Source organism: Phasianus colchicus, chromosome 1 (assembly GCF_987193195.1).
Source record: "Phasianus colchicus chromosome 1, bPhaCol1.hap1.1, whole genome shotgun sequence".
Lineage (NCBI taxonomy): Eukaryota > Metazoa > Chordata > Aves > Galliformes > Phasianidae > Phasianus > Phasianus colchicus.
In genome coordinates, this window is record NC_143436.1 from 37,071,559 (window position 1) to 37,215,737 (window position 144,179).

General features: G+C 39.6%; 4 protein-coding genes and 2 long non-coding RNA genes across 11 annotated transcripts in view; 2 read left to right on the forward strand and 4 right to left on the reverse strand.

Moving 5' to 3' along the window:
• Positions 1-16,253: 16,253 nt before the first annotated feature.
• Positions 16,254-53,756, reverse strand: ZFC3H1 (zinc finger C3H1-type containing). Of its 2 annotated transcripts, none has more exons than XM_031589709.2 (35): positions 53,025-53,756; positions 48,354-48,773; positions 45,870-45,934; positions 45,408-45,606; positions 44,983-45,209; positions 43,335-43,458; positions 41,674-41,774; positions 40,653-40,856; positions 39,904-40,068; positions 37,109-37,246; positions 36,604-36,722; positions 36,134-36,280; positions 34,970-35,144; positions 34,672-34,803; positions 33,422-33,970; positions 33,235-33,344; positions 32,691-32,822; positions 31,508-31,629; positions 31,019-31,120; positions 30,508-30,624; positions 29,390-29,573; positions 28,623-28,809; positions 27,756-27,947; positions 25,913-26,150; positions 24,664-24,769; positions 24,388-24,586; positions 23,823-23,917; positions 22,804-22,914; positions 22,311-22,415; positions 22,063-22,228; positions 21,267-21,367; positions 20,008-20,109; positions 19,381-19,420; positions 17,224-17,286; positions 16,254-17,098 (listed from the first exon to the last, which is right to left on the reverse strand). In XM_031589709.2, exons 1-35 carry the CDS (start codon positions 53,608-53,610, stop codon positions 16,961-16,963), a joined length of 5,961 nt encoding a protein of 1,986 aa, XP_031445569.2. In that variant the 5' UTR covers positions 53,611-53,756; the 3' UTR covers positions 16,254-16,960. The 2 variants fall into 2 exon arrangements, with proteins under 2 accessions (XP_031445569.2, XP_031445570.2); XM_031589710.2 differs by having other exon boundaries at positions 17,014-17,098; positions 17,193-17,286.
• Positions 53,757-58,717: 4,961 nt separating this feature from the next.
• Positions 58,718-66,736, reverse strand: LOC149919507 (uncharacterized). Its single transcript, XR_016463620.1, has 3 exons — positions 66,592-66,736; positions 63,611-63,764; positions 58,718-60,969 (listed from the first exon to the last, which is right to left on the reverse strand). It is a non-coding gene; the product is annotated as an uncharacterized LOC149919507 (long non-coding RNA).
• Positions 66,737-70,489: 3,753 nt separating this feature from the next.
• LOC149919508 (zinc finger C3H1 domain-containing protein-like) lies at positions 70,490-80,599 on the reverse strand. Its single transcript, XM_090136696.1, has 6 exons — positions 80,549-80,599; positions 79,681-80,434; positions 75,010-75,429; positions 72,526-72,590; positions 72,064-72,262; positions 70,490-71,865 (listed from the first exon to the last, which is right to left on the reverse strand). Exons 1-6 carry the CDS (start codon positions 80,597-80,599, stop codon positions 71,624-71,626), a joined length of 1,731 nt encoding a protein of 576 aa, XP_089992822.1. The 3' UTR covers positions 70,490-71,623.
• Positions 80,600-85,373: 4,774 nt separating this feature from the next.
• On the reverse strand, positions 85,374-93,392 carry LOC149919509 (uncharacterized). The gene is made up of 3 exons (XR_016465859.1): positions 93,248-93,392; positions 90,267-90,420; positions 85,374-87,625 (listed from the first exon to the last, which is right to left on the reverse strand). It is a non-coding gene; the product is annotated as an uncharacterized LOC149919509 (long non-coding RNA).
• Positions 93,393-98,323: 4,931 nt separating this feature from the next.
• FAABTP (fatty acid amide binding transmembrane protein) lies at positions 98,324-115,328 on the forward strand. Of its 5 annotated transcripts, XR_016465851.1 has the most exons (10): positions 98,324-98,600; positions 98,926-99,076; positions 104,234-104,347; positions 105,643-105,780; positions 106,048-106,302; positions 107,362-107,571; positions 109,387-110,963; positions 112,602-112,799; positions 113,672-113,819; positions 114,992-115,328. XR_016465851.1 is itself a non-coding variant. In XM_031589707.2 (7 exons), the coding sequence occupies exons 1-7, from the start codon at positions 98,415-98,417 to the stop codon at positions 109,548-109,550; spliced, it is 1,218 nt and encodes a 405-aa protein (XP_031445567.2). In that variant the 5' UTR covers positions 98,324-98,414; the 3' UTR covers positions 109,551-112,547. The 5 variants fall into 5 exon arrangements, 3 of the variants coding, with proteins under 3 accessions (XP_031445567.2, XP_089994898.1, XP_031445568.2); XR_004166403.2 differs by lacking the exons at positions 112,602-112,799; positions 113,672-113,819; positions 114,992-115,328 and having other exon boundaries at positions 109,387-109,958; positions 110,790-112,542; XM_031589707.2 differs by lacking the exons at positions 112,602-112,799; positions 113,672-113,819; positions 114,992-115,328 and having other exon boundaries at positions 109,387-112,547.
• A 21,528-nt stretch (positions 115,329-136,856) lies between these two features.
• RAB21 (RAB21, member RAS oncogene family) overlaps positions 136,857-144,179 on the forward strand; it is a 12,070-nt gene continuing 4,747 nt past the window's right edge. The window contains exons 1-3 of the mRNA XM_031589705.2: positions 136,857-137,200; positions 143,734-143,793; positions 143,991-144,098. Coding sequence (XP_031445565.1) covers positions 137,054-137,200; positions 143,734-143,793; positions 143,991-144,098 — 315 coding nt within the window. The 5' untranslated portion in view covers positions 136,857-137,053. The remainder of the gene's footprint in view (positions 137,201-143,733; positions 143,794-143,990; positions 144,099-144,179) is intronic.

A 144,179-nucleotide genomic window follows, 5' to 3' on the forward strand; every position in this document is an offset into this window, starting at 1 on the left:
TGCACAACTCAGGGAGGAAAGGAGGTTTTAAGATACTGGAGTCAAACAGGAGCAGAATTTGATGGGATGCTAACAATAGTAGAGTTTTGTGATGGATGAAGAGCTCAGAATTAATATAAAAGATGAGAACAGTGTGATGGCTGAGGAGACAGTGAAGAGTTTTTCACATGCACTTATGTGCTCCAGGCAGTTTCAGAGCTGGGGACCGTGTGGGAGAAGAAGAAAGGTGTGCTATTTGAGGAAGGAAACACTGCATCATGATCACACTCTCTCCTCTGAGAGACAGAAACCATGGAGGAAGAATGGGATGGTTTGATGAAACCTCTGGAGGAGAGTGGAAAAAGAGATCATAGTTGTATGTTCTGGAACACAGAAGATGGAGTCAAACAGCGAGCAGTAGGGCCTGTGGTCAGCTTCAGTTTTCTGATAATCTGTAAGCACACGTGAGCACAGGTGACTTCTGCCTTCAAACACTTGTGCCTCAGAAGTGATACCACCAACAACAGTTGAAGGAGAGCTTACCGCAGTCTCAGATGATGAGTTATTTAGGTAGCAGGTAAAGCATGCCACCTGTTCCCTATGGCACACTGGATCCAGTGCCAAGTGTTACTTAGGAAATCAGAAAGTCCTCAGGAAAGATACAAATTTGGCCAAAGAAGAACTAGTCAAACACACAAGTAAAAGCCATGAAGAAGATGGGATCATCTGCTGTGACAAAGTGATCCCTCCTCCCCTTCTTTCTCCCAACTCCCTTCTTTGGCCTTGTCTTCCACATGAGGCCTTGCAGAGAAAGGCAATGAGCAATAGTACTGGTAACGCTCTCATTAAGACAGATTGATGACCACAAATCTGTCTTAAAACTGAAAGAGCTGATACCTGGTTCAACAGCCAAAGGCCCATTGAGAACACTCCTAAAAACAACCTATGATTAAGCCAATTGTTTTACATCATGAACAGAGAGCAGCCCAAGAGCCCCTTGAGCTCTAATGCATGGCAGTGAGCTGCGTGACAGGATTTACCCTCGAGCAGAACACCTCTCATGGTCATGCCTGCACAGAGATCCCTTACATCTTGACATCAAGGCATCATGCCAGTAAAGATCCTCAGTAAGTGACTGATTGTTTAAGCTTTGTTAGCTCTGCTAAGATTGCTGTGCACATAGATAGACTGTGCACATATGGTCCCTTAGACACAAACCATTGACCAACTTTGGGATTAGGAGCAGATCCAACCACAGCTGGGCTCCTTATCTCTGCAGCTCAAGGAGTTTAGAAAGCAAGGAGGTCCACTCAGAACTTTGTGACTCAAGAGGAGGGGCTCCTCTATGTGTGTGTTTAACACTCCCCTCTGTGCAGTAAATAGACAAGTGTATGCAGCCATCTCAAATCTTGCTAAGTTGCTGTTAAATCACTACATTGTATTATATTAATAAATATATTCCTGCTTCTCTCTTAGGAGTGAAGTGCATAGTGTAGATGTTTCCATTTGCAGCACCTACAAAAAAAGCAGAAATTAATTAAGGCCATGCTTAACTTTTAGTGGAGGAGAAGCCCAGAGAACAGCTTTTGGTAACCTTGTAGTTGTTCTTAGTCTCAAATTAAGACCCACTCTTTGTGCAGTCCTTGCTGCTTCTGCTCCAGGCTCGCATTCTGGCCCACTGACCTGCATATAGAAGCCAGCAAGTCAAACTGTCTCCTATCTGTATCCTCTGTAATAGGAATTCCAGCATTGGGCACCAGTTATTTCCTCTGGCTGTTGAATGAAACACTGCCATAACAATAATCTCATTATCAGGCATTTCTCTCTCATCAGTTTAGGTCACTGTATGAAAGTTAAAGACTTGCTGAAAACCTCATTAGTCAACCATTTAAGGAAAATCTTAAATTGTTTTGTAGCAAAATCAACGTCCAGTGCATCCTCCAGGAAAGCACTGGAAGCCACAAAAGCAGAGATAAAGGAGTAAGAACATGAATACAGGAAGGCTAACAATGACAGATCTGAAGTAGGATCACAACAGCAACAATGTTGTTTGGAAATCTTTTGCAGACCTGTGGATCATAATTGCACAGGAGAACACAGCCCTCAGCCTCCAGAAGAGCTGCACCCTTCTACCAGCAAAGTATTGGAACAGCATCTCCACCAACCCCAATAATCAACCCGTGTTCTCTTTCAGTAGTGTGCCAACAATAATTCTGCAAGGGATGAATTTATCACTCTCCAACAATGTTATTGTTAAAAGTAATGGGATGTTATTGTGTATTAGCGAAACTAAGCTCAGGAAATTGATTCAACACGTATCTGTCTTTGTTAGAACAGAATCCTAGCTCTAAGAGACTTGAATTTTTAGAGAAGAATGCAGATTTGCCCATGCTAATAAATAAGTAAAGAAGAAGGAGTTCCATCTCTCTATACCTAACACAAACATGTTGGAAAGGAAAGCCAGTATCAACATTAAGAACATCTTGTTAACATAACGAGAATCACAGACTTCTGCTCCAGTGAGTCTAGAGACATAGGAAACATGAGTATATTCCTTCCATAAAACAATTTGTTGTGGCATTGATAAAATTATCTAAGGATCCAATCTCAGCCATAGTTAAAAACAAACATCAGGAATATTCCTCTTGAGAGCTGGCCCATAGCCAGGAATTCTAAAAAACTCAGTCACAGACAAAGAGTCCACTCAGAATCCCCATTTAATCTTTTCACAGGTGGCAACATTTTCCACTTGTCAAGCAAAAAAGAAATGCCTTCATTAGCAAGGGGAAAAAAACTGTCCATCTGTGGGACTAACGACTTCCACTAAGTATTATGCATGCACATATCAGGGGTCTTCAACTGGCTTTGAAAGTCTCAGGACTGCAAAACTAATACTTGAAGGAAGTTTCAAACATCTCCTTTTTCATCTGGAGTCATTCTTGATATGTAATCATTGTTTTGACAGGTGTCCACAGTTATTAATTTTGTTCCATGCATAATGAGGACTCAGTCTCTCTATCTATAGATTTCACTGCAGTTATCATCAGTGTTTCTAATTAACAAATTTTTTCCTTGAGGAAGAAGCTTTCCCAGTCTTCTGTAGGAAGAAACACGGTCTATTGTGACATCCTGCCAGGCCTCTTTTTCTTGTTAGCTACGAATATAAACTCCAGAAGGTTTCATGTAGTCAAGGAATGAATTCTGGGATCTGAAGTTGATCTGAAGTCTGCAATGGTAACAAATGCCTCAGCTCTTCCTTCCCTGAACACAGTCATCGGTCAGCAAACAAGAGGAGCCAAAATCATTGCTCCAGGGAGTACACCAGAGAGATTGATAAGGGGATATCTAAACCATGGCATAGCAACCAAGTGGAAGAGCCAGCCATCAGCATCTTAATTCCTCAAGTGAGAAGATAATTAATTGATGTGATTAAATGAATCATAGAGTCACAGAATCATTAAGCTTGGAAAAGACCTCTAAGATCATCTAGTCCAACCATCAGCCCAGCACCACCATTCCCATTAACCATGTCCCTCAGTGCCTTCTCTTCACTGGTGGAGGACCTACACAGAAGGCACAAACTCCCTGCCCTCAACCAGGCTCCTTCCCCTCGTCTCACAGCTCTCCCAGGTCCTCGTGGGCTGTGAGCAGAGAGCCCAGCACCTTCTCTGGCCCTGCAGCTGTGACCACAGCTGGCTCCATTCCAAGGACATGTCCTGCTAACAGCACCAGCCCTGAGACACTGAGAGGGAGCTCTTTGTGTCTGAGGGACAGCGATTTTCTCGCTGGGGTGATATAAGGCAATAACATGCATGAGGTGGAAGCACACCTAGGAACACCTGCGGCAAAGCTCCGTATCAAAAAGACAAAGAGGCAGTATGCTCTGCTAGAGAAAAACATCATTTCACTGTAATAATTGGCCAGGAGGTGAAGTCAGAACAGACTGGAAATACTGTAAAGTCACCAAGGGTCAAAAAGTTCATGGGATTACCTTAGGAAAGTGGAGACTGCAAGTCAGGGAAGTGTTATTTCGGAGCACACTTCAGAGAACATGCTCTGGCTTTGCAGCCCCACGCTGCAGTTCACCGAATCACAGAATCACAGGGTTTGGAAGGGACCTCCAGACATCATCAAGTCGAACCCCCCTGCCAAAGCAGGTTCCCCACACCAGGTCGCACAAGTAGGTGTCCAGGCTGGTCTTGAATATCTGCAGAGGAGACTCCACAACCTCCCTGGGCAGCCTGTTCCAGTGCTCCGTCACCTCACCGTAAAGAAGTTCTTGCGCACATTGGTGCGGAACTTCCTGTGCTGCAGTTTCTGGCCGTTTCCCCTTGTCCTGTCAAGGGGCTGTTGTCTGAGCACTGCATGGTGCTGAAACTTCTGATCCTGACAGTGCCACCCCTGCGCTGGGTGCACCTTTCTGCTCCTGAATGAGAAGCTGTGCCACTGCAAGTCACCAGCCCTCCTTGTTCTGGGCTGAAAGTACCACAGGCACCCTGGGGGGGACCTCACTGAGGCCTTCCAATTCTTGAAAGGAACTCATGAACAGGAGGGAGGCCAACTTTTTACGTGGTCTGGGAGTGATAGGACAATGGGGAATGGTCTTAAACTAGAAGAGGGGAGATTTAGGTTAGTTGTTAGGAGGAAATTCTTTACTCAGAGTGCTATGAGGCACTGGCACAGGCCGCCCAGAGAAGCTGTGGGTGCCCCATCCCCAGAGTCGCTTCAGGCCAGGTTGGATGGGCCCCTGGGCAGCCTGAGCTGGTCAGTGGCAACCAGCCCATGGGAGAGGAGAGGGAATTGGGCCCCTTCCAGCCTAAACCATTCTGTGATTCTGTAAGTAGTACTGGCCCAACTCTAAGAAGGCAAAGACAGAGGTGCTATATATAGGTTGGAAAGTGGCATTTGACTCTTGGAAGAAAAAGAAGATAACTCTTGCAGAAGACGAAGCAAAAGCAGTTAAAAATCTCATAGTCATAAAGGGCTTCATTCCCAAAAGCAGCAAAGAGAAAGTGAAATGGCAGGGGCAGTTGCATGTGTGCACTCACAGCAGGCACAAAGAAGGACTGACAATATTCCACTGGTTTTCCTGGGGAGAGAAAGATCTCTGGCCTTAAACACAGAGAGGCATGTTCATCCACAGGTATTGGCAGGGCATCAGAAAGAATATAAATAGTCAATACAGAAATACTTGAAATGAGAAATTCCTTAAAAATACTTCAGCTTTACACAAGCATCAGTAGAAGACAAACAAAACAGTAAATCACTGTGGTTTGTTGGGTTCATCGGGTGTTACAAGCTGTTCAAAACTCAAATATTTTCCTTCTGTTCACTTGAATAGGACTCAGTGTATGTGCTTGTATGGAACTGACACATTTCACAGTGTGTTTCTTTTTGTTCAAGAAATATTTAGATGTTGTACTGAGGGACATGGTTCAGTGGGGAAATACTGGTGATAGGTGAACGATTGGACTGAATGATCTTTAAGGTCTTTTCCAATCTTGGTGATTCTGTGACTCTATACAGGGTTCAACAAATTACCAGCATTCATAATTTAGTTCTATCTCTGAGTATTCCTTTTCCACCAACAAGAGCAGACAGGTGCTTTTTTTTGTAAAACATTCTCTCTCCATTCCCCATACTCCTGACATTAAGCTCTACACAACGCTGCTGGTGTAGGTAGGGCTTTCCAAGCTTTTAAACCCTTGTTCCCTTCTTGGAGGGATTTACAGCTCTAAGAAATCCATTTTGTAAGCCGTAAGTGAACTGTTCACAGTATCGATCGTTCTCTACGTACATTATTAGCTGTGCCAGGAGACCACTCAGGAGCTTTGGACATGGAACACATCCCTCTGCTCTAAGCACTGTATAAAGACAGAGGGAAAAATATTGCTGGAGCTCAGTGCTAAGCTCTCAGCATAAGTCAGCATAAACAGATGGGGAAAATGGGCGAGAAAGCCCACAGGCTCTTCCAGTGTGGAATGCAGAGGCTTTGTGAGAACCTTCTGCACTTCAGTGCTTTTCAGCAAGCTTCTATTTCTGCACCAAATACTCCTTTCTGCACAGTGGAACTTCTCACGTTTGTAGGCAGTGAACATCACAGCCTTAAAGGTTGTTGCTTTATGGCAGAGCGAAGAATTTCACATCAAGCCTGGGACCTCATAAATGGATACCCTAGGTCTGATCTTTTTTTTAAAGGTAAATAAGTGATAAACAATAGTGCCATTGTCCAGAAAGTACAATTCTTACACCAAGGGCCTTTCATAATGAGAGCAGCATCATAAAAGTGCTTTGATCTACGAAGGATCAAATATCTTTGTTCTCTATTAACATAACTTTCTTTCCCAATGGAACATGGAGAATTCCTGATAATGGCACTCCATTAGGATAATTAGAAAAAGATTGTTCAGCTCTATTTCCCCTCTTAGAGCTCCCTGGCAAATTTCTCTTTCGTGTCGTTCAGATTTTCTACCCCAAATATTTCTGTCATAAGGAAAAAATTTAGAACTTTCACATTTATGACTCAGAAGTTTTGGCTGCCAACGTGATATTAACCAGCCATTAAAGGATTCTGAGGAGGGAGCCATGCTGAAAATTAAGCCATCAGCTTTTAAAAACCTAATAATTTCTTTTAATGTGAACAAGCTTGTAGATAACTATGTCATGGATTTTTTAACAAGGTAGCAGGAATGTGCCTGGCCTTATTCACAAGGGAGTCACGAGAGAGCGTTCCAGGAAAGGTGGGCCTCAAGGGACTGGAGGGTGTAGCATGACCAGAAGCAGGACTGTATGGCAGATGACAGACAGAGGAAGACACTTGTTAAGAGAGTGTTCCCAGACATCCCAACAGAAACCCCGACATCTTGCTCTGTCTTGCAGTGCAGTGGCATTGCCTCTCCCATCGGGGATACAGACCTGAGGCCACAGACAGGGCCAGCTGAAGAAGCCTTGTTTGGCCCCACAACCAGTGCCACTATGCCTACGCACACTGTTGTGAAACATCTACCATTCACCTTCCCAGGTTCTGGTTCAGTGAGTCACCCCTCATCCAGAAACTGCATCAGGGAAGTTTGAGGAGACTGCCTATGTAGATTTGGGGAATACTGGCAGAGGGGACACTCCCAGACTCTCCTGCTTTGGTGGTGAAGGAGACAGGCACAGGCTGGCAATGGGATCCTCATAGGCTTTGGTGGTTTTCCACAGCATCCTTGATCAGCAGGATGGATGCCAGTCATGGTAAAACACTCCAACCTGAAGAAAGGAAGTAATCAATGAAGAGATCGACTGATAACGCTGATCAAAGGGCACTAACATCATAGGAGAAAAGCATCTCATCAGTCACTCTGGGAAAAATGATGGCAGGAAAGCCAAGGGCACAGAAAACAGAGCCCCATCACACAAGTCTGAGAAAAGGGGTGAATGTGGGAAATGGGAAATCATGCATAGGAGACTCTGAGGTCTGTGCAGAAAAGTGGTCAGGAAATTGAGAAAATGAAGTCCTCTGGGAATATTTTTTTCCAAATCTTTTCATTCACTATTCTGTTAAAAAATACATTAAAAATCATGTGCCTGTTTGCTTCAGCTATATGAAAGAGTAAGCTGTAAACCCTGAAGTGCTTGGAAGGCTGGAGATCTGGGCAGCAGTGTTCTGAACCTGCTGGAGTGTTACAGCTCTCCATTTCAAAATCTTAGAGTGGGTGGGACATTCAGAAGGAAAACCAAGAAAACAGCCAGTACTGCAGCCCACCTCAGTGCATGCTCCTGCCTGCCTCTGAGCCCACTTGCACAGTCCAAATTCTGAAACCTTGCAGGTGGGGCATTACAGCAGGGACACAAGAAGAGACTTACACTCTTCAAAAATGTCTCTCAGCTGGTTTGCATTTGACTGTTCGTACAAGCTGGGGTCTTAATAACCATCACCATCACTGTTTCCATAAAGCCATATAGAAATATAATCGCTTTGCTGAGTGAGCATCCCTCTTTCACCCTGCATAATTACTTACTTTTTCTTTTTCACTGCAGCCCTGAGGCCAACATTTTGTGCTGGCTTGGGGAACCCGAGGGAAAAGTAATGAGTGGAGCGCTGTGAAGTCCCATGTGGGAGATGGGGCCAGAAGCCCAGCTTGCTGTCCCCAGGCAGAGGAGTTGGGGCCCCGTCTGCAGCACTTGATACACTCAGGGCCACCAGCACCCCAGTTCCATGCAGCAAGAAGCCAGCAGGCTCTGACTCCAGCTGGCCTGGTGCGTGTCTCTAGGCACAGAGGCCTGTGCTGTGAATTCAGTGCAACAGGGCTGTCCTCTGCCCTCAGTCCATAATCAAGGCCCATGTGCTCATACTCCCTCCAGTCTTTCTTTTCTTCTAAATAGAGTGGTCTTGACCATAAAATATATGAAGAACATTGTCTGGTCCACATCAATTCACCAAATAGCAGGACAAATACTGCTTGGGCTAAAACCATGCTGGGGAGTCTGTTAACAGCGTGTTGGTTTGTCTGTGCTTGAGCCCAAATCCTGCCCAATCTCATTGATCCAACCGGTGTTATGGAGTTTCTGGGACAAATCTGATGCTCTAGACTGATCGAGTCTAGGTTCAGGGTTAGCTCATCAGTGTCCATGGCAGGTCTGGAAGCACTATATTCCAGACAGCTAGGTGGATTTCTGCCTTTTCTTGGAAGTTTTCCAGGCACTCCAGCATCTAATTTCCCTGAGATCTGGCCAACGCAAAATTAAATTTGGGATGAGATCCAGTTGCCCATCAGCAGGCACTTTGCAATTGGGATGGAGCTTCGTGATTCAAAGAAGTTTCTCCAGGCAATTCTCCATGCAGCCACTCACTCCATTTGTGGCCTAGGACTCCCACCACAGCAGAACCCAAGGCTGAGCCATGCAGGAGCCTCCCTGCTTTCCACCCAGCAGCATGTTGGGCAAGAGGAGGCCACAACGAAGCAGATGTTTTCATTGCTCTGTTTCAACAAAAGCTTTTCATGGCTTAAAGCCTCTGGACTGCTTAGTAGAATTGGACAGAAAAAAAAAAAAAAAGCTGAAAGATAAACAAATATAATAATCAAGCCTAACCTTTGATCTATGTTGATCTGATAAAGCTCTGGCAGAGGGCCTACAGAAACGACTCAACATAGCACTTGAGGAGGATTGTGCTGAATTAAGCGGTACAAACACAGGCTTTGTGTTCATTGGCACTTTATAGACATTGACCCACTCACATGCTGATCTCAGGCAAAAACATTGACTTTTTACCTTCCAGAGGAATTACACTGGTCACATTATTATCTCCTCTCATGCAATTATATATCCGCTTATGTTATTTATGGTGCAATATCTTTGTGTCTCCCCACTATTCTGCAATCCCTCAGATTATAATGGGGCTTTACAACCAGGAAGCACAAAAAGCAGGACTTTCTACTCTCCAAGACAAAACTGCTCTGCTGTTGGTGTACAAGTGCCACATGCCAGCCCTCCTGGACGTTCCCCCAGGGAACATGTCACCACTCTTTCCTGTTCTTCTAACAAGAGATTAGACAAAGTTTGGCTTTTCTTGACTTTCCTGAGATTTGAACTGTGCAGGTCCTGGTGGTGACCTTCCAAACAGTGGAATTCCTACCAAAATCTAACCATGAAAGAAAATGGTGTGCTAGCATCTCATTCAGAAGAGAAAAAAAATTCACAGAATCACAGAACCATAGGGTTTGGAAGGGACCTCTGGAAATCATCCAGTCCAACCCACTGCTAAAGCAGCTCCTCACAGTAGGTCATACAGATGCATTCTGTGTATCTCCAGAGAAGGAGACTCCGCAACCTTTCTGAGCAACCTGTTCCAGTGCTCTATCACCCTCACTGTAAAGTTCTGCCTCATATCTGTGTGAAACTTCCCATGTTCCAGTTTGTGTCTATCACCCTTTGTTCTGTCACTGGAAGAGTGGAGGGAGAAGGAAGCCAGCCTCAAGAGGGAAAGATGAAAGTTGGTGGGAAAGGCAGATGTGATGGCAGTGAGTGGGGACTGTGCAGGAGCATGTGAGCTGTTTCCACACCACATCAACATCATCATGACAAAAACTTCTTCATGCAAACTTGTAAGAGCAGTTATTTTGCCATTCCACTCATGCTGCATGAGCTCTTCTCAATATGAGAGTTGTTCTCATCATTGTTCTCAAGACCAGTACATAGAAGCTCCCCAGCCACCCTTCCTCAGCCACACAGCATTCTTGAACAGGTTAGAAAACGGACTAAAAGGGACACAAATGGGAGTCAAATCAGCAGTTGTCATAGAAATAAAAAGTAAAGGTAGAATTCAACCATCATCTCAAAGAGCAAAGCTTCCTCATGAATCACTTCACAGGAGATCACCTACAACCATCATGTCCTGTGTGTGATAAGAGTGAGAAATACATTGAAAATCATTTCCTTTTCAAAAAATGCAGTTTTCCCCAGCTCAGACAGATTTTTGAACCAAATCATTTTACAATAGCACCATTGCAACTTCTGTGATGTTTTCTGCCAGATCAGATCCTGCTGCCTGCACTGAAAGCCTTACTTCTGTTTAGTCTTCTGTAAACATTTCACTGAGTGATGTTTACTACCACTCAGTCACTTCTGCCAGTACCCCAGGTGCAGCACTGCGAAGTTTATGATGGGTTTTTATGTTCCTATTGGCTAACTAACAGTCACACAGATATATCATTGCCAACAATTTAACAAGGTTAATTTTCGATCACAGGCCATGCTCTGTCTTATTATCTGTTACTCAGGTAGGGCAACAAATTGTAGTAGGCAATAAAAAAAGAAAGAAAAACAGCAGTTAACAGCTACATCCTCTCTTAGGTCAAATTTAGATCTTGTTTTACTTGGAAACATTAAGTCACCTTGCCGATACAGATATAATAACACTCCTGTTCTGTTCTTCAGATCAACAGAAACCCTTGACATGAAATACTGACATACTCTGGAAACAAGCCCTCTTCGGCTCTCCTCTCATCCCTAAACCCACAGGGAGGATGGTCCCCTACTCTCAGGTGAAAAAGCAGGGTGTGTATGGGCATCTGCTGATTTCAGTTAAGATGTACAGTCCCATCTACTTCTATGCAATCTGACTGCCTCCGCAACCTGCTATAAATTTGTAATGGATCTGAATGTTGCTGAAAAACTATGAAGTTGCTGCTGCTGCATCTTCATTTGTACTCTATCGAAGCTACCTTGGAGCACCTCCACATCTACAATCCACTCCCACTGTAGGATAGAGATATAACTAGAACATCTTGAATGATACATGAAGTAGGTACAGATATTTAGCCACCTTTTTTTTCACTAGATATAGAACCTACAGAATTACTACCTTCCAGCCAAATACTGCCAAGACTTAGATGCTTACGTTCAACTCGTTTAGAAACCACCTTTTCAATCTATCAGGTGCAAGTATGTGACACAGCATCTAGCAAAGTTCTTTCTTTCCTTTTGAGACTGCCAACACCAAGGGTATAAGCAATTCCTATGAGGTGCTGAAAGGTAAGCTGCATTTTAAGGAACAGTTGACAAGGCAACTCCATGAACTCCATGGATTTGATTTTCAGTTTTGGTTAAAAGGTCTGTATTCCTAAATTTAATTAAATGTCACGCATTCTTCCTATCCCACCAAAATCCATCAGTAAAACTGTCCTTGATTTTCTGTAAATACACAAATGATCTCAGAACAATTCTCACAAAGTTATCTAGCAGAGATGTGACCAGACTTAGTCAACATAAAACCTGAGAATGAAAATGAGTTTGGAATTTGTTTGAATAGCCACTCATCATTGGAGAAACTTACGTTTGAAATCCAAAGAAACATTATTTGTGGGAAGAGATGACCACATGCATGTTTGTCACAACTTTTTTGATCCAAGTGTGCTTCCATGGTCCCATGGAAAGAAACTCAATTCTACAAAGCTCATAGAATCATAGAATGGCCTGGGTTGAAAAGGACCACAGTGATCATTGAATTTCAACCCCCCTGCTATGTGCAGGGTCACCAACCACCAGACCAGGCTGCCCAGAGCCACATCTGCCTGAACTTGAATGTCTTCAGGATGGGGCATCCACAACCTCCTTGGGCAACCTGTTCCAGTGTGTCACCACCCTCCGTCCTCGAACCTTCCCACCCACCACCCTCCCTGCTCAAGAAACATGTAGATGTTATACTGAGGGACATGGTTTAGTGGGAAATATTAGTGGTACGCAGACAGTTGGACTGGATGATCTTGGAGTGATCTATAATTCTATTCCATGATTACTTTGGGTTTTGGACTTACTTGTTCCAATAATACAGAAATACTATTGCTTTGTAATTCTAAGTGACAGACCACAGGACAGAAGCTCGATCGATGGGTCACAGAGGAGGGGCTTTTAGTCTGACTGCTTCTCAGGGGCAGACGCAGGTACCCACACTGGAGCCCTCATCTCAACGATCCATGATGGGCAAGCCAGCCAAGTACTAGGGTGGGATTTTCCTTCTTCGATCAGAAAATTCATTCAGTTGTGCCCTAGTTGTGCTTAATTAATATAATCAGTCTAGATAATTTCCAGAACTTTGAGATGGTCTTTACAGACCAAGGGAAAAACAAAAACAGTCAATATGCAAAATTGCTAGAAAAGAGCAGAGAGGACCAGATCGGGCGCTCCTCATGAACACAGAGAAGCCCGATTCTGCATGGAAAAGGCTTTTACTTTGTGATGCTTTTCTTCCTTTACTGTCTCGAGGAGAAGATTGATGTGATTACAGCCCACTTACTGCTCCTGTCTCTCCACTAGAAGCCAAAGTCTTGAGTGAAAAACTGCAATTTGTGCATCTCAGAAGAAAGAAATTATGTAGAGAGTTGCAACTTTCTCAGAATTTGAACACTATAAACACAGGAACAACTGCAGCAATAATAAAGAGTTCACATGTCTTAAGGCCACACCAGTCGTCAGTTGCTTCCTCAAATTGGAAAATGATGAAGAAACAACAGCCAGGATGACCTGGCTGCTATTCCTTGTTGGTTTTGTTTCTCAGTATGTACAAGGACTGCTCTGAAAGTAATGCCTCCTATTTTATTATGTTGGCCCATTACATCAGAGGCAGATGTTGGTGGTATAGCAGCAGAGGTTGAACATTCCCACCAATCACCCATTCCATGTTATTGCCGTGTGACAGATGGCAGCAGAGGGGCACCCTGACAGAATGGCATCTGACATGGAAGTGCACATGAAGCAAAGGGGTGGCACTGAATTCCTCCGTGAGGAAAATTGGCACCCACTGACAGTCATTGACACTTCATGTTTATGGAGTCCAGACAGTGGGCGTGAGCACAGTAAGGCACTGGGTAGTGCATTTCAGCAGCAATGACAGCAGGTCACCTCCACTGGTGCAGATTTTTATGGGCACAGGATGCAGGCTCTTGTTCATCATTGGTGAAAATGCACGGCTTATAGTGGTAGCTGAGAATGTGCTCTATTAAGTAATGCTATTATGCGTTTTGGACCTGTTGTAGTTTCCATGGACATAAACAGGAGGCATTACTTTCAGAGCAACATGTGTAGTTATTCTTAGATCCTTAGGACTGGAAATCTACCATCAATCCCTCAGACCATCTTAATCCCAGGCCACAGGTGATAATTACAGCTAAGTTTTCAAAGCTGGGCAAGATTTTTCATGATGTTTGCAGTCAAAAGCCTGTGGATAAAGAGGGAACTAACACTTTCCAATTAAGATAGAAATACACCCACAGTTATTCACAATCATCTCAGTCTTGAGTGTTGTGGAATTGAATCCAGGCATACAGCTGGACACGGTATACACACAGATCTGTATCACAGAATGATGACTGTATAAGCAGCATTATGCTTTCAAGAAAGTTGAAGGAGATGGACGCTTCCACCCTCTTTTCACATCAGTGCCTCTGAAGACAATGTGAATTTTCTGTTTGCCAGAATACCATCAGTTTGAGAAGTTAGCCTGCTTTGATAAACACTTAATGAGCACTGAGGGCAGAACAGAACAGGTGCACAAGGAATATGCCTGAAGGATTTTGAAAGCAAGCCAGTGTAAAACTCACACATATCTGAGGCATGGTCTCCACCACCACCAAAGATAAACAATCATCCTTAGCCTTCTGGATCTAAAGAATCATGGTGTTAGGTTTTTCTTAGTTTTCTTTCTGTCAATCATGTAAACAAAAGAATTAAAATATGTTTTTCATTGAAGGCAGGCTATCTTCAGAAAGAACAAAGCCAGGCAAAAGGCTCCATCGCAATCTCTGTACTATGTAAAATAAAGGATGTGCAGCAGAACACCTCAACAAAAGCACTGAAGAAACCTGTAAAGCCCCTAGGTAGTTTGTGAACTGCTGCATGCACTAAGGTAAGAAATATTTACAGTCTTAGCCAAAGGCAGGTCACTTGTTTACATCTATGTCCCAGCAAGGGATGGTAGGAAAGAGTGCTGGCCTGGCTCCACAATTTTTTGCCATTTGAATGAGGGGGCAGGAGGAGTGATGAGACTAAGGGGGTGAAAGTACACAATCACCAGAAATGTCACAATTGCAGAATGGTTGAGTTTGGAAGCAAACTGTGGAGGTCGCGTTGTCTAACCCTCTGCTCAGGGGCTCTGCCCAGAGCCCCAGAAAGCTTCCGAAGATCTCCAGGGAGGAGATCATCACCTTCCATTCTTCATCCCAGCCTCTAGATGAACAATTCTCACTGCAGTTAGCCACTTCCAAATACAGTCAAATCAAGCATAAATCGTAGCAAAAGGCAATAGGTAATATTGGTAAAGGTAACCAGGAATATTTTAATTAAAACAATATGGATTAAGACCAGGAGCAGATAGAACAAGGTTTATCTTTCCCTTCATCTCCATGCGAGAACTCCTTTAGGTAGAGCACTGCAGAATCACAGAAGCCCACGGTTGGCAAGGACCTCGAGAGACCATCGAGTCCAACCCTCCTGCTAAAGCAGGCATCCTACAATAGGTCACACAGGTTCATGTCCAGATGGGTCTTGAATATCTCCAGAGAAGAGACTCCAGAACCTCTCCAGGCAACCTGCTCTATTACCTATGATTATTCCTTGATGAAAATTTTAAGCAAAACCAGGCCTTTTGTTATAAAGCCACTGTAAAGCAAGACACGAAAGGTAAAAGAAGGTAACAGTCCTACATAAAAGTAAAGCTGAGGTGACAGAATGTGCAAGATAGCATTAAAATGCTATAGCCCTTGACAGCATTATTCAGCAGAACAGGTAAAATGGCATCATGCTACAAACATGCATGCATTTAGGTGTTGCTGAAGGAAAGTGTAAACACTTTATCATTATTGAGTTTGAAAACAAAACAGGCATCATGTGTAAGCCAATGTTTACCAGACAAGAAGGCTTTTTATTAAATACTGCACGTTTATAGTCTACTTGTTCATTCTGAGCTGTACCATTGAAGTGTAGTCTGAAGAAATCAGTATTACTGCACCACAGTGAATGGGTCAGAATCTGCTTTCTTCATACTGCATACTTTTGCAGCCTGCAGGAAAACCTGGCCATTTAACCTTGGTATTTAAAGTTTTACTTATTTAGTAATTCATTCTTAAATCTTTCTATACATCTTTGTTATTATGGTGTGTAATCATCCTCCATTCCCTTACATGAAAAATAGCATTTCCCACTTTTCTCTCCTTTAAGAGAGCTGCTTCATGTATAACTTCAGATACAGGTTTTGAAAACTACTAAAATTTTTCATGTCAGAAGCCTCTTTTCCCTTATTTGCAAAGATTTTAGACCACTTACTGTTTTCACAGCATCTGCTTAAGTCACCTATGCAAAAGGTGCAATCTTTTTTTTTTTTTTAAATGTAATTTTGCACAGATGAAAGAACAGGCAGAAAGCCAACCCAATGTGATCAGCCCCATGACAAATTCAGTAGGTTGGTACTGTCTCTCTGCAATGTGTGCAGGGACTGTGGAAAGAGGGCCTCATTTCATTAAAGCTGAAAATGAAAAATAAGGCGTACTTTCCATTACTCATGTGACATTATTGAAAGGAAAATGGGACAAATACATTTGTGTACCTGAGGCAAATGTAAAAAATATATATATATATGTAGTTATCCTACAGCCACAATATGTAACTCAACCTCATGTGTTTATATTTTTGGTAAAATATAAGCAACAAAATATTTTTTCTAACTGAAACTGAAAATGTCTGCAAAACTAACTAATGGAACATGGGTGTACCAATACAAAATAGATCAACACCAACTTTCTTTAAACTGTTAAACTTTATTATAAATTAAAATTTCTTTACAAAAATTGCACATAATTGACCACTCTTAGGTTCTGATGCACTGGCATTTGCAATAGTTTCTTTAATCTTCAAGTTTAATAGTCTCTGCCATGAGTCCAATGCAGAAAAGGGCAGTAAGCAACCCTCTTAGAGCCTTCAAGTGCAACAAGCATACTTGTGGCCACGGCAGTTACACTTTCCTTAAGAGCGGCTGCTTTTGTTTTAAATCCTGTAATGAAAAAGTCTCAAAAAAGGTTTAAAAAAGGAAAAACCCAAAGTGGACTACTTGCTTTTTACTGTAAACACAGCCCAGTAAATTAATCCCAAACACAGATCTCTCAGGCATCAGTGAGAGTGTCAAGTGAATCAGGAACAGCAAAACAAAGAAAACAGAAAACAAAAGAAAAACATGAAAAAATAATGTCTGTCATTTGGATTAACTATACTTACGTACATGATGCTATGACAATCTGGCAGGGCCCAGAAGCGAGGCCAGACAGGAGTTCATTTTTCCAGAGAGGAGGGTCATGTTAATTGTTTTCAGCTTCATGGAAAGCAGACTGGAGGCTTGATATGCTCAGCAATACTCATCTGCCTTATGCAGATCTTAGGTATAGATCAGCCTGAAGAATCATTCAACTGATTTTGGCATTTAACAGAACTTATGGCTGACTGTACCCAGCGTTCAGAGATTCTTGCATTCTGTTCTGCAAGTGTTTAAACTTAAAAGCTCATCTAGGCTGACTCCAACCTCTTGGCACTTGGATACTAGTTTTCTCAGGTTATCAGTTTTACCTCCTCCTGACGCTTCAAACAAGAGTTGCTGCAAGAGATGGGGAAGCAGATATAAGATTTAGCCAAAGCTTGAGCATCACCACATCTAAGGATATGGGATATGCAGAAAATTTATAGGAAACCTCAAACTGAATCATAAGGAGAAAACATTACATCTTTCCATAGTGTTGCACATAGAGGTAACTTATGAAGAGCTCTCTGATATAAATGATGGACCTGTAAAATAAAAACAAATATTAAGTCAGCAGAATGCTGTGCACTCAAAGTCATTGATTTTAAGCTCAAAAATCAAATGTAATACTTTTTTTTTTTTTAAATCAGTTTTTCAAGCATTATGTTGTTACCAAATGAAAAGGCAAGTTCACTTCTGACCTTAATTCTGACCCTTGAATGTACATGATTAATTACATAAAGACAACTATTTTTCTTCACAAGACTCTTGCCTTGTTCATTGCACAGGATGGAACACATTCAGAGAATAAAGCAGCTTACTTTGTCTCTTTCACCTTTTAATTCTATAGGTTTTCTCTTATGACATCTATCACCTATCCATGCTTTAACACGGCTTCAGCTTATATGCCTGCAACACTTGCAAAACAAAATGGCTTTGTTGTTTTTTTGTTTTTTTAAATCATTTTACATCTGGAAAGAACCAAAAAGATTTAATGCAAACATCTACAGAAGCCTCCTTCAACTACTGCTATTTCAAGTACCAACACTAATCAGAGTGTAATTGGTGAAGGGGTTTGTTAGCATTTAAAACTTCCATAACCATATATAATATCCATATCGGATAGTATATAACCCTATAAATGAGCTGAAGGGAATGACAGGTTTTCCAGGGACAGGAAATCCAGAATCTGAATCATAACCCACTCTTCAAACAATATTTGTTTATCACAATAAATTACAGTTATCTGCAACTGTCACTGGTTTGTACAGTTGTGAAACTTCTTACTACATCCCTAACTGGGCATTTCTCTCCTCTCTCCCACCCTCCCATCCCTAAAATTAAAAACAAATAACTGCACTTTGTGTGCCTGTTTGAGTGATTTTACTTCACATTGCATGGTTAGTCAGGTGGTTGCAGAAGAAACCTATATGATTTCTTCTTGGTGTCATCCAACTACATTATTTTACATATGCTTTATTTCTAATTGGTTCATCTTTTTCGAGAGCCCTCTTCTGAATTCGTTTGAAACATTTTTCCAATTGTGTAACTAAATAAAGCAGTGACCTTCTAAGTCAGTCTTACTATATGTACGTAGTGCCTGAAAATGTAGTCCTCCTAATACAATGACTGAAGCAGGGATCTGTGACTAATTGCAGATGACACAAAATCATCAATACAGAGACAGAATTAAGGTTGAGTATGCAACCATGCCTTTTCTGTCACCTGACTGAACTATTTGATCTTATCAACTAAATAACTGCCTACTTGGGAGTATTCTTTTTTATTGACGTTAAGAGACAGTAAAAAAGGAAAAGATTTCATAACTGAATATAACAGTAGCCATGCTACCCATTATATATCAGTTAAAGCTTTGTTTTAAAAGAAAAACTACTGACAGAAGAGAAGGGTGCTGAGAAGCAGGCTCTACAAGAATAACACGTAATGTGAAACCACAGAGGAGTAGCTCAGAAATGCCACAACCAAGTGGTGAGTCACAAACCCAGGGCCTCCTGGATCCCCTTTAATACACAGCATCTTTCCGCGAGCAGAACATTTTGGGTGACAGCAACAACACCAGGAAGATCCATTCTGTTTGAGCTGAAAAGTGACTCTGTTGCTGTACCAAAAAACACTTTATTTGTGTACAGAGGGATAAAAACACTCTCCACACAAATACTATATATTAATAAATTCATTATTTTAGGAGGAAAAAAGCAGATAGCTTTCAGGGAGATCACTACTTAAGCTCTCTACATACATTTGCTTGGCAGAATCACCATTCCAACTCCTGTAAACAGTAGTTGTTAACATCTTCCAGAACAAGAAACCTTTTATCCCTCTATTGCATTTGAAATGCTAGTCATCTTCTCCGGGTCAAACAAAACAAAGTAGAATACAGGCTCCCCAACAGAAGAAAGATACAAATAGTATCAGAAATATAAAATATAATCCTTTCTACTTCATTTGCTAAAGGTATTTCTCACACTTGAAGCAAATGCTTCTGTGTTTATACACAGAATATTTCAACTATCAAGAAACCTTGAGTTTAAGAGCACCGTTGATTTACATAAAGCAAAGGAACAAACAAATCTACAGAACTTTATAATTATTCATTTTAGTAAAGTGCATTGACTTACTTCTCTTTGTCCCATTAGAAAGCACTCGGCAGCAATGGCTCTGAGAAAAAGAAACAAAAATATTTATTCTTGAATTATTTTAAGCGCCATTATCGGCAAAATACTGATGTGGAATGGATCTACAAATTCCTTGTGAAGAAACTGACTAACTTCCAATGATATTAATCTACAGTGAAAAGATAGAAATAGCCATTTTTTAAAAACAATCTTACATGAGCAAGACATTTCAGTGGTTCCCCATTATGAACAAACACTGAAGAAAAAGATCAGTTCAGCATCACTGGATAATGGAGATTACTGCTATTGTGATATATAAAGGGGAGGGTAGAGAGGAGGAGACAGAAGTCAATAGTTGAATTAAAAAAGGCAACTTGTAAATACATCATTCATCTTTATCTGCGTAATATCCATTCACATAAGCTTCTCCAAGAGGGAAATTCCATTCACTTGTTACTGTAAAGACATGACAGCACCTTGTCTGTTGCAACAAAGTAACTGTTTAAATAAAATAATGAGAGACTTCCAGCACAAGCCAAATTTGAAGGATGTTTCAGATTTACCTTTGTGATGTAAACCTTATAAACAAAAGTACTATCTATGAAAACAGATGTATGACTGTAGCATTACATTTTCCAGATGGCCAGGCATGTTGGGATATTATATGTAAACATCTTGGCTTGCAGTTTCAGAATTTGAACATTGCTCTCCTCCCAGTATCGCAGAAGTAGTCTGTAAAAGGCATTCATGAGAAAGGAACACTGCTCTAATCACTGGAAGCAGAACAGCAATGCAAAGATAAAAACACATTATACAATGTATATTACACCTAATCTCAACCAAGAGCTGCAGGTAGGAAAAAGAGGCCCGACATCACACACAGTACTGACTGAGAATGTTTTCAGAAAAAGATGCACGTTAGGAGAGTAACTACATCGTATAAAATCAGAGAGAAAATATGATCTTGGCACAAGATTTGTTTTTAGCAACTGTTCATTTGAACGATTACTTCTGCAGTCATGTGACTACAAGCTACTACGCAGTCAGTTCTGCTCACCCATTTCACGTAGTATCAACTTGGTCTAAGGAAGCTGTAAGCTCCACCTCAACAGAAATGCAATTTGGTTTAAGATGCAGCCATTCACCTTCCTACACCAAAAGGTAGGTGTCATATTCTCTCCCTGTACCAATAACATGCTTCTTCTTTAACATCTAGCTTTGAAATCTCAGCAGCCCCTACTGATGACAAACAGTAAGCATTCAGGGACTTATCAAACCTATTCAACGGAATGTTTGTGAGTTCACAGAAGCTGAATGCACTGATACAAGTTTTCTAATCCTGGAAAGAATGAAGAATATGGAAGAATGTGTTTTGAAATATTGTTCAGTAACTGTCAGCATGATGTCTACTTTAATTGCTTTTGTCTCCCATAAGATCTTTCCAAAATGATTTGGAAATCACTTTCTAAAGTGATTTGTCTTCACTATGAAGCACCAAGCCTTAAGGTAACACTGTTATATACTGGTATAACCATTTTATTTTGCTCCACATTGAAACTATACTTATAATAAACACAAGATTTTAATATACCACTAATACTTTCCATACACTTGAGATGTTGACATTTTGACTCGTGCAAAATGGATAAATTTATTAACAGTTCCTATGTAATTATATACTCTGTAAATAGTCCAGAAGTCTGTAAAATACTAGAAAGAGATTGAGATGATGTCAGAAAGCACAATATACCTCAAAAAAAAAAAAATGCAGTACAAGGAAGAAGTTTCACTATTCTAGTAGAAATCAAATTGCATGCATCTTGTAATCTTGTACAAAGAAGTGGTAATTGTGCTACGTGTTCACCTTGATGACACGTATTTCTACATACCTCAGTGCAAGTCCAGGATTAGCAGGCATGGTAGAACAAAACCTTTCCAAAGCTTTGGAATGTTGAGATTTTGGAATACAGCTCAAGTAGAAGAAAACCACCTGTAAAATTTGAATTATAAATATTGATCTGCTATATAGATGTCTAATTTTGCTAAGAATAACAGAGAAATAAACTACAAACTTTGTGACCAAAGTAATTTAACACCCACAAATCTTATCCCTTCAGTGGTACAGAAATCAATTCATACAGAAGCTAATACCACTAATATTTTAGTCCTTCCAGTTCATATTTAGTAAGCAAGAAGAAATGCACTGAATGTTAGCAAAACGAGACACAGGATTTACAGATCCAGAATAAAACTCACTGAAGTGCTCATCTTGATCTTTCCCTTACTATTCTATTCCTTTTGTTTCTCAACCACTGTAATAAAAACTGACAGCTTAAATACCGTTTCCATCCTTCAGCATTAGAGCTCTGCAGACCCCTTTTGCTCAATAACTTCTTCTCTCCTTTACAGTTTCTCTTTTCACAAAGAAAGAATAGTTTGCCATTAAGAGCTGTATTCACACCATATCAAAACATGTCACTTATTAAGGCTTCTCTTATCCTCTACTCAAGAAGTCACTGCTAGATACTTTCCTGCTTGGAACACTATACACTCCTCAGATTTTTATTAATTCCTAGCTGTCAGTGTACAAATAGTACCAATGCTGCATTTTGACAATTAGAAATATTTGTCAAAAGGATATCAGTCTTTTTGTTTGATTAAAAACGCCCATGCAAACGTTTTTACCTTGTTATGAAACTCGTAATTGGTCCAATAATCAGCAGCACTAAAAGGAATTGGGTATCGTGTGGGAACCGTAACCAGACATCTGTTCACTAAGTCAGTAAAAACCTTGAATTCTTGAACTTTGTTGCTGGATCCAACAACCTTGTTATTCATAAAAACAAGGTAACTGGAAGGAAAAAAAAAGATAGTTACAGTGGCCTTCACTGAATAGTTTGGAGATTAAACTACTTTCCTCCCCAACAACTTACTCCAGCCAGATGTTCTGAACAATTTCCTGCTGCATCACTGCACCAAGAGCTGCTTCATAAGCATCCAGTGCTTCACTAACACTCGCATGAAGAGACTGGCACAAACTGTTTATATCAGAAGTTAAAAAAAGTTATATGTTATTTACACAATGCACACACTTCTAAATTAAGGGTTAGAAACAATGCTTTCCAATTCTGAGATAAACTGAAAACTGTTTTTTGGTTCAAATGCACAACAGACTAATTTTGACAGAATATTAAAATGGGGAAATCTCAACTGCTTATAAGGAATAATACAACTTATACAGTTTAAAATGCAACTCTCAAATTGTCTTCTATTCTTATATCTCTTATTAATTCTTTTACATAGTTAGAGTGCTCTGACAAATCCTGAAGGGACACACCCTCAGTAAATGATTAATGTTCTGCAACTGAAAACTCCATTTACTCAGACCCATGAGCTGTTTTTCAGAAATACTTTAGGAAGTCTCACCAGTATATCTGCCAAAGATATGGGATTTGCTGGTTTACAATGTCGTCTGTAAGATGCTCTTTATAGAGAGGTGCTGTAAATTCAATTGGCATTGGAAAATTCAAGAGATATCTAAAAGAGAAAAAGTGGTGATAAATGGTAACATGGACATATCATTTAGCGTAGAATCTCAATTCAGGAGATGTATTAAAAAGATGCATCTACTGTTCTTAGAGATTAGTTTAATGCTGCCCAGAAAGATATAAGAAAGTATTCCATATAATTACAGAAATACTTTATAGAGAAAGCATTTTATTCCATTATGTGATGATATGAGAAATGTTTCTTTCTCTGGCACAACTATCCCATAAAACCTAGGATACAATTACCTACCACAGTCAGCTACACTGCACTGCCAATCTTAAATTCAATGTAAACAAACACAACCAGGAATAAAAACCTAACACCCAACTTGGAGATAAAAACATTTCACGGCCTTATCTACATTTAAGCTTCAGCAAATAAGTTCTTCCTTTGAAAGCCTTCAAAGGCAACTAACTTTATAGACTTCCTGAAATTTTCAGTATGCAAGCTTCCTATAGTTCAGTAGGTGCCCAAATTTTAGATGGAGTTTCAGCAGACTGGTTACCAACCTGCACTTCTTCAGCAACAACAGTCTGTTCATGAAAAGCATGGACCCCTGGATGGAGGCCTTTTGTAAATGCCTTAAATAACAAGTTTATGCTATGAAGTTTTTTGCTTCCAGCTTTGAAAAAGCAACTTAGGGATACAACATATTTGACTGATGCCCATTTTCCCCATAACTTGCTGCCTGTTTTGTCTTTTTTTCATCTTATGGCTTTGCAGTTTAGTTATGAATGCACAAACAACTTACACAAATCTCAGAAAATATCAAAGCATAATTCAGTGAAGTTTTACTAAGGTTTGCCAAGCTAAAAGCAAAAGAGTTACAGACTGTCCTGCTGTTCAAAAAAGTGTCAGTATTACCAAAACTTGCACAGAAAATATCATAAACATACCTTAAGAGATCCATGGAATCATGCTGTTGGTAGGTATTCTCAAAGAAAGCTGCCACAAAATCTTGCAACAGTGGAAGAACACTGCCTGACCTTTCCTGTTTTTTGTTGGTTTTTTAAATTAAAAAAATTAAATCAGACATAAACCTGAAGCTGACAAGAAAAATTTAAGCATAATAAATATTAAGTGCTGTCTATCTCAGTAATACTCCTTTGCTTCGGTCTCTCAAGAATGATGTTTAATTCAGTCGGAAAGTAGAAGGAAAAAAAGGAAAACTTCTTACAAGAAGTTACTATTACTGTCTATTATTATTTCGTAAGGATACTAACACTGGATTAGAACAGTTTGAGGTATAAGTTTATCCATGCATACAATTCCTTTGGTTACATTAAATCTTGTCACTAATCTTGGCAGTTCTATGTTAAATTCATATAAAGAAGAACAAGACATTACAAAAATATCATGAAGATTAATCAGTTTGATTAAAGTGTTTGAAACGACATACAACCCCCAAAACTTTTCTAAAGCCAGCAGGCCAAAAGAGACAGTTTCAGGGCAGGGTATTACCTGTGAAATAAGAAATTTACACAACTGATAAAAAATTTCTGCATTCTGAGGACTCTTCTCAAATGCTCCAATCCACACTCCATAGGCACTTTCACTCTGCTCCATCTGCAAATATAAGGTGGCCAAACTCTCCAAGAGCAGACAGTTGTTAGGGCAGAGCTCCAATAAGGATCTACAGAGTTCTGCTGCAGACTCCCACCTGAAGTAAAAGATAAAGGTTATGTTTAAAAAAGCAGAGTTGAACACTCTAACTGGAAGGGTTTGGAAATATCTTACCTCTCAAGAAGCTTCAATAAAGCTATCATGTTCCTATAGAGAGGAAAGCATACAGCTATTCTTTTGTCAGCCTCAAGGCTTTCATCAGTACATGTTTTGACTGCATCTTCAAAACAAAAATATTAGAATTAAGACCTTAGACCTCAAGTAACGTCAAGTATTACTTAAAGCTTTAACATCACAAAAATTATCCCTTAATTACAAAATTACAAAAGCATGGGAAGTTCTCAACAACGCTCTTGTGAGTTATTAAAAATAGAAAGATGACTATTGTTGGCAAAGTTTTTTTTTTTTTCATTAACGTATCACAATGAAGAATGAAAGTCCTTCAGGAGTTTCATTCCTCATTCATTTAAAAACAACAAAAACTCAAATAGAATAGGAAACATTCTACCAGTGAACTATTCAAACTGACAATATATCACCTACTTAGAGTTACATAGCAGTAATTCCAGAATAGCTGCTGAAATCAGTTCTATTGAGGCAAGAACTAACATGGGCAAATTCTTTTTACGTTAAGAAAAACAAAGTTACTAAATTCCAATACTAAACAACATGTTACCATGGCTAGACTACTATCGACAAAGATTATGCTTGAATATTTACTTGCACACTGTATTGTCATCTGCAGCATATTTATATTCCACAACAGTTCAATATTAGTGAAGCTAACAAACTAAATACTGACATTCAAACAACACCAGTACAAAGTCTTCCCCTGGCAGTGCCTAAGTCAATTTAATTTCTTCTGGTATCTTCATTAGACATCTTTTAAAAAAACACTCTTATTTAAACTCCAAATGAAGACAAACAGAGGCTTTGCTCTGCATCTTCTAAGGAAGCATAATAATCTTCCAGTAAAACAGCTTTCCAACTGATATACCCCACTAGGGATGGGGGGATAGAGAGGTAATGAGCACAGAAGCCTGGCTTTTCTAAGTCTACAAAAAGAAGTAATGCCGTACTGTCACAAGCTACTGTTCCCTATCTTGCTAGAATATCATAGTTCAGAGAAGAAAAGCTACAGCTTTCAACCACAGATGAAAAAGTGCAGGTATTAAGTATCCAAACTATGGAGTTTCCTTATTCTTCTGTTCAAATCAAGATGAAATATGCACTGGATTTAATCCCAGTGGTTTAACATAGCAGCAATATCACACCACCAATGAAATTTCAGAAGTTGCATAATATTTTTTCAACTGTAAAAAAAGTGAGTAATGTATTGAGTAGTTTACCCCCTTAATCTTACCTTCAAACATAGCTAACAGTGTATCAGGATCAGTCTTCACATCTTGAACTGTTTGCCACGGTATTAGAAATGGCTCTTTGTTCATTATCCTTGAGGGACCAACGTTAGCTGGATCATAGAACTTGACTGGGAGAATGTTGAATTCAATTAAATGTATGTAAGACAGCCAAGCCAAGCAACGGTCACTTAAAGTAAGGCGTTCTGATATTATCTTTTCATTTGCTGATTTTAAAGCATTCTGTAAAGGTTAGAAGAAATACATTGTATGTTTTAACCATATAATCTTTTAGGTATAGGAATGAGGAAAGGAAACAGGAAAAGTTCTAATGTTCCAAATCTTTCCTATGGAGAACAGGAAATAATTCATGCCCAATCAAGATTAAATTTGGCTTAGTGAGTGTGTGACTATATTCAAGAAATACACAAGTATATAATTTCTACTTATTGTTTCAGAAAAACTGCTGAAGGTTTTTCTTTTGCAAAGAATGACTTTGAAACATTGCATCTCCCAATGCATTTTCAAGCAATACTCTGCTTCTCACGAATATTTCCAATATACTTTTTAAACAATCACATGTAAAACTAAAACAGCCAAGTTATACTGTGAGATCTCAAAATCGTGCATTAGAGCAAGCAATGAGACAAAATCTAAACGTAGCTGCTCCTGAAAAAGAACAGAATGTCATGGCTAAAGGTATGCCAAACTTTTTTCTGGAAAAATGTAGTACAAAGAATGCACTTTCAAAGGAAATAAAAATACTTGAAAATTTAGGCAAAATTCAAAGTATTTCTTGAGTAAGAGGTGAAAACTGAAGTTTCAACAACATTTCATTTATCCACTCTTCAAAATATTTTAGAAAATTTTCTTTTGAGTTTCTAAAGAGAAGTATTACCACTCAATTTCAAGAAGTATTTTTACCTAGAATTTTTCTTTTATTAAATAAGGTTAAGTATTTCCTCCTCACTATAGTCTTTTTTAGTGACACATTACAGGTCCACAACCACAAAAAAGTGCTTTGGTATAATATTTTGAGTAAAGGTAAGAGAAACCAATCCATGTTCTCTGCTCACGTACTCTAGATTTCCATTTCAGCACAACACAAACCAAACTATCAGTACTATTGCCTTTAGAATAGCTGTTAGAGTAAGTCAACAAAGCATTATAATTCTGTATTTAAAACCGATCTAGAATAAAACATTAACAGACTTAAAACCAAGAAAATTGTTTTAAGATATAGCAAGCAATAAATGCCCCCTGCTGGCAGGAATGAAAACCTCGTGGTTGAAATTATCACAGCTCCAACTTTCAGGACTCATCCTCACCTTCTTTCCCAGTTTGTGGGCTACGGGTCACCAACAGCAACCTGAACTCTCTTTAAGTAATAATAAAAGCCTGAGATAAAACTTTACAGTTCACAGGATCTCCAATGCCTGAGATAACACTCCCCAGTTTTTGAAGCAGGGGCAAAAATGCAAAATAACAAGCCACTACGTTCTTCCAAAAAAAAAAAAAAAAACCTAACTGATTTGACCATTTCTGTAGCAAAAAAACACATCTGAATACCTGAGCAAGACAGAATTCACAGGTCCCTAAAGAAGCACTGTACTGCTAACCAGAAACTAAAGCAATTCCCTAGAAGTATTATGAAGCATAGTGCACACCGAGGCTATTAGCAACCCAATGCAACAGAAAACATGCAATAAAGAAACTAAATGTATATGCAAATTTATAATTATATTGTGTTTTAGAAGACAAGTCCCTAGGAGACTTCCTCTAAAAAATATAAGATGCAACAGCACGAAGGTATGAAGACAAATCTTAGGGTGGTAACTTGGAAGTTACCTGCAGCAGAAGAAGAGCATTCTGATATCTTCCTGTAAACAAGCTTAAGTGAACTCTGTACAGAAGAGTCTCCAGAAGCTGGAACGATAACAGATTGGGATTTTCCTCTCCCTCAGTCACTTCCATTAGGAACTGCAGCATCCTCCCACATACATAGTCTTTTCCATCAAAGGAACTCTCCAAATTCAAGAACTAGAGAAAAATAATTTACATTAAGAAAAATACTTGCAGAACTTCAAGGCTGAAGTTTAAAACAACATGAAATACATTATTCAAAGTATGTTATTCATCACCTTATGAACAATTTTTCCCTCTCCCCACATACCAAAACCTCAGAAAACACTTAAAATATTGATGATCAACTTCCAATGCCCTTGTGAACATAAATTTTTGCAGACTTATATTTAAAAAAGCAAGTTAAACATCTTGATTGTAAATGACTGATTTTCCCTAGGAAAAAGTGACTATTTCACAGAATCACAGCGTGGCCAGCGTTGAAAGGGACCTCAAAGACCATGAATCTCCAAACCCCCCTGCCACATGCAGGGCCACCAACCTCTCCATTTAATCCTAGACCAGGCTGCCCAGGGCCCCATCCAATCTGGCCTTGAACACTTCCAGGGACAGGGCATCTACAACTTCTCTGGGCAGCCTGTTCCACCACTCACACCACTCTCTCTGTAACAAATTTCCCCCTGACATCCTATTTCTACAAAGATTCTGCAAACAGAACTTTGAATTACTTCACTGTGAACAGAACTTTCACAAAGCTGTTCTATTGGCTTATTTAAGTCAAATCACACTTCCCTATTTAACATACACAATGTCTACAGCAGGAAATGCATACATTTGACATTTTTTACTTACTGTCCACCAGATCTGATAGGATGGAGCATATTCCACTGCTGTTTCACACATTTCCTGTATCTCCTCCTTTGTTCCTCTTTTTGAGAAGAGCCTGAGGTAATGACACCAAATCTCAGGATTTTCTTTGTTGTTCTCAAGAGCTCGAGCCAAAACATTTAGAGTAGAATCCAAACACTCTGACGATGAGCTGTGAAAATTGAAATGATAATATCTAAAAAACAGACCTACTGTGGGTTAAGAAAAACTTTACATTATCTTCCATTATGTTTCCTCCCTTCTTTTTTTCGGTCTTTTTCTTACTATGTTTATAACTTAGAAAGCATACTCTCTTCAGACTGAAAGTATTTTCTTTATACACTGACTATTGCATTTCTATCCTATACATGTATGTTTCAGGTGACCTACTCTCATTGTCACCACTGCTGAAATGCATCACCCACCACATCACTGTGATCACACCTTCTATTTGATCTCCATGAACATGTATAGCAAGCATCAATGAATGTCATTGGGTACCATTTTTTCCACATGGAGGAATTCAGTGACACACCTCCACTCCATATCAGCACCATCTGCCTCTGACATGAGGTGCCAACATAATAAAATAGAAAGCATTACTTTAAAAGCAGCCCTTGTATTCTTTTAATCTGCTTTTAAGAAATGAATTATTGGTATCTTTGTTAAAGAAAGTTCCTTAACATCAGAAAAGAAGCTTGACTACAGTTGCATGGGTACGGTATAAAACTAAAATGTAAAAGCAGACTTACCCTTCATTTTGGTTCAAGTATTTATATGCAAGTTTAATCCAGAGCTGTACATTGCAGGGGTTTTCTTGGACGCTTGCCTCCAAGTTGGAAATGTCATCAGTCTCACTTGTAAAATATCGGATATCATCTGGAGTCACAACAGTATCAAGAGCTGGAATTCTTTTTTTATGTTCAGTAGGGTGGGCTGCAAATGAAAAAAAAAAAATCTTTCTTTTCAAAACAGAAGTGACTTGTCACTATACAGTTCATACAAGGAGTAACATTTCCATATATAAAGTGTAGCCATAGTCAAAAACAAAATGATCACTTCAGCATCTTAAAAATTTAAAACTGTGTAACATGTAGACAACTGGTTATATTTAACATGTGAAGACCAGAAATAAATAGCAATGAAGACTGTTTCTTTGGCCAAAAGACACCAACCAAATGTCCTTAAGAAATGGATATCTATGTCAAATAAAGGATTATCTCAAAAAACATTTATACAGGAATAAAGAGGATGCCAAGAAATCCCGAAGCTCCCGCTTCAATGATTAGTCATATTTCAGGTTACTGATGCTCAAGCAAGCTTCCAAGTCTCAAATTATGTTTCAAGAGCAGCTTTGCTTTTTACCTCCTGGTCTTATCACTTATGATCAATGCTGTAACAAGTTTAAGCTAACAGATGAAGTTTGCTACTTTCTATAATTCTGGGGAAAAAAAAAAGACAATGTCTTCTGGTGAAGTTGTAACATTCCAGGGATCTCTATGTTCCCTTTCGTGAAAAGATAGGCAGAAATCCCATCTAAGCTTCTAATCACACCTTGTATTAGTTTGTTGATAGTTCTTGTTGTTGTTGTTGTTTTGTTGTTGGATTTTGTTTCCTGTTTTTGGTTTATTTGTGTGGGGGTTTTTTTTTGTTTTTTTTCTTAAGTCCCACCCATTAAGGTCAACTTTTTGAGAAAAGTTGCACGAAGGAATGTAAGAATGTCTGCATACAGGAAATAGGAAGAAGCCAAACGAGCTAAAGAAAACACTGGTTTTCTTGAGAATCATTTTAAATATCGGGTGTTGGGAAGAGATTGCTATGTTTTTCTCCCCAGTATTCTTTTTTAATGGATGCCATCCTTCTGAATTACCGTATTTAATAGGACCAACAGACTGTTCCTCCTCACTACTGCTGCTATCTAGCAGAGGTTTTCTCCAGTACTTTGGTCTCCATTTCCTTTTATCTTTCCATGTTGTAAACGGAGGTGCTGTAAACAAGCAAAGCAGTAGAAGTTATCGTTTACCTTTTTCTTGTCAAGACTGAAATATCTTTGCCAATGAATATTTCAGATAAAAATACTCCATTCCACAAAAGCAATACAAACGTACAAGTTTTCATAGTGCTTATTTATATCTGTGGTTCTCAAGTGCTTAAGTCATATTTTTGAATGGAAAAAAAATAAAACTAATAGAACTAATAAAGCTAAAAAACTAATAGAACTATTATATTATGGCCTTAAAACAAGTTCTGTTCTTCAATCTATCAGAAGTATAATTAAACTAAAAAAAATTGACACACAAAAGGGAATATTCTTGGTTGAAAAAGTCATAAAGTACCAATGTAACTTAAAAAAAATTTAATTTATCAAGAAAGTTACTTACTATGACCTTTACTCTCGTTGACATTGCTGGCCAGAAGAACAGCCATCTGATCTACTGACATACGGTCTCTGTTTATACCAAAAAGTTTTTCAACATATTTTTCTGGAACAAGAACATTCATGTCTTAGGTAAGTAAACAGATGGATAGGTAACTTACCAGCAATTTAACATAATCTATGCTTAATTAATGAAATAATTGAATATGACTGTTTCAAAAGGTATGCTAATTTAACACATGTGAAGAAGAAGAGGGCAAGATTTCATCCCAAGTTCTGCCCCCATCCACTGAACCACAGCAATCTTTTGAGTGAAACATTCCACAAACCGCTACTGCAGAAAGTCCACTACTGAGGACTGAACTGGGCAACTAGAGAAGTATTTTACACTTACATTATATAAAAAGTACTTGATCCCAGAACTTCTCATGGAAACTACTATCTTTAGAAATAAATCTTTAAATACATAAGTAAGCAAAAAATTCTTAAAAACCTGTGGCAGTGCTGATTTCCTCATCAGTGCTTTTTTCTGAACAGCCAATCAGTTCTAAATTGTAAGACAGAATATCTTGAAACAGCTGCTTTCGACTTAGAGTGCAATCTTTCATGTGCTGCCTAAAATAAATAAAAAAGCAACTAAAATGTTTATCACAGCAACAATTTAATAAAGTCCATAATTAGAAAGTTGTTACTAGTACACACAAGGGTGTAGGCATAAAGAAAATGATATCCATGATTAATAATACAGTCTGTTCAGAAATTTCCCTTAAATGTTTCTCTGGGCATTCTCTGAACTTAAGTCCACATCAGGAAGTTAATCCTGGTCTTCATTATTTCAGTACAGCCTTGCTCATCAGAATATGATTCTACACCTGCTTCGCACTAACAGAGGAACATGGTGTTTAAAACTTTCCAGTTCAAATAGGTTAGTTATAACAATTAAGATATCCCTATGCATTTAAAGGATCTGAAGTTTTGATTATAATAGCTACGGGTTGATTCAAAAAAGCTTTTTTTTTTACGGCAAAAAGGGAGAAGACAGAAGAAGAAAGTACATTCCTATAGTATTTTTCTAGTTTTCAAACTGGATTTACTCATGGCCAATACATATCCAGTTGTTGTTCTGCCTATTTCTTACACTGCAGTTTAACAAAGTATTTTTAATACGATTTAACACCAAGCTCCAAAGGAGCAAAATAACTTAACCAGTATTTTACCAGAAAACCAGAATTTCTCTACTACAATGCTATTTTTTTGTATATTACTTAATATTTGCTATTTACCTTATGTCCATTTGCTGCATAATATATTTCTAACATGATTAACACTATCCATCACCACCTGAAGATTTATGATGGTCTAACGTCATGCCAAAGCTCTAGGTAAGAAGAGCCTTACCTGAATCACAAGGTAATCAACAGGCAAAATATTCTCTAATAGTCTATGTAGCTTTTTTATAATAAAAAACTTGTATCTAAAAAGCCGTTTCTATTCATGGTTCAGATGCAAGATTCCAAATTATTTTTGCTGCTAACCAGGTATTTGCAATAGGATATTTAAAACTTACTTTCTTTTCTAAAACTTGCCCTTAAAATCCTACATGGAGACCTTCTGAAGAAAACCCTGCCTATTTCAGTCTTAAATCAGACATCTATGAATCAAATGAAAGAACTCACCACTGACAGTCATCATCATTGCATGTGCCTGTTAAATCAAAGCGGCAGAAACACTGCTTTGGCTCAATCATATTGCTATGGGTTACTGAACTGAGGTACAATTTTTCCTTGGTTCGAAAATACGGACTAAACCTAAAATGAAATAATGAATTATTGTGAGAAAGCATACAAACTAAGACACGAATTTCTTTAAAAAAACATTTTCAAAAAATAACTAGTTTTTTAGTACTGAATCTCAGTATTTCCAAAACCCTACTACCAACCAAAAGCAGCAATGACCAACAGTATAAGAGGTAGGTGGAAAACAAATGAGAGAGAGGAAAGGGAACAGTATTTCCACAAAGATTCCGTTCTAATATTCCCTTTTCCCCTACATGGAGAATTTCAATCGTTGAGTTCCCTAGCTAGAGAAAATTGCTTCAAGGGAGTCACATTCCTCATCACAATTCACCTTTCTGTACATATGTGGGTTATGAAAAGCAGTGTAGACTTCTTTAAATAGATGTACATACAGAAGTTAAACAGCTGTTAAGTGTCTCCGTACCTGTAGGATTTAAATACTAGAAGAGGACTACGATATGGTCCAAACGGAAATGGTTTTGCTTCAGTTTGTTTATTCTGTGATGTAACAAAATCCATATCCACTGAAATTTCCTAGAAAACAGATGAAAAGATACATAGCAAGTGCAGTATGACCTAATAAAAGCCACATTCATATTTAAAGTGTTTACCTGACCACATAAGAGATCTTCCTTAGGTGCTACAAAGGCAGTACTTTTCACTAACAGTTCCTTTAAACTGTCAGCTTTAGCATAAAGTTTTTTCAGTTCATCAACATTCAACCCGAGGAAAAGCTCAGGCTCCTCCGCTGCCTTTTTAGAAAGTTTGTTTATAGGTTCTTGTTTTGGAGTGTCCATGTGTTTAAGATTTGGCTTAGTATAAGAACTAGATTCTCTAAAAGATCTCCTTCGTTCCCGGTTTGAATTAGACAGCACCTCATCATCAAAGTAGTTTTCTTCACTGTCCAAAGACAATTTATCCTGGGTAAGATCATGAAGCGATGGCTGAGGTAATGCAAATTCAGCTTCCTCATCTGCCTGAGGTGCAATATCAGATTGTTCCTTGGTTTGAAGTGCACGAGCTTCTTTCAATTTCTGAATCTTCAGAGCATACTCATACTCTAGTTGCTGCAGTCGTTTTTTTTCTAGCGCAATCAGTTCTGCTGAATGCTTTTTTGGACTTGATGCAGGGGAGTTCTCCAATTTCAACATTTTGCTTGGCTGAAAAGAAAAAAAATCCCTTTATTTCATTTTCACATTTACTGATGTATTGACAGGAGGCAAATTAAACACGGGCAAGTTATTTAACTCAAGAGTTTATAAAAATATTTTCAAACTCTTGCCAAGAAAATGTCAAAAAACAGCAGGAAAACCACCAAAAAGTCTCCTGCAAATCAACTGGCATCTATGCAGGTTTTTCCAATACAGATTACGCTAAATCTTGTGTAAGGCTTGAAAAGAAGTTCTGAGCCTATTTAGAAGGTGAACTACAAGACAAGTATCCACAAGAAAAATTTGCAAAAGGAGACAGGCAAGCATATAGGCCTGGTTCTTCCATAATTTGTAAAGTAACAAAAATCCCACTTCAGTGCCTTTGGTAGATAGCGTAATAAGATGGTTAATGTCTATAGACAGCAATTTCCTCTCTTCACAGACAGAAAGATAACATAACCTGTATCTTAATGACTTTCCTCTGGCAAATATATGTTGACTCTGAACAATTTATTTTTTTTTTTAAATGCTTTTTTCTCTCTACTGATTTCTCAAAAACAGAAGAAACAAATTGGAGAGATTCCTCCAGTGCCTTTGAAATGTTTTCCTGTTTTTCCTGAAATCCCATCTGAAAAAGGTTTCCTATTCAAAATTGCTACTGCTTTTTAAGAACAACATAGTTTAAGAGCACTGTTTAACAGCAGACTTACTCCAAGATGTTCTTGTTCCAGTTTTCGTTTCCCAATTTCCTTACTCGCTACTGCTTTTGCTCGAGCAAGTTCCTCCCCATATTTTAATGCCAGAGCTTTTTTGACTGTTACTCGCTGTTGAACTTTATGAATCTGGAAAAAAAATGCAAGTTTCCAGATATGATCAGGCAATAAAATACAGTTAGAAAACACATGGGAATGAATTAATCATGCCCCCAAAGCAAGCCTACTGTCTTCAAACAATAAAGCTTCCTACTCCAAGTTTTCTAGTTACAATTAACAGAAATTCAGAATTTACTTGTTCCTGAAGCTTCTTGAGAAACATCTTATTAGCATTCAAGATCTTCTCTGTTGCCTGTAGTTGTTCAGCCAGTTTGTTAATTTTATTTTCAGCAATTCGAACATTCTCTCTTTTCTTGGCTTCTTGTTGCAACAAATGTTTCAAGACAGATTCATCCTTCATCAACAGAAGTCTAGAGAAAGATAAGACACGTAACAATTATTTTCCAGAGAAATCTCCTGGAGATATCACTGTTCTATTTAGAAACCAAGCTGTGTTTAGAGTGATGCTTACCGACACTTCTAGCAAAAACCTAAGTGTCTCCAAATAGTCTTAACATCCGTGAGACATTAAGCACTGATATTACATAAAATAATAATAAAATAAGTTTTCATCTAATTTGTACTGCTGAACAGGGAAAGGTAAGCTTATCTTCAATACTCTTTTTGACATTTTGACATCCAAAAACCACATTTTGTTGCCTTGTTACTCAGCAACCCAATTCTTTCCTAGGCCATATAACACCTCAACACATTACAAGATGTAGCTTTAACAGTAATCAAAAACGAAGAAATCAATGGATGGAAGTAAGTAAAGGAAGAGGGATGAACATGTTTCAATATACATCTGAACACAGGTCAGTTTCGTCACCAGTCCACACATAATAAGGTGACAATGAAAGCAAAAAAGTAGGATGCAAAGTACCTTTGCCATGGCAAAGGAAGGGTGAGAAGCATGGAAGACACATACTAAAAGAAAAGGTGTACAGGAAAAGCTTCAAACAGCACACGTAATCTGCAGTAAATACTAATTCATTTATATCAAGCATATCTCATTGAAACACGCTATCCTCCAAGGGTAGTGAGCAGAGAAAAACCATACTCCTTTTTCCCTATTTCAGAGTTATTAAGAAGAACAAATACAGTTCTAGTAACTTAATGTAAAAACAGCTGAACACTGTTACCGTGAGCAGACCTATTTACAAGTTATTAAACACCAAACTTGCCCTTAACCGTAGTTTCTTTTGTACAGCAACAGAATTCAAGGCTCAACAATTCAAGACAACAAAAAAAACACAAATGCTTGCTGTACTTTAGCAACTACACATTAATAAACACGTACTTAGAGCTTTCATCGTTCTAAGCAAACAAGGCAGGCCATATGACAGTGAAAGAGACTCACTTGTTTCTCTTCAGCTTTGCTTCTGCTTCAGTAACTTGTTTTGTTGCTACTGCTATTCTCCCAATTCCATCAACTTCACCATCAGAATTTGCCGGCGATGAACTGTTCCTCAGTGGATCAGATTTAATTAAACGTTGCTTCTCACGACTAAAACAGATGTCAAAAGCAAAGATTTTCAGTAGCTTCAACATTAATTCCTAATTGCTCTAAAACCTAAATAAAAAGCAGCAGTGCAAGACTTTAAATGGAAAGAAGTTTTCCACAACTCCAAACATGTACCGTGAGTCAGTTTGAATCTAATGACTTCCTTCGGATTCCTTCAGCTGTCCTACCAAAAACTGATCGTGGAAAGACTGTAGGTCATAGTAACATCTTCAAACCTCTATTTTTCTTCTAATCACAAAAACACATTACCAAAGACCTACAAAGAATGTACATTTTACTTTAACAACAATCAAACCCGTTTGTACCTAGCAATCTCTTCTTTTAGGAGTCTGTATTCTATCTTCTTATCTTCTGGTAGAGCCTCTGGAGTTCTCATTGGATCATTTTCTTTTTCTGATTTTGGAGGGGCTTTGATTCTTGAAGCCTTTTATAAAAAAAAGTTAAAGTCAATACTTCTAATACAAGTCTCAAGTACAGCTATTAATTGTTTTTCAGCACAAACTTAAAGCTGTTTAAGATTAACAAGACTTTTAACCAACTGCTTATTCTACCATTAACTAAACACGCTTTCAATTTGAACTGAAATTATGAAATCAAAATATTACAAGTTGTAACAGCATGATGCTATCTTAATCAAAAAAAGATTTTAGCTTATGCAAATTACAATTTCATGGTTCAGATAGGAGTAATCTATCTACTCGCCCTTTTCTGATGTAATCCAATTGTTTCTTGATTCAACTCTAGAAGTTTAAATTCTATAAACAAAGCGAAATAATTACAAAATAAACCTATTAAATATTGATATTTTACCTCAACATTTCTCCTTGCTTCTTTTATCATGGATTCTAGTCCTCCAAATACACTGTTGGTTGAATTAGATGGTTCTCCATCAGACTCACTATCATCTGAATCATTTAACGTAACCACAACAGATTTGTGTTTTGGAAGCTGTAAGGAAGAAGAAAAAAATTATATTAAAAAAACTACAAAGAGATAACTGAACTCATTTACTAGGTAAAGGAAGTTAAAATCCTTTATCATGGAACAAGATGGTACACTAATTCCATGTTGTATTAAGAAAACTTAAGAACTTGTGCATCTCCCCTAGCATCCATCCTTGATAACGTAACATGAACGGTACATCAACATTTTCATCCTACTCCCAAGTACCTATAGCATATTTGTAGCTTCATGGTCATAATACATGAATCACAAATATTTCACTCCTATAATTTCATAATTAAGGAGAATTATCCATTTTAAGGAGAATTATCTGCCACCTACAAGCATTTTTTGTGAACAAACTGAAGGATAGCAGGGAAGTCTACCCTAGAAATGCTGTAAAGAAGACATTAAAGACCAGGACTGTCACACACTTGAAATGCCTCTTGTCCCAGCCCACAGAGTTAGCTGACCTCACAGTGAGCTGCACATGCACTTAAACTGGCAGAACACAACTGCACATGGAGAACACAGGCTCCAAGATTAATCACATTTTGACAGCATTACTAATTGAATCAGCACAAAGAACGATGTAGAAATAAGGAGATTAGATTAGTCTCAGATGTTCTGAAGCTGCAGTTGGAAAATAAGCAACTTCAGTTCACATTTTCCAGACTCACTTTCCCATCTCTCAGTGTAAGTCTAGTGAATTAAATACAGATTTAAGTTTAACTTTTACATCAGTACACGTCTAAAGTTTTACACGCCTTTTAAAGTGCACACCAAAGAAATCCTCCACTTCTAAGGGGAAAACAAAATCCTTTCTGATATTCTCATAATAAGGATCATATCCACTACTTCTGAATGTGCTATAGCTGCAGTACCTGCACCAACACAGCAGAGTGATGGAATTCCAATTTTTACTGGTGCATGAAAAACATAAAGCACTAGTTCTCGGCCCCTCATTTATTCTCTGACTAGATTTCCACAGAAATCTTACTTGATCAAATTGAATACTTTCCACCCTTCACCATAACTACGGATGCCCCAAATATCACTTCCCTACCACTGGCTGTCTGACATTCACAGACCAAAGCTGCTAAAATTTTGGTACAGTAGGGCACCATAAATTGTCCCTAAATCTCCCCTTTGTTTTTCTTCTAGGGAAAAGTTGACAGAGGGAAGGATCAAATCCAGCCTTTTTCCAGGTGTTACAGAAATGCCTTTCATCACCACAACTTATATGAGACATTTATTACATTACTCAAACTGCCTGATGACTTCCCAGCAACATAATCTCCCTTATATCTGCACCTTCAGTTAAGCACCTCTCATCTGCGATATAACACAGAGCAATAGAACAAATGGTTTTTTAAGGGTTTTTTTTTTGTTTCATCACACATTTAGTATTTAAACAGGGATAAGAACACTTAAAAATGCAAGCATCATAGAAAGGAATAACAAGCTTTAAGATAACATGTTCCTCCAACTGTAGTGAAAATAAAATACAAAGACACCAAACATCAATATAATCATACTGTTCACTACAGATTCTGCATGTGAAAGAGTACAAGATATGTTTTTCAAGGAACTGCTAACTAGCCACTTCTGTTCACTGCCAAAAATAGAACAGCATATTATACGGACTTCAATTTGGCACAACACATGCTTCCAGCAGTCCAAGATGTTTGCAGACACCACAAATCAAATGCTAACTGAAGTTAGACATGCTATTCAAGTGAATTTCAAGTTACAGAATATGACTGGAGCTAATCTAATGAAGTCTGCTGCTGTTATAAGAGGAAAACACCCTCCTCTCCACCTTAAACTTGCACTGACAGAGATGCCACCTGTCACCAGTACTGTGCTGAATGCTCACATAGTTCACTGAAAAAGAAAAAAAACACTTCTCAACCCCACCACCACCTCTGGAGAACAAAAAGTTCTTTACACCCCTTATAAAGTTTATTTTTTTCACTATTGCAGAAAGTTAAATAAGGAACAGGAATGATGCTCCAGATCATAGTTTACAAGAAGACACATACCATCTGACAAGAAGCAAGACAAAGACCACCTTTTGAGGGAAAAGAGCAACCAAGGAGTTACTCTGGCCAGCTACCACAGTTTCAGTCCTAGTGCTAATCTGAAAAAGGAATTAACTGAACTACATATAGAGTATTCGAAATCCAAGCTTCATAAACCTGAAGTTTACACAGCCTTAGCTGAGATCAGCTATATCTACACTAGCAACAGGCACAGATCTGTATTTCAAGCACCTTAAAGTGAATTTATTCTAGTCTGGTTCCATGTAATAAACACTGCAGCTAGACTTCACTGGTACATTCTACAAACTTATTAGTTTGGTTTAGCAGAAATGACATTCCTTTCTACAGTGAAAAAAGAAACATTTTCCAGTTCAGCTAAGCATGGGTGTTTTGATGCTCCCTCAAGCTGCTGAATTCTTAATTCAGCATCAAATTATCTCTAGAAGAGAACATGAGAACATTTAACTGAATGAAAGAGAACATTTAACTGAAGCTCCATCATTCCATCCTCTAACCCTAGTAAAAAAAAAAATCTCATCTATTTGCTCTTCCCCCAAACTGAATTCAACTCCAACTTGCAGTCAGTCCCGTTAAGAGAAAGAACCAATATTTCCTTACTGTGATCACTGCTCGTGGAGGCCTTGGTACTCTAACAAACTTTGTATTTTGTACCCGTGGCTGAGATACAGTATTAATACTGACAGCAGACAGATTGCTTCTTGGCACAGATTGCAAATTATCTGGAACAGGAGGGGAAGGAGGACCACTGTTACTTGAAGTTTCCTAGCAAAATAAAATAAAAATAGTCATAAAAATAGGCATTACACATAGGTACTTTACAAGACAAAAGCATAAATGACATTGCCTAGATCATAATTCCAAGTTTCAAGACATGAAACAGACTATACAACTATATCAGACAAAGCTTGTAACACTGCAATAATGCCAAAATGCCGTAACACTTAAAACAATCCCAATTTCCAAAACCACAAACCTTGCTTCTCAAAAAAAGACCACACACACCAAATATGTTATCTTTTAGAAGTTACAGGCCTCCCAACTCCCCTCACTGTAAGTTTGAAATGAAGTTAAGCAGTAAGCAGTTTTGCAGAAAATCCCCAGTTCCCCCAGCATATTCAAGTTTTTAGCAATTAAGAGTTTCATAACCCCGTCATAAATAAATAGTAAGCCGCAAGTTACAATTCAAAGAGTATCCCTGGAGTTGATTTTACTTTGGTTTCTTTTCAGGTAATAGAAATTGATTTTCAAGAAATCAGAAAAGCAGCTCTCAATCCCCAGAAGGTCACATTTAAGTTTTGGTCAAGATTGCCACCTAGAGGTTTACTTTTAAAAAACCAACGAAGTACCTCAGATCTGAAAGCCCGTTTGTTAGCTAGAGATTTGAGTAATTCTTCTCTTAAGAGCATCTCCTCTTCTTCTTCCTCATCTGCAAATGGAGGTTTTGGTGGCTGTTCAGGCTCTTCAGGTGGAAGAGGTGGAAGGGGTGGGGGTGGCTCAAGAGAAACACAAGAAATACCCTCCATATAAAGTTGGCTCAAAGATGGTAGAGGCTGAGAGAAAAATAAAAATAAGGGTTAGAGACTTCTGAAGCTTATTACTTCTTTATGGTTATTTACCAGAGGTTACGCTATCTAAATTATTTCACGGTTTAAAATTAAACTGCAGTGGATTTAAACTAATGTCAAAGGCTGTAGCTAAGCGCCTGTAATAACCCCATAAAAAGATGGAAACAAAGTTACATTTGGAAGATGAAAATAGTGCAGAGATACAACTATACAGAAAAATTCAGAACTAGGGATAGTCTAGCCACAGAAATATAGCTGATCTGACAGGTTAAGCCAATGGATTGTACCAAACTGTTTAAAAAGCAGTCCCCAAAAGGTTTTACAGGTTCATCTTGCCAACAGAATTCCACACTTCACTCAAAACAATTCAGAGGGCATCAGAACAGGGAAAAATAAGCATCTCCTTTCCTGTTGCTTTCCCAAGAAGAATAAAAAACGCTCACTGAAGAAAAGAAGTGGGGAACTACTTTCATTTTCGTGGGTACTCTGTGATACAAAGACTGTGCCTTTTGACTGTTTCTATTAAAGTGTGAAAGGACTGTGACAAACAAGGCTTTTTTTTCCCCCCAGGTAACAAACTTATCTGCTAAGAAACCACGTAGCACCACTAACAGTCAAGAAAATTTTATTCAATACATTAAACTTCAACTGAACAGAATCTATCATTCAAAAAGAATATCAGATAATCAAATCAAGCAATCAAATAATTCAGGACTACATGTATGTTTGATAAAACTCTAGCATCAGAAATAAGAGAAAATGAGAGTAATTTCAGGAACACATTCCTTTCAAGGTTACTTACTGGAATTGGAGGTGGCAGTGGCAAGGAAATTGGTGGTATTGTTGGAGGTGGATAATATCCTACTGGACACTCAAAGTAAGGAGGTTGTGCTGGAGAGGAAGCTTTAATAAAAAGAAACAACTGAGCATAAGAAATACTAAACTCATGCTTTTACTAAAACAGTTTTAATGCAGCAGCAGCTCACAATTTCCTTTTAATTAATCAGCACTTTGTATATCAGCCTGAAATGTAGACAACGCATTTAAGTCACTGACACACAAAAAAGTTATATATGAAATGCAAGCACTCCCAAACAGTACTGTTGAGGTAATAAGGGATAAATCTTCCCAAGTCATATTTTATTTAGTATGTCAGAATCTGCATTCTTAAACTACATATCTCAGTAGAGTGACTGTGATTCTGTGACTCCTGGCTACTGCACACCAAAACCACAGTACAAATAAGGAACAAGGCAGACCAAATGTACAGTTCACACTGAATTCAGAAACACAACATTAGAGTGCAAGATGCTTCATCAAGCAATGCGACACGTAGCAGAGCATTGCTTTAGCAAAGCAATATATAACAAGATTAACAAGAATAGGAAAAAAAGGGAAAATAAAGAATAGAAGATGAAAGGCAGAAGAATAAAAATTACTAATGCAGTATTTTGATTAATGGAGCTCTTGCAACACAGCACCTTCTTCAGAATTTTCACATGGAACAAGAAAGCCTGAATAACTTAAAAGCATCTCAGAGTCATTAAATATTTTAGGTGCGAAGAGATCCTGAAGTCATTTGCCCTAACACAAGGGTTCGATACAGTGCTAAAGTTTGCTAAGTGATGCATCCAGTCAAGTTCCAAGTATCTTTAATGGACTGAGTTCACACATTTTGAGGCAACCTGTTTCAGTATTCAATCGTCCTCTGTGAAAAGATTTGCCCTACTATAAAGCTAAAGTTTCTTCTGTAACAATTTAAGTCTTTTCCTTATCCTTCTGTTGCTCAGTCCACAGAAGAGTAGGCTTTACCTTTTTTATAACTGCCCACAAGGTAGTTGAAGATAGCAATAAAGCCCTGCCTCAACCTTTTTAACACAATCTCAGCTCTTGTGGTCTCTTCTCATAAATCACATGCTTCAGTTCCCAAAAAAACTTTAGGTTCTCTGCTAGACTCATTCCAATACATCATTAGTTTTCAACTACATGAAAGATAAAGACAAATTAGTCTTCTAAATTCTTAAGAGAAAGGAATAAGCACTTCTTTCAATCCTTGACCACTGTTTAGCCATTATAGCCTCAGTGCTCAAACCCAGGTTGCAGCTTTCCTTTATCACACAAAGATGTACTGCTGACTCATGTTTCATTTAACACTAATACTGACCCCAGGCCCTTTTCTGCAAAGCTGCTGCTTACCCAGACAACACCCACAGGCCTCAGCTTTCCATACAACTGCTTTGGAATGTAAAAAAAATAATAAAGATTTCATAGTGCTACCATGAAAGCAGTATAACCTTGGGCACATAACTACAGCAGAGACAGAAAGGAAATAAGAGTCAGTTTTAGCATGTTAGTGCTTTTTTCTTTTTTTTTTTTTAATGTAAGCTAGTATATCATGTTCCAAAATAACTGCTCATTTCCTACCTTTTAACCAATCACCTTATAAATAACTGGAAGTCTTACCTGGAGAGTTAGTTTCACTATCTGTATCCATGGCAACTTCATCATAATTATCATACTGATATATGCCTCCTGCACTATCCGTAGACTGTTTATCCAAAGACCATCTCAAGTCTGTATCTGAAGACTGAAAGCAACAATGAGAGTATTTTATTTAACTGGTCTTACACTATTATTTCAGAGCAAACCCATTTATAGAAGATTTTAGAGACAGGCCCCTGTAACAGTCTTCTAATTACTTTATAAATACAATTTACTCTGCTTATTAAAAAAAGCTTTTGAATTGAATACTAACTTTCAATCAAATCTACTACAAGTAGTGACTTTAAAGCTGTTGTTTAAACAGAGTTTTTAAAAGAGAGTTCTTAGAAGTTTGGAGGGGGAAAGGAGGAAAGCCTACCAAGCCTGATATATTCAATATATATTCAATTTTTAAATATTTATCAAGTCATTTATCTGGTAAATTGCCAGGGTTACATGTTTCTTAAACACTGGAAAGGAAATAAATTCTTGATCATTTCTGTTAAATATGCCATGGTAACTAACAAGACCATTTAAACTACTTTTTATTATAAAGAACTCAAAATTGTACATAGATAATCTTCAGCAAGGCTGAATTTGTGCCTTTAGTTGAAACACTTTCCAGCTGTTGTTAAGACTGCTGTTTCAGGACACAAATCCTTCATTTGTCCCACATGAGACACATATCACACTAAATCATGCCAAGAGACTTACATTTAACTAATAAATCATAGTAGTAATTAATATTCAGAAATGAAAAGACACAGAACAGGTAAACGTTACTTCATAAGGCTCTTCATTTTGCATCTTTAAGAGGCATACAGTGTATCTGTTGGTAGACAGATTTTTAGAATGTTTAAACACTTCAAGTCTCAATTTCCCCATCATTTCATGGAAGTCTTGTATAAAATTAATTCAAACAGGGAGTCACAATTCCCCTAGCTCTAACGCAAAATGGAATTACAGCACCAGTAGCACAAACCACTTGATACAGATGCAACTGCTGTAAGCAGCTTTATGATGAAAGAACTGACACTGAAGAAATACTGTCTTTTTGTTTTCTCTGCAATGTAGCTATGATTTAAAGTCAGAATGTGATGATTCAAGTGCATTTTACTAGCTGCAAGAAAGGAGGAAAGACTCCTACAAGTACAGCAAGACCACCACTGCAGTAACTCTGGCCCTTCAGAAAGTTGACACAACTCTGCTATCCTGTAATGAGGTTTGAAGTGATTATTTTTTGTGTCTGGGCATATTTAGTACCTTGACAGATTAAAAAAATACTACCAAGAAATTAAAGCTTGGATGACATTTTGAAAGCAGTAGGTCACTGAGGTTGTAGACAAAGAAATTAAAAGTGTGAAGACAGAATTGCAATCTAAGCAAAGAAAGACTATATTGAGAAAGCATTCGTAGCTGAGAATTTGCTCTATCAAACAGTGCTATTGTGTTCTTTCCATTTGTTGTAGTTTCCATAGAAAGAAACAAGAGGCAGTGCTATCAGTGACCTATGTGCTTTGAGTTTTAAGGGGATAAGGGTTAGTGAGAGTGATATCAGGAGGAACATAAAGACAGGAATCAGTCATGAATCCCAAACATACCACCACACATGACACTATAAATTCATTACCCTGCTTCTTGATCTCCTTTTTCCTCCAACTAGCTTCATAAACCGATTGTACTGCTCTTCTTGATTTGAGAGGTCTCTGATTTTTCTGATCTCTTCTTCTCTCTTTCTTCTCTCCTCCTCCTCTTCTTGTTTCCTCTGGTCTTCCTCTTTCTGTCGCCTATCTTGTTCCTTTTGTTGCTGTATCTTCTTTGATGTCTTTGTCTGTTGTTTCCTCAAAGTTTGCTTGCCTTTAAGTAAAAAGATATGCAATTAACTCTACTTTAACTAAATAGTTTTCCAAGTTCTAGAACCTTGAGGAGCTCTGAGTAGATGAAGACCGTTCCAGAAGAATGAATGGCTCAGAATTCACTGTTTCACAAAACATACTATGTCTTTTTTCAGAGCGTCTGTTGTAGTTTCCAATTTCAGTAACATTAACTTATTACCTGTAGAACTTGTCTTTTTTGTTGAATGTGCTTTTGCACTGGCTTTGACCTTCTGTGTTACAGTTTTCGTTTTTGTTAATTTTTCCTTGCTTTCCTTCATCACCTGTTGCTCTTTTTGTTGCCATTTTTTACTAGCAGACTGAAGTGCAAGAAGCCTAAGCTGCAATTCAGACATCTCCTCCTCCTCATCAAGCAGTTTCTTGAAGGAAAAAAAAAAAAGGATGAGACAAAGTCAAGAAGTGTCACTTAAGTCATTGAGTAAGTGAATATGTTTTTTGAAAGTCTTTTAAAAGTTTGTCTCTACATTTCTTATGAGAAGATTAAAATACTGCTCTAATGGTGAAGTGCTGTTCTCATAGAATCAACCACTTCTATCACTGAAATGTTTCTGGACTACAGTTTGGAAAAAATCATAATACCGTAAAGCAATGATTCCTTATTTACAGGGGACTACTTTCTTACCTTTTCGGAGATTACATCTGAACTGCTAGGTTTCCGTACTGATGTTTGTTCTTTGTCTTCTGCACCTTTCAAAAGAAAATGGTTTTGAGCAAGTCGCTTCTCATGAAACAACAGAACTATATTAAATACAGAAATGAATCTACACAAACACTATATAAATATCAATGGTACACTACACTACATAAAACAGAATTAAGTAATTTTAAGCATATGTGCACATTAAAAACATTAATGGTGTATCTGATGAAGTCTGCATCATCAAGAAGGCATAAATCTAAGGCAAGATTTGACTCTTCAAATAGTCCTCTGGCTGTACTTCCCCAAGAAGCAGAGCAGAACAGATCAAGAAACAAGACAAGAACAAGGCTTCTCGCCATCCACAACCAGCATCTTGCATCAGTTACTGCTCTGAGCATCTCAGATTCAACTGGCAGATATTTTGAGTAACGGGTCAGTTGTTTGCAGAGTGAAATAAAGGCTCAATGCTGCAGAAAGAATGTACTTGGTTCATTCACCAAATATAAAATTATCCTATGAAAGTGAAAAGCAAATAGTAATGCTTTTCCCATAATTATATCGGCAAATCAATTTGTTAAACTGCCCAAAAGCCATGAATCTGTTTATTATGTTTTACATATTTACATACAGCATATACAGTGCTATATCATTTATGAAATCTAACTGATTCCAATTAACACAATCAATAGTATTATTATATATACAAATCAATAGTATATTTAACATTGTAATGTATACTTATAATGGAAAACATACACAAGTATGAACAAATAGAAGCTTTGCAACCCTCTCCTGTATCAGCCTTTCTTCAAAAAGGCTCCTCACCAAGAAAGTTGCATCAGTGGAAAGACTGCAATCAGCACAGCTTTCATTCTTCTCAGTATTTTATGAAAAGTCACAGAGAGGTTGCTTGAAATATACTAACAGCTTATACTTAAATAAAAACAGTGCACAGAAAATGTTTGGACATGCATGTATTATTTTTTTTTTTTTTAAACACACACATGAGCGAGAAAAATAATTATTTAATGCCCATCTGCATTCTAAAAAAAAAAAGTTACTACATTAAGCAAAGTTCTCAGCAACTCAGTCCACAGGGTGGAAGTGAGGAGATGCAGATAAGGACATGGTATGTAAACTAGAAGAGGAAGACACAGGCAGAATGACCAATGAGAAGCAAGAGGAGAGCAAGAACACTGTAAAGCCTCTGTCAATGCAGTGGACTTGAACTACAAATAATTAGTTCTAGAATACATAAGCTTTACTCAGTTTTAAGACAAATTCTTCAACTCTAGAAGACCAGGACATCCAAGAAACCAGTTCGTGAAAAATGAACATTGCTGATGTCTTAATATATGCATAATCAAGTAGCATGCATTTATTTGACACTCATTAATTTGCAATAATTAAAATCCAGATTTTTCCTACGTTGGAAACATGTATTACATTGCCATAAAGGCCTCCTTCTTGTGCATTCTGCCTGCTTTCATATCATCTTTGTCATACATTTAACTGAGTGGTTTGCAAAAATCCAGATGTTTTTAGTACACATATTACAATATATATTTCCCCTATCATATGACCAGGTACCTTCTTTCTCACTGTTTCTGAACTTTGAAGGCAGATTTTCTTGCAGACTATTGCTTTTGAAATAGGTCTTTTATTCCTGCCTTGCAACTTTCTCCTGCAAGCTACCATTTTCCCTCTTCGTATGGTCAAAATCAATTGCCCCTGCTCCTCCACATCTCCCATTAAAAATTATGTTCTTTACTCAAGAATGTCAGAATTTTTGTTTAATTAATGGGAAAAACACAAGGAGAAAAATACCTAGGATGGTTTATCTAGTAATCATCAGTTTTCTCTAGCTCTTCACGGATCTTAATTTTAAAAAATATCTCCCTTCTCAATTCTCATACTGAAGTCACACATGAATTAATCATTCTGACTTTGAGTGTTCTAGTCCTACCTTTTTTCATGTTCTTACAAATCACTCACGTGTATCCTTAGTCCATTCATTTAGCAATTTGTCTCTTCCCACTCAAATTGATAGTTTATGCACACTGACAAATTAGCTACCATAAGATGCCAAGTGGCATCCATTAGCACATCCTCCAACACAGTAAGCATCATGTAGATAGAGGCTCAAATTAAGAAATTTAAGCTAACTACCTCAGTTTGCTCATCTTAAAAACAACTTCAAGGACATTTACCAGAAGGTCTTTATCTGTCAAAGAGATAAATAAAACAACACACCACAACCATGCTTCCAAGCAATTTTGATGAATTACACAGAAGAGGAAGGCAATACAGCAAGACTTACTATAACACTTAAAACTAAAATACTAGTTTCAATTACAATGTTATTTAGTACATTACTTTCGAACACTTAACAAATATGATAGATTAAGGCATGCAAAAAGAACTACAACAAAACAAATGAGCTACAAGAACTTTACAGGTATTTACCTTGAGTGGATTCTGTGACTTCAGATTTCTGCGATGACTGCTTTGTTCCTTCTTTGACTTTTTTTAACCTGCTCCTCTCAGCTGGAGTGGGCAGTTTTTGTCTGAGAGGTTTCAGTTCAAATGCCTGAAAGGCCATAACCGGATTTTTCTCCTCAGGAGAAGCTTCTTTTATAGCATCTGTTTTAATACTGTCATTTTCTACAGTTACTTGGTCCTCAGTGTCCGCTGTTTTACTATCATCTTGTTGTTCATTTTCTTCCCTGTTGCTCAGAGCCAATCTTTCATCTTTATTAATGTACTCAAGCTCCAACTGTATCTGCTTATACTTCAAAAGCAGATCCTCAAAACTTTCTTCCACAGAGTTTTCACTTTTAGAAGAATAGTTCTGTTTTCTAGATGGAGACCTTCCAAAAGTTTTGGCTGAATTACCAGTTAAGAAAAGAGCATGTATAACATTCCCGTAGCAAAGATAAGACCGATGACTAACAGAACTTAAATTGATTTAGTTTTGTCTTAAGGATAGCTTGAAAAATATCATCTATAAATAATAGCAGCACATAAAAGATACATCAGTGCCAGATATGGACAGCTAAAATAAACACTTTTCTCATATTGTCAACTTAAAAGAATATCCTAAAATTCCTGAGACGCCTTCTCTATCTTGGGATAACTGCTGTAATGATAAGAAGAGAGCAAGCTGAACTCCCAGAGGTCCTAACTCTAGTCCTGGCTGCCCAGCTGATCATCTGAAAAAGATGAGTTTAATTCATTCTCATTGATTTCATCCTTTCATAAATGCTAACATCTAGCCACAGCACAATTAAAGACTGCAGAAACCGTAGCTCAACAAGTGAGGTAAGGCATCACATAGCCAACGGCTGTGGGGAAGAAAAAATGTTGGTGAAAGAATTGCAATCAAAACACTTAAGAGAGGATTTGGAAGTATTAATTAGTCAGAAAACATTGTTAAGAAAATTTGTATCTGCTGGGAATAGGTAGTCAAGCTGTTCAGGGCAGGCAGTGGAAACATTCTTAGTGAGAGCCTCATCATGAAAATGTGTTCTGCACACAGCTACCCTTCACAGAATATCCCAAGTTGGACAAAGACCCATAAGGATCATTGAGTTTAACTCCTGCTTCTCCTACCTTAAAAATCTCTCTCTTGAAGTTGAAAGCTAAACAATCTACTAAAATAATTACCACCAGGAAAAAAAAACAATATAGGATAGTGAGTCAAGTTTGACTCATTGAACTCATAATATCAGCACTAACTCAAAGTAAGTTATGAGAAATCCTCCTTCCAACATGGTGTCAATATTTTGAGTAAAACTAAAAGCTAAAATAGGTAACACCTATCTAAAAAGTCCCAAGTAGAGAAGAAAGCAACTTAGTTTTCAGCTCATAGAACACATCAACAACTTGGATATTTCACTATTTTAAGACTAAAGATTCTTGCTGTTTATCCTACATAAACAAATCTGTATAATAAAACATCTCCTGCTCTAACAATGCTCTCCTAAGTGTCAGCACATAAGATAAAAATACATTAAATCCACAAGGCAATCAAAAACTGGAGGAGTTTTACAAATATATTGGAAATACATCCAAAATAGAAAAGCTGTGTGAAAAATAGCCACAAATTACCTAAGAATTCTGTCAAACTCACAGGTTTCTGCTTCTAACAAAACATTTGTAATTTCATGAGTGACAGGAAAATCTGAAGCTGATTAACTTAACACAACTAATAAAAATAAATCTAAAAATTATTTGATAACTTCAATACTGAAACAGTTTCTGGAGACATCTGGAGTTGGGTAACAAGACAAAGTTCTGAAAAGTTTTTTTAAGCTTGGATTAATGAAGTCGCTACAGCTCTCAAAAAGGTACTCAAGGTGTTTGTTGTGGTTTTGGCTTTTAGCTGTGATAGTTAATTTTCTTCAGTCACTGCTATCATGTTTATTTTGGATTTAGGATGAAATCAGTGGTGATAACACACTGATGTTTTTGTTGCTGCTGAGCAGTGCTTATACAGACAAGGATCTTCCAGTTTCTCAAGCTGTTCTGCCAGAAGCTGGGAGAGGACAGAACCTAGGTCAGCCTTAAGTCCTAGCATGGCCAAAGGGTAGCTTTGTGCTACCTGGCATTGTGCTCAGCAATATAAGTAGGGGGAAAGAGCCAGGGTTAGGGGAGAGCTACTGCAGCTCCAGAGCTAGCTAGGCATCAGCCAGTGACAAGCAATCGCATTTTGCACCACTTCCTTTTGTATTTTTATTTTTCCTCTCCCATTTCTCTCTAAGTTTATTAAACTATCTCAACCTTCAAGTTTTTGCCTTTTTACCTCTCAGTTCTCTCAGTCATCCCATTGGGTCACATGGTACTTTGCTGCCCGCAAAGTTAAACCACAACAGTGTTTTGTAGATGTAGGTTTGCTGGGTTTTTTTTCTTATATAGCTCTAGATACAGAGTGCAAGAGTAGATGAGTGCCATTAGAGGCAGACAGGAGTGCATTAGAACAACAGTTCTTCTATCAACACTGGAGAGCCAACAAACTACAACCAACAAGAGATCAACTGATGAGGAAAAAAAATGTGAAAAGGGAAGAGGTCAAAATTCAACAGCAAACTAAGTCACACTATGGCTCCATGTTTCAGACCCAGAACTCTACGAATCTCTACATAAGAATTTCTACAGAAGACTCATTCAACAGCTCCACATTAAAGTTGCTAGGAATTAAAAAGATAAACCTATTAAAAGCTAATATCCAAAGAAAAATAATTCTTTAACTATAAGTGACTTACTCCTATTCATTTATATTTCCACTCCTACAGAGTGCACACAAAGTAACAGTTACATGAGTAAAGAAAAAAAGCCCTAGTTTGTTAGCTGACCTTCACATTTCTCACTTGTCCTGTGAAATTCCAAATATCACCCCATGCAGTGAACCTCCTCGTACCAGTTCATGTGAGCGTTTCATCTGAAGTCACTTGCTAATTGCACCCCTCCTCCATTCACATCAGCAATATGGAAGTACCTCTATATGTAGGGATACTGTAATACCAACTCATTTGGATAGCAAAGACATGAAAAAAACATAATTTATATTTTAGAGAGAAAATCATGGGCCTTTCTTAATTAATCCATTAGAACCAAATGTGACTGAAGGGGCAATAGCATTAGAAAAGCATCTGTAATACTTAAACAGAAGAGTGCATCTTACATATCAGCAATAAAAGACTTCATTCATTTCCTTGCTCACTTGGTTTGAAAACTGAATTATCAGTTTCTGACATGATTTCTTGAAGTGTCTAAGACGACTGTATCTGCATCAAGCACTTTAAGGGCATTTGAGAATGACTAACATATCTGCCCCTGCAAATTACACAGAAAGTAACTATTTTCTTGTACTTTGAGCAACACTGCAAATTAAGAGCTATAGCATCTATTTTCAGCACTGGCACTGTTGTACTGTGCAACCTTGGGCAAATCACATCTTCATTCCCTGCCTCCAAGATAAAAAACAATCCTTGAATGAAGAGTGATGAAGGTTTCAGGAACGCTCTTAACATCACCAGATGAGATTAAGAGCAGCTCTTTATCACTAATTTACATATTCTCTCTGCATACCAAAAAAGAACAGTTGACACAGATACATAATCTTGGCTCCAAAGTAGCACAGGGAACCAATGAGTAGCTTTCAAAGCCTTAAGTCCTAGCACAAGTAGGAGAAAAAAAAAATGCTTGTTCTTTGGGACTAGCAGCACAACCAAAAAACAAGTCACATCTTTCAACTATGGCTACAGCTGTCAACAAAGCAGCATAAGATTCCGGAAAGCACCTTTTAACCACTAATTCTTTTGCTCAAGTTTTGCTGGGTGGTTTGTTTGTTTGTTTTTAGTATCTGTGTTCTCAGGCAACTATGCAGCTGTATCAAGTCTCAGTGCCATGCTGTCCCAAAGTCTGTTCACCACTGCTCCCCATGCTGGCATCAAAACTGTTTTTTTTCCTATAGTGGTTCTGGAAAATGAGAAGAGCTTTTTCTACTGCTTTTGCTATTTCTGCTCTTAACGGGAGAAAACTTTAAAACTGATGGAAATCACCTCACCAAACTTATCCAAGAGCAACTGGTAGAGAACATCTTCAAGAAACACTGGGTGTGGCTTTACACAGAAACAGGGCATTCCATGTTACCCGAACTCCCACGTAACACACTTCCTGTGTACAGAGCCCCAAGTTACATTTAATGTGAGTTTGGCTTTAGCTACACATAACCTCTGAAGGGCTGCAAGTGAAAATGAAAGAAGGGCAGATCCTTCATTGCCCAATAAGGGAAATTAACAAGCTCGGCGCTTTAGTTTTACAACTAGGACACTTCAATCATACACTGTCTCACTGACGCCGCATCCTAAGGCTCACTTGGGGCTAGCACAGCAGCACCTCGAACCCAACAGAGCAGGGCTTTGTTTCAGGCTACGCTTTTCTCTATCCCTGCTCGGGCCGGGCAGGCTGCAGCTCCGTCCCAGCGGGAGCCCGGCTGTCCGCAGCCCCTGGCGGCGGGAGGCAGAGCCCAAGGAGCCGCGTCCTTCCCCGCGCCCTGGGCCACGTAGCACGGCGCTGACACAGCGGGCCCACCCGGCAGCTCGGGCCGCCACCGCCCGGCCGAAGGAAGGATACATTTCCGAGGCGAGGGCTCTCTCCAGCCTTGGCCGCCGCTGAAGCCAGCGCAGCCTCCCCCTCCGGGCGGCCTTCCCGGCGGGTTGCCGCCCCTCTCGCCGCCGCCCCGGCTCCTACCCCAGCGCCATCCGCCCCGGTAGGGCCGGCCTCGGAAGCGGAATCGGTCCAGGGCGTTGTGGCTGCGCTCCCAGAAGGAGAGCCGGGGACCCGTCTCCGAGTGCGGGCCCGACGGCATCCGCGGCGCGGGCAGAGGCGGCGGGTGGGAGCGGAACGAGTCCTTCGGCCGGTAACCGCCGTGGCCGTGCAGGTGGCCCATCTCGGGCGGGGGCTGGTGCCGCGACCGCGGGAAGCGCCGAGAGGACGAGAGGGAGATGCCGCCGCGGAGGCCGGGAGGCGGCCTGCGCCTCGAGTAGGGCCTGTTGCCCGCCAGGCCGCCGCCGGGCTCGGAGCCGCCGCCGCCGCACGGCCCGGAGCCGTTGTTGTCATCGTCGCTGATCTCGCCGTCTTCCAGCTCTCCCTCTTCCTTAGGGGAAAGCCCGCTAGAATCCAGCGCTGCCTCCGCGGGTGCGGCCTCCGCGGCCGCCATGGAGCCCAAGCCAACGGCGAGGCGCAGCGAGAGCAGCGCGGCCGGTTTCGCTTCCTGCGCACGGCAGCCACACGCCTCGCCCCCTCCCCAGCCGCCCACCCTGCGCGGCCCCGACCCGCGCGGAGCTCTCGCGAGACCACGCCCTGTCCCCGCTGCCCCGTTACGCAACTACAAAAAGAACGCGAGGGCTGTAAACGGCTCCCCGAGCGCGAGGCACCCTGGGTAATGTAGTTCCCAGCTCGGGACGGGGCCGAGAGGGGCGGGGAAGACCTCTGGCTCAACCAATAGCGGGCCGGTGGGAGTGCGGGCGCCAATAGAAACTCGAGCCGCCATGTCGGTGGAGGAGGCCGCCATCTTGTTGAGGGGAAGCGTGCTGCCTGGAAAAGGAGGGCGGTGGAACAGTTGTGAGCAGCTGCGTGGTCCGTGTGGTGATTGCGCGTATGTTTCTGAATCTTAGAGAAGAATCTTAGAGAAGACTGACGCTTTTCAGTGTTTTTCTTTTTCCCAAGAGTGAATGGTTATTTTTTTTTTCAGTTAATAACGTGCTACATGAGTGCCATAAAAAATAAACTGATCAAATCTCCTTGTTTCTATATATTTTTTTCTTTTTCTTTCTTTCTCTATGTATCATTTTGATACAGCACAAGAAATGGATGATGCCTATGTGCTGTGAAGCCCAAAGCTATGTGCTCAAGGCCCTTTGCGCACCCATCCTCTTCTTTTGACCCAAGGGGACAAATGCATGACTAAGAGCAGGTGCTCTTTCAGTGATGTGGCTTATTACAAATTCAGAGTAATAGAATCTGTATATCGCGTCCTAAATCTCTCCAACACCTTTTATCTAAAGCAGTGCTGAATCTATTAAAATAGTTTCAAAAAAGAATGATGAAAAAGGTTTTTGTTTTTTTTGGTTTTTTTTTTTGGCAATCGTCCATCATAACACAGTGATGTGCTTTTCGTGTCAATTTTATTCAGGTGGATGCAACCCCTAGAAATCATGATAAACTGTTGAGTCACCCTGTTTTAGATAACCCGTGCTCAACAGGTCTACAAAGGGCTGGTAGATGAGTGCAAGACCTACTTTCTGAAGCAGCTGCTGAAAGCCAGGAAGAGCTTCTAAAACATTGTTAGCTTCCCCCGTCTGTGCCTGAAATCCAATCAGCTGCGGTTACAAATGTTTCAATATCACCAGCTCTAGTGTTGCAAAGGGCAGAAATTTCCCTCCCAAGAGCTATTTGTTTATTTGGGCATCCCAGAGCTTTGCATGTACGTGGTTTCCATTTCCTTTGTATACAGACAGCAAACTCTGTTTCTAAGTGTTTTCACACAGCAGTAGATACCAATTTCAGCATTTTGCAGAGGGGAAGAGAAGTGCTTACAAAACTGTAAGGAATTGGCAGAGAAGTAGTAGCTCAATGGGAAGTTAACCCCATGTGGTGTTCCCACTCCATTCAATACTGCTGTTTGTTTGCCCAGAACTCATCCAACAAGTGAGCTGAATTTATTCAGTGCCAGTATGTGATCTGCATTGTAAATTTCTATCTGAGGTATTTGACTATCTGAAAAAGAAGATTCCTGAAAATCTTCTAGTGTTTTTTAATGTCATTTGGTATTATATGATCGCACTGTATTGTGTAGTATGATACTCTATTTCAGTTACATGATATTGTCTCCTTTTTCCTCCATTATAGGGTTATGAGGCAAGCAATTTTATTTCTGAATTTCCAGGAAGATTATTCTTCCACTGTATTCATCATTATTAATAAACTGATTAATTGATAATGTTCTCTACTATAAAGGGAATAAAATGGCATGAGGAAAAAGAACATGTTGATCTGATATGTCTACATATCCTGACAGCAGGACAAGGGGAAATGGTTTTAAGCTGAGGGAAGGGAGATATAGGTTGGATGTCAGGGGGAAATTCTTTACGGAGAGAGTGGTGAGGTACTGGAACAGGCTGCCCAGGGAGGTTGTGGATGCCCCGTCCCTGGAGGTGTTCAAAGCCAGATTGGATGGGGCCCTGGGCAGTCTGGTCTAGCATGAGGTGGAATGGTGGTGGCCCTGCATGTGGCAGGGGGGTTGGAGATTCATGATCCTTGAGGTCCCTTCCAACCCTGGCAATTCTGTGATTCTGTGATTCTGTGATATCTACATATTTATACAAGAGCACACAAACATTTGAAAACTGCCTTTCAAAAATAAAGCATTTAAGAATCTTTCACATTTATACCATAGGTAATAGATCAAGAATTTCTGTGAGGTTTTGTTGCAGTTTGTAAATGTAAGATGAAATCCAAAATAAATAAATTTTCTCTTTGATGTATTTGACTTCATACACTCGAAGGATATCTATTATAGCTGCTGGAGCACAATTTTTGTTTTAAATACTGAACATATTTTCAATAAAGTCAAATGGAACAATTTAAAATATCAGAAAGCATATGTCTTAGTATAGAACATGGAATTTGATTTTTCCTTTATCATATTTCCTGCACATTTTCTGCACCTCTAGACACAGGCAAAAAAGCATTGGGGAAATAGTATGTTTATGAAAATGAATTTCTGACATCTGTGTATATAAGCAGCTAAGGCTTATTGAATTAAAATATATCATCCAGATCTCTTCATGTGACTCAGCTTGTACAGCTGGTAATAAGTTTTGTATTTAAACATAAGCAGCAAAGATCACATGATGGTTAAATGGCTTTAGTGCAGATAACACTCATTTGCATATTTTACAAATTTGAACAATGACGATTAGTGCAGCAATACTAATCCTACTAGTGTTATTTCTTGTAAAGTTTTAAATATCCCTGACATAAAACATTACCATATTATTATTTTCTTGTGGTAGGTATCTCAAATTACTTGTCCAAAGCAAAATAAACAAACAAACAAACAAATAATAAAAATACTAGAATTAGTGGTCTCCAATGATATTGTAGCATGAGGTTAGATATGCTTCATTTCTGGTCCACAAAATGTTAAAAATATATATTTTTCAAGTTTCAGGTAAAAAAAAAAAGGCAACATTTACTGCATTAAATGAAATTCTTAAATTCTTACAAGCAGAATGGAATCTTGTCTTTTGGAAGCACAATCTGAGATTTAAAGATTGGGCAACATTTCCAAAAATAATGGATGTTAGATCTCTTCTAGTACCACAATGCTAGTACAGTAGAGGAAGCAGAAGAGTAGTTTGCTTTTTGTCTTCCAAGCTGGCCATTGCTTGAAGACAGGTTGGACATGAATCTGCTTTTGCAAGGTGGCATCTGACTTCCTTTGCACTGCTTCTTTTTGTAAGCTGTTTATCTCATGACCTGTGAGTTTTCTTGCTTTTGTTCTTCCTATAAACCCCTCTCCCACTGGTGGTGGGGAGGTGAGTGAGCAGCTGTGTGGGTACGTAGCTGTTGGCCAGGGTCCAGCCCATTGCAGCAGGACACATAACTATATGCGGATTATTCACATGTTACTAATAAGCGCTTATTCATATTCATTGGCTTTTCCTACTTGACCTTGTGACAGTTTGAACTCTAATAATTTGTATATGATTCTCCAAAAACATTCCTGGAATGAATGGAGTGCAATGCCTTTTGTTTGTTTGTTTTCTTCTTGGTACTAATAATTGTAATTTTAATTATGATGGGCACCATGTAAATAATGACGATTAGGTTTTCTTCTAATTTAGGAAAACATGAACTGGCTAAAAAGTGGGCTTGGGAAACAGGTGAGGGCAGAGTATGTGACTGTTAAATGTTTCTTTCATAAGGTTTGGGGTCTTACATTTTATGATAAAGGGATTTTACAGAAAGATTGTATTTGAATTTCTGGGGATTGTGAGGTTAATCCGTAATTTGGCACTGTGCAAAACTGCACAATTTCACATTGCTTTGTAGTTGTGTTCCTACCATACTTCTGTATTGTGTGTGTGTTTTCAGTTTGTTTATTTATTTAAGCAGACACCTACGTGAAGAAATCTTCCTGAGATGGAAGAGGCTTAGAGGTTTATACCTAAGAAGAGACATCCAACTTCAAAATAATCATTGATTGTAAACAAGTTACTGAGTGCAATTAATAACTTCAAAATACATGCAAAATTGAATTATCCATTACAGAAGATAGTAAAATTAAGAAAAAGAGAAAAAGAAGACATAGCTGCACATCCAAGCAAATTATATTAAAGGCCTTACGAAATTTTCCTTTGTATGAGTTCAAAATGCAAGTTAAAAACATGAGATATTTATATAAGATATGAGATAAAAATGAGATAATTTACAGAAGACTATAAAAGCTTTTCAAAACAGAGAGTAGACTATAATCTTTACCTGTTTTCCTGAGTTAATATTAAAAATAGATCAGCCACATTGGTACTCACTTGGCGACAAGAAATCTATTTTTGGGGACTGTTAAATCATTCACTACCTAGCAGTTACTAATGAAGACTTCTTTAAAATGTGAGGATGTCAAGGTTGTCACATGAGGTAATAACTGTCTGGTGGAGGAGCTGCCAGTTCAGTCTTTCACTAAGCGTAGAAAAGATTTTTTTCTTTTGAGAGAGGCTTTATTATTAGGAATAGAGAATAGTTACTGCAGATAACTTTAAATGGAACACACGTACTCAAGTAGCAGTTAACTTCTTCCAGTGATATGTTTTAAAAAGAATTCCAATTGCTTCCAGAGAGCATAATGCCCATTCCTTTATCATGAGGTCAACAACTGAGGAACTCACTGACATTTGAGACTCTCAATAAGCCTCTCTGTAAGGACTCAAAGAAATGAATGACATGCTGAGAAGTAAGCAAGGTCAGAAACTTAACTGTAGAACTCATGCCATCATTAAGGCAAAGACAACTTCAGCTGAGTTTGTATTGTACTTGAACCTAGTACATCTAAGTTAACACCGAAGACCCTAGTGAGTGCATAAAGAATTTTTTTGCCCTGTACAGGGATGAATAGCATCACTTAATTCTTCGGATTGTGTGCACATGTAATCATGATTGATCTAAATACAGAGCTAGAAATATCCTATAGTGTTTTTATCCATTTGCTGGCTTAACATAGGCATGTATTTTTTTTATTTTTTATGTATCTTGGAGTCGGATTCCTCTTCAGATAAAGGATTAAGAAAAATGTTATTTATGGCACATGGATGCTAAAGTCAATGTCATATTAGCTCTAGATGACAGATCTTATGTCTGCAATCTTTTTTTTTAATACTTCCAAAATACTTCAAAGAGATAATCTGAAACTATCCGTGCAAATCAGCATGTTTTTAAATAATAAAATCAAGTGTAGCTTTTCAATCAAATGTAAATACTGCCATGGGCTGCATGCAAAATGTTGGATCGAGAAAGAAGTGAAAAAACTAAACCACACCATAAAGCCTCATATGAGACTTTTCTTTTTATGAGGCAGGCAAAACTGTGCTACAGCATTTTCATCTATATAAACATCCAGTATCTTTGTTAAAAGCACAATGGAAATGATGAGAAGCAATACACTGAGGTGTTCTGCACTTTTTATCAGTTCTTAGCATTAATCAGTATGAACATTTTTAAAGTAGTATTTCCTACAGCATATACTCAGAGCAAAGAATGACAAAACTGGCCTCAGACACAACTCATAATTGTTACAACAATAACAGAAGCCCTTATCTACAAGCTTTTTTTTGGATGGAGGGCACGATGAGTTATAAGAGTGGATAAAAATGAATAACTCTTCATTTTGACTGGGAAAGAAAGTTTTCTTCTTTATTTGCCCTTCAGAACTGTATTTCTGGGTGACTGAGAATGCATATCTTTAGCTTGGGAATAAAGGACTTGTCTTTTCACTTTATATAACTTCCACATATTATATAAGTAGTAATTTCTCAAGTGTAAAAACTGCAGAATGTATCACCTCACTTTTCCTGTATTATAACAAAATGCTTTTCAACTAAGTCACTCTTTCCCTGGTGTCACATAATAAACACGCAGCCTATTTTGCAGATTTATGTCAGGCAGAAGTGGGTTATTTCTACAGCTATGGAAGACAGCGCAGAGTTTCAGAGGTTCAGTTCTCTATCAATACAAATTTAAAAGTATAAACATTTACAGCAGATACAATCGGCTTTGTAAAGGGACTGATATGGCAGAGCAGCATCTATGCAGGAGGAGACTTTGTTACAGCAGTTGTGCCAGTGTGTTCTTCATGATTCTGAGTCGCCCTGTGGTCTCAACATATCTCTGTTCAGCTTGCCTGTCCTGTGACACTGCTGTGCCCTTGTCAAACTTTTAGGCTCAGGGAGCCTGCTGCCACTTTCCCTCTTTGAGATTGTATTCTCTTACTATTCTGAGAGACTTTTAGTGTTCTACAGACAAGACACAGGTGTCATGGCTGTTCTAATGAAGACTATGCTGTCTTACCATCTGTCCTTGCCTGTAGAGTTAGGTGTCCAGCAGCATCAACTTTTGGATTTCACCTTCTCTTTCCACCTCTTGTTTACTACATGAATCCCATTTGCAAGGCTGGGATTAGTATGGTTACAGCAGTAACTCTTCATTTTTTAATACTGCAAATACAGTACAAACAACAATGATAATAAGAATAAAATACTGTACAATTTTTTTTTTTTACCTAGAAACCCTAACTTTTTAAATGTTTACAGAGCAGTTCCATAACCTCCAATTAGTGGATTGCTATGCTTTGGCTGCCTCTTTTTTAATGTGTACACTCAAATCCTAGATGGTTTGAAAACTGCCTGGCATAAGGTAAAACAGTGCATGTTTCACCCCTATGAGCCAGCATAATGCCAAGTTTTAACCTATTTTGACTGCACAATATCAGACATTTCATTCCTTATGTGGTAAAAAGAATCCACAGTGTTATTGACAATTTGCTTTAAGTAATAGCTGGCAAATTACTATTCTTTTAATAGTTTTTACCACCTCATGCATGGTAAGCATCACAGCCCAACAATTTTCATGTTCTGAGATAGCTCACATTTTTTGATAATATTCAGAGGGAGAGAAAAAAATGTTGAATAGCTGAGGTTATTATATAACATGATCCAAACCAGTCTTGTCAGAGCCATGGGTATACAAATATGCCTTGAATAGCATAGGCTTTTAAGGAAGCAGCTATAGAAGATGAGTTGAAATCAGTTCAATAAGTTGCCAAATAATATTATTCTAAAAATCCACAGTTTGGGTATGATTACCATGTCCCGTATGTTGCATTTGCTTTCAAATAGCAGCTGTTCTCAGGAGCATCCAGTCCCAGGTAGAGGGCATGGTTGGAGCTTCACACTTGGATTGGATTGACTTGGATCAGTTCCGCTTACTGTCATCAGATAATCTTGGACAAGCAATTGCTGCCCTGTGGGGATTGCAAACTGATATTTAACTAACAAATTACATGCTATAGGACGCATGGTGACAACTTCATTAGAGTGGTGAGGAACACTGAAACACACCCAACATTTTGCAACATCTACGTCATTCTTGTAATGATAAGCCAACTCAAGGGTATCTTTATAGTTCACGCGGTGATACAATGACTTTCAACTTTCAGAGGACAGTGTTTCTGGGTTCCTTTCTGTTGATTTTCAGTTGTCTGTGTATTGCCTCAGTGTAGACTCAAGTTTGGGCTTGCAAGAGTGGCGCAGTTCAGAGTCAGGTTCTGGAAGGGCTTATTTTACTGTCGAGATCACAAACGTTTCACTAGAACCTTCTAATAATTCATCATGCCATCATCAATCACCTGTAGCTTGGGTAGATGCAGTGGCTTATGTGCCTTGACACCATGGTAGAGATCTGGCCATTTAAAGACAGTTACTTTACAGATTTGGAGCAGTTTATTTAAATCAAAATTCTTCCTTTCAACAGCTCCTGAGTGTAAATGCTGTTAGATTTCTGAGGCTTCACAGACCATCTGAACAATGTGCTCTATGAACCGAGTCCCTCGGTCACTGTGTAGTGTGAAGGGTATGCCAAATCAAAGAATCAAACCAATAGTTTCTTGGTGACAGCAGCAGTATCTGCGTGTCTACACTGACTCTACATGGCCTCTACCCATCAGAAGAACATGTTTATGATTACAAGACTGTATCTGTACTTACAGCACTTGGTTATCTGTATAAAATATACTTAGAAATTCACAATGGGATCCCATTGTTTTGGGTGTGCAGCAACTTTGGTTTGGACCATTTGCAAACCAACTTTCTATACTGCTGCAGACACAACCCCTTTTTGTGAGCATGAGCCGCCATGTGAGTCACACCAGCAAGAGAGGGGAAGGGAATGTCAGGTGCAATAGAGCCACTGCCCTGAGATTGACACAAGGAACTGAGGTGTGACTGGTACCTCTGCCCAAGCTAGCCATCGTTTTCATCTTCTGGGTCCAGTCTCTGTAAAATAAGGCAGTTTTGAAAGAAAAGCATGTGGGGATGAGGCCCTTCAGCTACAAAAAGGATTATGACTGTATTCTGTAGGGGAACATCTCTGAGATCATAGATTCAAGGAGTGGCTTAAGCTGGAAGGGACCTTAAAAAAAGATCACCCAGTTCCAAACCACCACCATGATCAGGCTGCCCAGGGCCCCATCCAACCTAGTCTCACACATCTCCAGGCCCCATCTGGAATACTGCATCCAAGTGTGGAGCCCCCCGTACAAAAAAGACAGCGAGCTGTTGGAGAGGGTCCAGAGGAGGGCCACAAAGGTGATCAGGGTAGCTGGGCTTGTTCAGCCTGGAGAAAAGAAGGGTGACATCATTGCAGCATTTCAATACCTAAAGGGAGCCTACAGAGGGGAGGGGAATCAACACTTTGAAAGGGTAGATAACTGCAGGATGAAGAGAAATGGTTTTAAGTTGAGGGAGGGGAAATTTAGGTTGGACATCAGGGGGAAATTCTTTACTATGAGAGTTGTGAGGTGCTGGAACAGGCTGCCCAGAGGGGTTGTGGATGCCCCATCCCTGGAAGTGTTCAAGGCCAGACTGGATGGGGCCTTGGGCAGCCTGGTCTAGCATTAAATGAGGAGGTTGGTGGCCCTGCATGTTGGAGGGGGGTTGGAGATTCGTGATTCTTGAGGTCCCTTCCAACCCTGGCCATTCTGTGATTCTGTGATTCTGTGATCTCCAGGAATGGGGCATCCACAGCTTCTCTGGGCAACCTGTGCCAGTGCCTCACCGCACCCTGAGTGAAGAATCTCCTCCTAACATCTAACCTATATCTCCCTCTTTCACTTTAAAGCCATCACCCTCACCCCCTCCCCCCTTGTCAGACCGAGTAAAAAGTCAGTCCCCCTCCTTCAAGTACTGCAAGGCTGCAATGAAGTCTTCCCAGAGCCTTCTCTTCTCGAAGCTAAACAAGCTCTAGTATCTTGTTCTGGCACAGTTCAACATTCATGTGCATCTCCATTGCAAGAGGCACATCACAATGCTGTGGGTTTAAGGGTAGAACAGCAAATAAGAAATGCTGGCTGAAAAACTGAAGTAATATTTGTTCTCCATTTGTTAACCATAATTTGTAAATATGCTGGGCTTTCCATTTCAAAAGGAGGGATTTGACAAGGTGAGAAATGGCAAGAATTAAAAGATAATGAAGAATCAGGATATCTGGATCATTTTTTTCCAATTTAAAAAAATAATAAAGCAGCAGCAGCATCTGTTTTATTTGTTTGGTGTTTGTTTTTTTTTTTTTTTCCTTTAGATGTCTTTTCCTAACAGCTGAAAAATGCATCCCATTAGACCTGGTCCACCAGCCTGCCTGAAAACTTACACTCAGTAATTCATACTATTAAACATATCAACATTTATACTATTAAACATATTAAAGATGCCAAATTTGCAAAAAATAAATTAGTTACAAAAATTATAATACAAAATAGATTATGAATTATGCTTTTCAGTTTGTAGCTGTAAAAAGTGTTGAGATTGCATTTCTGGAAAACTGAATCCATATGTAGAGAAGCATGACATGACCGTTAGTGCCAGGACAATATTTTCAGTTTTACTTACAGCACTTCACTGTTATTCTTCAGCTTGTTCTGAATGATGAAAATGCTGGAAAATTAAAGAATTTCAAATGTTTTGTCTAGCTCTAAACACCTGTTGTTTGCACTGTCTTCAGGAAAACTCAGGAGCCTTCACTTGGCAGAATGCATCTTTAAAACTGCAAGAAAACACAAGATAAGGGTGATGTTCACAAAGGCTTAAAGTAAAGGCTAATATTTGACTTCGTACTGCTAAAGAGGGGGGCATGGGTACAGACCCTGGCCTCAAGGCCAACTTGTGCTTAGAACTAACCCAGTCTCTGGGGGATCTCCTACAAACAGCTGGTTGGAGCAATTCAAGTGCAGCTGGAGAACAAACCTGCAATTAAACAATGTGTGGATTATGGAGAGGTCAAGTGCCTGAGCTACTTCAAGGCCCTGTTTATTTATTTGGCAGTATAAAATTGTCACCAAGGTCTTCTCTCATAGTTAACGGGCAAAGAAAAATGTCTTTACCAGTTGTTTCAGTTCAGCGTTAGCTGACTGCAGAGGGAGCGCACAAAAAAGAAATCTTCTTGCTTTAATTAATGGGAAGGGAGTGGCCCACATAGGCTAAACTTTAATTTGTACATGCATCATGAGTGTCCTAAGACATGAATCAGTGACCATCATAACCAGTGGCTTTTAGTTGTATAGAAAACTTTTTGTTACTAGTTGAACTCAGGATCTTGGATGCAAGCACTTATTTAAAAGTGCATCTGTGTGATAGTGCCGACTCCGTAATGCAAATTCTTAAATTGCAAGAAAGAAATCTAAAGCCTTTGACAAACATCTTTTGTGTTTGAATTTTTAGGCAAAAAAAAAAAAAAAGAGTGGTTTATTTTTTAACGAGTACTTTGTTCACAAAGACTGGGTCAGCTCCAGCTTACAACTAAATCAGTAGCTGATATAAGAGAAATTAAATTTGTAAATTAAATTCCAGAAAGGTTAATGAACTCACAGGTGTGGGGCTCAAGAAAGTAACATTAAAGCAGGCTGGCTGAAATCTCAAGACAGAAGAATGCAAAATATATGTAAAAAAACATGATCTACTAAAATAACCAAGGATGTTAACTATATTCACTTTTTATTCTTTTTAGATTTATTCTGATAAGGTCTTGTTTGAATTCAATTCATTTTCCTTCCTGCATATGTATTATCCAGTGCCTATGTCATCGAGAAAAAATACCAAATGGGGGAAAACTTGGCAGCTATGAGTTAATCACTTGTTATGGCAATGTCCTGAACTTCCAAAAACTGAAGTATCACCTCAGATCTATGTGGAAAAGCAGAACACCAAGTTTTGTTTATCTTTGTTATGACATTGATGGAAAGTATATGCAAACTCCTTTCACAAACTAAGAATGTACTTACTGTGGGCAGTTAGTACAGCAAGTCAAAATCACAACCTTTTCTGAGATAAAAACAATGGCACCTTAAGTGTTTGGCACAGTGACAGGGCACTGCAACTTCAATACCAATTTATGACACTGGGTGGATCTCTGAATTCAGAAGAAGAAAAGAAACCCTTTACTTGACACTGTCTTGGTGGGAGAGCTGTGAGTTGGGCTCCACCTCATTAGTTAGCCACTTGATTTCTCCACTTCTTATCTGCTTCGTGGCAGGGCGTGTTGCTGTGGCATCGCTGCTGTTTGTGGCTGAAAGAATGTGGCTAAATTATCATAGCAAAGAAGCAGAATAGATAGTTGAACGTTCCTTCTGATAAGACTTCAGCTGTAGAGAATGTTGGGAATCTGCAATTCTTTGTCATAGAACTTGAGATCGTCTTGCTTTTTAAACACTTGTTCTGCAGCAGTTCCATTGAATCTGGGTTGAGCAGAAGTCTTGAAAGGTAAGGGATATTTCTGCTTAACTTTTGAGTGCACATTGTTATAGCCATATGTCTTATGTAAAACTTCTGTTCTTTACTCTGCACTTGTATTTTTTTTTTACGGAAAATCACAACATCTCTTAAATAATTATCCAGTTTCTGTAGTGAAAACGTTTTCAGATCTAGGAGTGTTTTAAGTTAGATATCCAGGTATTTTCCTGAGTGGACTAAAATTCTGTGCTGACAAAATTGAAACTACTGTATTCTCGTATATAAAGTATTTCCTGTTCATTATTAAAGTGTAGATTATATTTCCAGCAATTCAGCTTGTTGCCTCAGAGAACTTATGATTTCATCTATCTGCAAAGTGGAGCTAAGTCTGTGCGGCACATAATGTTCATCTGGTTTAACAGAAAACTCTGAACAACTGTCCAGGTATAAAGCAACATATAATTATTCAGATGTACGTTAGACGTACATAATTTACAAGCTACTGTAAATCAAATAAGTAGTTTTGAATTTGTATTCTAATCTTACTTATAGCATCATATCCTTATATATCCTTTTGGCAGTGTTGCACCATGGGGAAGAGAAGTAGTCCACTTTAAAAACATATTGAACATCGCTGTTTTATGTAGTACTTTTAATAGGCTACTACTACAATGTAGGGTTTCCTGTGTCCTTAGACTGATTTAACATAATGTTTCTACAATATCTGAAGTGTGTGGAAGTCTTCACAGTGCTGTGCATTTGAATCTAGGTGCACTACTCTGGTGGATAATCCTCTTGAGAATTTTCCTTGCAGTTTCTTTGCCAGTTATGGAGGTTAAGCATCATGGATTTTACTGAAGAATCCAGACACTCTGGTTAGGGTTCATAGCATTTTTTTACAAATGTTTAATAGAACATTTAATATAACATTTCATTATGTATGAAAAGAATTGGCGGATATCTGGTTTTATGTGGTTCTTGATTCACTTTCTCATGTGGCCTGGATGAACACACCAGTATTATTCCCTTCCCTTTACCTTTGCTGAACCATAATGTTAGTGAAGCTCTTTTAACCTCTTATGATTTAACTGCTACAGAAATGCAAAATATGTAATTCAAAGAGAGGGAACAACTTCAGTACTTACTCTGTATCTTCATAAATGATGCTCCTAATTCTCAGATGCAGTATCACATTCATAATGTTATACCAATATTGTCTTCACATCATAAATCATTCAGCTTAAAATTCAGATTGCTTTTGATACTAGATTTTCTGCTAATCCACGCTTTAATAACCTGAAACAGTGAAATAAAGCTGCTTTGAAGTTGATTTATGAGGCATTTTGCACGCTTCACTAGGTTTTATGTAATGGATTATACATTTACCAGAAGAATATTTAACTGCAGAAAAGAATTTAGAAAGCTATTTTTCTCTATTTCCCTAGTCAGAACTGAATTTTGTACATAAACAGTAACATCTGTTGTGTTAATCAACTGAAAGAAATATAAATGGACTACATTCAATTATGTATGAAGTGATTACTACCTTTTTTTTTTTTTCCAATCAGAACTACCAGTAACACATAAGTATTCATCACATAATTCAACTGAAATGAACTTACTCATCACTGAAAACATGAACTGTACCACTTTCATCCATGCATCTAAAATCAGTCCAAATTGCAATGGCTCAGGCAGCTGAAGCAAACTAGCAGGGACAGCACCTTAGTCATCTGTGCTTCTCTGCTGTGTGTACATCAGCTCAGTAAAAGCTGGATTTTTGCCAATTGCTGGTCTGTCTAGTGAGTATTTGAGAATAATTCATCCTCTGGTTTGAAGGAGATATGTAAACAAAAGGCAAGGGTAACCCAAAACTCAGGGCTTTTCTGCTTTACCACTCTGAAAGATAGTTGCCACTAGTAAGAAATACCCACTTTCTGTATTAATTTCTTAGGAGCAATTAAAAAAAAAAAAAGAGTGGAAATTTAATAGGGAGCATGAAGCAAAAAAGTACAGAGAAAAAAATCATTTAATCAGGGTTTGAGAGCCAATCTCTTCTTTAATCAAACAGCAATTTTCACTGCTTGATTTTAAAATAGTAATTAGTAAGAAAATACATCAGCCTGATGGTGTTAACAGCATCTGCCTTGAGATTTTGGGTCAGATCTGCACATTGTGTAACACATCTTCACTGACTTGAACAGCACTTGAACACAAATGGTTCATCCTGGAGTTTATGTAATTTCTCTGGTTTGTTACAAAAGCATCCTGATATCTTTTACATAGAAAAGGCAGAATCGCTTGCAGCAACTGAAATAACATTGGAGAAGAGGAGCAGAAGATATGAAGTTGTTCCCTGACTGGAGAACTGGCAAGTGAAGCATTATCACCTATTGACTTTGCTGGCGGTTACCCCTACTAAAGCTTATAGTGCAGCTGAGTGCAGTTTTATCTCAGAAGAAAGAAACAGCATGATAAGTAACTACTTGAAATATCTTAGTCACACAGACGCTGTGTTTTGGTATTAGCCTCTAGCATTAAACATACGTAAGTCCATCAAACAATTGGACTTGACAGCCTGTTGGTGTCGTTTCTTTATCTGGAAGAAGTGTTTAGGTATTTTATGATTTTCTTTTTTTTTTTTTTCATTTGGGGAAGTGCTGTTGTACTGAAATGAAAGCATATTCTGTTCAGCTAATTTTCTGTTGGTTCCTTACTCAGGACAGAATGTAGAAAAAAACTCATACAATATGGATGTCCCTTAGAAGATAGAGCAGTCTGGTGATTCAAGTAGTCAATTAAATACAATAAACCCAGTTTCAATTATTCCATGGTCAGATTAGCACTTTCTATTAAATTTATATCCCTAAGAAAAAAAGAATAACATGACAAAAACAGAGCTCTCACAGACAGGAATAATGTTTAAGCAGAGAAGAGAAATGGAGAGTACCACCACAAAGGGAGAGAAAAGAGGCAGAAAAGCAAAGAAGAGCAGAACAGTTATTTTGTGAAACTTTGGAAACATTATGCTGTAAAACACCAAATCTAATGAATTTTAATACGTTCATAAGAATGAATGCAAAAGAGTTAATTTTAATTAGCAGGCTATATACAGTAACATGCTATTAACTTCACTTTATCATGTTGCCTTAGCTCATCTCACATTCCTGTCTCCTGTTAAATCCCCATGATTATTTTTAATTCTAGATTCTGTGCTGGTTGTATTTTGTATCCTCTATCTGTACAAATACCCAAGCTACTTATAACAATATCATACTGTTTTTAGATTTGATCTTCTTTCTTACTTCAAGTATGTATTTGTATCTCAAAGTGTAGGGAGAAACTTTCAAGCAGTAGTTACTTGCCATTTTTAAATTAACAAGCTTTTCAGCTACAAAAGCCAGAAGTGTATATTTACATATAAGGAAAAATTGTATATGAAATGTACATATTGCATGTATCACTGTTGTCATTGATTCAAGATGGCATTTTAAGTACGTAAATTCTAAACTCACAATACTGTCAATAACTAGATGAATATTAAATTAAAAAAAAAAACAACCTTAGAAGTGTGATGATTTTTTTTAATTTCAAGACCAAGAAAAAACAAAGGGCAACATTTAGAAAGCAGGAGTTTAAACATAGTATTTGGGCAAAGAGCTGTAGATTCATTACTTTCCAAAACGTGCCTGCTTCCTTCAGTTTCCAAATATAGAATTTCAAGTTTCTTTCTTTTTCACTTTCTAATTTGTCTGTAAAATTTAATGTTTACTAAGTAATTGCAGGAAAATGTTGGTTTCAAGTAACACATGAAGTTACACGTAACAGAAGTCTCTGAGCTGGAGTAGGAGTCAAAGTCAACATTATTCTTGTTATGGTTGCTACAGAATTCATAATTGGAGTCACTTTGTTCATGCCAGGCATTTAGAGCTGTTTTGCTTATCTTCCTCTTGTAAACTCCAACAGCAGCAGCATCTGTGGCTTTAAGCCAAGATGTGAGATCTGTGGATATGCCAGGACAGCATTCTGGCATGCCTCTCTAAACTGGCTCCAGTGCTTCTTAACTCAGGTATGGGAGCAATGAAGCTGAAGGATCTTCCGCAAACATGCCTCCTCTTTGCATTAGTGTGTGGGTTGTGATTCATCATGGTCACATGGCTGTACAGTCTCGCCAGTATAAGCCTGAGCTGTACGATTCCTGTAAGAGCCTCTGTCCCTCCACCAGAAATTCCAGTATCCAGTCTCTGCTACAGCTGGAAAACAAAAACTAAGCAATAAACTAAACAGAGCAATACTGCAGCTAAGGGCTATTTGAATAAACACATTCAAAAAACATACTGGAGTTGACTACCACTACACAGGCAGCTGCTAGTTCAGCCCCTAGACTACGTAGAGTTGGTAAAAAAAAAAAATCAGTTATTTAGGTTATGGCAGGAGAATCTAACCAGTGTATCACAGTTGTCCTTCAAAAGGTGTCCTGTTCTCATAAAACATCCCACAACAACTCAGCCCAGGATTTCAGATATATTTCTCAAATGGAGGTTAAAAGACAATTTTGGAGATAAGAATCATAGAATCATAGAATGGCTTAGGTTAGTAGGGACATTAAAGATCATCCAGTTCCAACCCTGTGCCGTGGGCAGGGCTGCCACCCAACAGATCAGGCTGCACAGGGTCCCCTCCAACCGGGCCTTGAATGCCTCCAAGGATCGGACATCCACAGCTTATCTGGGCAAACACTTCCAGTACCTCACTACTTTTTTGAGTAAAAAATGTATTCCTAACATCCAACCTAAATCTCCCCTCTTTTAGTTTAAAGCCATTCCCCCTTGTCCTATCACTATCAGACCATGTAAAAGGTCAGTCCCCCTCCCACTTATAAGCTCCCTTCAAGTACTGGAAGATGGAAGAGCAAATACACCAGAGTTAGTTCTGCTACATTAGTATTAACATTTCAATTTTTAAATATTGATATAAATATTTATCAAGTCATTTATCTGGTAAATTGCCAGGGTTACATGTTTCTTAAACACTGGAAAGGAAATAAATTCTTGATCATTTCTGTTAAATATGCCATGGTAACTAACAAGACCATTTAAACTACTTTTTATTATAAAGAACTCAAAATTGTACATAGATAATCTTCAGCAAGGCTGAATTTGTGCCTTTAGTTGAAACACTTTCCAGCTGTTGTTAAGACTGCTGTTTCAGGACACAAATCCTTCATTTGTCCCACATGAGACACATATCACACTAAATCATGCCAAGAGACTTACATTTAACTAATAAATCATAGTAGTAATTAATATTCAGAAATGAAAAGACACAGAACAGGTAAACGTTACTTCATAAGGCTCTTCATTTTGCATCTTTAAGAGGCATACAGTGTATCTGTTGGTAGACAGATTTTTAGAATGTTTAAACACTTCAAGTCTCAATTTCCCCATCATTTCATGGAAGTCTTGTATAAAATTAATTCAAACAGGGAGTCACAATTCCCCTAGCTCTAACGCAAAATGGAATTACAGCACCAGTAGCACAAACCACTTGATACAGATGCAACTGCTGTAAGCAGCTTTATGATGAAAGAACTGACACTGAAGAAATACTGTCTTTTTGTTTTCTCTGCAATGTAGCTATGATTTAAAGTCAGAATGTGATGATTCAAGTGCATTTTACTAGCTGCAAGAAAGGAGGAAAGACTCCTACAAGTACAGCAAGACCACCACTGCAGTAACTCTGGCCCTTCAGAAAGTTGACACAACTCTGCTATCCTGTAATGAGGTTTGAAGTGATTATTTTTTGTGTCTGGGCATATTTAGTACCTTGACAGATTAAAAAAATACTACCAAGAAATTAAAGCTTGGATGACATTTTGAAAGCAGTAGGTCACTGAGGTTGTAGACAAAGAAATTAAAAGTGTGAAGACAGAATTGCAATCTAAGCAAAGAAAGACTATATTGAGAAAGCATTCGTAGCTGAGAATTTGCTCTATCAAACAGTGCTATTGTGTTCTTTCCATTTGTTGTAGTTTCCATAGAAAGAAACAAGAGGCAGTGCTATCAGTGACCTATGTGCTTTGAGTTTTAAGGGGATAAGGGTTAGTGAGAGTGATATCAGGAGGAACATAAAGACAGGAATCAGTCATGAATCCCAAACATACCACCACACATGACACTATAAATTCATTACCCTGCTTCTTGATCTCCTTTTTCCTCCAACTAGCTTCATAAACCGATTGTACTGCTCTTCTTGATTTGAGAGGTCTCTGATTTTTCTGATCTCTTCTTCTCTCTTTCTTCTCTCCTCCTCCTCTTCTTGTTTCCTCTGGTCTTCCTCTTTCTGTCGCCTATCTTGTTCCTTTTGTTGCTGTATCTTCTTTGATGTCTTTGTCTGTTGTTTCCTCAAAGTTTGCTTGCCTTTAAGTAAAAAGATATGCAATTAACTCTACTTTAACTAAATAGTTTTCCAAGTTCTAGAACCTTGAGGAGCTCTGAGTAGATGAAGACCGTTCCAGAAGAATGAATGGCTCAGAATTCACTGTTTCACAAAACATACTATGTCTTTTTTCAGAGCGTCTGTTGTAGTTTCCAATTTCAGTAACATTAACTTATTACCTGTAGAACTTGTCTTTTTTGTTGAATGTGCTTTTGCACTGGCTTTGACCTTCTGTGTTACAGTTTTCGTTTTTGTTAATTTTTCCTTGCTTTCCTTCATCACCTGTTGCTCTTTTTGTTGCCATTTTTTACTAGCAGACTGAAGTGCAAGAAGCCTAAGCTGCAATTCAGACATCTCCTCCTCCTCATCAAGCAGTTTCTTGAAGGAAAAAAAAAAAAGGATGAGACAAAGTCAAGAAGTGTCACTTAAGTCATTGAGTAAGTGAATATGTTTTTTGAAAGTCTTTTAAAAGTTTGTCTCTACATTTCTTATGAGAAGATTAAAATACTGCTCTAATGGTGAAGTGCTGTTCTCATAGAATCAACCACTTCTATCACTGAAATGTTTCTGGACTACAGTTTGGAAAAAATCATAATACCGTAAAGCAATGATTCCTTATTTACAGGGGACTACTTTCTTACCTTTTCGGAGATTACATCTGAACTGCTAGGTTTCCGTACTGATGTTTGTTCTTTGTCTTCTGCACCTTTCAAAAGAAAATGGTTTTGAGCAAGTCGCTTCTCATGAAACAACAGAACTATATTAAATACAGAAATGAATCTACACAAACACTATATAAATATCAATGGTACACTACACTACATAAAACAGAATTAAGTAATTTTAAGCATATGTGCACATTAAAAACATTAATGGTGTATCTGATGAAGTCTGCATCATCAAGAAGGCATAAATCTAAGGCAAGATTTGACTCTTCAAATAGTCCTCTGGCTGTACTTCCCCAAGAAGCAGAGCAGAACAGATCAAGAAACAAGACAAGAACAAGGCTTCTCGCCATCCACAACCAGCATCTTGCATCAGTTACTGCTCTGAGCATCTCAGATTCAACTGGCAGATATTTTGAGTAACGGGTCAGTTGTTTGCAGAGTGAAATAAAGGCTCAATGCTGCAGAAAGAATGTACTTGGTTCATTCACCAAATATAAAATTATCCTATGAAAGTGAAAAGCAAATAGTAATGCTTTTCCCATAATTATATCGGCAAATCAATTTGTTAAACTGCCCAAAAGCCATGAATCTGTTTATTATGTTTTACATATTTACATACAGCATATACAGTGCTATATCATTTATGAAATCTAACTGATTCCAATTAACACAATCAATAGTATTATTATATATACAAATCAATAGTATATTTAACATTGTAATGTATACTTATAATGGAAAACATACACAAGTATGAACAAATAGAAGCTTTGCAACCCTCTCCTGTATCAGCCTTTCTTCAAAAAGGCTCCTCACCAAGAAAGTTGCATCAGTGGAAAGACTGCAATCAGCACAGCTTTCATTCTTCTCAGTATTTTATGAAAAGTCACAGAGAGGTTGCTTGAAATATACTAACAGCTTATACTTAAATAAAAACAGTGCACAGAAAATGTTTGGACATGCATGTATTATTTTTTTTTTTTTTAAACACACACATGAGCGAGAAAAATAATTATTTAATGCCCATCTGCATTCTAAAAAAAAAAAGTTACTACATTAAGCAAAGTTCTCAGCAACTCAGTCCACAGGGTGGAAGTGAGGAGATGCAGATAAGGACATGGTATGTAAACTAGAAGAGGAAGACACAGGCAGAATGACCAATGAGAAGCAAGAGGAGAGCAAGAACACTGTAAAGCCTCTGTCAATGCAGTGGACTTGAACTACAAATAATTAGTTCTAGAATACATAAGCTTTACTCAGTTTTAAGACAAATTCTTCAACTCTAGAAGACCAGGACATCCAAGAAACCAGTTCGTGAAAAATGAACATTGCTGATGTCTTAATATATGCATAATCAAGTAGCATGCATTTATTTGACACTCATTAATTTGCAATAATTAAAATCCAGATTTTTCCTACGTTGGAAACATGTATTACATTGCCATAAAGGCCTCCTTCTTGTGCATTCTGCCTGCTTTCATATCATCTTTGTCATACATTTAACTGAGTGGTTTGCAAAAATCCAGATGTTTTTAGTACACATATTACAATATATATTTCCCCTATCATATGACCAGGTACCTTCTTTCTCACTGTTTCTGAACTTTGAAGGCAGATTTTCTTGCAGACTATTGCTTTTGAAATAGGTCTTTTATTCCTGCCTTGCAACTTTCTCCTGCAAGCTACCATTTTCCCTCTTCGTATGGTCAAAATCAATTGCCCCTGCTCCTCCACATCTCCCATTAAAAATTATGTTCTTTACTCAAGAATGTCAGAATTTTTGTTTAATTAATGGGAAAAACACAAGGAGAAAAATACCTAGGATGGTTTATCTAGTAATCATCAGTTTTCTCTAGCTCTTCACGGATCTTAATTTTAAAAAATATCTCCCTTCTCAATTCTCATACTGAAGTCACACATGAATTAATCATTCTGACTTTGAGTGTTCTAGTCCTACCTTTTTTCATGTTCTTACAAATCACTCACGTGTATCCTTAGTCCATTCATTTAGCAATTTGTCTCTTCCCACTCAAATTGATAGTTTATGCACACTGACAAATTAGCTACCATAAGATGCCAAGTGGCATCCATTAGCACATCCTCCAACACAGTAAGCATCATGTAGATAGAGGCTCAAATTAAGAAATTTAAGCTAACTACCTCAGTTTGCTCATCTTAAAAACAACTTCAAGGACATTTACCAGAAGGTCTTTATCTGTCAAAGAGATAAATAAAACAACACACCACAACCATGCTTCCAAGCAATTTTGATGAATTACACAGAAGAGGAAGGCAATACAGCAAGACTTACTATAACACTTAAAACTAAAATACTAGTTTCAATTACAATGTTATTTAGTACATTACTTTCGAACACTTAACAAATATGATAGATTAAGGCATGCAAAAAGAACTACAACAAAACAAATGAGCTACAAGAACTTTACAGGTATTTACCTTGAGTGGATTCTGTGACTTCAGATTTCTGCGATGACTGCTTTGTTCCTTCTTTGACTTTTTTTAACCTGCTCCTCTCAGCTGGAGTGGGCAGTTTTTGTCTGAGAGGTTTCAGTTCAAATGCCTGAAAGGCCATAACCGGATTTTTCTCCTCAGGAGAAGCTTCTTTTATAGCATCTGTTTTAATACTGTCATTTTCTACAGTTACTTGGTCCTCAGTGTCCGCTGTTTTACTATCATCTTGTTGTTCATTTTCTTCCCTGTTGCTCAGAGCCAATCTTTCATCTTTATTAATGTACTCAAGCTCCAACTGTATCTGCTTATACTTCAAAAGCAGATCCTCAAAACTTTCTTCCACAGAGTTTTCACTTTTAGAAGAATAGTTCTGTTTTCTAGATGGAGACCTTCCAAAAGTTTTGGCTGAATTACCAGTTAAGAAAAGAGCATGTATAACATTCCCGTAGCAAAGATAAGACCGATGACTAACAGAACTTAAATTGATTTAGTTTTGTCTTAAGGATAGCTTGAAAAATATCATCTATAAATAATAGCAGCACATAAAAGATACATCAGTGCCAGATATGGACAGCTAAAATAAACACTTTTCTCATATTGTCAACTTAAAAGAATATCCTAAAATTCCTGAGACGCCTTCTCTATCTTGGGATAACTGCTGTAATGATAAGAAGAGAGCAAGCTGAACTCCCAGAGGTCCTAACTCTAGTCCTGGCTGCCCAGCTGATCATCTGAAAAAGATGAGTTTAATTCATTCTCATTGATTTCATCCTTTCATAAATGCTAACATCTAGCCACAGCACAATTAAAGACTGCAGAAACCGTAGCTCAACAAGTGAGGTAAGGCATCACATAGCCAACGGCTGTGGGGAAGAAAAAATGTTGGTGAAAGAATTGCAATCAAAACACTTAAGAGAGGATTTGGAAGTATTAATTAGTCAGAAAACATTGTTAAGAAAATTTGTATCTGCTGGGAATAGGTAGTCAAGCTGTTCAGGGCAGGCAGTGGAAACATTCTTAGTGAGAGCCTCATCATGAAAATGTGTTCTGCACACAGCTACCCTTCACAGAATATCCCAAGTTGGACAAAGACCCATAAGGATCATTGAGTTTAACTCCTGCTTCTCCTACCTTAAAAATCTCTCTCTTGAAGTTGAAAGCTAAACAATCTACTAAAATAATTACCACCAGGAAAAAAAAACAATATAGGATAGTGAGTCAAGTTTGACTCATTGAACTCATAATATCAGCACTAACTCAAAGTAAGTTATGAGAAATCCTCCTTCCAACATGGTGTCAATATTTTGAGTAAAACTAAAAGCTAAAATAGGTAACACCTATCTAAAAAGTCCCAAGTAGAGAAGAAAGCAACTTAGTTTTCAGCTCATAGAACACATCAACAACTTGGATATTTCACTATTTTAAGACTAAAGATTCTTGCTGTTTATCCTACATAAACAAATCTGTATAATAAAACATCTCCTGCTCTAACAATGCTCTCCTAAGTGTCAGCACATAAGATAAAAATACATTAAATCCACAAGGCAATCAAAAACTGGAGGAGTTTTACAAATATATTGGAAATACATCCAAAATAGAAAAGCTGTGTGAAAAATAGCCACAAATTACCTAAGAATTCTGTCAAACTCACAGGTTTCTGCTTCTAACAAAACATTTGTAATTTCATGAGTGACAGGAAAATCTGAAGCTGATTAACTTAACACAACTAATAAAAATAAATCTAAAAATTATTTGATAACTTCAATACTGAAACAGTTTCTGGAGACATCTGGAGTTGGGTAACAAGACAAAGTTCTGAAAAGTTTTTTTAAGCTTGGATTAATGAAGTCGCTACAGCTCTCAAAAAGGTACTCAAGGTGTTTGTTGTGGTTTTGGCTTTTAGCTGTGATAGTTAATTTTCTTCAGTCACTGCTATCATGTTTATTTTGGATTTAGGATGAAATCAGTGGTGATAACACACTGATGTTTTTGTTGCTGCTGAGCAGTGCTTATACAGACAAGGATCTTCCAGTTTCTCAAGCTGTTCTGCCAGAAGCTGGGAGAGGACAGAACCTAGGTCAGCCTTAAGTCCTAGCATGGCCAAAGGGTAGCTTTGTGCTACCTGGCATTGTGCTCAGCAATATAAGTAGGGGGAAAGAGCCAGGGTTAGGGGAGAGCTACTGCAGCTCCAGAGCTAGCTAGGCATCAGCCAGTGACAAGCAATCGCATTTTGCACCACTTCCTTTTGTATTTTTATTTTTCCTCTCCCATTTCTCTCTAAGTTTATTAAACTATCTCAACCTTCAAGTTTTTGCCTTTTTACCTCTCAGTTCTCTCAGTCATCCCATTGGGTCACATGGTACTTTGCTGCCCGCAAAGTTAAACCACAACAGTGTTTTGTAGATGTAGGTTTGCTGGGTTTTTTTTCTTATATAGCTCTAGATACAGAGTGCAAGAGTAGATGAGTGCCATTAGAGGCAGACAGGAGTGCATTAGAACAACAGTTCTTCTATCAACACTGGAGAGCCAACAAACTACAACCAACAAGAGATCAACTGATGAGGAAAAAAAATGTGAAAAGGGAAGAGGTCAAAATTCAACAGCAAACTAAGTCACACTATGGCTCCATGTTTCAGACCCAGAACTCTACGAATCTCTACATAAGAATTTCTACAGAAGACTCATTCAACAGCTCCACATTAAAGTTGCTAGGAATTAAAAAGATAAACCTATTAAAAGCTAATATCCAAAGAAAAATAATTCTTTAACTATAAGTGACTTACTCCTATTCATTTATATTTCCACTCCTACAGAGTGCACACAAAGTAACAGTTACATGAGTAAAGAAAAAAAGCCCTAGTTTGTTAGCTGACCTTCACATTTCTCACTTGTCCTGTGAAATTCCAAATATCACCCCATGCAGTGAACCTCCTCGTACCAGTTCATGTGAGCGTTTCATCTGAAGTCACTTGCTAATTGCACCCCTCCTCCATTCACATCAGCAATATGGAAGTACCTCTATATGTAGGGATACTGTAATACCAACTCATTTGGATAGCAAAGACATGAAAAAAACATAATTTATATTTTAGAGAGAAAATCATGGGCCTTTCTTAATTAATCCATTAGAACCAAATGTGACTGAAGGGGCAATAGCATTAGAAAAGCATCTGTAATACTTAAACAGAAGAGTGCATCTTACATATCAGCAATAAAAGACTTCATTCATTTCCTTGCTCACTTGGTTTGAAAACTGAATTATCAGTTTCTGACATGATTTCTTGAAGTGTCTAAGACGACTGTATCTGCATCAAGCACTTTAAGGGCATTTGAGAATGACTAACATATCTGCCCCTGCAAATTACACAGAAAGTAACTATTTTCTTGTACTTTGAGCAACACTGCAAATTAAGAGCTATAGCATCTATTTTCAGCACTGGCACTGTTGTACTGTGCAACCTTGGGCAAATCACATCTTCATTCCCTGCCTCCAAGATAAAAAACAATCCTTGAATGAAGAGTGATGAAGGTTTCAGGAACGCTCTTAACATCACCAGATGAGATTAAGAGCAGCTCTTTATCACTAATTTACATATTCTCTCTGCATACCAAAAAAGAACAGTTGACACAGATACATAATCTTGGCTCCAAAGTAGCACAGGGAACCAATGAGTAGCTTTCAAAGCCTTAAGTCCTAGCACAAGTAGGAGAAAAAAAAAATGCTTGTTCTTTGGGACTAGCAGCACAACCAAAAAACAAGTCACATCTTTCAACTATGGCTACAGCTGTCAACAAAGCAGCATAAGATTCCGGAAAGCACCTTTTAACCACTAATTCTTTTGCTCAAGTTTTGCTGGGTGGTTTGTTTGTTTGTTTTTAGTATCTGTGTTCTCAGGCAACTATGCAGCTGTATCAAGTCTCAGTGCCATGCTGTCCCAAAGTCTGTTCACCACTGCTCCCCATGCTGGCATCAAAACTGTTTTTTTTCCTATAGTGGTTCTGGAAAATGAGAAGAGCTTTTTCTACTGCTTTTGCTATTTCTGCTCTTAACGGGAGAAAACTTTAAAACTGATGGAAATCACCTCACCAAACTTATCCAAGAGCAACTGGTAGAGAACATCTTCAAGAAACACTGGGTGTGGCTTTACACAGAAACAGGGCATTCCATGTTACCCGAACTCCCACGTAACACACTTCCTGTGTACAGAGCCCCAAGTTACATTTAATGTGAGTTTGGCTTTAGCTACACATAACCTCTGAAGGGCTGCAAGTGAAAATGAAAGAAGGGCAGATCCTTCATTGCCCAATAAGGGAAATTAACAAGCTCGGCGCTTTAGTTTTACAACTAGGACACTTCAATCATACACTGTCTCACTGACGCCGCATCCTAAGGCTCACTTGGGGCTAGCACAGCAGCACCTCGAACCCAACAGAGCAGGGCTTTGTTTCAGGCTACGCTTTTCTCTATCCCTGCTCGGGCCGGGCAGGCTGCAGCTCCGTCCCAGCGGGAGCCCGGCTGTCCGCAGCCCCTGGCGGCGGGAGGCAGAGCCCAAGGAGCCGCGTCCTTCCCCGCGCCCTGGGCCACGTAGCACGGCGCTGACACAGCGGGCCCACCCGGCAGCTCGGGCCGCCACCGCCCGGCCGAAGGAAGGATACATTTCCGAGGCGAGGGCTCTCTCCAGCCTTGGCCGCCGCTGAAGCCAGCGCAGCCTCCCCCTCCGGGCGGCCTTCCCGGCGGGTTGCCGCCCCTCTCGCCGCCGCCCCGGCTCCTACCCCAGCGCCATCCGCCCCGGTAGGGCCGGCCTCGGAAGCGGAATCGGTCCAGGGCGTTGTGGCTGCGCTCCCAGAAGGAGAGCCGGGGACCCGTCTCCGAGTGCGGGCCCGACGGCATCCGCGGCGCGGGCAGAGGCGGCGGGTGGGAGCGGAACGAGTCCTTCGGCCGGTAACCGCCGTGGCCGTGCAGGTGGCCCATCTCGGGCGGGGGCTGGTGCCGCGACCGCGGGAAGCGCCGAGAGGACGAGAGGGAGATGCCGCCGCGGAGGCCGGGAGGCGGCCTGCGCCTCGAGTAGGGCCTGTTGCCCGCCAGGCCGCCGCCGGGCTCGGAGCCGCCGCCGCCGCACGGCCCGGAGCCGTTGTTGTCATCGTCGCTGATCTCGCCGTCTTCCAGCTCTCCCTCTTCCTTAGGGGAAAGCCCGCTAGAATCCAGCGCTGCCTCCGCGGGTGCGGCCTCCGCGGCCGCCATGGAGCCCAAGCCAACGGCGAGGCGCAGCGAGAGCAGCGCGGCCGGTTTCGCTTCCTGCGCACGGCAGCCACACGCCTCGCCCCCTCCCCAGCCGCCCACCCTGCGCGGCCCCGACCCGCGCGGAGCTCTCGCGAGACCACGCCCTGTCCCCGCTGCCCCGTTACGCAACTACAAAAAGAACGCGAGGGCTGTAAACGGCTCCCCGAGCGCGAGGCACCCTGGGTAATGTAGTTCCCAGCTCGGGACGGGGCCGAGAGGGGCGGGGAAGACCTCTGGCTCAACCAATAGCGGGCCGGTGGGAGTGCGGGCGCCAATAGAAACTCGAGCCGCCATGTCGGTGGAGGAGGCCGCCATCTTGTTGAGGGGAAGCGTGCTGCCTGGAAAAGGAGGGCGGTGGAACAGTTGTGAGCAGCTGCGTGGTCCGTGTGGTGATTGCGCGTATGTTTCTGAATCTTAGAGAAGAATCTTAGAGAAGACTGACGCTTTTCAGTGTTTTTCTTTTTCCCAAGAGTGAATGGTTATTTTTTTTTTCAGTTAATAACGTGCTACATGAGTGCCATAAAAAATAAACTGATCAAATCTCCTTGTTTCTATATATTTTTTTCTTTTTCTTTCTTTCTCTATGTATCATTTTGATACAGCACAAGAAATGGATGATGCCTATGTGCTGTGAAGCCCAAAGCTATGTGCTCAAGGCCCTTTGCGCACCCATCCTCTTCTTTTGACCCAAGGGGACAAATGCATGACTAAGAGCAGGTGCTCTTTCAGTGATGTGGCTTATTACAAATTCAGAGTAATAGAATCTGTATATCGCGTCCTAAATCTCTCCAACACCTTTTATCTAAAGCAGTGCTGAATCTATTAAAATAGTTTCAAAAAAGAATGATGAAAAAGGTTTTTGTTTTTTTTGGTTTTTTTTTTTGGCAATCGTCCATCATAACACAGTGATGTGCTTTTCGTGTCAATTTTATTCAGGTGGATGCAACCCCTAGAAATCATGATAAACTGTTGAGTCACCCTGTTTTAGATAACCCGTGCTCAACAGGTCTACAAAGGGCTGGTAGATGAGTGCAAGACCTACTTTCTGAAGCAGCTGCTGAAAGCCAGGAAGAGCTTCTAAAACATTGTTAGCTTCCCCCGTCTGTGCCTGAAATCCAATCAGCTGCGGTTACAAATGTTTCAATATCACCAGCTCTAGTGTTGCAAAGGGCAGAAATTTCCCTCCCAAGAGCTATTTGTTTATTTGGGCATCCCAGAGCTTTGCATGTACGTGGTTTCCATTTCCTTTGTATACAGACAGCAAACTCTGTTTCTAAGTGTTTTCACACAGCAGTAGATACCAATTTCAGCATTTTGCAGAGGGGAAGAGAAGTGCTTACAAAACTGTAAGGAATTGGCAGAGAAGTAGTAGCTCAATGGGAAGTTAACCCCATGTGGTGTTCCCACTCCATTCAATACTGCTGTTTGTTTGCCCAGAACTCATCCAACAAGTGAGCTGAATTTATTCAGTGCCAGTATGTGATCTGCATTGTAAATTTCTATCTGAGGTATTTGACTATCTGAAAAAGAAGATTCCTGAAAATCTTCTAGTGTTTTTTAATGTCATTTGGTATTATATGATCGCACTGTATTGTGTAGTATGATACTCTATTTCAGTTACATGATATTGTCTCCTTTTTCCTCCATTATAGGGTTATGAGGCAAGCAATTTTATTTCTGAATTTCCAGGAAGATTATTCTTCCACTGTATTCATCATTATTAATAAACTGATTAATTGATAATGTTCTCTACTATAAAGGGAATAAAATGGCATGAGGAAAAAGAACATGTTGATCTGATATGTCTACATATCCTGACAGCAGGACAAGGGGAAATGGTTTTAAGCTGAGGGAAGGGAGATATAGGTTGGATGTCAGGGGGAAATTCTTTACGGAGAGAGTGGTGAGGTACTGGAACAGGCTGCCCAGGGAGGTTGTGGATGCCCCGTCCCTGGAGGTGTTCAAAGCCAGATTGGATGGGGCCCTGGGCAGTCTGGTCTAGCATGAGGTGGAATGGTGGTGGCCCTGCATGTGGCAGGGGGGTTGGAGATTCATGATCCTTGAGGTCCCTTCCAACCCTGGCAATTCTGTGATTCTGTGATTCTGTGATATCTACATATTTATACAAGAGCACACAAACATTTGAAAACTGCCTTTCAAAAATAAAGCATTTAAGAATCTTTCACATTTATACCATAGGTAATAGATCAAGAATTTCTGTGAGGTTTTGTTGCAGTTTGTAAATGTAAGATGAAATCCAAAATAAATAAATTTTCTCTTTGATGTATTTGACTTCATACACTCGAAGGATATCTATTATAGCTGCTGGAGCACAATTTTTGTTTTAAATACTGAACATATTTTCAATAAAGTCAAATGGAACAATTTAAAATATCAGAAAGCATATGTCTTAGTATAGAACATGGAATTTGATTTTTCCTTTATCATATTTCCTGCACATTTTCTGCACCTCTAGACACAGGCAAAAAAGCATTGGGGAAATAGTATGTTTATGAAAATGAATTTCTGACATCTGTGTATATAAGCAGCTAAGGCTTATTGAATTAAAATATATCATCCAGATCTCTTCATGTGACTCAGCTTGTACAGCTGGTAATAAGTTTTGTATTTAAACATAAGCAGCAAAGATCACATGATGGTTAAATGGCTTTAGTGCAGATAACACTCATTTGCATATTTTACAAATTTGAACAATGACGATTAGTGCAGCAATACTAATCCTACTAGTGTTATTTCTTGTAAAGTTTTAAATATCCCTGACATAAAACATTACCATATTATTATTTTCTTGTGGTAGGTATCTCAAATTACTTGTCCAAAGCAAAATAAACAAACAAACAAACAAATAATAAAAATACTAGAATTAGTGGTCTCCAATGATATTGTAGCATGAGGTTAGATATGCTTCATTTCTGGTCCACAAAATGTTAAAAATATATATTTTTCAAGTTTCAGGTAAAAAAAAAAAGGCAACATTTACTGCATTAAATGAAATTCTTAAATTCTTACAAGCAGAATGGAATCTTGTCTTTTGGAAGCACAATCTGAGATTTAAAGATTGGGCAACATTTCCAAAAATAATGGATGTTAGATCTCTTCTAGTACCACAATGCTAGTACAGTAGAGGAAGCAGAAGAGTAGTTTGCTTTTTGTCTTCCAAGCTGGCCATTGCTTGAAGACAGGTTGGACATGAATCTGCTTTTGCAAGGTGGCATCTGACTTCCTTTGCACTGCTTCTTTTTGTAAGCTGTTTATCTCATGACCTGTGAGTTTTCTTGCTTTTGTTCTTCCTATAAACCCCTCTCCCACTGGTGGTGGGGAGGTGAGTGAGCAGCTGTGTGGGTACGTAGCTGTTGGCCAGGGTCCAGCCCATTGCAGCAGGACACATAACTATATGCGGATTATTCACATGTTACTAATAAGCGCTTATTCATATTCATTGGCTTTTCCTACTTGACCTTGTGACAGTTTGAACTCTAATAATTTGTATATGATTCTCCAAAAACATTCCTGGAATGAATGGAGTGCAATGCCTTTTGTTTGTTTGTTTTCTTCTTGGTACTAATAATTGTAATTTTAATTATGATGGGCACCATGTAAATAATGACGATTAGGTTTTCTTCTAATTTAGGAAAACATGAACTGGCTAAAAAGTGGGCTTGGGAAACAGGTGAGGGCAGAGTATGTGACTGTTAAATGTTTCTTTCATAAGGTTTGGGGTCTTACATTTTATGATAAAGGGATTTTACAGAAAGATTGTATTTGAATTTCTGGGGATTGTGAGGTTAATCCGTAATTTGGCACTGTGCAAAACTGCACAATTTCACATTGCTTTGTAGTTGTGTTCCTACCATACTTCTGTATTGTGTGTGTGTTTTCAGTTTGTTTATTTATTTAAGCAGACACCTACGTGAAGAAATCTTCCTGAGATGGAAGAGGCTTAGAGGTTTATACCTAAGAAGAGACATCCAACTTCAAAATAATCATTGATTGTAAACAAGTTACTGAGTGCAATTAATAACTTCAAAATACATGCAAAATTGAATTATCCATTACAGAAGATAGTAAAATTAAGAAAAAGAGAAAAAGAAGACATAGCTGCACATCCAAGCAAATTATATTAAAGGCCTTACGAAATTTTCCTTTGTATGAGTTCAAAATGCAAGTTAAAAACATGAGATATTTATATAAGATATGAGATAAAAATGAGATAATTTACAGAAGACTATAAAAGCTTTTCAAAACAGAGAGTAGACTATAATCTTTACCTGTTTTCCTGAGTTAATATTAAAAATAGATCAGCCACATTGGTACTCACTTGGCGACAAGAAATCTATTTTTGGGGACTGTTAAATCATTCACTACCTAGCAGTTACTAATGAAGACTTCTTTAAAATGTGAGGATGTCAAGGTTGTCACATGAGGTAATAACTGTCTGGTGGAGGAGCTGCCAGTTCAGTCTTTCACTAAGCGTAGAAAAGATTTTTTTCTTTTGAGAGAGGCTTTATTATTAGGAATAGAGAATAGTTACTGCAGATAACTTTAAATGGAACACACGTACTCAAGTAGCAGTTAACTTCTTCCAGTGATATGTTTTAAAAAGAATTCCAATTGCTTCCAGAGAGCATAATGCCCATTCCTTTATCATGAGGTCAACAACTGAGGAACTCACTGACATTTGAGACTCTCAATAAGCCTCTCTGTAAGGACTCAAAGAAATGAATGACATGCTGAGAAGTAAGCAAGGTCAGAAACTTAACTGTAGAACTCATGCCATCATTAAGGCAAAGACAACTTCAGCTGAGTTTGTATTGTACTTGAACCTAGTACATCTAAGTTAACACCGAAGACCCTAGTGAGTGCATAAAGAATTTTTTTGCCCTGTACAGGGATGAATAGCATCACTTAATTCTTCGGATTGTGTGCACATGTAATCATGATTGATCTAAATACAGAGCTAGAAATATCCTATAGTGTTTTTATCCATTTGCTGGCTTAACATAGGCATGTATTTTTTTTATTTTTTATGTATCTTGGAGTCGGATTCCTCTTCAGATAAAGGATTAAGAAAAATGTTATTTATGGCACATGGATGCTAAAGTCAATGTCATATTAGCTCTAGATGACAGATCTTATGTCTGCAATCTTTTTTTTTAATACTTCCAAAATACTTCAAAGAGATAATCTGAAACTATCCGTGCAAATCAGCATGTTTTTAAATAATAAAATCAAGTGTAGCTTTTCAATCAAATGTAAATACTGCCATGGGCTGCATGCAAAATGTTGGATCGAGAAAGAAGTGAAAAAACTAAACCACACCATAAAGCCTCATATGAGACTTTTCTTTTTATGAGGCAGGCAAAACTGTGCTACAGCATTTTCATCTATATAAACATCCAGTATCTTTGTTAAAAGCACAATGGAAATGATGAGAAGCAATACACTGAGGTGTTCTGCACTTTTTATCAGTTCTTAGCATTAATCAGTATGAACATTTTTAAAGTAGTATTTCCTACAGCATATACTCAGAGCAAAGAATGACAAAACTGGCCTCAGACACAACTCATAATTGTTACAACAATAACAGAAGCCCTTATCTACAAGCTTTTTTTTGGATGGAGGGCACGATGAGTTATAAGAGTGGATAAAAATGAATAACTCTTCATTTTGACTGGGAAAGAAAGTTTTCTTCTTTATTTGCCCTTCAGAACTGTATTTCTGGGTGACTGAGAATGCATATCTTTAGCTTGGGAATAAAGGACTTGTCTTTTCACTTTATATAACTTCCACATATTATATAAGTAGTAATTTCTCAAGTGTAAAAACTGCAGAATGTATCACCTCACTTTTCCTGTATTATAACAAAATGCTTTTCAACTAAGTCACTCTTTCCCTGGTGTCACATAATAAACACGCAGCCTATTTTGCAGATTTATGTCAGGCAGAAGTGGGTTATTTCTACAGCTATGGAAGACAGCGCAGAGTTTCAGAGGTTCAGTTCTCTATCAATACAAATTTAAAAGTATAAACATTTACAGCAGATACAATCGGCTTTGTAAAGGGACTGATATGGCAGAGCAGCATCTATGCAGGAGGAGACTTTGTTACAGCAGTTGTGCCAGTGTGTTCTTCATGATTCTGAGTCGCCCTGTGGTCTCAACATATCTCTGTTCAGCTTGCCTGTCCTGTGACACTGCTGTGCCCTTGTCAAACTTTTAGGCTCAGGGAGCCTGCTGCCACTTTCCCTCTTTGAGATTGTATTCTCTTACTATTCTGAGAGACTTTTAGTGTTCTACAGACAAGACACAGGTGTCATGGCTGTTCTAATGAAGACTATGCTGTCTTACCATCTGTCCTTGCCTGTAGAGTTAGGTGTCCAGCAGCATCAACTTTTGGATTTCACCTTCTCTTTCCACCTCTTGTTTACTACATGAATCCCATTTGCAAGGCTGGGATTAGTATGGTTACAGCAGTAACTCTTCATTTTTTAATACTGCAAATACAGTACAAACAACAATGATAATAAGAATAAAATACTGTACAATTTTTTTTTTTTACCTAGAAACCCTAACTTTTTAAATGTTTACAGAGCAGTTCCATAACCTCCAATTAGTGGATTGCTATGCTTTGGCTGCCTCTTTTTTAATGTGTACACTCAAATCCTAGATGGTTTGAAAACTGCCTGGCATAAGGTAAAACAGTGCATGTTTCACCCCTATGAGCCAGCATAATGCCAAGTTTTAACCTATTTTGACTGCACAATATCAGACATTTCATTCCTTATGTGGTAAAAAGAATCCACAGTGTTATTGACAATTTGCTTTAAGTAATAGCTGGCAAATTACTATTCTTTTAATAGTTTTTACCACCTCATGCATGGTAAGCATCACAGCCCAACAATTTTCATGTTCTGAGATAGCTCACATTTTTTGATAATATTCAGAGGGAGAGAAAAAAATGTTGAATAGCTGAGGTTATTATATAACATGATCCAAACCAGTCTTGTCAGAGCCATGGGTATACAAATATGCCTTGAATAGCATAGGCTTTTAAGGAAGCAGCTATAGAAGATGAGTTGAAATCAGTTCAATAAGTTGCCAAATAATATTATTCTAAAAATCCACAGTTTGGGTATGATTACCATGTCCCGTATGTTGCATTTGCTTTCAAATAGCAGCTGTTCTCAGGAGCATCCAGTCCCAGGTAGAGGGCATGGTTGGAGCTTCACACTTGGATTGGATTGACTTGGATCAGTTCCGCTTACTGTCATCAGATAATCTTGGACAAGCAATTGCTGCCCTGTGGGGATTGCAAACTGATATTTAACTAACAAATTACATGCTATAGGACGCATGGTGACAACTTCATTAGAGTGGTGAGGAACACTGAAACACACCCAACATTTTGCAACATCTACGTCATTCTTGTAATGATAAGCCAACTCAAGGGTATCTTTATAGTTCACGCGGTGATACAATGACTTTCAACTTTCAGAGGACAGTGTTTCTGGGTTCCTTTCTGTTGATTTTCAGTTGTCTGTGTATTGCCTCAGTGTAGACTCAAGTTTGGGCTTGCAAGAGTGGCGCAGTTCAGAGTCAGGTTCTGGAAGGGCTTATTTTACTGTCGAGATCACAAACGTTTCACTAGAACCTTCTAATAATTCATCATGCCATCATCAATCACCTGTAGCTTGGGTAGATGCAGTGGCTTATGTGCCTTGACACCATGGTAGAGATCTGGCCATTTAAAGACAGTTACTTTACAGATTTGGAGCAGTTTATTTAAATCAAAATTCTTCCTTTCAACAGCTCCTGAGTGTAAATGCTGTTAGATTTCTGAGGCTTCACAGACCATCTGAACAATGTGCTCTATGAACCGAGTCCCTCGGTCACTGTGTAGTGTGAAGGGTATGCCAAATCAAAGAATCAAACCAATAGTTTCTTGGTGACAGCAGCAGTATCTGCGTGTCTACACTGACTCTACATGGCCTCTACCCATCAGAAGAACATGTTTATGATTACAAGACTGTATCTGTACTTACAGCACTTGGTTATCTGTATAAAATATACTTAGAAATTCACAATGGGATCCCATTGTTTTGGGTGTGCAGCAACTTTGGTTTGGACCATTTGCAAACCAACTTTCTATACTGCTGCAGACACAACCCCTTTTTGTGAGCATGAGCCGCCATGTGAGTCACACCAGCAAGAGAGGGGAAGGGAATGTCAGGTGCAATAGAGCCACTGCCCTGAGATTGACACAAGGAACTGAGGTGTGACTGGTACCTCTGCCCAAGCTAGCCATCGTTTTCATCTTCTGGGTCCAGTCTCTGTAAAATAAGGCAGTTTTGAAAGAAAAGCATGTGGGGATGAGGCCCTTCAGCTACAAAAAGGATTATGACTGTATTCTGTAGGGGAACATCTCTGAGATCATAGATTCAAGGAGTGGCTTAAGCTGGAAGGGACCTTAAAAAAAGATCACCCAGTTCCAAACCACCACCATGATCAGGCTGCCCAGGGCCCCATCCAACCTAGTCTCACACATCTCCAGGCCCCATCTGGAATACTGCATCCAAGTGTGGAGCCCCCCGTACAAAAAAGACAGCGAGCTGTTGGAGAGGGTCCAGAGGAGGGCCACAAAGGTGATCAGGGTAGCTGGGCTTGTTCAGCCTGGAGAAAAGAAGGGTGACATCATTGCAGCATTTCAATACCTAAAGGGAGCCTACAGAGGGGAGGGGAATCAACACTTTGAAAGGGTAGATAACTGCAGGATGAAGAGAAATGGTTTTAAGTTGAGGGAGGGGAAATTTAGGTTGGACATCAGGGGGAAATTCTTTACTATGAGAGTTGTGAGGTGCTGGAACAGGCTGCCCAGAGGGGTTGTGGATGCCCCATCCCTGGAAGTGTTCAAGGCCAGACTGGATGGGGCCTTGGGCAGCCTGGTCTAGCATTAAATGAGGAGGTTGGTGGCCCTGCATGTTGGAGGGGGGTTGGAGATTCGTGATTCTTGAGGTCCCTTCCAACCCTGGCCATTCTGTGATTCTGTGATTCTGTGATCTCCAGGAATGGGGCATCCACAGCTTCTCTGGGCAACCTGTGCCAGTGCCTCACCGCACCCTGAGTGAAGAATCTCCTCCTAACATCTAACCTATATCTCCCTCTTTCACTTTAAAGCCATCACCCTCACCCCCTCCCCCCTTGTCAGACCGAGTAAAAAGTCAGTCCCCCTCCTTCAAGTACTGCAAGGCTGCAATGAAGTCTTCCCAGAGCCTTCTCTTCTCGAAGCTAAACAAGCTCTAGTATCTTGTTCTGGCACAGTTCAACATTCATGTGCATCTCCATTGCAAGAGGCACATCACAATGCTGTGGGTTTAAGGGTAGAACAGCAAATAAGAAATGCTGGCTGAAAAACTGAAGTAATATTTGTTCTCCATTTGTTAACCATAATTTGTAAATATGCTGGGCTTTCCATTTCAAAAGGAGGGATTTGACAAGGTGAGAAATGGCAAGAATTAAAAGATAATGAAGAATCAGGATATCTGGATCATTTTTTTCCAATTTAAAAAAATAATAAAGCAGCAGCAGCATCTGTTTTATTTGTTTGGTGTTTGTTTTTTTTTTTTTTTCCTTTAGATGTCTTTTCCTAACAGCTGAAAAATGCATCCCATTAGACCTGGTCCACCAGCCTGCCTGAAAACTTACACTCAGTAATTCATACTATTAAACATATCAACATTTATACTATTAAACATATTAAAGATGCCAAATTTGCAAAAAATAAATTAGTTACAAAAATTATAATACAAAATAGATTATGAATTATGCTTTTCAGTTTGTAGCTGTAAAAAGTGTTGAGATTGCATTTCTGGAAAACTGAATCCATATGTAGAGAAGCATGACATGACCGTTAGTGCCAGGACAATATTTTCAGTTTTACTTACAGCACTTCACTGTTATTCTTCAGCTTGTTCTGAATGATGAAAATGCTGGAAAATTAAAGAATTTCAAATGTTTTGTCTAGCTCTAAACACCTGTTGTTTGCACTGTCTTCAGGAAAACTCAGGAGCCTTCACTTGGCAGAATGCATCTTTAAAACTGCAAGAAAACACAAGATAAGGGTGATGTTCACAAAGGCTTAAAGTAAAGGCTAATATTTGACTTCGTACTGCTAAAGAGGGGGGCATGGGTACAGACCCTGGCCTCAAGGCCAACTTGTGCTTAGAACTAACCCAGTCTCTGGGGGATCTCCTACAAACAGCTGGTTGGAGCAATTCAAGTGCAGCTGGAGAACAAACCTGCAATTAAACAATGTGTGGATTATGGAGAGGTCAAGTGCCTGAGCTACTTCAAGGCCCTGTTTATTTATTTGGCAGTATAAAATTGTCACCAAGGTCTTCTCTCATAGTTAACGGGCAAAGAAAAATGTCTTTACCAGTTGTTTCAGTTCAGCGTTAGCTGACTGCAGAGGGAGCGCACAAAAAAGAAATCTTCTTGCTTTAATTAATGGGAAGGGAGTGGCCCACATAGGCTAAACTTTAATTTGTACATGCATCATGAGTGTCCTAAGACATGAATCAGTGACCATCATAACCAGTGGCTTTTAGTTGTATAGAAAACTTTTTGTTACTAGTTGAACTCAGGATCTTGGATGCAAGCACTTATTTAAAAGTGCATCTGTGTGATAGTGCCGACTCCGTAATGCAAATTCTTAAATTGCAAGAAAGAAATCTAAAGCCTTTGACAAACATCTTTTGTGTTTGAATTTTTAGGCAAAAAAAAAAAAAAAGAGTGGTTTATTTTTTAACGAGTACTTTGTTCACAAAGACTGGGTCAGCTCCAGCTTACAACTAAATCAGTAGCTGATATAAGAGAAATTAAATTTGTAAATTAAATTCCAGAAAGGTTAATGAACTCACAGGTGTGGGGCTCAAGAAAGTAACATTAAAGCAGGCTGGCTGAAATCTCAAGACAGAAGAATGCAAAATATATGTAAAAAAACATGATCTACTAAAATAACCAAGGATGTTAACTATATTCACTTTTTATTCTTTTTAGATTTATTCTGATAAGGTCTTGTTTGAATTCAATTCATTTTCCTTCCTGCATATGTATTATCCAGTGCCTATGTCATCGAGAAAAAATACCAAATGGGGGAAAACTTGGCAGCTATGAGTTAATCACTTGTTATGGCAATGTCCTGAACTTCCAAAAACTGAAGTATCACCTCAGATCTATGTGGAAAAGCAGAACACCAAGTTTTGTTTATCTTTGTTATGACATTGATGGAAAGTATATGCAAACTCCTTTCACAAACTAAGAATGTACTTACTGTGGGCAGTTAGTACAGCAAGTCAAAATCACAACCTTTTCTGAGATAAAAACAATGGCACCTTAAGTGTTTGGCACAGTGACAGGGCACTGCAACTTCAATACCAATTTATGACACTGGGTGGATCTCTGAATTCAGAAGAAGAAAAGAAACCCTTTACTTGACACTGTCTTGGTGGGAGAGCTGTGAGTTGGGCTCCACCTCATTAGTTAGCCACTTGATTTCTCCACTTCTTATCTGCTTCGTGGCAGGGCGTGTTGCTGTGGCATCGCTGCTGTTTGTGGCTGAAAGAATGTGGCTAAATTATCATAGCAAAGAAGCAGAATAGATAGTTGAACGTTCCTTCTGATAAGACTTCAGCTGTAGAGAATGTTGGGAATCTGCAATTCTTTGTCATAGAACTTGAGATCGTCTTGCTTTTTAAACACTTGTTCTGCAGCAGTTCCATTGAATCTGGGTTGAGCAGAAGTCTTGAAAGGTAAGGGATATTTCTGCTTAACTTTTGAGTGCACATTGTTATAGCCATATGTCTTATGTAAAACTTCTGTTCTTTACTCTGCACTTGTATTTTTTTTTTACGGAAAATCACAACATCTCTTAAATAATTATCCAGTTTCTGTAGTGAAAACGTTTTCAGATCTAGGAGTGTTTTAAGTTAGATATCCAGGTATTTTCCTGAGTGGACTAAAATTCTGTGCTGACAAAATTGAAACTACTGTATTCTCGTATATAAAGTATTTCCTGTTCATTATTAAAGTGTAGATTATATTTCCAGCAATTCAGCTTGTTGCCTCAGAGAACTTATGATTTCATCTATCTGCAAAGTGGAGCTAAGTCTGTGCGGCACATAATGTTCATCTGGTTTAACAGAAAACTCTGAACAACTGTCCAGGTATAAAGCAACATATAATTATTCAGATGTACGTTAGACGTACATAATTTACAAGCTACTGTAAATCAAATAAGTAGTTTTGAATTTGTATTCTAATCTTACTTATAGCATCATATCCTTATATATCCTTTTGGCAGTGTTGCACCATGGGGAAGAGAAGTAGTCCACTTTAAAAACATATTGAACATCGCTGTTTTATGTAGTACTTTTAATAGGCTACTACTACAATGTAGGGTTTCCTGTGTCCTTAGACTGATTTAACATAATGTTTCTACAATATCTGAAGTGTGTGGAAGTCTTCACAGTGCTGTGCATTTGAATCTAGGTGCACTACTCTGGTGGATAATCCTCTTGAGAATTTTCCTTGCAGTTTCTTTGCCAGTTATGGAGGTTAAGCATCATGGATTTTACTGAAGAATCCAGACACTCTGGTTAGGGTTCATAGCATTTTTTTACAAATGTTTAATAGAACATTTAATATAACATTTCATTATGTATGAAAAGAATTGGCGGATATCTGGTTTTATGTGGTTCTTGATTCACTTTCTCATGTGGCCTGGATGAACACACCAGTATTATTCCCTTCCCTTTACCTTTGCTGAACCATAATGTTAGTGAAGCTCTTTTAACCTCTTATGATTTAACTGCTACAGAAATGCAAAATATGTAATTCAAAGAGAGGGAACAACTTCAGTACTTACTCTGTATCTTCATAAATGATGCTCCTAATTCTCAGATGCAGTATCACATTCATAATGTTATACCAATATTGTCTTCACATCATAAATCATTCAGCTTAAAATTCAGATTGCTTTTGATACTAGATTTTCTGCTAATCCACGCTTTAATAACCTGAAACAGTGAAATAAAGCTGCTTTGAAGTTGATTTATGAGGCATTTTGCACGCTTCACTAGGTTTTATGTAATGGATTATACATTTACCAGAAGAATATTTAACTGCAGAAAAGAATTTAGAAAGCTATTTTTCTCTATTTCCCTAGTCAGAACTGAATTTTGTACATAAACAGTAACATCTGTTGTGTTAATCAACTGAAAGAAATATAAATGGACTACATTCAATTATGTATGAAGTGATTACTACCTTTTTTTTTTTTTCCAATCAGAACTACCAGTAACACATAAGTATTCATCACATAATTCAACTGAAATGAACTTACTCATCACTGAAAACATGAACTGTACCACTTTCATCCATGCATCTAAAATCAGTCCAAATTGCAATGGCTCAGGCAGCTGAAGCAAACTAGCAGGGACAGCACCTTAGTCATCTGTGCTTCTCTGCTGTGTGTACATCAGCTCAGTAAAAGCTGGATTTTTGCCAATTGCTGGTCTGTCTAGTGAGTATTTGAGAATAATTCATCCTCTGGTTTGAAGGAGATATGTAAACAAAAGGCAAGGGTAACCCAAAACTCAGGGCTTTTCTGCTTTACCACTCTGAAAGATAGTTGCCACTAGTAAGAAATACCCACTTTCTGTATTAATTTCTTAGGAGCAATTAAAAAAAAAAAAAGAGTGGAAATTTAATAGGGAGCATGAAGCAAAAAAGTACAGAGAAAAAAATCATTTAATCAGGGTTTGAGAGCCAATCTCTTCTTTAATCAAACAGCAATTTTCACTGCTTGATTTTAAAATAGTAATTAGTAAGAAAATACATCAGCCTGATGGTGTTAACAGCATCTGCCTTGAGATTTTGGGTCAGATCTGCACATTGTGTAACACATCTTCACTGACTTGAACAGCACTTGAACACAAATGGTTCATCCTGGAGTTTATGTAATTTCTCTGGTTTGTTACAAAAGCATCCTGATATCTTTTACATAGAAAAGGCAGAATCGCTTGCAGCAACTGAAATAACATTGGAGAAGAGGAGCAGAAGATATGAAGTTGTTCCCTGACTGGAGAACTGGCAAGTGAAGCATTATCACCTATTGACTTTGCTGGCGGTTACCCCTACTAAAGCTTATAGTGCAGCTGAGTGCAGTTTTATCTCAGAAGAAAGAAACAGCATGATAAGTAACTACTTGAAATATCTTAGTCACACAGACGCTGTGTTTTGGTATTAGCCTCTAGCATTAAACATACGTAAGTCCATCAAACAATTGGACTTGACAGCCTGTTGGTGTCGTTTCTTTATCTGGAAGAAGTGTTTAGGTATTTTATGATTTTCTTTTTTTTTTTTTTCATTTGGGGAAGTGCTGTTGTACTGAAATGAAAGCATATTCTGTTCAGCTAATTTTCTGTTGGTTCCTTACTCAGGACAGAATGTAGAAAAAAACTCATACAATATGGATGTCCCTTAGAAGATAGAGCAGTCTGGTGATTCAAGTAGTCAATTAAATACAATAAACCCAGTTTCAATTATTCCATGGTCAGATTAGCACTTTCTATTAAATTTATATCCCTAAGAAAAAAAGAATAACATGACAAAAACAGAGCTCTCACAGACAGGAATAATGTTTAAGCAGAGAAGAGAAATGGAGAGTACCACCACAAAGGGAGAGAAAAGAGGCAGAAAAGCAAAGAAGAGCAGAACAGTTATTTTGTGAAACTTTGGAAACATTATGCTGTAAAACACCAAATCTAATGAATTTTAATACGTTCATAAGAATGAATGCAAAAGAGTTAATTTTAATTAGCAGGCTATATACAGTAACATGCTATTAACTTCACTTTATCATGTTGCCTTAGCTCATCTCACATTCCTGTCTCCTGTTAAATCCCCATGATTATTTTTAATTCTAGATTCTGTGCTGGTTGTATTTTGTATCCTCTATCTGTACAAATACCCAAGCTACTTATAACAATATCATACTGTTTTTAGATTTGATCTTCTTTCTTACTTCAAGTATGTATTTGTATCTCAAAGTGTAGGGAGAAACTTTCAAGCAGTAGTTACTTGCCATTTTTAAATTAACAAGCTTTTCAGCTACAAAAGCCAGAAGTGTATATTTACATATAAGGAAAAATTGTATATGAAATGTACATATTGCATGTATCACTGTTGTCATTGATTCAAGATGGCATTTTAAGTACGTAAATTCTAAACTCACAATACTGTCAATAACTAGATGAATATTAAATTAAAAAAAAAAACAACCTTAGAAGTGTGATGATTTTTTTTAATTTCAAGACCAAGAAAAAACAAAGGGCAACATTTAGAAAGCAGGAGTTTAAACATAGTATTTGGGCAAAGAGCTGTAGATTCATTACTTTCCAAAACGTGCCTGCTTCCTTCAGTTTCCAAATATAGAATTTCAAGTTTCTTTCTTTTTCACTTTCTAATTTGTCTGTAAAATTTAATGTTTACTAAGTAATTGCAGGAAAATGTTGGTTTCAAGTAACACATGAAGTTACACGTAACAGAAGTCTCTGAGCTGGAGTAGGAGTCAAAGTCAACATTATTCTTGTTATGGTTGCTACAGAATTCATAATTGGAGTCACTTTGTTCATGCCAGGCATTTAGAGCTGTTTTGCTTATCTTCCTCTTGTAAACTCCAACAGCAGCAGCATCTGTGGCTTTAAGCCAAGATGTGAGATCTGTGGATATGCCAGGACAGCATTCTGGCATGCCTCTCTAAACTGGCTCCAGTGCTTCTTAACTCAGGTATGGGAGCAATGAAGCTGAAGGATCTTCCGCAAACATGCCTCCTCTTTGCATTAGTGTGTGGGTTGTGATTCATCATGGTCACATGGCTGTACAGTCTCGCCAGTATAAGCCTGAGCTGTACGATTCCTGTAAGAGCCTCTGTCCCTCCACCAGAAATTCCAGTATCCAGTCTCTGCTACAGCTGGAAAACAAAAACTAAGCAATAAACTAAACAGAGCAATACTGCAGCTAAGGGCTATTTGAATAAACACATTCAAAAAACATACTGGAGTTGACTACCACTACACAGGCAGCTGCTAGTTCAGCCCCTAGACTACGTAGAGTTGGTAAAAAAAAAAAATCAGTTATTTAGGTTATGGCAGGAGAATCTAACCAGTGTATCACAGTTGTCCTTCAAAAGGTGTCCTGTTCTCATAAAACATCCCACAACAACTCAGCCCAGGATTTCAGATATATTTCTCAAATGGAGGTTAAAAGACAATTTTGGAGATAAGAATCATAGAATCATAGAATGGCTTAGGTTAGTAGGGACATTAAAGATCATCCAGTTCCAACCCTGTGCCGTGGGCAGGGCTGCCACCCAACAGATCAGGCTGCACAGGGTCCCCTCCAACCGGGCCTTGAATGCCTCCAAGGATCGGACATCCACAGCTTATCTGGGCAAACACTTCCAGTACCTCACTACTTTTTTGAGTAAAAAATGTATTCCTAACATCCAACCTAAATCTCCCCTCTTTTAGTTTAAAGCCATTCCCCCTTGTCCTATCACTATCAGACCATGTAAAAGGTCAGTCCCCCTCCCACTTATAAGCTCCCTTCAAGTACTGGAAGATGGAAGAGCAAATACACCAGAGTTAGTTCTGCTACATTAGTATTAACATTTCCAGAATCTCTAGATCTCCGGTTCAGAGAAAAATCGTATGTTCCTAGTTCTTACTGCCAATAAATGCAGCAGAGAATAAGGTGAAGTCTAAGGCATCCAAGGCACTTGGTCCAGATTTTTGGCTCTTATTGTCTACAAACAAAACACTGTCAACACCCAAGCGTTTAAAAGTCTCTGGAATTGACTACTATCTTCAGCTAAAGCCAACCATCTATAGGTCTAGTATGGTCACTAGTTTAGACAACATCTGCAGCAGCCCTCACTGATAACTGATTATTTCATCTGTAACAACACATAAACATGACTAAGCTTCTGTTGCAAAAAGACTCCATAAGCTGCGTGCTCATCCTGTTAGAAACTCACTGCAGGAGCTCAATGAAAAGCAACAACACACACCTTGAGATAAATCAGGTGCCAATGAGCCAGAAATACTCTTAAATCTAGTAGGGAAACCATCAGTTCTTATCTGAAGATTAATCGTTATAATTTTCAATACTAAAAACTTCTGTTCTACCAATGCCTGTAACTTATCATGCTGCTTGTTCTGTGTAAAAAATCTTTTAACTTACTTTTTTCTATTACTCAGCTCCTCACTGAACAATTCCATATTCTACCACGCTGGTGTTTCAGTTCCCTGAAAACAAGGGCCTGAGGTTACTTTACTGATGTTGATACAATGGCCCATCTGCAACATTGTAAAATTTAGTTGGTTTTTTTTTTTTTCCCATCTACTTCCAGCACCTTTCTACTGACCCCTCAAATATGTTACCTCAAAAATCTCTTCTGAAATGCTTGAAGTCTTGTTTATTTCAAATAAATCTTATTTCTTATTTGCCACATAGCAAAGTGGGGGTGGGAGGAGTTGTTGCTAAGTGGTGGAGCTTCCCATCTTTCTGTGGTGCGTTGACAAACTTCTTCAGTATGCAAGAGGGAGACGCGGAGTTCTCTCGTAACTCCTGTTGGCTTTATTTATGGCCATATGTTTTGCAGGTAATTCTGGCATGCCATCAGAAAAGACACCAGGCAGGTTTGGCTTGTTTTCATCCCAAGCTGGTTTTAGGAAACGCTTCAAGTCTTTACATCAATGAACTTTGCAATGTTCCAACAAGTTTCAAACCTCACAGAAAAACAAACAAACAAACAAACAAAACTCATCCGTGTCGTTATCTGTCTTATTTCTCAAGGGATTTCCACGTAACAAGAATTGTTTCCTTCGACGTGCATATAGCTGCTGCATGCGGGCGCGGAGCAGAGCGCACAGGCGCGGGGGAAGCACCGAACAGGCGCACAGCACGTTGGCGGGGTGGGCGCGCTCGTGCCCTCACGAAACAGTGGGAAGGCCCACGGGAAACTCTCCATGCACAGAACCATTGGAACAGCCAGCGACTGGCGACCGGCGAACAACAGCCCGGGCAGGGCAGAGCCGCGGAGCGACGCCTCGCCTTCCATCTCCACAGGCGAAGGCGGGGGTGGGCGGCGCATGCGCGGTGCGGCGCTGGCGGCGGGGCGGGATGGTGGCGCCGCTGGCGGGCCCGAGCTGCAGGTCGGTGGCGGAGCCGGGCGGCGGGGGGGAGGCGGGGCTGGACGCTTCCCGACGCCTTTCTCCTGCCCTCAGTCGTCGCCGCCGTCGCTTCCGTCCCCGAGCTGACGCGGTTCGGGGCTGTTTCGGCTCTGGCAGCGCGCGGGGTAGCGGGTGGGGGGCGGTCGCGGGCGGCTCGCCGGGAGCCCCCAGCGGAGCCCCCCGAGATGTCCGTAGGTGTCGGGAGAGCGGCAAAGCGGGTGGGCAGGGCAGGGCAGCCGGGCAGCGCAGCCGGGCAGCAGGGCTGGCCGCGGCACTGACGTCCCCTGTGCCTTGTGCCTCCCCGCAGGCGGCCGCCCTCTGGCTCCCCATGACAAGCAGCCAGGAGGATTTCTTCAGGGACTACCTCAAGATGCTGGCGAACATCGTCATCCTGAGCCTGCTCATCTCGGTCTCGCTGGCGTTCTGGATCGTGTCCATGACCGCGAGCACATACTACGGTGAGTGCAAAGGCCGCGGCCAGTCGGCTGGGCCCGCAGCCAGCCGTCCCGCCTCCCCCCCCTCCGGGGACGGGGTCTGGGTCTGGATGAGGCATCTGTAGGGCTTTCCCAGCCCGAGTAGAGCTGGGAGCCCGAGGCCCAGAGAGAGCTGTGCTGTCCTGCAGTGAGGGTAGGGATGACGGGTGGCGAGGGGAGCTCCGGCCTGCAGAAGTTTTGGAAATGCTCTTGGAGGCTTTGAGTAGGGCATGTGGGAAAGTGTGCTGGGGCACGGGGGGGAGAATCAGTGCTGCAGGAGAGGGATGCACGTGGGGAGTTGCTGAGGTGGGTACATACGGTCAGCTCTGTTCTGTTCAGGTAACCCAGGTGGGCTGTGGGTTGTGTGTGGTTGCAGGGACACATGCTCTCTGTGGGCTGTCACTTCTGTGAAGACCTTTTTTTAACTGCAGCATCTGTTCAAACCTTGAAGAGTTGAACAGCTTTCCTGGGCAGGTGAACAGCTCTCCCTAATGCATCAGTTGCTTTGCCGCAGGAGGAGCTCCGGTGTCACTGCAGTGCCACTCAGTGCCTAGGGATGTGTAGGAGCATGCCCAGGTGCTTGCTGTCACCTTGGATTCAAAGGAGATAAATACATACCTCACCACTATGCACACTCTTGTAGTGGCTATTTAATGTCTCTGCTCAGTGCTTTCGAGTGCTTCAGTTTTTAGAATGGCAGTACTCTCAGATATGCAGTCTGATTTCTGTGTGGAGCCAGGAGTTGGACTTAATGATCCCTACGACTCCCTTCTGTCCCAGAACATTCCATGATTCTAACTGAACAGAATAAAGGGTCACTCGTGGTTCCATACAGGATTCTCTTAACAGGGTGACATGAAATCAGGTGTCACATGAGTACAGGTTGTGTCTACAGCTCAGCATGGAGCTGTGTCAGGGAGAGTCAGGTGGGGTTAGGGAAAGGCTCTGCGCCAGAAGGTGGTGGGCATGGAACAGGCTGTCCAGGGCAGTGGACATGGCCCTGAGCTATTGGAGCTCAAGGAGCATTGGCCCTCAGACGTTGTGTTTTGGTTTGGATGGTGCTGTGTAGAACCAGGAGTTGGACTCTGTGATCCCTGTGGGTCCCTTCCAACTTAGAATGTTCTGTGGCACCTCCATATCACTTTGCAGGGAGACATATTTGACACAAAGCAGGTATACAGAAACAGACTTGACAAACAGGTTTGGTTAATTAGTTTAGAACTAGCAGAGTTGGTGTCTTAGTTTCAGCTGGGATGTGATTGTTTTTTTCAGGGTGTCTGGTATGATGTTATGTTTTGGTTCTAGGAGAAAAATTGTTTATAACACACCTATGTATAAAGTTGCCACTAAGTAGTGATATACAGAGCCAAGGCATTTCACAGTGAAAGGCCCAAGTTGCTGTGAGGGAGCAGAATTAGGACAGCTAATTTAAACTGGCTAAAGAGATATTTCATAGCATGTCATCAAGCAGAAGTTTTGAATGGGTGGGAATTCATCTTCCACTGCACAGAGGGCTAGCTGGGCACCTGTCAGTGGTTAGTGAGCAATTGCTTGTACACTTGTTATATTTTTTATTTATACACACATGTAGTCATAACTATTATTTTCTTCCTTTCCTCTGTCTTAGTTTTATCTCAACCCACAGGTCGTACTTTTTTTCCCTGATTCTCTTCTCCGTTCCACTGGGAAGGAGAGGAGTGAGCAAATAGCTGTGGTTCTTAGCCGACTGCTAGATTAAGCCACAACAGTCAAATTTAAGCAGACTCATAATGATGTCATTTTTGCATGTCTGCTCAATAGGCATAGCTCTCTTAGCTTTTCCACTAATTAAGTTATTCCTGCTCTTGCTATGTGACAGGAAGATGTAGAGTGGAGAACCCTGATATCACATGAATCAGGGGCTAGTGGAAGTCAGGAGAGAAATCCTCTTTTTTGCAGAGGATTATGGAACAGAAACATGGGAAGTCTATTTTCCATTTGACCGAAACCATGGAAGAACCAAGATGGGAAGGGGAATTTAGTATATAGTAGGAGTGGACTTAATCAAATAGGAAAGAGAATTGTGATGTGGTGCTTTTCTTTGAGTTTTTGACCCAGCTGTTAGCTACAGGGCTCACCTCCACAGCTATACCAGCTGTGGCACTGAGCTTTTTCAGTGCATGAAAAAGAGGTTGTTTTATCATGAAAACCCTTGTTCTCCATTGACAAGTGTTTCACTGTGAGATGTGTTTGCCCTGCTTTCTTCTGAGGAGCCTGAATAGCTGCAGAGCTGTGGGTACTGCTGACACAAGCGCAGTGTTACAAACCATCATGTTCAGCTTTCCAGTGTGGCAAGCAGCTGTGCCTGTGTGAAATTTCTATTCCATTAGATAGGTCGGATGTAATGCTAGATTGGTGATGTCACATATTTCTATAGCAGATGTAATAAATAGTTTCTCACGTTTTGGTGTTGTTTTAGATCAAAAGCCACATTAACAATTAGCTTTACTGTTTTCTAATGGGCTTTTTTTAAACAAAACTCTCATATGAAATCTTGCTGAGATAATCAGTTTGAAAGATATATTTTTGAGAGCATTACATGAAGTTTAAAAGGAATCAGAGAGATGATGTTCTAGACAGCAGTTGTACCACTTTTACCTAGTAGAATTTCTTGTCATGTTTTCTGGGAGTTACATTCTTTCAGAGGAAGTTGTTAAGTTCAGGACATAATCAATAGCTTTCTTGTCTCTGGATACAAAGATAGAAGACTTTTTTTAACAGTCTTAGCAGCCATTTCTTCTTATAGTTTCAAATTTTTATGTTCTAAAATATGTACTTGAAACGTCTTTTGCAGTGAAATGTATATCTTATAATTAAAAGTAAAAATGAGGTGATTCAGCACGTATGTACATATATTAACTACTGCTAAGGCAGTAGATACATTGTGTCAGTTCTATCATTAAAACAATAAACCCTCTAACTGGACAGTAATAACTCCTTTTTTAACTTACTATTAGCTTTTATTTTAGTGAGTGTTCTGGAATTTGAGAAGGAAATAAATATGTTTAGGACACTGAAAATAAATCGTCTACTAGAAGATAAGCTGCTATGGACACTGGTGCTTTATGGAACGGTGTGGAATATGGTGGCTCAGTGGGATATTGTTTTTCTGTTCTACAAGGAAATTCACACTGTAATGAAAGACTCTTTGGGAGGAACAGGGGAGAGAACTTTTGACAGTCAGTATCTATTACAAGACATGAAACTGTTGGATACAGCTGTGTGTGTGCATGAGCAGTAAAGAGGGATTACTTAAAGTGAAGAATTCCAAATCACCTGTGGTTCTCAGCTGAGCCAAGTTTTCTGTAGATTAGGGGAACAGAGACAGAACTGGGAGAACTGAACTAGGTAACTTCAGACTTGCTCAGGGATAAACATTTAAAGAGAAACAAGGTTAACACCAGACTTAAATCTTCTGGCTACCTTTTCTTAAATAGAAAATCTATAACATCTTTCATAAAAACAGTGGTTTAATAGGGTTGCCCAAGGCTTACTGAAATAAGCTTAATTTTCAGTTTGTTTACAGTTTTAGGTGTTCCTAGTTTACTTTGAAAGTTCCTAGGACTGCTAGCCGTTTTGGTTTATATAATCATAAGAACACCCATTGTGTTATAATGGATGATGGATGTTTTTGCAGATGCTTAGGGATATAAATTCTCCCTTTTGAGGAGGTAGACTGTTGTGGTGGAGTGAAGAACCCAACAGCAGCCTGAAGATGGTTAAAGAAGATCAGATAGCAGTGGAAGCAATGAAACAAACATTTGTATTTTACATCATAGCAGTCTGCAGTTGATGTATTGCTTGACTGAAGGAGGTCAGTAGCCTGGTTCAGTACAAGCAGCTAATGCAGGAGAGGGGAATTGCATTGTGCAGGTTACCTAATATATCCTCATCTATTTGTTGTCTTGTTGTTTTTATTTTGAAATGAAACACATTGTCAACAAAAAATTGATGATTTGCTAGCAAAAAAGAAAATCTTACTATTATAACTGTAAATTTATGGTGTCTCCCCAGTGTAAGTACTGCATATACTTATGTTCATCCCATCTCACGGTGTCCATAGCAGAACAGAAAAAGAATGAGTATGAGCAGCACAGGTAATAGTGTCCATTTAGGAAGACTTATCGGGTAAAGATATTTCATCATAGAAATGGGACATCTATATAGGTCACGAATGGCAAGAGAAATGTGAATAGAAAATCACAGAATCTTTTCACATTCATTAAGTCAAAAACTGCAGCAGGTATCCGATGAAACTTGAGGCAGCAGTATCTGTGTAGTTGGTCTACAACAACTGGCTTAAAAATGGAATTGGGCAAATGTGATGGGGGATGATTTTAGAAATTATAAAATAAAAGTTCCAATTAAAAGGGGAATATGAGTCTGTATGTCTTTCTTACACTCTTCTATTGAGCAAGTGCAGCTGGCTGCTGCCAGGTGGGGTTCTGAGTCAGGCAGATGCTCGGCTTGATGCAGTATGCTGGCTTGTATATTCTGAACCTTGATCAAAAAGCACCATCATCATCATGAACAATTCAGATTTATTCAAGTTCTGAGCAAGTCACTCATCACATGATCTGTGAGAGAAACTCTTGTCCTGATTTGTTTTATTGAAGTTGCTTTGTAGTCTCTTCACATGAAAGGAATGGTAATGCTTTATTAACTGTGGTTTTACTTTGTGTTTTATTCATATTTGAAACTGAATTCTACATACCTTATTGTGGGTGTGTACTTTGTCTAAAATCTGAACATATCTGTTTTATTCAATTAGGTTTCAGTTGTTCTTTACATTTTGCATATTAATTTTGGGGGTTTATAAATTCTTTTTATAGAAAGAAAAATCTCATTGTGTTTCTTTCTAACGAATTTGCCATTTCTTGATCATTAATTTCAGTTACTTTTATGTATTTTTCTCTTTTCTGAATTAAAAAAAAAGTAATAATTACAGGTATTTTGATCTTCCTGTCATAAAAATACTTGGTTTTGAATGCTAAGGAGGTTTAATCTCTATTAAGGTCAGACTTTAAATATATTCTTGGAGAGATATAAAGGCACTAAAAAACTTATAGGGATGGTATGTAACCATTTCATTTTCTTCACCAGGTAATATCCAGCCAATTTCTCCATGGCGCTGGCTTTTTTCAGTCACAGTTCCAGTAGTGATTGTTACACAAGGTTTTAAGAAGAGGAGTCTTGATCACAGTGGTGCATTGGCAGGTACATTTCTTCTGAGATTATTAAGCTAAACACTCAATAAACTGAATTAAGGTCCCTTTTATAGCATGTAATACTCTTTTAACACCATTCTACCTGGTTCAATGTAGATGTAAGTATGCATACCATGAATTCATACTGATTTTTATAATGCTTCAGTCAGGTTTACTTTTGCAGCTGTTTGCAGTTCATTCCATTAACATTGTTGTTAGATTTACATAATTCACAGGATTGTTTTGAACTCAGTTACAATTTGCAGTTAAATCTGCATGGTCTTGTTTGTTTCACACAGCTAGAGATAAAGAAGTTGAAGAGGCAGGGATAATGAAAAGCCATGCCAGCAGCCTGTCTGCCTGGTAGGAAACCAGTGAAGATATTTCTTTAATATCAGCATTTTTGCCTCCCACAAATAAGAAGAAAATTAAGTCTATTCTTCACTTCAAGCCAATGACTGTTTGAACAATGTTTTTCTTGGCCGTAAGGAAAGAAAGCACTTGGTGTTCATTGAAATCTGATGTAAGACCTCTGGTTGAGGTGGCTGACCCTTGTCTTCTGGCATTTTCTGAGCTGATGGTCAGTGGAAATAAACAACCTACAATCTATTCCTCCTATGTCACCCATCTGCAAATACTGTTCTGTCTGTGAGTTCAGAGGGAGGATTTTCTTGGTTTAAAATTATGATTTCTTCCAATTGTGAGGAGCTGTGTGCACTGAGACCTCCTCTGTAGAGAAGGAGGTAGGAAAAAAAAAGAAGCACATCCAGCAGCTCAAATACTAAAGAAAATAATGGAAAGAAAAAGATCAAACAATTCAGAAACAAAAGAAAATGAATGGCAGGGAGTGGCCTTGTGCTGGGAGGGGGTTTGATCCTTAAACTGAAGATAAACTTCCAGATAGAGAGGTAGTCACAGCTGTCTATATACTTCTCATACGAAGAGTCAAATTCTTCAGGCAGGTTAACTTTTTCTTTTCTTTATTGCTCCATCTTCTGCACTACTTTACTGATTTATGGCAACAGAAGATCATATGCTGTAGTAGTAGCAATAAAATCAACTATTTTAGAAGTTAAATTTATGAGAAAATAATAAGAGTAACTGATATTGTTCAGTCAAGATGTCTCTAGAGTTTGCATTACAGATGTTAGATGCTTCATTAATTTTCTTATTGCATGTTTATCTTAGGTTTATCATGATGTTCATTTATCATGAAGATTGTATTCAAGAGTATAAAGTACTTAATTGCTTTGCATTTAAGTTGTAACGTGAAGGAATTTTACAGACTTTGTTTTTTCTTCGTAGGATTGGTGGTTGGATTTATCCTTACAGTTGCAAATTACAGTTTCTTCAGTTCATTGCTTGTATTTTTTGTTACTTCTTCAAAACTTACTAAATGGAAAAAAGATGTAAAGAAACGTATAGATTCAGAATACAAAGAAGGTAAGCCCTAACACTTTGATTTCTTCAGATCCCTTGTGAAGAGTAAATACTGTGTACCCTTTCTTTCAATCAGATATGATGTAACACCCAGAATAGGGTACACTTGTCATTCCCATCTCCTAATCCCCACGAATGTAAGCAACTTACCTTTTGAAAATGTGCATTTTTTAATTAAATTTTATATGTGTGCATTTTGCTTTTGTCTCCAGCTGTTGTATTTCAAGGTGTTTTATCTGAAAATACTAAAATTTCATTCTGTCATTTCAGGTGGACAGAGGAATTGGTTGCAGGTATTCTGTAATGGTGGTATTCCTACTGAGCTGGCTATCTTGTATATGATAGAAAGTGGGCCTGGTGAAATTCCAATAGACTTTTCAAGGTATTACACGGCATCGTGGATGTGCTTATCCCTTCTGGGAGCTTTGGCATGCTCTGCTGGCGATACCTGGGCATCAGAGATTGGTAGCGTTATGAGTAAAAGCAAGCCAAGGTTGATAACAACTTGGAAACAAGTTCCAGTAGGTGAGATATTGTCTGTTCTATATTTTCATATCTTAATGTTTTGTTTTGAATTATGCACCTATCTTGAAAAGTTCGAAAAGAGCCTCAAAAAAAGCCCAAACATTGGAAACAGATTTGAAAATGCTTGCAGGAATGTCTTCTCTGAAATGTAATTTACTCAATTGTTTTTCTGCTCTATATCAACTGTGAGATGTGTCAACACAGAATCCGGTGAGCTAACATCATGCATAGAGAATGCTGTCACTTCTTGACTCTGGTACTTGACTCTTAGAAGTGTTTATACAGACAATAACACAAAGACTATAAATCAGTAACTGTGTTTTTCAGTCATTACAATTTTAATCAATAGAAGAAATATTTTCATTACAGATGCTGTGGAAAACTCACCTCTCAATCACATTGCTCATTTCCTTTAATGTCTTACAAAGACTGTGCAAAGTGAGCCTTCTGTAGCTGTGAAACCATTTTTACACAGTGGATGACATTGCTGCCTTAAATCACTGTTTTTTGAGTCTTGCAGGCATGCTGATATGTGTTTTAGGCATTGTATGGGCATTTTTTTTCCACATTGTAAGTGTTCTTTAGATTTTATTTCTTTTCAGAAGGCTATCAAAATGTCTTTTCTATGGATTTTGCTCTTACTTTTAAACATATTGGTGAAATACTTCTTCATATACTTCTGAAAGAGGCGTTGTTTTAATAGCCTGCAGAACTCAAGCTCTGTATTCTTTGAGCAGTTTTTTTTTTTCCTCCAGGTTTACAGCAGTCAGATACCAGGTTGTTGAGAACTTTACTATCTGCTTTTGCTTCATTTATTGCTAGGAAATATTTCTAGATAACAAGCCTTAGAGACAGGGAAAGTAATGTGAATGTTAAAAACCCTAAGAAAAAAAATTCTTAGGGTTTATATACCAGTTAAGCATCTGAGCAGCTTCATGAGGATTATAAATAAAAGCTGTGATGGCAGAGTCTTCTTGATAGATATGACTATGGGCATAGTAAATTTAAGTCTGTAAGAAAAAACATTGTAAATCAGCTTGATTTTTCTTTGATTCTCAGGAACTAATGGAGGAGTTACATTGGTGGGCCTGCTCTCAAGTTTTCTTGGTGGCATGGCAGTAGGTATAGCCTACTACATAACACAGCTTGTTTTCGTGAGTGATCTGGATGTGTCGGCTCCACAGTGGCCAATTATTGTGTTTGGAGCAGCAGCAGGCTTACTGGGATCAATTCTTGATTCATATTTGGGTGCTACAATGCAATACAGTGGTAAGAATTGTCTTTTTTCTTTTTCTGATAAGACCTAAAAATGGACTTAATATTAGGAGGGGCTGAGGTATACAGAGATGTACAGAGTACACACACAAAGAACAAAGAGTCAGAGCAATGGGCATGATAATTCAACAAGAGCTATGGCAGTTGGTCCTCATTTGTGCCCTGCATCCTCTTCCTTTTGCACATTTTGGTTTGTTTGTCTCACATTATTGTCTTGATGACTGAAAGAGACCAGAGATTTCCAACATGCTACCTTGGCAAGAACAATTTTTTCCTCCTTCTGTTTTTAATAATTGTAATCTTTTAGAAGAGAAAATGTCACCTTAATTTTGTCCATTCACTCAGACTAATTGGTGACTGCAGAATCTCCATTTCTTACTCTGGAGACCTAGTGATAGTGCCAGCTTTGAGAACTGAACAAGAACAACTCTGAGAAGATGTGCCCATTATTTTAGATTCTGTTTTTTTGACTGTTTAGTAGGGTAGTAGGGTACTGTTTCCTGGAAGTTAAGTATTTCATGAGCTAGCTGTGCTTTTATTTAAAAAAAACAAATTGGTATCCACTGAAAAAGGTTGTCAGCTGGTTGATCCTAAATAATTCCACTATTTAGTTACTCATTGCTCCTTAGAATCATTGTGAATGAACAATACAGGCAACCTTCAGATTAAGCCTTGTACTTAAAATCCATATCTGATACTATTCTGTCCAAAAGCTAATTTACAGAAGGAATTTTAGTTTTCTGTTTTTATTGTCAGTACACTTGTTAGAAATCACAGTTTGCATTTACAGATGAACTGCATGAGAAATAAAAGCCCATTGAAGCTACTGTCACAGTGAGCACTGCACTCTTGTTGATGCTGTGGATTTGGCTTTCCAGCAGTTTGTGTGCTCTATTCTTTGTAGATCTAGGAAAGTCCAAACCAAAATGGAATGTTTAACCATGTGAGGAATTCTTAAATATAATACTTCATTATTAAAGATGAAGCACTGAAGCACTCAGACTATGTTTCATTCTTCTAGTGAGGCAGATGGGTTAAGATAACGTGGTAAACTTAGCTAATGCACGTCTGCATTTGTCATTTATTTCTTACTCACTTTAGATATTTTTCCATGCTCAGCAACTTCTTTAGTGAGCTACAGAAGGGACAGTGTGCGAGTTCCACAGATTCATTTCCAAATTTATAAGCAACTTCTGGACCGTGTTTACTATGTATGCATATGAATGCTATACATGCATGAATGGTATACGTGCTGTGACATAGATGAGTAAGTGCTGCTCATGGTGTGCACACTATTAAGTTACATCTCCCTCTTTGCTTAACCTGCTTTCCTAAACTGTGTTCAGTGTGTTCTCGTGAGAAATGCTCCAATCTCTCTTTAGCATCTTGAAAAAATGTCATAACAGCTGTGATACTATGGGTATTTTTTTGGTGGTTTTTTTTTTGGAAAACATGATGCCATGAGTGTTCAGAACAGCATCCTTTGCCTCAGTGGCTCTGCCAGTAGCTTCTTCCTCTTCTGGTTTAAGCTCGTGTTTTCTACCTTTCTTTGTCACATAGCTACATAAAGAGATAAGTAGACTCATAGAAGCACAGCTGCTCAAAACTTTGAACTGAAAGTATTGCATTTAGGTTCCATTTTTTGAATCTACCAGATGTAGCTAACCATAATTTTGGTTAGTTTTACTGTCTTTTCTTTACAGGGTCAGACACTGTAATGGTAAAGGGAATGTAGAAAGGTGCATACACTTGGTTACTATTTCTTTTCATCTGCCTTGCCTTTTTAAAATGAAGTCTTTTTCTTCCCAGGTTTTGACAAGAATACCAGCATGGTTGTCAACTACCAAACAAGAGACTGCCAGCACATATCTGGAAAGCCTATATTAGACAACAATGCAGTAAATCTGTTTTCCTCTCTGCTCGTTGCTCTGGTTTTTCCAGCTGTGGCATTGTGTTTCTGGCCAAGACGTTGAAATGGCTTAAGGCTTTTGGCATGTAATCAGTTATATTCAGTCTTTCTTAAAGACTTCTAAGAGTGCTCTTTGAGTGCTCTTAAAAAAAGGGATCTGAACATTTGAGAGAGCCAATGGATTTCCATCTCAACTTACGTAAGCTTCGTATGGCAGTAGTCATCTATCAGGACAAGAAGTTTTGTTAATTTTGCTGTTGCTCTTTGAGTGGTTGCAGATCATTGCCAAGTGAGGTAAAGCGTTTTGTTTGTCCTCCTGAAACCTAAGGATTGGCTTCAGTGGTCTCAGTGGAGGAGCAAGAGTCTGGAAATGGAAATGTGATCTACATTTACCAGGGTATTGGAGCACTGAAGCTATTGTCCAAGCCAGGAACAAGTCCTCTGCAACTTTGTGTAGGCAGCAATAACACAGGTAGAAAGGATGAATTCTGGTTTAGTATTTTCTATAATCCAGAGTATGTAAAGTTTTATGGAAATTTTTTTTTTTTTCCCCTTCCCAAAACAAGGTTGCCTGTTCTGTATCCTGATAAAAATTTTCCTTCCCTGAAAATACAGTTGTTAAAAATAATACCATTACATAATGTTTGGAGCAAAAGACTATGTTTAGAATTTAAAAAAAAAAAAAAGGTGTTTCCAGTAAGAATAATAAATTTGCCCATGTTTATTTGAAATTGTTATTTCCTAGCTAATTAAATATATGAAGATTATTATCACTATTGTAATGCAATAGTTATTAAATTATCTGGAATTAAATTTCAAAATTTTGAATTCACATTCGTTTTATAAATATGCAGATTGTCTCTGTAAGCATAGAATTGCTTCATAATGTTTTGCATTCTGAGCAAACTATATTCTTTGGTTCCTACACAGCAGTGTAAGTTTTTCTTCCTTTTGTTTGAGATTGCTATTCACAGATGAGAGTCTCAACCAAAGAAGCTACAGAGGTTATCCTCAAAGTGAATAGAGAAAGTTTCGTTGACAAATCATTTAGAAGTAGGAGTTTAATTTTCAGTGCTTTGTCTGCTGTAATAGATGGTTCCATCTCTCATCGTTAATTATAGAAGATGTGGAAGTTTCTCAGCCAGCATAGGTTATATTTAAACTTCATGCATACCTTCATAGTAGCTGGAAATGTTCAGAAGGTAGAGCCCTTTCTGTTAACTTAAAAACTTGTTTTTGTTGTTAGAGGTAGTTGAAGATTTGTATGAAGTAGCTGATTTTTAGTTTATCTTTTCTTTTACAGACATGTTGTGTGTGTTGCCTGTCCAAATTCATTTGGATCGTACTCTGTCACTTTTTTTGAGAATGTTCAAAAATTTTAATACCTTCCACATTGGATTTATTGATTTGAAATTTACTCTGCAAGTCTGGAATTCAGCACTGGAATTAGTGAACTGTATTATCCAGCTTTTCGAAGGTATAAAAGCTTTCTGAAAAGAACAAGTTGTGTGGTTGCTGTACATCAGCCTTTCTGTGGAAAAGCACACAATTATAAAAGAAATGTATGCACTTAATCTATAGCAAGGTATACATGAGATTTTTTTTTAGTGGATTTATGCTGCTTCTACATAAAGGCTGTGTTAGTTGCCTTTTAGGATTTTTTTAGTACTTCTGTAATGTTTAGAATTAAAAAATACACATTTTTGTAAAATAATTTTTCTTTCAATTAAATGCCTTATTTTTTTATTATTATTTCAGTTCCTGAAACAAAGTCTGCTTTCAAATACTGAGGTAGACTTAGCCTGTTTTTCACTGCTGTTCAATACTAGTCTCATTTTAAAAACAGCATGTCACAGTGAGAAGACATCTGTAGTTTTAAGTCCACAGCAGCATGAAATGCTTTGATCTGTTATCATGTGAATTAATGTGATCCCATCAGAGTCCTGCAATAAGGACCTTCAATGGCCGCTGTTTGGAATTTTACCTTTGTCTTATCTTCATGATGGTGACGCTGAGTTGTTTATGAAATTCCCACTCCTAAATCTTCAATATTTAGAAAGATCAGAGTACTCTTGAATTCCAAAAAGGACTCCAAAAAAACTCCAAAAAGTGCTAATTCTATGTATACTATATCAACTCAGGTACAGCTTATGCTAATTTAGTTTCTTCTTTTTAATAGAAGGTACAGGGAGGAAGATACAGTGTATGGCTGTACCTGTGAACAGCCTGTTAACTGATGTGTCACTAAGAGCCATTATTGAGATGAGAAAGGAGCAGACAGGAATGTTGTCTTTCCACGTGATGCTTTGGGAAATAGAAAGCATAGAAGTAAAAGGGAAAATGAGGAGAGAAGCTAGATTGAAAACAGAAAAATCAACAGCACCTGAATATGTTTTGCTTCAGAACTGTTGGTACCTTTAGTGTGTGAGATAACTCTGTCACTACATTTTATTGAAGTGACAGAGATTTTCCATAACACCAAGAGGATGCACCAAATTTTTTTCTTTTTTAATTGAGAAGTTTCAATTGTGAAACATTGTTCCTTGTTTTTGGCTTGTTTTTAGATGTGTTAGAAGTTCAAGTAAAAGTATGATAATGGCATAATTTATTTTTAATAAATAACATATTGCAATCACTCTGTGTCTGAGAAGTCTTTAGCCGGGTCTTGCTTAGGCTTGGTGTCCTGATCTTGAGTGTTGAAGGGTGTTGGTATCAGAGTGACCAATATTCAGAATTACTTCGTATTTCTCTTAGATTGTCTTGGGTCTGTCCATGTTGCTGTTGACTGGTCTGCCATTACAGCTGTAAAGCACAGTTTGCTGGGACAACGAAATAAAGCGGTATAAAAAGTGAAGTGGATATATCACCTCTCTTGAGACTTAAACACTAGCTAACGTTCAGATAACTCACTTTTTTGACAACAAGGGGCTGAAAAATTTTGAAAGACTGTTGACATTTTACAGACCTTGGTTTGCGAACTGGATAAATGCAGCAATAGATTGATATTCACATTTAAATCTGTTAGGATTTCGTTTTTCACATTTGTAAGTGGGATTTGTTTTCCTGTTTTTCCCCCATTATTGCTCTGGTCCCTTCTCTGTTTTTAATTATCCAGATCCTGAAATTGCACTAGATTGTTATTTCTTCAAGCAGGAGTTAACCTATTTTCAGGAAGTTGGAGTGTTGACTTAGAGCTTTGAAGATATATTGCACCCTGCTTCTGGCAGTTCTTCCAGTGCTGCCAGGTGTTTGTTGCTTCACACCAGGACCAACCTGTCTGAGTGTCTACATCTTCCAATGTTACTGTAACTGGGTAATCTCTTTCAATTTAAATACTTGCTTTGTTTTGGGGAGATGTGTGTTGGAGGGTCTGTGGAGCTCTCAGAATTAGGGGCCTGTCACAATGTGTGAATAAGAGCAGGGATGTGAATTCACTCAGACTATGTGGAGCACTACAGCACACCCAAGTCTGGAGATGCCAGTAAATATTGCAAGTCCCAAATGAAGATGAAATCTGGAAATGTAGAAACAAAGCTGTCAGGTAAATGGTGTCTTGTACTTATGTACTCTGCTCTATCAAACTCTGTCCCAAAATGAAACAAATTCCAGCAGGACAGAATTTATTCAGTAGCTTTTCTTTGGCTTCCATTTTGAAGGAGGCAGATGATCAGTATGAATACCTTGCTACTCAATGAAGAACTAAATGCCAGTTTTCCTTGATATACCGTAGGACCAGTAACTGTGGTCCTTAGCTTTCCTCTGTGTGCAAGTTCTGACCCAGAAACATCCTGTGACTGACTGGTAGTGTGAACAGTAGTGTCATAAACATTATAAGTTTAGGAATATCATTAGAATAAATCTACATTCCTGTAGTAGACCATCTAGAGGGTTGTTAGCTTTACGCTGCTTTGGGTACTGTTGTCCTAGAGCAGGGATATGTATTGGTTCCTAACAGAGTGGCTGTAGAAGAAAAGACTGTGTGTAGCTGAAATGTGGAAGAACCAGCTTGACCTGTATTCAGGGAAGGGGTTTCAGAAAGTGGACCACCACCAGCCTGGAAACAATTGCTTTTCCTGGGGGACAACTTAAACAGTGCTTTTCCTGGTTGGACTTAAACAGTGCTTCCCAGACAGTTCTGTTACTTATTTTTCCCTATTTTTCCCTTTTTTTTTTTTTTTTTTTGAGGCAAGCAAGGATGAAGCAGAACTAAACGCCTCTATGTGATCACCATCAAAATTGAATTTGGAGGTTCAAAACCATACCACTAGCAGGAATGACAGCAGTATGAATGTACTCTGCCTTTAGAGAGAATGCCACTAGAGAGCAAGAAAGAGTAAGAATTCAAGTCTTTTTGTGTTCATTGATTATTATCCTCCCATAGCTCAATAACTGCTTCTATCAAGGCTTTCCAACTGCAGTCCTAGCTGCAAAACTATGAAAGTAGAAGGACCTCATTAAAACTTCTGTCAGCATGAGGGAGTAACATTGCGGATATCATGCAAAAATGAAGGCCTCTGCAGACACTTCTTGTTACAGAGGCTGAGCTCTGCAGTCTAACCTTGTGCTGTGAACTGGAAAATGTTATTCTTAATGCTCTCTCTCACTTAACCCAATTATAGGCTTTATACAAGCCTTTGGGTTTTCAGTGTGTTTATCTGGGTAAATACACCAATCAACTTCTACCCCCACAACCTAGCACAGCTGTGTATTTATAAAAGCATTAAAATTCCCATGTAACAGCTGATGAACTCCTGCTACAATGATTGCTGAAGAGTTCGGCCCAGTACTAGGAAGGCAGGGCTTCCTGATTTCCTTGTGACCACATTCATTATCCTGATACTTAATTATTCCATTTGTTGATATCCTAAATCCTGGAATCACTGATGAAAGCTGCTGCAATCCAGTGCTTATCCTAAAGCAGCATTCATTTCAGCCTGCTCTTAGCCTGCCTTAAACAGCCAAACGCCTCCAGTTATGCTACTCCCAGTATGAAAAATATATGCATCATCTTGTTGTATTATGTCTCCTCCCAATGTGTTTTAAAATGGAGAAGTGAAAACAGGTAATCCATGGTGCGCTGGGATAAGAAGCATGGGTGTAATTCACTATTAGAATTCTGGAAGTCATTTGGATGGTGCTCTAAGAAAAAGAAAACGGAGTGTCAGCATGGAGCATTGCATTCACAGTGTCTGCAGCTCTGAGCTAAGTTAGCTATGCCAGAAAAAAGAAAATACCCTAAAAAAATACCTAATCCATTATCATAAGACAAAATGGAAGCATAAATATAAGTCAGTTTAAACTGACACTGGCTTGTCTATAGATTTGTGAGTAATATACCACAAAGATTCATTTTGGTTTCATTTGGAGTGGATTACTGTGGTTACTTCATTTGGTTCAGAACTAACCTGAAAAAGAATGTAACATAAACTTGGAATTTAGATGCCTTTTCTTTTTCTCTCTGATGAATTCAGTCTCTTACTACATATTTTGATTCTTTTCCACAAGGGAGAAGTGCTGGTCATCTTCACTTACTCTGTGTGAGGAGATGTCTTTGTTCTTCAGATGCAACAAAGTCAGGAGAAGAGAGGCAAAGATAAACCCACATTCGTTTTTGAAAATGCAGGCTGACTTGCTTTGCCCAGTTCTTCCTTGCAGATGTTGTTGCGTTAGACTGCAAGCTCCGTCTTGATTACAGTGAGCTCTAGTTCATTGACTGCACCCTTTGATCATTCTTAGGTAGAATGCTCTTGTGCCTGCAGCTCTAAGTGCAATCTCAGGAGCTCAGACATGTATAGCACATGGCTTGACAGAGCCTGCAATAGCATTTTTAAAAAGAGAATAAAGTCCTAATTCAGAAAATATGCAATGGCTTAACTGCAATGTTCTCTTTTCTTGAGATTTTTGACAATACTGCTTCTGTTGGGGAAAAAAACCAAAAACCTTCCATAGTTTATTCTAGGTACTTGTGCCAAAAGCCCACTTTGGTGTGGTGCTACCAAACTAGCATTTTAGAAAAGCAAATGCTTTAGGAACTTTCTAAGCAGCCAAACTGGAAGGACAATTTAATGCAACAGTGGTGTACATCATGATAAGGAACAGGAATGTCTCACTGAACAGTGCTATGAATGCCAGAAGGCACCCATTAGTGTTGACATTCAGCATCTAACAGTGCCCTGAAGAGTGAAGGTGTTGACTGTCGTTTATAGAAATCGTAGCAGTAAAATCCTACCAGATTCAATAGGCACATACAGGACTGCTTTTTGGCACCTCTAATTTTCAAAAACTAAAACTGGTCAGAACCATTCTCTCTGACAACAGCAGTTTGCTGAACCTGAAATCCTACTGCTTTAAAAGTTCTGTTCTATTTTGTTTATAGGAAGGAGGTACATCACTGTAGGTGCACATTTTTCTTCACGCCATCGTTAGGATAGCATTTAGTTTGAAGGTTACTCCTATTTTTGACTAAGAAGGAAACACTAGAACTGTATGCTAAGAAGTGTCTTCTAGAGATTAAATGGGTTTGGTTATTGAAAGTTATTATTAAATATTAATATTAAAAGTGTTATTTAAATTCACTTCAATGATGGCTCTATGCACCAGCAGCTCTTCAGTATTTAAGCAAGAAGCAGAGAGAAAAATGACTGGTGGCAATGAACACATATCAGCCTATGGCCACATCTTCATGGAATGCACCAGTCCCAAAACAACACCTGTGTGCATGTTTTGGGGCTGCTATCACCAGTTTTTTGCACTGTAATCATTAAAGTATTTTTTAAACTGTTAGATGTCTGTGAGAAACATATCATTTCCTGATTATTTTTTGCTATTATCTGAAGAATTCGGTTTCCTTTGTTTCTGTCTCCTTTATCTTGTTCTCTGTTTTCAGCTTTAGCTCCTCCTGCAATCTGCAGCTGTTCTTCACTCCTCATGAATGTGGCTTAGAGGAACCAGAGAACAGTGATTCTCTTCATAGCAGGAGATGCTGAGTTGGTGTTTGCACTTCTGTGCATGGCATGGGACTGATCTGTTTTGAGCCATTATTTTTTCCTTGGTAGTGCAGATAGCTGTATAAAAACACAGCCTGATGTCCTCTGGGGTTTACGATGTGTCCCTTTGCATCTAGGTTGATAAAAAAGTGAAATGTAAAACAATAAAAGCTGATTACAGGGGTTGAAAGTTATAGAAAGCTGAGCTCGCCTTTTAGCACTGAGATTGCTGAGGAGTGTTACCCTCATATCCTCTCCTGGGGAAGAGTTTAATGCAAAGAGAACATCTTTACAGTTGAATGCAATGCTAAAGCTCAGCACCTTCCCCCCACAACCCATGTGTACTCCTGCCTGAGCCCATACCAGAGCACAGCAGAGAACCTTCTGTGCCAGAATTGTATAGCTTCTCTATCCAAGAGCATCTAGATAGAGTAGATTGTCTACTATTTTTTTAAATAGAAAGGCTGAAAAATAGATTAGCTTTGTATTTGTATTAGCCCTACTGAAGGGCTAGCAATCAGAGGGTGTGCTTGTGTTGTCTGAAGAGTCTTGCTAACCAGCAGTCAGCAGGGCCCTGTGCTTTAGCTGCTGGAGGTGTGCCCTGCTCCTATGGTCAGGTCCATAAAGTACATGTGCAGTTGCAGGGCTGAGTTAATCAGTTTTAACTTTGCTGAATTGTGCTTAGGCCTCAAACATAATTCAAAATGATTGTATTATTACTGCCATCACTTCTGACCCTCCCTGGCCTGGAACTTATTTTCCAGGTCAAAAAAAGCACTTTGATAGTCTTCAAGGGAGGGTTTAAGGAAATGAATGTGGATAGGCTATTTAAAACTGCTGCACCCAGAAACTGGGTGTAGTAAAACTCCTTTAAATTGCATAGTACTAAGGTGATCCACGTTGAAGACAACTGAAGATCTTCCAGGTAAAATGGGCTGTCAGTGATGGACTGTAATTACTCAGATGGAAGACTGAAGCCATGACAGCGTTCGTCTAAAATGTAATCTCTATAACTCATACGAGAATTAGTCAGAGAGGATGCCATGATTAGATTAGACAGGAGGTCAGGGTACTTGTTGGCAACAGTAGCTTGCTGGTCTGTGAATGTTGTGTATCGATCACTTCTGTGGGACCAGAAATGTATCTGGACAAGCAGTACTCAAAATAGGGAGCCTTGCTTGTGGTGTACAAGACACAGACACTGGTATGTAAGCATAGCTATTGAGCCAGACAGAGATCATGTGGCAGACAACTGTCATGAATATGCATTTATGCATATATATAAAGCATTTCATCAACTAATTAACAATGAAGATAGCCAAAATTTCTGCTTTACATCTCATTGACATATTGGAAAGTGCCCATTTGCTGCTTTGGTATGACATCTATCACCTCTGCAGTGTCATCTCCTGGGCAGCCTGAGCTGGTGGGTGGCAGCCTTGCCCATGGCCAGGGGTTGGAATTTTCCAGTACAAGCCTCTTTATGATTTTTATTATTTATTTTTGCTTTGAATTTGCTTTTAGTTGCACAGTTTCTTCATCTGCTTACGCTAATACATGTAAAATTTATTTTTACACAAAAACACCTAACCAGCCTAAAGCATTCTGACTCTGAACGCTTGATCCTGAAAGCGTTCTGAGCCTGAACAACCTGCAGGCTTTTGATGGTTAGCAGAGGTGATTTTTTGATAAAAGCACAAGATTAGAAGATACCGTAGGATTTCTGAAGTGTTTTGCCTCAGCGGAGCCATACATACTATAATATAACTATGTAGTATCAACACTGCAGATGGAGCCAGAGACAGGCCAGGAGATGGGGCCAGGACATTTATCTGCAGACCATCAGGCAAGGCTGGAGACAGGCAAGGCAGCCTATCCCATGGGTCTCAAGTCCATCCAAAAGACACATTGGGAGACAGGGACAATAGGAAGCAGAGCTTGGCACATGCGCTGTAAATAACAAACACTGCTACCACCAAGACAAGGTGGTCCATTCTGCCTTAGTTCAAAGACAATTGCTGTGCAGAGAACAGTGTGTATGTGGAGAGTGACTGATAATGTAGTGTATTTGTGGCATCAGAGAGACCTTGTCATTTTGTTGAAGTATATAAGCAATTTTTTTATGTTTCTCTATGGAAAGTAAGTTCAGATGGGCTGGTAACTTCAGCCTTCACCTTTTAAATAAGCTGTTTATACTGATAGATGATTTCTTTTATGTTTTCCTTTATGATGCTAATAAACAGAGGAGAAAAACAGAGTCTAAGAAATTGCTCCACTCTGTGGAAAGATAAATGGAAAACCAATCGCTATCTACAACTTCAGACCTTTCTTGAGAACACCTTTGCTAAAATAAGCTAATTTTCCAACTCCTTCCATGTCTTTTAATATTACCAGCAGCTGTCTTGTATGAAAATGAAGTAGGGAGCTACCGAAATGGAGCCTGAGGCTTCCAGGCACCAGCTTATTTCCAGCAATTCCCGTGACTCAGCCATGTGAAATTACTGCGTTTCTGGATCTTGTATTGTTCCTTTGTCTAATGCACGTAGAGACATGACATTTCCTAGGAACATAATGTATCATCAAGTTGGAGCAGAAGCCTCAGGATCCCTCCTGGAAACTGGCCAGTGCTGGATGCCTCAAAGGAAGAATCAATATGAAGTAAGAGAACTGGCTTACACAATTAGGAGCTGACCTGCACTTGGTGGTAGTTTCTTTACTCTCATTAGTTAAGAGGCTGAATTCTCTGAAACTTCAGAGTTCTTGCCTTTAATAACTGATGAGGAGTCCAGGAGTCAAGAGACGAGAACTCACAATGCTTGCAGCTCTGCTATACAGCATTTTAATATTTCTACAATGCTTTCACCACCTGAAAGGCAAAGAAGATGACTGAACCTAGATGTATGCTCATCTCCCATGGAGACTCACAGCATTCCCCTTGCAGTTGTCCTCATGTGGTAAGGACAGTGGGTTACCCAAGTAAGTTGTGGATGCCCCATCTCTCAAGGCGTTCAAGGCCAAGTTGGCTGGGGCCCTGGGCAGCAGCCCTGACCTAGTGGGGGGCAGCCCTGCCCATGGCAGGGAGTTGGAACTGAGTGGGCTTTAAGGTCCCTTCCAACTCAAGCACCATTCTATGATTCTGTGACAAAGCAGACGAGAAAGTCTGACTATTTAATGAGACAAGAAGGTGACACAAGACTGAGCTCAACTGCACTCTGTGCACTCAGGAGCTGAAAGTGAGCATTGTGGTCTGTCAGCCTGTCCTTCCCTACTCACCTGGTGAATTCATCTTGGGCAACTGTACTAAACATATCTGGATCAGATGGGTCAAAGCCCTACCAGAAAATGGCACTCTGGACTTCTCTCTGCCATGGTCTTCTGAAAAAGAAAGCAAAAATGGTGGAAGCAGAATTATTGCTTCAGATGACTTGGTTAAGCCTGAGGAGGTGATGACAGAGAAGATTATCCATCATTAAAGAGCAGTTGGGCAAAGATTAAAGAAAAGGAAAGGACAATTGTCAGTATGGACGGAAGCCACTTCCATTCAGTCTGAGCAGCACATCAGAGATGTAGGAAGCATCTGAAATATGGGGCTAGATGTTGTGGCCTAAAGATAGTTATAGATCTATATTAAAAATAACATTCCCAGTTTCAGGATACAAAGCCTTTTTTTTCCCCCAATTCAATCATCACCTTTTGGCATATCTAAATCAGGAAGTGTTTTAATCGAGTTACGCTGTCCCCATGCCAGTTACAATGGAGAGCTAAAGTAGTGCATTGTATTGGCACAATTACACAGATAAATTTCCTAGCACAAAAGCTGGTGTAGAAACAGATACAGAGGTGTCAAGTAAGGGCAGCACAGGGATCTTCTGGGTGAATTTAGTGAATAAAATGGAGTGAAATTCTTCCTGGGGCAATCCAAGCAATTTTCTATCTTTCTGCAAGTTTAATCTGGTAATTATATACCAAACATCACCAATAAATGCATGTATGGTGTAGCTCTTTTCTTCAGCCACTCGTTGATTTAGGCAAAAAAAAAAAAAAAAGAGAAAGCCCCAAGTGTTTGGCTATGGCGCTCCAGATCATTGCCACCTATTGAGCAAACAAATAGTGCTCTATATGCAAGAATTGGAATTTATCAGAAATTGCTTTCAGCTTTTTACTCCCTAGAGTAAAAATATCCACCAAGAAGAAAAAAGAAACATTTTTTCATGTAAAAAGTTTATGATGTTTTTCATCAAGAAGCTCAATCTGAAAGTATTTCCACTGGAAAAAATACTGGCTACAGTGGAAAAGTGCTAGCGGGCTATCTTGTGGAGAAAAGGCTGAGCTCGATCGTTCCCTCAGAAGTTACCAAGTAATCCAAGTGGTCTCTAATGTGCACTTCACAGTGAAAGAGCTTAGGAGTAGAATCCACTCAGGCATGGCATTAGTTGCACCTCCACTGCCTCATTTGCCCCTTCTGCCCATGGCCTTAAGGCAATCTTAGCACGTTGGTGGTCATCAGATAGCGTCAAATTAAGATGTCTCCCATTTTGACCCACGATTTACAGTGTCACAACTCTCCATGGGATTTTTGGTTGACTGAACCAGCAAACGTTGTTGTGCATTAGTTTTTTTGACTGTTCTCTTAAACTTGTGTCCATTATATACCCAAATAGTTATGTCTACAGAGAAGTGTAAGGTTCAAACAAAAAAAAAAAAAGGAATTTATATGGAAAATAAAAGTACATGATTAAACAGTACAAGGAGGAATCTTTCAACAGCTTGATGACTGTAAGAATGAAAAGTATGTTTATTTTAATGTTTTTGTGAACATCTCCTTCCTTCTGCGGCAGGACTAAAGTGACACAGCGCCATACTTGGGTAAGAGCTGTGCAAACTGGGACAGTTAGGGCATGACTGAGTGCAGATGACTGTGTGTCTTCCATATGTACTCTAAATTAGAAGTGTGCAGCTGGGCTTAACAGCCCAGTAATACAGATACAGCTTCCAACAAAACTACAGTCTGCATGGAGTCTTGCTGGTAAAATATAAAGTTAACTAACAAAACATTCTCACTTTCTTATCTTTTTTTTTTTTTTTTTTTTTTTTTTTTTTTTTTTTTTTTTTTTGTCTGTAGTATTTATTGTAATTCAGAAGGCTATTATTTTAAGGGAACAGTGAATATTGTGTGGCAAAAAGTCTTCTTCCGCATGTGTATTCAGAAGCAGCTGCCACCTCAAACTTGTGTATAAATTCACCTGCAAACTACAAGTCCTAATAGTAAATACCATCAGCATTATCTGATCAGCATTACCCTCAGGCTAAGGAGGATAAGTCTTCCATAAGTGATTGTTCAGTGAGAAATAGAAGGCCTGTTTGGAGGTTTGTCATCTCAGACCCTGCCTATGAAATGCCCAAGAGCATACGAAGTCTTGAAGGTTTTATTACAAAGTCACCAAATGAGCAGCTGTCCAGAAATGGAAACACGGAAGATTTGCATCTTGCAAAGCTGTATGGGACCAACTGACTTGAGGCCCAAGACCTCAACTCAGCTTGAGAATTGTTTTGTAATAGCGGTATTTTGTATTTTGAATAGGGCTATTACAGAATCACAGAATCACTAAGGTTGGAAAAGACCTATAAGATCATCCAGTCCAACCATCCACCTATCACCAATGGTTCTCGCTAAACCATATCCCTCAACACAACATCCAAACGTTCCTTGAACACCTCCAGGGAAGGGGACTCCACCACCTCCCTGGGCAGCCCATTCCAGTGCCTGACCACCCTTTCAGAGAAGTAGTATTTCCTAATATCCAGCCTGAATCTTCCCTGGCGCAGCTTGAAACCATTCCCTCCAGTCCTATCACTGGTTATACGGGAGAAGAGGCCGACCCCCAGCTCGATACAACCTCCCTTCAGGTAGTTATAGAGAGCAGTAAGGTCTCCCCTGAGCCTCCTCTTCTCCAGACTGAACAATCCCAGCTCCCTCAGCCGCTCCTCATAAGGCCTGTGCTCCAGACCCCTCACCAGCTTTGCTGCCCTTCTTTGAACACGCTCCAGGGCCTCAACGTCTTTCTTGCAGTGAGGGGCCCAGAACTGGACACAGTACTCAAGGTGCGGCCTCACCAGAGCTGAGTACAGGGGAACAATTACTTCCCTACTCCTGCTGGTCACACTGCTTCTGATACAAGCCAGGATGCCATTGGCCTTCTTGGCCACCCAGGCACACTGCTGGCTCATGTTTACTACAGGGATAAAATTAAATATAAAACTCAAACCACAACAGAGAAAATCAGTACTGGAATTTCTGACAGGCTTCTGTCTTTGGCTGCATCTTCACTGTGAGTGATATCTCCAGCACAAAGAAGTGCTGTCTGTGGCTCCAGAGCTGTTCTCTGTGGTTTTAGTTCAGGCCTGAGCAATCTGTGAAATCTCTTTCCAGTGGAGATTCTGTCCCAGGATACAATGTCAAATTATATATACATGCACCAATATCTGCACATCACATACATACATGGTTATGCTTGCTCTGCAGGGCTGTTTATCCCAGTTGACAGGCAGGCACTGTGGCAGCGCGTTGCTGCAGTGCTTTTACTCACGGACAGGCAGAGGATGTGTGCCAGAAATGCAGTGCTGCTGCTGGCTCTGAGCAGCACTTGGTACAACATGGGCGTCACAATCATGTCATTCTCGTCTCTGGTTTCCCACAGACCTGAGGCGATGCAAACCCCCTTATCAGCTGCTTCAGGCCTGGGGAGAGGAGCCAGACCTGGGCATGTTTCTGGGGAGAAATTGAGAACCATCATTTCTGTCACTTCAGCTCTTCATTTCTAACCACGAGAAGTTTGAATTTTAGAAAAGACTACTGAATCAGTCAAAGCAGAAAGATGTGTGTCAGTCTTTTTTTTTAATGGGATGTGTTCTTCTGACAGTAATTGTGTAATTGCCCTTTATGAACTACGCTCTTTTCTTCCTGCTGTGTCCATGTGACTTTCTCCAAACTGGGTTAGGGAGTGTAATTGAAACACGAAGAGCTGGCTTTAAAATGGAAATTTCTAAAGAAATAAATAATGAGGGGAAGGAAGAGGCTGACTGATTTGGCTTTATTTGATTGGTTGGTAGAAATGAAAGCACTTTCTTTAAGGGTTTATATGACAGTAATCCTGATGCCCAGCCACTTGCCTTTTATATAATATTTCAAATTGCAGGACTGAACAGGAGTCTTAGTCGAGCACATGAGTAAGAACAGGGTAAGACCTGTTCACTTTTTCATTACCGATATCCGTACTGAAAAGCATTTTAAGGACCACTCTGCAAAGGAAAGGATATGTAAAATTAAATGTATTTCAGAGTACAGCAATAAGTTTTGTATTGGCTGTAGTGATTGAACGATGCTATCAAAAAATGTTTTGTTTTTTTTTTTCTTCTTGTTTTGAAGTCTGCTCTAGGATAAACTGCTTCAGTTTAAACCATATAGCATAGTCCCAGGATTTCTCCAATTATTCACATAAAGAATATGTTTAGAAAGCAGTTTTTTTCTCCAAATTGTAGAAGTCTTAGTTGAATGCACAAGATATTACCAAGATATTATGCTTATTTGGGCCATTAATAATTCTGTCTGTTTTTATTTCAGAAATAAATATGCTGAGTACAATACTGAAAAACTAATTTTGTATGTTTCACAGCTGGCTGAGACTGTTAGCCTCCTGTGAGCTGTGGTGACAGCCCAAAATACTATCTGCATCTGGCCAGTTGTGCTAGCAAGCTCTCAGCGAGCTCATGCAAAATTGACAGGGAATAAGGAATCACTTGCTTCATCTGGTCGTTCTTCCTGGTTTAAAACATTCATTTTGAATCTGTATTTGTCAGCTCTGGATTCCCTCTCTGGCTTCTTTTCTTGTGTTTGTCCCTGCTATACCACTGACCTCTTTCCTTTTCTCTGCCTCATTTTTATGCCAAATTTCAGCATCATTTTTACCAATGATATATACAGAGATAATTTCTACTCTGACATTTGTATCAAGGAATTACCGTCATCCTTTTACTGCAGGCATACGCAGAGATGCCTGTCAGGCTTTGACACTCACACTCTTTGTTGCCTAAGAGTTATCACTCTTACATCCCTTAGATCCTCATGCTTTCCAGGAGACATCTTGTCACGCAGCTGACAGCCCAGTTCTTAACACTGCACATCACACTGACAGCGCATTACTTCTCTCTTGATTAGGAGCAATTTTATATGTGCTTTTCAGATAGTTTAGGAACCCCAAGGAACCTCAAAGAAAACATCCGTTTTCAAAGACAACAGTCCCGCTGACAGCTGCTTTGAGTCACTCAGTCTGTTCTTGATGCACTGCATCTGTGCTTATCACTTTATGAAGTAATTATTTTTCTGATCATTAACACATGGTGCTAAGTCAAGCAGCTCAAAAATTAGCACAACTATGTAATTATCTCCTAACAGCTGAATCTGTAACCTCATCACAGCTTTGTTTGACCAGACCTACTTTTCCATTAGACATTGTTAACTGGCACAGATAATATCCCAGTGCCTCATTTAATTGTTAGCTATTCTTTTACATCATTACTTCTCTCCTTACAGTCACCTGCTTCTGCCACAGCTGAAGATATGAATGCCATGCTGAGGAGTCATGAGTCAAGGTCTGTGTGTGCAAAGTGCGAGCTCATACACGTTAGGCACTTGTCAGCACCCAGGAGTTGGTCTCCAAATGGGCTGATCACCGTGATGCTGACGAAGCTGTGTAGTTGATTTAGGGAGCTTCCAGCATGTTGGTTTTCTCAGAGGAGCTCATTCATTTCCTCCCTGTGCAATTAGCACTGCCTGGCTGCAGCTCAGTAGTGCTGGAACAAGTGGGCTTTAGGTTGTCCTCAGGGAGCTCTATTAGCATCTGCCCTTCCTTGCCATGTTCCTGTTCCATGTTCCCTGTTCCTGTTACAGGCCAATCATCCATCCAGAAAACATAAAACCTCTAGTTTATTACTACTGTTCTGTGGGCCTCACCATGGACCTGCTCCCACATCCCTCACGCTGGGAGCACAAGGGAACCTGCAGTGCCCTGACTTCCCCTGTCTCTGCCACACACTGTGGCAGCCTGTGACTCTGCTGGAAGATTCCATCCTTTATACACCCCGAGTGGTAAAATGCAGGCCTGCCAGCTGCTGCACTGGCCTTCTGTGTTTGCAAACATGGGCATGATTGTTTCAACAAGGCATGATTTTTCCAGCAAGGTTTGCTAAGGACTGACTGTATTCTAGGTAGGTTAAAATTACGTGAGTCATATTTTCATGGTTTTTTTTTTTTTTTTTAAATTTATTTTGACATAATCTCTTTGTTTCTGCCTTCCTCTGGAATTTCCCTGGTTTAGCAGGGTTTAGAATAAGCACTTCTGCTTTTTTTTTTTTTTTTTTTTTTTTTTTTTTTTCCCTCATTCTTAATGCTGTCATAGCACATATCTTGCAAATGGACTTTTGGGGAGGGAGCCATTTGCTTTTGTTCCTATGACATTTTAAAACCTATTGACTTTATAAGCAGTGGGTTTCCTTCTACTTTGTCTGACCAGACCTACTTTTCCATTGGACATTGTTGACTGGCACAGATAATATTCCAGTGCCTCATTTAATTGTTAGCCATTTTTTTACATCATTACTTCTCTCCTTGTGGTCACCTGCTCCTGCTACAGCTGAAGATACGAATGCTCTGTTCATGTTCTGCCTGTCATTATGATAAATGACTAACAATTGCTTTCTACTTCTGCCTTTCATGTCTTTTTTTTTTTTAATTCATATTTGTTTAATTTCTGCTCCAGCTCATCCATGTGGGGCATTTAGTGTAAGTTACCTCTGTATCCTTCTTTTTTAAATCATGGAATTTGTTTTTTCTAGTGTTATATGCTCTTCTTAGAGAAGTCCCAGTTATGACTTCCACTTTTCATAGATCCATAAGATCATTAAGGTTGGAAAAGACCACTAAGATCATATAGTTCAACTATCAACCCATCACCACCATGCCCACTAACCGCGTCCCTCAGAGCCACACCTGCATATTTCTTGACCATTTCCAGTGACTGTGACTCCACCGCTTCCCTGGGCAGCCAATTCCAATGCCAGGCAGAAGACAGACATATTTCTATGAAGAAATTTAAACTTATTTTCTAGTTTGTTTGGTGGCCTTTTATTGATTTTCAGCAATATCCCTTTATTGAGTTTTTCTGGTTGAGATGGTACATTGAAGGCTCTCTGTAGCTGAGTCGTTAATAATAATGACACGTTATAGCATCTTCAAAACAAGTTATAGTGTCCCATGAGTAATTTTTCACTATCATTATGACTGTTAAATAGATTATATCATATTATTTTTATATTTCAGCCATTCAAAACGTCCACACAATCTTCAGAAACACTATTCATACCACATTTTGTTAGTCATTTTTTTCCCCTTGCTCCATTCCCAGGCTGCTAATATAAACATAATGGAAAGTAGATGGACTTGTAATGTATTTATCCTCTCATTGCCCTCTTCTGATTCCCACTTGGTTGCCAGCCAGGAGGACCAACCCTCAAATGAGACCTCCAGACCACCTGCTGGATTGAGGATAAATTCCACACAGCCAAGAACTTGCATTTGCAGCAGCTGAGGATCCAACCATTTGGATGGAATATTTTCTGCTCTCTCGGGGTGCAGCCTCCCCATAGTATTGCCTGGGGACATCTCCCCAGAAGAAAGGGTCAGGTACCAGCTCCATACTGTCCCTGTACCCAAGAGGGCTAAAGAGTGGGAATGTGACTTAACACTGAAAGAGATTAATAAATGATACCATTGGTCTGGTCCTCAATTCTTTCAGAGTCTGCTAGTTTCTGTGGGATTCCAATTTATTTGTTCTTATTTGTCATAAAGTGAAATGTTCACATCCTACAGTCTTGACTACTCTTAGAATCATTTGAACTGGAAGGGACCCTTAAAGGTCTTCTAGTCCAAATTTTTCTAATATTTTCTGCTTTTCTGTCCTCTCCCTCCTCCCCCAACTCCTATCTTCAATTTCTGAATAATTAATACTCACATTAAAAGCCTAAGGTAAATGAAATGGTGTGTGTGTGTGAATAGTTACAGTCAGATAACTTGAGGAATATCTGGGCTAAAGTTAAGCTTTTCTGACAACAAACATTTTTGTGGATGACAACATTTCTCTCATGTACAAATATTACAACTTAAATGCTTAATTTCCTGTCATAAACATGGTACATCCACAAATCATTTTGAATAATGTTGTCAAAGAACACAAGAATTATTATTATAGCTTAATTATTACTAACACAGCAAGAACTGGAGTTACTTTAAAAACATACTCTGATCAGCAAAACATACTCAAGATTATGGCCAGATTTTCCCAAACTGAAGAAATGTGAAGAAAAATCTTAGGTATGATTATGAAAGGATGATCTTGAAAAAGAGGAGGGGGAGAAAATGAGGAAAAGGTTTACCTCTTTCTCATTCTTAGCCTAGAATATTACTCACTCTTCTTTTCTTCTTCTCCTGGGGTATGGCAGAATTACTCAAAAAATGAAAAAAAAAAAAACAACCCAAACTTTTACCTGACTGCTTTATCTTGATTCCTGCTTTTTTTTTTTTGCTTTTTTTTTTTTTTTTCCTCCTCAGACCTCCAGCATTTCATTTTCTCTGAGCTTGCTCTGAGCATCCTGATGCCCTCAGCTTCACTCTTTCTTTCACCCGTATGTTCCTTTACTATAGGATTTGAGGAGCGCCCATTCCAGGAACAGCAGGAGAAAAAGAAACCTTAGACAGAACACTTACAGCCTGAAAAACACCTTCATTCCTGCAAGTGAAGATGCCTAGAGGAGGTGATTAATGTATGAACAGTGGAGCAGCATGCTCCTTGCTGTTCTCAGCATGTGCTCGTCAGTGAAGTGTTCTATCATATCCACATGGGGATGGAATTTGGCACAGCCTCATGTGTGCCAGTGTATGTGTGAAAAAGACAATGCAAAGAGCAAGTGCTTCAGAACTGCTTATCCTGGAAGGAAGCACATTTACAGACAATTACTTGTGAGGCCCCATCAGGAATACTGCATCCAGATGTGGAGCCCCCAGTATGAAAAAGACAGGGAGCTGTTGGAGAGAATCACAGAATCACAAAATCACAGAATCGTAGGGGTTGGAAGGGACCTCCAGAGATCATCGAGTCCAACCCCCCTGCCAAAGCAGGATCCCTACACCAGGTCACACAGGTAGGCGTCCAGGCGGGTCTTGAATATCTCCAGAGAAGGAGACTCCACAACCTCCCTGGGCAGCCTGTTCCAGTGCTCCGTCACCCTCACCGTAAAGAAGTTCTTGCGCACACTGGTGCGGAACTTCCTATGCTCCAGCTTCTGGCCATTTCCCCTTGTCCTGTCTCCGCACACTGCTGAAAACAGTCTGGCCTCGCCACTTTGCCCCCCACACCTTAGATATTTATAGACCTGGATCAGGTCCCCTCTCAGTCTTCTCTTCTCAAGGCTAAACAGACCCAGATCACTTAGCCTTTCTTCATAGGGGAGATGCTCCAGGCCCTTCACCATCTTTGTGGCTCTCCGCTGGACTCTTTCCAAGAGATCCCTGTCTTTTTTGTACTGAGGAGCCCAGAACTGGACACAGTACTCCAGATGAGGCCTTACCAGGGCAGAGTAGAGGGGGAGGATCACCTCCCTCGACCTGCTGGCCACGCTCTTTTTAATGCACCCCAGAATGCCATTGGCCTTTTTGGCCACAAGGGCACACTGCTGGCTCATGGCCAACCTGTCGTCCACCAGGACACCCAGGTCCCTCTCCGCAGAGCTCCTCTCCAGCAGGTCATCCCCCAACCTGTACCGGTGCATGCAATTATTCCTCCCTAGGTGCAAGACTCTACACTTGCTTTTGTTAAACCTCATCTGGTTTCTTACTGCCCAGCTCTCCAGCCTGTCCAGGTTTTGCTGAATGGCAGCACAGCCTTCAGGCGTGTCAGCCAATCCTCCCAACTTCGTATCATCAGCAAACTTGCTGAGGGTGGCCACTATCCCCTCATCAAGGTCATTGATGAAGGTGTTGAACAGGACCGGACCCAGCACCGACCCCTGGGGAACACCGCTGGTTACAGGTCTCCAACCAGACTCTGCACTGCCAATGACAACCCTCTGTGCTCTGCCAGTCAACCAGTTCTCAACCCACCTCACTGTCCACTCATCTATCCCACACTTCCTCAGCTTCGTTATAAGGATGTCGTGGGAGACAGTGTCAAATGCCTTGCTGAAATCAAGGTAGACTACATCCACTGCTCTCCCCCCATCCACCCAGCCAGAGACAACATCATAGAAGGCTACCAGGTTGGTCAAGCACGACCTCCCCCTGGTGAACCTGTGCTGACTACTCCTGATAACCTCCTTTTCTTCCAGTTGTCTGGAGATGGCATCCAGCACAATCTGTTTCATCACCTTTCCAGGGACAGAGGTGAGGCTGACTGGCCTGTAATTACCTGGATCTTCCTTCTTGCCCTTTTTGAAGACCAGAGTGACATTGGCTATCCTCCAGTCTTCAGGCACCTCCCCCATTCTCCAAGACCTCTCAAAGATGACAGAGAGCGGTTCAGCAATCATCTCTGCCAGTTCCCTCAGCACCCGTGGATGCATCCCATTGGGTCCCATGGATTTATGAACATTGGTGTTGCCTAGGCGCTCTCGGACCGCCTCTTCCCTGACTAAAGGGAAGTCTTCCATTCCCCAGACCTTCTCACTAACCACCAGGGCCTGGGATTCCTGAGGGGGAGCTTTTTCACTGAAGACAGAAGCAAAGAAGGCGTTCAGTATCTCCGCCTTCTCAGCATCCCCCGTTACCAGAACACCCCCCTCACTTAGCAGGGGACCTACATTCTCCCTAGTCTTCCTTTTACTGTTAACATACTTAAAAAAGCCTTTTTTATTATCCTTTACCACCAGAGGAGGGTCCAGAGGAGGGCCACAAAGATGATCAGGGGACTGGAGCACCTCCCCTATGAGGACAGGCTGAAGGAGCTGGGCTTGTTCAGCCTGGAGAAAAGAAGGCTGGGGGGTGACCTCATTGCAGCCTTTCAGTACCTAAAGGGAGCCTACAAACAGGAGGGGAATCAACCCTTTGAAAGGGTAGATAACTGCAGGACGAGGGGAAATGGTTTTAAGTTGAGGGAGGGGAGATTTAGGTTGGATGTCACAGGGAAATTCTTTACAGATGTAGAGAGTGGTGAGGTACTGGAACAGGCTGCCCAGAGAGGTTGTGGATGCCCCGTCCCTGGAAGTGTTCAAGGCCAGATTGGATAGGACCCTGGTCAGCCTGGTCTAGCATTAAATGAGGAGGTTGGTGCCCCTGCATATGGCAGGGGAGTTGGAAATTTGTGATTCTTGAGGTCCCTTCCAACCCTGGCCATTCTGTGATTCTGTGATTCTGTAATACTGAACTTTTAAAAAATAATCATTTTTTTTCTCTATAAGAATAAAAACAACAACAGCAAAACAGTTGTCCCCTGTTGGAATTGTTTCTTAGCTAGAAAACAGTTTCCATGTTCCACTTGTTTCTACAAATTGGAAACAAATTTCATACTGTGCAAAGTCTCCAAGCACATTACTGAACCTGTCAAGTACATCACCATAGGTACACCGAGGCTATCAACACTGAACTGGTAAGATATGGTAAAGAAAGTCCCCCTGGGTCAAGGTTCTTCCTGATTTATTTCTTCTTTTCTGTTTAGATTCACATGCTTTACATTTCTTCTTTATCTTTATTCTTCATCTTAGGTGCCTGAATAGTCTTTCTTTTTGCAGCATAATGCACCATTTTAATACGTGGATATTTCTTTCAATATGCTTACGGAATTATTATGATTTAAGCAACCCATAATGTTGCTCTCACCCTAGATGAATATATCTACTATACTCTTGATGGATGGGTTGATATTATTCATCATTTCCATTTGGTGGAACAGTGTTTCCTGTCTCTTCTATGCTGGATGTTCATATCAATTGTAATGGAAACAAATACACAAATTTCATTCTGAACATCTTTCATCTTGATACCATTTTATTAACTTCATGATAAGCTGGGCTTTTTTAACCTTTTCTTATGTCTTGATTTTATGGACATTTACACTGTTTCAAGGAGCCATTTGATCCTATAAAACTACATATTAATTGGATAAGATTTCATGCTGTCTTTATTTTCCAAGTAAATGCAACAAAATAAGAGCATTTTAGTGCAACAATGAAAAACTGTACTCATAAATGTTCCCCAAAGGAAAAAAATGCCAATATAAGATTCACATCATCACATCATCTGCACAATAACTTCCACCTTTGTAATTTATGCGGAACTGATAATTACCAAGAAATCATAGAAAGTTGAAAAAGATCTCCAAGATCATCTCATCCAGCTGTCCTCCTACCACCAGTATTTCCTCACTAAACTCATCTTTCTTACAGTGAGGGGCTCAAAACTGAACATGGCACTTGAGGTTTGGTCTCATCAGTGCTGAGTACAGCAGAATGATCACCTTCCTGCTCCTGCTGGCCACACTGTTTCTTAAACAAGCCAGGATGCCACTGGGGCACGCTGCTGGTTCTGTTCAGCCAACCATCAGCCAACACCTCCAGATCCATTTCCTCCACACAGTCTTCCAGTTACTCTGCCCCAAGCCTGTAGCATTGCCAGGGATTGCTGTGGCCAAAGTGCAGGACCCAGCACTTGGTCTTGTTGAATTTCATCCCACTGCCTTCAGCCCAGCTATCCAGACTGTCCAGATCCCTCTGAAAAGCCTTCCTACCCCCAGCCAGATCGACACTTCCTCCCAGCTTGGTGTCATCTGCAAACTTACTGAGGGTGCACTCAATCTCCTCGTCCAGGTCATCAAAAAGATATTAAACAGGACAGGCCCCAGTACCAACACCTGGGAAACACCACTCATGCCCGGACACCAGCTGGATTTAACTCCATTCACCATCACTCTGTAGCCCAGCCATACAGCCAGTTCATTACCCAGCAAAGTGCGTACATGTCCAAGCCACAGGCTGCCAGCTGTCTTCTGCGAGGAGAATACTGTGGGAGACTGTGTCAAAGGCTTTGCTGAATTACAGGTAGACTACATTAACAGCCTTTTCTTCATCTACCAGATGGGTCACTTGATTAAAGAAGGAGATCAGATCAATTTAATGAGGTCTGTGGCATGTGGACTAGATGATCTTGCAGGTTGTTTCCAACCTTGTAATTCTATGTGATTCTATGAAAAGTGTTCATGCTGTTGCAGGTATGACCAACTAGAGCATAATCTCTGATGCACAGCTACTAAATGCACTTTATTTTACACTGGAATTGAGACATGTAACATTTTATAATTAAGTACATGATTTGCATTCTCAGAGATGACCGTCTCTGAAGCAAAGGCTTGTGTAAAGTCTCAACAAGGATCACAAAAAGTAGTAGCAATAGACACAATGATGCAATCAGTTTTGATACCATAATATCTGGAATAGGTTCTGCAGAGGGATCAGGATAGACTGGATCAAAGGACAATGTCTAATTGTTTGATATTCAGCAAGGTTCAGTACTGGGCACTGCACTTGGGCCATAACAACTCCATGCCCAGGTATGGGACTGGGGAAGAGCAGCTGGAAAACTGCTCAGCAGAGAAGGAACCTGGTGGTGCTGGTCAACAGCCATTCGAACGTGAGCTAGAAGTGTGTCCAGATGGCCAAGACAACCAACAGCATCCTGGCCTGCATCAGAAACAATGCAGTCAGCAGGGTTGGGAAGTGATTGTCCCCTTGTACATAGCACTGGTAAGAACTCATCTTCAGTACTATGTTCAGTTTTGGGCCCCTCACTACAGGATGGATACTTAGTTGCTTGAATGCATGAGTAAACAGCAAAAAAAACTGGTGAGGTGACTGGAAAACAAACCACATGGGGAGTGGCTGAATGAATTGGAGTCATTTAGTCTGGCAGAGGCTGAGAGAAGACCTCTCAGGAAGTGGCAGTGAGGAGGGTGCTGGTCTCTTTTCTAAAGTGACGTGTGATAAGACATGAGGAAATGGCCAGGGGAGGTTTTCAGATGGGACAGTAGGAAAAATTTTTCAGAGAATGTGGTCAGGTTTTGAAACAGGGTGCCAGGCAAAGGTGGTAGAGTCCCCATCCCTGGAGATCTTTAAGAGATATGGGGTGCTTAGAGACATAGTTTAATGGTGAACTTAGGTTTAGGTGAACGATTGGACTTGATGATCTCAAATCTCTTTTCCAACTTCAGTGATTCTATGATTCTATTGTGGTTTCTTTATGCAATAGAAAATATGTTTTGAATGACATTTTTCTTGCAGATGAAATCAGCAATATAGTTGGCTTTCCCTTTTTCCTTTCTGTTTCTTTTCAGAAACTGTGATTGCCTAGATGAAACAGCTGTTCCACTGAAGCTGCGACGAAAAACATGCTGCCAAGTCAGCCGAGCACTCCTCTTCAAACAGACTGAAGAGAATTAACCTGACTCCATGCAGATGTCCACAAGTTAGATGAAAAGAACTCCAACCTAAGGGGCTATCAGCTGCACTCTCACTGTGCAGGGCATTTGTAGTCCTGGGGCTCACACTACAAAACCACTACTTTGTGTCTGACTGTGCTTCACTATCACAGTGCTATCGCCTCAGGGCCAGTGAGCTACAAGCTCCATTTTCAAACACATCTATTGACTGCCGGCCCTGTCTGCAGCAGCAGATATCCTGAATCTCAAGGGCAATGATGAAGAAATACACGGCTGTAAGTTATCTACAAAACAGATTGCCTTGTAAAAACAGTTTCTTTAAAAGTTTTGAAAAATGGTATGAAAACATCAATATGAAAGAAAAATTAAAGCAGAAGTTTTGTAGAAGTATTTTTAGGAAGCTAGGTAAAAAGGGGAAGAACACCATATTAAGTGGAAAAAAGGCATTCTCAGATATTCTGAAATAAAACAAGGACTTCTAAATTTAATTACCACTATTAAAACAAATTGATAACTATCACAGATATTTAGATGTGCAGATTTTAATATCACACACATCGGATTAGAGTCAAATGTGACACTTTTTATAGCCCATACAGAATTTTTGTTCTCAGCTCTATCGGCCTTTTAATTTCTTTTACTACTGGTGGCAGAAATTTTGGATATTATAGTTTTTGCCATATGAGCGCATCTGTAACCACAGGTTCCAGGTAAGAGAGAGGAAAACAGGAATGATGGAACCAAGCAGTAACTTGAAAGTGCTTTTCACTTTTCACAGTGGAAGATGCATCTTCTGGCTGTACACCATGGCAGAGGTCTGTTGGAGAAATGTACTCTGCCAGAACTGAGCTCCAGATGGTGTCTTATGCTTCGCTGTGCTCTGTTAGAAAAGCAGTGCTCACAGTTGTGGTTAGGAACATCAGCTCGTGGACTTTGTGCAGAGTGACTCTCCCTGACGACTCTTCTGGAGCTGTGCCAGCAGCTTATGCTCTCGAGCACTGATTTCCACTATCTCTGCAACCTTCATCCAAGCAGATCTCACTTCTTCATCCATTTGGCCTAGAAGACTTACTAACGTTTAGGGCAGTTTTACAGCTCAGATGTAGAAGGCAGGATTGACAGAAGCCAGTGTCACTTTTCAGCAAGACAGTATTTTTATTCTAACTTGCTGAAATAACTAATTTGCTGATAAAACTAGGAATGCGTTTAAAGGAAAGATACTCTTGAAGATTTTGACTGCATTGATTTTTCACCTTGTCCTATTTCCTTCACTTACATCAAGGGAAAACAAATCCATTTTCTATGTGAATGTAATGCTGCTCATTAATGAGGCTTCTTGCTCCAGGAAATTTGATCTTTGTTCTCCTGGAAGCATTCTTCATTCTTTTCTCTATTCGTTCTCACACAACAGAGCATTAGTCTTATCTGACAAAGGAAATTGCACCGTGATGCCTTTTCATAAGCATTACTTTTCTTACCACTAAATGATCACTAGAGAGGAGTTACATTGCAGCAGTTTGGATTGCTATGTGCAGAATGCTTTTAATTTAGGAAGGATATTCAATTTTACAAGACAGTTACCCGGTTCTTGGATGTACGAGATGCTGCTGGAGAAATACAGGTTCATGAGCTGCCCAGAAGAGATGTGAGTGCCCCAACCCTGGAGATGCTCAGAGCCAGGATGGATGAGACCCTGGGCAGCCTGACCCAGCAGGAGGTGTTCCTGCCCACCACAGAGGGGTTGGAACTGGATGATCTTAAAGGTCTCTTCCAAGCCAAACCATGGGTTCTCTCTGATTCCAGGAAGGAGCCCAGCGATCAAGGAATTCTACAGAAGAACTGGGAGCTGTTGGAGAGGGGCCAGAGGGGGACCACAAAGATGATCAGAGGCCTGGAGCACCTCCCCTACGAAGACAGGCTGAGGAAGCTGATCAACCTGGAGAAGAGAAGGCTGCAAGAAGACCTGACTGCAGCCTTCCAGTATTTAAACAGGAGGGGAATCAACTTTTTACTTGGGTAGATAGTGATAGGACAAGGGGGAATGGTTTTAAATTGAAGGAGGGAAGATTTAGGTTGGACATCAGGGGGAAGTTCTTCACAGAGAGAGAGGTGAGGTGCTGGAACAGGCTGCCCAGAGAGGTTGTGGATGCCCCGTCCCTGGAGGTGTTCAAGGCCAGGTTGGATGGGGCTCTGGGCAGCCTGGTCTAGTATTAAATGGGGAGGTTGGTGGCCCTGCGTGTGGCAGCGGGGTTGGAGATTCGTGATCCTTGAGGTTCCTTTCAACCCTGGCCATTCTGCATGTGTTTTTCTTCTGCCTTTTTTACTGCTTGTTCCCACATCTGTTTCAAAGCATTTTATTACTGACTGTTCGTCGGCAGACAAATATTTAAGTACCAATAGTTTGTACGGATGGAGCCACTGGCAGTGGGCAGATCAAAATGCATGCTTATGTTTATCATCTGTTGACAGAAGTTTTATCTTCTCACTCACAGCACCACGATTTTACCACAGGTGGAAAGCCTTGAGGAGGCATTTAAGCACAAATCACATGCGTGCACGAACCTTGCGTGGCTTTGTTTCCCTTCCAACACTTTATATCTGGATAAGGTAATCTGTTGGTAAACCTCGAGTGCCTCGTCGTTCCTATTTACAGGGCACCCCGGGGACAGCTCGGCCCCTCCACACCCCCACACGACACCGCCGCAGCGGGAGCCGGGCGGCACAGGGCGCCCCTCCCGCCGTGCCCCGCCCCCCCGGCAGATTGGCCCCGCCCACGAGAAGGAGGGGGCGTGGCCTCTCGCCGCCGCCGCTCCCGCCCCTCCCATTGGCGGCGACGCGGCGCGTGACCGAGCGGTGCGTGACGTAGGAGGAAGAAGACGCCATTAGGGGCAGCGGGGCCACTTGCTGCGGGAAGGTGTTTGTGGTCGTGTCTGTCTGTAGTCCCCGCAGCGCTTCCTCCCGCCCGCTCCTCGTCCCTGCGGGCGGCGGCGCCCCGCGGCCGCAGAGCGGGGCGGTGGATGTGAGGCGGCCCGGCGGGCGGCGGGACGCGGATGGCGGCGGGGACCGGCGCGGCGGCCGGCGGTCGCAGCTTCTCCTTCAAGGTGGTGCTTCTCGGGGAGGGCTGCGTGGGGAAAACCTCCCTGGTGCTGCGCTACTGCGAGAACAAGTTCAACGATAAGCACATCACCACGCTGCAGGTGCGGGCCGGGCGGGCGGCAGCGCGGGGCTGGGGGGGGGCGGCTGTCGTTCCCCTGAGGGGCGATGCTGGGGGCTGCTGTTGAGCTGCTTCTCTTCGGCCGTAGCGGGAGGCGGTGCTTCGGGGTCTCGCTTTCCGTCTGGCGCTTCTTGTCTAAGCGTGTTCGTGGATGCGTGCCTTCGAGTCTCGGGATGCGGAAGCGCGGCTTTAAAGTAGCGTGGCTGTTGTTGTGATCGTCGGCGGTGGGCTGATGACTGAGTGCTACGTGTGTGCTGCGTTTCTGTTAATGACAGCCTTCCTCTGCTTGGCAGACCTGGTGCCTGAGTTACTTCACTGCCAGCAGGCAGGCGGGTCTGTGAGATTAAGGCTTATGATTTAATAACTGATGAGATCCACGAGGCCCTCGTGTAATCTCCCTGAATTTTAGCCTGAGTTATCACCGAACTTACAAACATCTGAGCAGTGAAAGTGTGATGGGTGCCCACAATGTTTGTCGCTGCCTCCCAGTGCTGAGCGGTCTGCATCCCACACAGCAAAATGCACGTGTGTTCTACGTGGCCTTGGAAGATGTGTTTTGAGTTCCATGTTGTGGATTGTACAATCAGCACGTGTCTATTGAGCCCTCTGCATGCTTAGCCTCTTAATTTGCAGCTGCACGGCATCCTTTCTACCCATCATAGGCACTTATGTGTGGTTTTAATACTGCAGTGTGTGCTGTGCTCGCTATGTTTTCTTGTAAATAAAGAAACAAACCCTGCCACTGACTGGATTCTGAACTGCTTTTGAAGTTCTGTGAAATACAGGATAAATGGTGGTAGCTGCGCGTTATTCACACACATTTTAGGGGAGATTTCATCAGGCTGGATATCTTGGAGTGTGTAATCCTGAAACTTTATAAAGAAAGAAAATGTTAGAGGAACATTGGAAACGGCATGCTTAATATTTCATTGACAGGTACTGTTGATCCGTATTTATTTTAGGTAACTGAAAATATTTTGAAGTTCACTTGCCTGTGCTCATACTGGGCTATTAGATGTACCTGTTAGTAGGTTTACTGAGTGTGATGCATGGTGAGCTAATGGTAGATCTGATTGCTACGGAGGCACACTACAGAAGCAATCAGTAGTTGGTAGATATCAGAGCTGTGGTTATAACTAATGTTGCTGTACGACCTGAAGTGTAGTGTTGAGCAGACATGTTTAGAAGTGAGTTGCAGTGATTGTGTATAGCTGAATTTTGATATCCTGTGTAAAAAGAATAGCTTGTCATGTGACATAGCTCTGGTTTTGTTTTCTTTTAAAATCTGCAGCGGAAAGCCTAAAATTAGAAACCAAAAGTGAGCTGGGTCACAGGCATCATAAAATGGAAACTTAAATGGCCCCAAAACATTGACAGTAAAATGTCTCTCTAGATGCTACAGCTCGAGAGCTTTTGCTTGAGGCTGCCTGTGGGGAATGGAAGTCGCTTGTAAAGGAAGGGGAGCACATGCTCACATGTGATATTGAGGCTCTGTTCCTCTGCTGTGATTAGGTTTCTAGTTGCTCCCTGTATATTTTAACTAGTTGCAGTGTATCTTAACTCACCCTGCTGACTTTTGTTCTGAACCTCCTTAGATCTGTGTGTCTTATTGATTGTTAAACGCAGGGTCAGTTGTTGAATCTTACTGTATGTGATGTGTGCTTGTGAATCATCATTCTTGTTTTTCTACACCTTGCAGCTGTAGAAGAATGGCAGTGGAAGGAGTTACTAAACCTAATGAAAACGTTCATTTAAAAAATATATATGGAGAGGCTAACAAAACAGTGACTTCTTGTAAGATTTTTTATCAAGGGCTTAATTTGATAAAGTGACTTTGCTTTGTGGCATCAGTTCAAAGTATTGCAGCAAATAGGTTTTGGTTCCAACTAAGCCAAAATTAGATAAATATTGGATTCCTAATTCAGCAAGGAGCCACAGTGATGAGCCATATGGAAAAAAAATCACTGGTCAGTGGGATGAGGGCCTCTCAATCCACGGTAATCTGATCTAACGGGGTGCTGACGTAGAGGTGCTGTTGTACTTCATGCCAACCTTTTTGCAGCAAAAACATGGTGAGACTACAGCTTTCTGAAGTATTGTAGGTGTTGGCTGGGGCTTCCTGCGGTGGGACCCCAGTGATTTGAGAGAGCACAGGAAGACCTTCAGCTGGTCAGTGTGAGTCTTCTAGCACTGTGCAAGTCTGTACTTTCCAGTATTCTGTTGTGAAGGTTGGCTGTGTACTAGCAGAGGGGAAAGTCGCCAATTTGTAGGTAACGGAATGCTTTATTGAAAGGGAGCTGTCTCCACCCTCCTGCTCTTTTTGCAACTGCTGGTTAGAAGGGAATAGTAAACTGGGACTTGCTTATATCAAGATTAGGAGGCTGCAGGGCATGTTGCTGGGGTTCTGTTGACTTGGAGTCCTTTACATCAGATATCAGTGATATGCAAATTGAAATTAAGGTTAGCTGTTGATCTGCTGAAGAAAAATGTAGGGAAGCTAGCCTTGTTTTTGTTGTGGCTTTTCTGTCTTGACAATGATGACAATCCATAATCTTCTGTTAGACCCGGTGGGATGATTAGAATTGGTTCCCATTGGTCAAAATATGGAGGAGAGTATTTTCTTCTTAAAAGGATTCTAAGCTGTAAAATGAAACCAAGTGAAATATGCTGGAAATATTCTGGTAGTAAAACCTATTTTTTTAAAATGTGGATAGGTACTGTCAATTACTCAGGATAAATACAGCCTTTGTGTACTAAGCCACTGACATGATGGTGCTAGTGATATGTACTGATTCGCAGTGGTTTAGTGGACTCATGTAACCAGCAAAAGTTGTCTTGTATGTGTAGGACAGCTTAGAAAAAGCAGTACAAGGAAGTCCAGTGCTGCAGGTAGTGTTTGTATGCCTGGTATAAAGCAGTCAAGGGGCAGATGATGTAAACCTGCTTTATTCTAGTGACTTTCAAGTGTATCTTTTCAAGCTCAGTCTTCCTTGTTCTTGTCAGGTCCTTTTGTCAGCTCTCAACAGGGCCTCATGCACATGTGGAGCTGAGCTCTTAAAAGAGAACTAAAAGAACAGAAAGATTTTCTACAGATGCATAAAGGGACTGGTATTTCAGTGCTCATAATTGCATTATCCTTTCCTTCTAAGCATATGAGAATTCTTCACACTAGTCATAAGGCACTTGAGTCAAAATACCAAGGTTAGTTTACTTCAAAGTGCTGCTTCAGATTACTTATCTTGGAATAAACTGTAGTCCCATACACTTGTTTTTTGGAAGTCAGAGCTAAAATGAATTGCTATAATAATGAAAAGAATGTGGAAAGGAGTCACTGATTATAAATTAAGTCATGACTGACACTTAACTCCCTATTACTCAATTGGGTAAATTCTCAGGAGATGAGAACACATGTTGATCCTCTTCAGTGTACAATCATCTAATGCTGTCTGCATGGCATTGCTTCCAAATGCTTCCACACTCTTGGTAGCTGATGCTTTCCCTCACCTCAAAGCTGGGTTGGATAGGGGAACTCGCAACCAGTAGTGAAGATTCTATTTACTCATTGGACTCCCCAAATTTCTGAAAACTAAGTCCTGCTGCTCCTTTTGATTTTTAGCTTTTTGATCTCTAATTTCAGAATGGATGGAAAATAATAACCTTGCTCTTCCATTAGACGAATGGAAATGGATGTGGGTATAACTTTAGAATGTTAGGTATTAGCTGTTTTGTCTTTGGAGTGTATGGCTCTGAAACGTTTGAAATACATTTAACCGGTGCTAATTATGCCAGACTTACCTATAGCTTTTAATTTAAGAACATGACCTGCAAACAGTATTCTTCAAGTATATAAATACATTAGAGGAATGAAGCATTTAAAGTGTAATATAGTATTGACTGTTTCTCACAGCGTTCTCTTAAAGCTTTCAGCTTGTTATTAGCTATGACTATGAGAAATACACAGTACCAGTCTTGTTAACAAGTAAGTTTATATATAAACTTCATTGTAATCAGGATATCTGATACAGACTATCATCACTTTGGTTAGGAATCTAGGATTTTATTGCACTATGACCTAAAACAGTACAGATTATCAGTTTTGATGTGGAGTGCAAATACAGTTGTCAATCCTAAATACCCTTGCTGCTGACTCATGTCACTTCTTGCAAGAAATACTAAAAGACTTGCCTGAGAGTATTGGCCTTCTAATATTTGGATGTATAAAATACTCTACTTTTAGTGCTAAAAGATAATGTTCTATCAAAAGCTATGGTGACCTGTGGGATGTGTTACTATAAAACAAAACAGGAAAAAGACACCTTACAACCTACAAACAATGCCTTATCTGTGATGTGAAAACCTATTTTAATATTTGATATGTCAGACAACTAAATAGCACAGCTATCCTTACTGGGCCAGTGTCCAAAGCCATGATGACTTAACCTCATGAATATTGTTTTTTGTGGTTTTTAATGCAAATCCTTTTTCAGTGAAGAATTTTTTTTTTCAGAGATCCAGAAATGTGGTTCTAGAGTGTTTTTTTGCCAATCTTGCATCAACTGGGCAGAATTGAGCTTTATTATAGTGACCAAAGCAAACAGTGCTTTGAACAGCTTTTCCTCTGAGATGTACAGTAGAGTATCAAATGTTTGAGTGCAGTAGATCAATAAAATATTGGCAGGCAAGCTTGATTCAGTATGGCTAGCCCATAACTTTTCTTAATACGATCCAGGTGTTGGTATATTAAAATGTCTGAGCTTACAACTTTTAAAGTGATGCTGTGGAACAAATTATAAGACTAGATGCTGATTTTATGATTCTTAGGAACAGATGAGTGAAAGCTGCAAAAGAACGTCTGCACAACTTATGATTTATTTGAAAATCCATTGGCCTTGTCCCAATATTTAAGACTTGCAGCTCTGCTGTCAAGCTCTTTGTTACAAGTTGACCAGTGTTTTAAATACTTCAAACTTGCTGTCTGGAACTCTTCCTGAGGTTGACTTCCACCACCTTACTGTAGACTGAAACACTACCTAGACTCTAGGTGTGTTCAACACAATGGTCAAGATAGTTCCTTTCTGCCTGCGCTTGGAAAATCTCAGTGTGTTTTTCTTTCCTGTGCTCTGTCTTTCTGGATCTGCTCCATCTGTTCCCAGACTTTGTGGAAAACTTTGCAGGGAGGGTATGACTTCTTTTAAAAGAGGGAAATTACTGACTCATCTTCACTCATGCAAACGCCAGAGTTGATGCTAGATTAGCTTAACACAGGAAGGACTTGAGGAAGATACTTCTAACAGCAGTTTATGCTGGTGTAAATTAAGCAGCAAACTGGTTCAAGCAGCTGACCTGGCCGATGACGTTTTCCCTTTCTACGTACACATGATTTTTAGTCAGCTCAGTGCCTGATTAGAGCTCTTACACAGAGGGATTGTGCTGAGAAGCTACAGGCCAGCCTAAAATGATCTAAGATGAATGTTTATTCACTGAGTACTTAATATCCAAATGTATGCCGTGGTGGAACTGAATGGGAACCAGGTAAACTTGGGAAACAGACTGAAGTTAGTCTTGGCAACTGAATTGTTTGTTGTTAACCTGTTACTGTTGATCTTCAGGATGGAGGTGCAGGTTCTTAATGTATTGACTACTTCAAAGCCTTTTCTATCTATTGAACTATTATCAATTTTTAATACTACTTTTTGGCTGGTGAATTATCTAATGGGTAGCAGGTGGATAGCATTTGAAAGTTGCATCATGCAGGCTCTGAGAGCAGACATCTTCCTGAGTTACAGAAATCAGGCTAAGCTCGCAATATGTGCTGGTCTTGTCAAATGTTTTCAGAAGACAATGTAGTAGAATATTTAGAGCAACATGTATGCTTCTTCTGAAACTTTCACCCTACCACTTGCTTTCTTTTTGTGTGTATACCGCTTCTCCTCCTTTCTCTGGTTCTGTTACTTGAGAAACATTAACACGAGGCTTTCAGGAATGGTATCTGAATGAATATTCAGGGAAGGAATAAAATGAAGAGAACTGTGAACTCATTTCAGCAGGAAAAAAACACAGATGAAAGAACTTCTTGCAAAATACTGATGTTTTGAGAATTCTAGCTCTAAACTTGAATTTTTTTTACTGTTTCACTAGTATTGAACTATTGTGCTAATACCAGCAACCTTAAAATTCCAGTAGCTTTGCGTACTCTTGTACTCTTGTAAAGTGTTTCAAGTTCATCTTAGGCTTATCCCTATTCAGAATTCAACCTTCTTATCTCTCCTAAGTCATTCAGAGCAACAGCAAAAGGATGTAGGAAACGATTTCCTTAAGGCAAACTTATTTAGAACAGACTTCTGGCAAATTGTAGTGAAATGACTAACCAGCTTAGTATTGACCCAGCCTTCTGGCTCAGGGAGTATTTAGATTCAGAAATCTGTTTTCTGTTGATTCAGATATTTTTATTAGTAAATAAATCTGAAATCAGACAGACATGTTTGTGTGAAAACTTAACTCTGTTTTGCTTTCCAGGCATCCTTTCTTACGAAGAAGCTGAATATTGGCGGGAAAAGAGTAAACCTTGCAATATGGGTATGTTTGCTTTCTTAACTGTCCTCCCCGCTATGCACTCCCTCCTTAGTTAAGTAAGTTGTTTTTCAGGAAAATATTTTGTTTGATTGAACTCAAACGTCAGGCACTTCATAATAAAGTAGGAGATAGAAGTCGTTGGAATCTCTAAGTATTGTTACGATCTTACATACTAACAAGCTTTTCTTTTTTAAATGCAGGATACAGCTGGACAAGAAAGATTTCATGCACTGGGGCCGATCTACTACAGAGACTCTAATGGTGCTATTCTAGTATATGATATAACAGATGAGGACTCTTTCCAGAAGGTACCAAACAGATTTTTACCTCTGTGCAAAGTCTATTTTGATTGGAAGGGAATCTATGAAATGAGTGTGCTCATGGGGGAT

Bases quoted from the DNA above. Each gene is read 5' to 3' on its own strand.
- LOC149919508 (XM_090136696.1), bottom strand. From the start codon at position 80,599: ATGGCGGCTCGAGTTTCTATTGGCGCCCGCACTCCCACCGGCCCGCTA. The intron at 80,435-80,548 runs GTTGAGCCAGAG...TTCTTTTTGTAG, and splicing joins CTCCCACCGGCCCGCTATTG to TTGCGTAACGGGGCAGCGGG. The intron at 72,263-72,525 runs GTAAGAAAGTAG...TTTTCCTTCAAG, and splicing joins CAGATGTAATCTCCGAAAAG to AAACTGCTTGATGAGGAGGA.
- FAABTP (XM_031589707.2), top strand. From the start codon at position 98,415: ATGCACAGAACCATTGGAACAGCCAGCGACTGGCGACCGGCGAACAAC. The intron at 99,077-104,233 runs GTGAGTGCAAAG...TTTCTTCACCAG, and splicing joins GACCGCGAGCACATACTACG to GTAATATCCAGCCAATTTCT. The intron at 105,781-106,047 runs GTAAGCCCTAAC...CTGTCATTTCAG, and splicing joins AGATTCAGAATACAAAGAAG to GTGGACAGAGGAATTGGTTG.
- ZFC3H1 (XM_031589709.2), bottom strand. From the start codon at position 53,610: ATGGCGGCCGCGGAGGCCGCACCCGCGGAGGCAGCGCTGGATTCTAGC. The intron at 41,775-43,334 runs GTAAGACTTCCA...TTTTTATTAAAG, and splicing joins TAGTGAAACTAACTCTCCAG to CTTCCTCTCCAGCACAACCT. The intron at 32,823-33,234 runs GTACGGAGACAC...ATTTCATTTTAG, and splicing joins CTAGTATTTAAATCCTACAG to GTTTAGTCCGTATTTTCGAA.